Genomic DNA, 144,179 nt, shown 5'->3' on the forward strand with positions numbered 1-144,179 from the left:
TTACTCACTGGGATATTAAAGGTTTGTTTACAGCAGTAATCACTGTTAACAACACAGAAAAGCAAGCCTTTATTTTTAATTACAGCTAGCTGCTGATTCTGGTCGTTGGCCCTTTAATAATGAGAACAGTACAGCCTGCTCCATGTATCTTAGTCAGGGAGGTTAAGATGGCAAGGGCTGTTCTTTGACCCAGGTTTGTTCCACGGGGATCCATACCTGCCAAAAACTACGTCACCCTCCCAATCTATGTACCCTGGAGAGAAAGTTTTTGATGACACCACTGGAGTTGACATACTGCATGTAGAAAAAAAGTGTGTAAAGGTGCATCAACAATTCAAATGGGGATTTGGGGAGTGTTATCACAGGCGCTGCTCCAAGAGGGGGGCATCCCAGCAAGCAACGGTGACTGTGGGATGTCCCAGCTGTCCATGACTGGCAGCTGACCGGCTCACACCTGCTTCTTCCAGTCCCCGTATCATTACCACCCTTGTCTGTACAGCCAGCACGTAGCACACCCCACCCCACCCCCAGGCCTCCTACCAAATATCCAACCAAAGCCACATACTTCAAGCCTACACCTCAGACCTTCTGCCCTCTACACATATATGTTCTCTAACACTTCTCCTGTTTTACCGATCTCTTTCCACGTCCTCTACCATTGGGTGCTGCCAGTGTTCAGAGATGTAGGCGAATGGAGTGTCGGCTGGTCACACTGCCCTTGCCTTGAATTAAAACCCCCGTCTCCTGTTACACAGCTGTCTGCTGCCTGTCCTTCTCCGAGTTTAAGGCCACCAAATTAGTCTCTGTGCAGGTTTCTCCACTCCATGCACCACACAATCGCTACCATGTAGCATGCTACACTCATTTTATCTAATGTGTGTATTATTGAGGCATGATTTTGCATTGAAAGAGATTCAAACATTATAGTTAGTAGTGAGTTTTAGTTAGTTTCAGTGAGTTATTTCTGGTATATATAATTAAAATTCACAGTAGGTTTGGAAAACTGTAATCACTAGATGTAAGAAGTAGCACCTGCGAAAGAGACACCAGATAGCTGCTGACATTTCACCCAGAGCAACTGAATAAAGCCAGTCTAGAACAGTTATGCAACAGGGCGGTGATATGATGATCTGCCTTCTGCTTATGTTGACCAAGGGGTTCCTCAAGCTTCACAAGATTCAGAAACCCCCCTCAGGCCCCTGAAATATTCCCTCATTACAGCTTGGACACTTTCCAACCGAGGGCAGGTACAATGCATTTTTATGATAAAATGGTAGGTGATGGAGTATTTTCTGTTTTTTAATTGCGTAGGGAAAGAGGAATCATTTGGTTACAGCGTGTGCAGTTTCATTACTCAGAACAGTTTTTTTTTGTGAAACCTTAGACTGTTGAACAATTCTTATGCCACAGAGTGTGTTAGAGGAAGTGAGCATTAGTTCGTACCTTGGCAGATCACTTTTGGGAAACTTATACAGCTTGACCCCCTTCGAAAGGAATCCATGCCAACTGCCCGGACCTGTGTCAGAATAGCACAGTGTCAGGCTGCTTTTGCATGCAGTGCTACACTCTGAGTATTAGGTGAGAGCACATTATGTCTAATTGGTCAGGAATGGAGAAAATGTCACAATTTCTCTGCCACTAGTAGCAAGTAGTGATGTGTTTCATTATGAAAACTATTTCATTCAAACATGATTAGAAAAGTAACATTATGTGCTTGGCAGCCAAATACAATGACATAGCAAGCCTCTATAAATAACACCTTTATGGCAGACTATTTAAAGTTTCTCTCTCACATTAAATTCAACACCTGTCTAGAGAGCTAGCTGGGAAGTGCAAAAAACACAACATTTAAAGGAATATATTTGTTCTTGATTAATTTTTTAAAGATATCTAGGTGTTTAAGTACAAAAAAAGAATACAATATATCTACTGACTGCCTAAAGCCTAAAAACTGGCTGAAAAATAACTTTAATAATAGTTTTGAATGAATTATGATGATTATAAATGGGCTAAATTGGATATTATGCAAGCTGAACTTTCTCTTGCAGGTCTGGGGTGGATTGGAGTGAAGGTGGTAGATGGTCCTACTCCATTGAAACCAAAGCTGCCAGGGTCACGTGTACATAGTGTGGTCAGGGGGAGGCTATAATTATACCAGGCTTGCTGGTTCATCTGCACCCTGTCAAACAGGAGCCCCCGCCCACCCTGGACCCCGATTCAATTTCATCAAGGCCGTTCTCTATCAGTCTCAGACTTGACCAGACATCTAACTTCGCACTCCACAAAAGGGGAACCCATTGGTTACATTTACATGCAACGTCAGTGCAGTGCTGTTATGCTGCATGGGAAGCTGGACAAAAAATTATTACTCAATCATAAAAATATAAATCGCTATTTTTGCATATACAAATTGAATAATTAAATAAATAATCATTGATTATTAATAATAATTAACAATTATTATTATTTTCACACTGTTTATCATAATGTGTGCTATGAATATACATTTTAAAGGTTTGCATCAGACTTACACTGGTAAACTCAATTCTCTGGAGAAAATGATGTGTAAAGTGAGATTAGGGATGTGGCATTTGTCCTCCACCTCATCCCTTCACCACAGTATTAACAAGTGAGTCATGCAGGTGCTGCTGCCGAGTAAATAGGTATGGCCCTCTCAGAAGGATTAACTGAACCAAAACACAAGGACACCATGTGCTAGTTGGAGAATGTTTATTTAAGCATACTAAATATGTATCAGTGCATCTGAATGAATCGGCATTCCAGGGCTTGAAGTACAGTTTGTGACCATGGATCACTGCACATGTGATGTGACTGCAACTGACATGCCGTACTGTGGAATGTAACATGCAGCTACACCTGGCTCTGTGCCATAACCCTGGGGAAAATGTATACATATATAATGATAAATATAGTGTGTGTAAGTCTCACCTTTATAGGTTTGTCCATGGTTGCTTTCACATGAAGTCATTCTTTTATTGTTTATATGAGTGATTCTGTATTGAATGGATAGCCGGATGAAAGTGATAGTCAGGTTTTCTATTGGTACTCTTAACGTGTCGTGTAACCCCTAAAAGTGTATTCCAGTTATTTTCAGGCAGACAGGTTTTATAAAGTATGGTCAAAATCAAAGCAGAAGAGGCAGAGATATCCTGGCTTTTAGTCCCTTGTATGATTTAAAGTTCAAAAACGTTGAATCCTGCAGTAGAATTCCCATAATGCAATAATCTTTTTTAGGCCTTCCTGTTAATAATGTAAATTATTTTATTTGTAAAATATTAAGTCTAAAGGCCTGAAAAATTTAGGTCACTTTAAGTTCATTCTAGTGGAATTGCCACCATAAGTGGATTTACTCGTGGGAGCAAAATAAATATGTGCAAATACACCTTTTTCAGTGCAGCCATTTTTACATTACATAGTATTCATGTTACAGGTTACAGCTGTGTTTACCCTACTAGTCCATGTAAAAATGGCTGCTGTGAAAAGCGGCCAATAATGTTTGTTATTTAAGAGTTATTATCACAAACAAACTCTCCGCAGTGGTCTTGTTATGTATGGACACTTTTTGGACATGGAGACGCGTACGTCCCCAAGTATTTATGTCAAGACGGAAGGCATGTGCAGAAGAAAGAACACAGCCAGAAAGTAATCAGGTTAAATCATTCACATGGTACAATTTATCTTTTGATTGGTTTATGAAAGGAAACTACCCCGTTTGTTTGGGCCAGTTTACTCTGATTGAGGTGTTTATATGAAGGATTTTTATTCTTCACCTTTTAAACCGATTGTAATTGGAACATTAGGCTCTGTCCAGCTAATTTCTGAGACTAGTTAAAGCTCCTCCAGAGCTATACGAGTGTTTTCACAGGCTGTGTAGTAATCCCCCAGCCTGCCCCTTTAACCAGGGTTAAAGCAGTAATTCTACTAGAAGGGATTCTTCTTCGTCTACTAATAGCAGAGCTAATGTTTGTACTGTCCGTCCTGTCAAAGTTTAGCTGTTTATTCAACTGCTTCACTACTTTGAGTTGATTAACTAATGAATTATCAGGCCAGAGTTCACCTTGAACACACAGTGATCAGTAAACCCACAATGCACAGGGGCACTAAGATAGACAACAGGTGTCAACTGAATACGGACATAACCAGGTGGGGAAGTTATCACAGCCTACATGACTGTGTCTACACTGAGTGGTGTGGACGTGGCAATGGTGCTACTGTACATTTTTTTAAATACAAATTCTGATCAGTCTCCATGCATACTTGTCATATGTACCCATTGACATTTTGTTAGACTATAAAAACTGACTCTGTTACCACCACTGAGGCCACATTGTGTTTTTAAACATATGTCCATGCAGTAACATATGTCTAACAATTGGCAGCTGTGATCGTATTACTGAATGTCTGTTACATAATCTAATAATATGCTGTCCTATTTTTCCAACACAGCCTATAGCCTCGGTCAAAGAGCAAACACTTACAAAGCTTTAGCATTACATTTAAATGTGTTACACCCTCTCTTTTTTCCATTCTAAGAGTATGTGTGCATTTTGGACCCATAATACTACAGTACAGTGTGTTGCCCGCAGCAGTTCACTCTTCAGACACAGTGTCTGCTGCCCCCTGTTGCTTCTCTGGCTCTCTGCCAACCATAAACCCTCCTGTCTCTGGGTCCTTCTTATGTCATCGGCAGCTGAACTATAAATTAACCTCCATGACTTACGTTTAAGCTATATCTGCTGTTTTCAACTGCCAAAACAGCATCCAGCTGCCTTTTAGTGTTTAAAGCATCCTAGAGAATGGGCAAGCATCCAGACTTATGTTCATTTTTAGCCCTCAAATGTGCTTCAGGCTTATCTTAGCAACACACCTGAATTAACCACATAAAATGAATATTAAAAAATATTTGGAATAAACCCAGTTTGACCAAGAAAAACTGTTTGCAGTCAATGTAAGGTGGAGTTTTTGACATGGTGGTACACAGTATACTGTAATATAAAAACAATCAACATTAGGTCAAATGTATTTGCTTTGGAAATGTTTCTTCCTTGACAATAAAGATAGTTCTACTTAAAATAACACAAAAATAAGTTGATTTAATAAAACACATTTCAACAATTTGAAGAATCATTAAGGTCAAAGGTGTGTTTCAGTATTTTGTTTAGGCAGAAGCATTCTTTAATAGGCAGTAGCTGACATATTTTTGTGTAACTGTTTTAATTCCTGCTGTGGCACCAATAAGTGCAGGCTGCTGTGTAAACAGATAATGAATTACAATAAAATACAGCTGTAATATTATAAAAATATGTCTTCATGAATTCAGTTATAATTGTTTTTTTTAAATAAAATGCTTACATCAACTGTACATTAAAGTGTGTGTTCATATACACACGGAAAACAAATACAACTGACTGCACATATTGCTTGAATCCACAAGGTGGAGACATTTGTAAAATATTTGCTGTGTATGTGGACCCTGCCTTTCTCAATTTGTCAAATCTAGGTATTCATAAGAAACCCATATTCAACTCAACAGTCATATCAGTGCAGATCACAGAATTACCATATACTGGAAAGTATATAATAAACATGACTCCATCTTGTGTTTAAATATTCCCAGACCATTGCTCAAATCTTAGTTTCAGTAAAAACATGTAAGCAATCTTTTAATGAACACATTTTGATTACATATGTAATTCTTCTCTAAACAAAACTTACTACACATCCATTTAAGTTTACAGTGAAAACTCGTTACTATCTGCAGCTGACCTGGAGCTTTAACCTCTCTAAGGCTACGTTCACATTGCAAGCCTTAGTGCTCAGTTCTGATTTATTGTTCAGATCTGTGGCCCATATCAGATTCCAGTGTGACAGATCACAGACCTGAAGTGATCTGTGTGATGAATCTAGACCTAGAGTGACATAAAAGTCACATGAATTCTTATATGACTGTTCACACTGAGGTCACACTATAAAAAATCTGACCAGTATCTGATTTGGACATCATCCAAGTGGCCCAAATCAAAATTGAAAAGACCAGATTCCATGTGAATTGCCCTGTTCACATTGTCATGAAGAAATTAGATCTGAGTCACATTTGAGCAAAAACTCAAACTTTTGCCTGCAGTGTGAACATGGCCAAAAAGACAGGGAAAAGAAGAGTTTAAAGAGTCTACAAAGCCAGGAATCAAAATAATGTGACATTATTGTTCATTCCAACAGGTGAAGCTGGAAATACCCTGCTGAACTCATTTCATAATGGATACTCTGCAGCCACCCCTTCATTCGAACAGGCCTACATAAAGCTTGCATTAGGATCTATCAGTGCACCATGAGCATACATTCATCTCTGCCCAGTAAACGTACAGCACATCAACCTAAGCAGTGCAAAGGTCAGAAGTGTCTCCTCCTGTAACCATGGAGTGATCATATAGGTGCAAAGTGCTTGAGAAAGAAACAATAAGAGTTAGCAGACAGGCTGCCACTGCTGACTCATAAAACTGTATAATATATATAAGTGATTTATTGTTCAAAGGTGTGTTCTATGGATTCTGCAGTCTGCAACTTGAATAGTATATCAGTGGTAAATTGTAATTAGTTAGGCCTACTTGATGTGATTCAAAACAATTTACACAGTGATAAATTACGCTTAGATTCAAATACTATTAAAAAGTATAACATAAAAGTGTATTTAAAAAACATACGTTTTGTGATTTCTTTTACCAGTTTGTCCTATTAAATCCTGTCTCACAGATTATTTTTCTCCTGCTTTAATCCGGTTCCTGTTTTGTGACAACTTTCATCTGGAGCGTTACAGTTGTCCTGCATCCTCCAAAACACAAAGTACATTAAATGAGGTCGAAAAAGAAACAGAGTAAAGTGAAATTCAAATGTATTTTTGCTACTCATTGGTAGCACAGGACAAAAAGAAAGGTGAAGGACAAAGTATTTCTTTTTATATACTCCGTTTTAATTATTTAACATTATTATTGATTGATGTACTGAGTTATATTTTTGACTCATCAAATGACCCTTTACTGCCTTTTGTCTGTTTCATACAAAGGTGGATCTATAGGGGCGGCAAAAAATGCCTGGCCATCACAACTTGGTATCCAATGCTGTTACATTTAACACATTCATTTAGATTAATTTAAAAAGAAGGTGTTACAAACTTTAATTAGCCGTTACAATTTATTGACATGGCCACATTGCGAGTTCAATGATAAAAGGCATGTATTTAGAAAAGATTTGGAAAGAAAACAATTTATTGATTTCTAATGCCACCTGGAATGCCAACCATATTTCTGTTAAATGATTTGCTAATGTTCCACAATAATGTAGTTGTTTCCAGTTTAAATACCATTATATATCATCATTATATTGGTTTATGCTATTGTTTGCGATTAAATCAGCATATATGTCTCTATATGTGTGTTTATATATGTATGTTTAAATGTATGTGCATTTATATACACAACTATGCTTATAAAGTTATTAATTATTATGCTTACCGTATTTTATTATTATTTGATTAATTAGTATTTGATCAGCCTCGATTGGAAACAGGATTCAATAAAGTACTGTGCCTTTAAGAGGCCGGGGTGCACGTGCATTGTGTTGCTTACATTGCGACACTGGGGTGTGTCAACACCACAGAGGATAAGGAAAACCCTCTCACTTCCTGCATTGATTTCAAACAGTATTTGGTCGCATCATGTCTGCCGCTGAATGGAAGAAGAAGTGTGAGGCTGAGTGGAGCCTGCATGGCGCCCCGATGCCCGACAGCCTGGACTGGAAGTCCGTGTATGAAGCCAGACCGCTCGGCAGAAACTTACTGAAGAACCCTGCGCCTCACGGTACCTCAGCACCGCCACACACACGACTCATGCGCGTGTTTTCTTGCTCAGTAGTGATCCAAAGACAGCTGTAAATTAAAGTACTGAAGCCGAGGAGGGATCAGAGTTCAATAATACTGATTTCCAGTTAAGTGCTGATACAGATGTTAATGTAGGTCTACATTTTGGCCTACTTATTACAGTAACTTGAGTATGGGTGTTTCAAAGTTTAGATTCATTAGTCATCACAAAGTAGTTCACTGCTCAAGTGATCCTGAGGTGGTTTCTGTGTGTTGTAGCAACTGGTACTACTGCAGTGGAACAACTGAGAGAATAGAGCTCAGACTTCCTCCTATTCTTTTTAAACTGAGCAGCTTGGCTTTGTGAAATCTGACAGTTACAACGCAAGACTACACTGTGCTTACAGTCCCTGAGGATGTTTCTGTCTTCATTGCTGTTGCTTATTTGGTTTTGATGTTCAGTATTTATTCTGTGGGCTCTACAGTGGTGTGCACTTTACAGCCTTATCTGCTGAAATAAACCATGGTGCTCATATATATACCCACACTGTCTGTCTGTGACATTATCAGTACAGTACACAGGGATAGTGGCAACCATAGAAACAAACAGTGTCATAAAGGTATGTTAGGTACGTCACACTTGTCATACATTTGGTTAGTTTGGTTAGTTGTGTTCCTCAGTGAGTTAGGTTCTCAGATCTCCACTAAGATTGAGCAGAAAGTGGAGGTAAATGTAGTTCTGTTTGTGGTACCGGAAGTGTCGAAAAGTAGCATTTGAAATCCTCAACAGGATTGTGTGTGTTTTATGCTCGGTGGGATATTTCATTTATTTTATTTTATTTGTACATATATATTATACAGTACATTTAAAAAGTACAATGTACAGGAGAGGTTTGTACTGTATAAATACATTTATACTAAAAAAAAAGAGAAACAGATAAAAACAAAGATTGTGTAATGGGCTACGTCAAAGTTTCATCAGCAGAAATACAAGATTGATAGAAATGTACAACTGACAAAGATGTTTTTGTTTACAAATGTACGATAGAGAGTTTTATGTTTACCAGATTTATATTATTATATTGAGATTCATTAAATGGGAAATAAATCTTTGCTAATTAGAGACCTCTTCAGATGTTTTTTGAAAAAGGATAATGTAGATTGTAGTGATGGAAGTAGATTGTCCTAAAGAGATGGTTCTTTCTATTTGAATAAATATTTATTATGGGAAGTCCAACAATACGGAAGATTGAAATGTATTTGAATTGTATTCTACATTGTCTTGTAGAATATGAGTGATTGTCTGAGGAAAAACATATACAAATTCTGGAAGGCTTTATTTAGTGTGTACATATTTATACATGAACATATTCTAAAGGTATCAAAGTGTCTGTGTGAGAAGTGAAATAGGAGGAAAGTGACACAGGATGTGATAACATATGACAGAGGTTAGCAACCTTTACTATCAAAACAGCTTTTTGCCCCCCCAGAAAAGTCTGTCTGGAGCCACAAAACATATTGGAGCTTCATTTCTTATGGGTAAGCTAGCAGCATTGATGGTGAAAGCAAACAAATCTGTCCACATCTGAGACATTTACATTACATTAAGCATTAAAACAAAGAACTGGAATAAGCAAAAGTAGGTAATTGGATTGCACACTTTCAGTTTTGTAAATTCAAGTGACCACTGTAAAAAAAAAAAGGAGTGCAAGTTGAAAAGTCTGATTCTTAAATGACCCCACATAGAGCAACACTGGAGATTTAGGCGTGAGCTCTATGAGCTGCTGACTAATAATTACAGTTTTTTACACAGAGGCACACCCAGTGACCCTGTCAGAAAGATGTATTCTTTGGCTTTGTGGTATTTACAGTGGGTGTGGTACCATTTACAGTTGTCTCTTTGTCTTATTTCTCTCAGGCTTGAGCAAGGACACCCCTCCGCCTGAACCTGAACTGTCTGAAGTGCCACCTCGTGGGCCTCCGCGTTTTCAACCTGATGGTGAGAGACAGGATGGATCAGCACATTTGGCAGCAAATGAAAACAAAGGGAATGAATGAAGTTTTGTATAAAGTCTCGGATCAGGTAAATGTTTCTCTTAATTAATGCACAGGTGACTTCAGCGGCTGGACCACGAGCACGGAGGTCCTCCCCTATGATACCAGTGGCATCCCAGAAGGTGTTGTGATCTGTCAAATGCCAACGTTCAGGTGGGTAACACTGGGCATCTGATGTCTACCATGCAGCTGGTTATTATAACAGGGATGACCAGTTAGCATATACAGTACCTGCACCTACAGTTGGTTTGGTAAAATCTAAAATCAGGCTACAACTTAAACTGTGACTCTTATTCTGCTCTCTTTATCCTCAGCTGGTTCTCCATGGAGCAGGTTGTGGACCTGAAGGCAGAAGGACTGTGGGAAGAGCTGCTGGATGATTTTCAGCCTGAAATAGTCATCCAAGACTGGTGGGTTTAATAAGCACCCCCACCCACCTCCAGCCCTTATATCAGTGCATGTGTAATTACTTATCACAGTGGCCTTATCAGTGTGGTCGGTATACACGTGTATGGAACCATGTACAGTTCATGTCTCACAGTCTGTCATGTAGGTTATATAAAATGTTTGAATAGATTGGGCATGGGCAGGTGTCTGTGTAGATAATATGCAGGAGATAGTGTTATGATTTGGGATTGCTTGTCTTTTGCTAAATTATCTATTTTATCTTTGCATTTAAAGGACCAGTGTGTAGGATTTAGTGCCTCTAACCATCCTCAACTTCCATGCACAAAGGAGGAACTACAATGTCTGCGAAACTCCAATCTAGAGCCAGTGTTTGGTTTGTCCATTCTGGGATACTATAGAAAAGTTAATTTAACAAAAAAAAATGTTGGAACTAATTAACTTCAACTTTTTAAGTAAAACTAAATCAATTTGGTAAGTTAAGAAAAATCATTATTTATCAAGTAGTTTTAATAATTAAGCTAAATAAGTGACAATTACCTAATTTTGTATTTTTTATTTGTATTGTGAAAACAAAATATCTAGTAAAAAGTACTTAATCAGGAATGTTTGTGTAACTTACAAAATTTGTGTTAATGTAATCCATTTAAACTATTTTTAGTTAAAATAACTCACCACATTAGAGTAAAGGAGAACCTCTGCATCTGTAGATAAAAATGGCTCATTCTAAGGTAACAAAAACATGATTCTTATTTCATGTGATTATACACAACATACCTATGAATATTATATTCCATTTCTACCAATAGATCTTCCTAAATGTTACACACTGGACCTTTTAAGATAATTAAGTTATCAAGACGTAGATAAGTAGCCACTTACACTTACATGGTTACTACAAGAAAATATTGATTTAAAAATGATTTTATTGCTTCCATTGTAGTCCATGGTCTATGGTCAGAACTGCATCCGTAAAATGTAGTATTTGACCAATCAGAATCGAGCCTTGTAATTCATAATCAATAAACCTGTAGAATGTATAATCTAATAGGACTATAATTACAACTTCTTGTATCTTTCTTCTGTGGCACAAACCAGTATAAATATTCTCTTATTGGTTTGTTTGAATATTCAAACCATTGTTATTTCACCATTGTTGCTGGTCACAAAAACTTCAGTTTCTTTCCCAAAATGTCCTACTAATTCTCTGGAAAGATGTAATTTGGTACTCAATATAAGGAAAACAGGACTTTCATTCAAGGATTGGTTCAATGAGGAATAATTTTCGCTAAAATGAATACCAAATTATATTTTTTCCAGGAAACCTCTTGGAAGTTATTTAGAAATAAATTGGAAATGTGTAAATCCACTTCTTAATTAGTCCTTTTTATTCTTGGTTTGGAGAGATTCAATATCCTGCAATCTGTTAACTCCTGAACATCCTGTGATAAAATAATTTCTTGGCACACCATAACCTTTGAATCATCTGTCATTCTGTCAGGTATGAAGAGAGTCAGCTGCATGAGTCCATCTACCAGCTGCATGTGAAGTTACTGGCAGCGGACAAAAGCACAGTGATCTCAGAGCACACCGCCAACCCCACCGAGGAACTCAGCACTTACTCCCACACGTGGAAGGAGGTGAGAGACTGACAGATGCAGTAATCTACCTGCACTGAAGGGTTCCAGTTTCTCATTGCACATCTCTCTGTTGGCCTGCAGGTGTCGCATGTGTTCTCTGGCTATGGACCTGGGGTGAGATACGTCCACTTCCTGCACCGTCTGAAGAACCAGTTCTTGAATGACTTCTTCCCCACAATGTTCACCGGCAGCTCAGTGATTGTCAGAGCAACCAAAACCAGCTCCTAGGCTGAATCCTGCTGAAACCTGCAATGCTTGCTAACACACTCAATCATCATATAATCAATACATATGTGCCTTTAGACTAATTGTAGGTTGGGTTTTAATGCACTTATAGGAACTTTACAAAGTGTGCAATCATGAATTTGATTGTTTGGCTGATTTTAAGTTGTTTTACTTTTGCACTTGTTATAAACTTATTTTCAAAATAACGCTCTTGTGTGCAATAATAAAACACAATTTTGTTATTTCACAGTTCATTCTTTCTTTCAAGCAGTGGAACGTGTCTGAAAAACTAATCTGCATGTAAGGACAAGTCAGTTTTCATTTATACAGCTCAATATCACAAATGGAGCTGCTCTGCTTAGGGCTGGGCAATATGGACCAAAGTCATATCCGATATATTTGGGCTGAATATCGATATACGATATATATCCCGATATTTTTTCCGCAAAGTGAGAGCACATGTTCAGTGTCTCTCTCTCTCTCTCTCTCTCTCACACACACACATACACAGACACACCTACACACACACACATGTTGTGAAGTTAGGCTGCATTATAACTTTTAATTTAATATTTTCAGAAGGCAGTAAGGCTGTTACCACTCACCAAAACTGCTACCCTTATTACACAAGCAAGTACAATTACGTTAAAACAACGTAACGTAAGTTAACGCTATTACTGAGCTGTACGTTAGGTTGACTCAGCAACAAGTGTCTGTAATGTTAGTAACATAACGTTAATGGTATGATAAAGATTTGCTGCCTGTAAACAGAACAAGCAACCCATCCTGACTAAAACCACACTCAATATTAACGTTGGGTTTTGCTGACAAGACCACGTTACGTTACCTGTAACATCAGTGAATTACTCAGCAGTTAGCTAACCTAACAGTCTGACAACGTTACAGTCTAAATTATGGATGTGAACACAAACATTACGTTAGGTTATTGAAAGAGGAGGGGTGGTGGCGGGGGCGCGGGGAGCAGTGCAGAGAGCTCCGGGTCAACAGCTTGCTTAGAGCAAGGATCACATTGCAAATTTGAACTAGATCGATATATGCAATATGGTCTAATTCCATATCACATTTAAAAATATATCGATATATTTTTTACATCGATATATTGCCCAGCCCTAGCTCTGCTGCACACACAAAGTGCCTCACACAAACCAAGCACACCCTTCCAATCTGGCGGTCTATTTAAGCTGCAAAATTTCCCAGTTCTCCCTCTGCTGCCTTTGTATCACTCCCCAATATCTCTATGTAAACATATCTGCTGGGAGTGATGAGGTTGGAGCCTAGACACTAAAAACTATGTTGCACTAGTGTAATAAATATTTCAAATGAGAGTTGTTCGACTGAATTCAGAACAAAAAAACAAAAACCCTTTAATGAGGATAAAATTGTGTAACAGAGGAGGGGATCCCTCTCCGAGGACTAACAGACATGGAATAGATGTACAGAATAGACCAACACAAGAATCATACAGTACATACAGTATAACATATACACACTATCTATGCACTGTGGCTCAGTATTTCCTGTATATTCTGTCTAATTTAAATGGTGGGTTCTTAGGCAGGGTTGAGAGGGTAACTATAAAAATGTAATCCAACACTAATTAGTAACTAATTACCTTAGTTACAACACAATATAGTCAGTGACCTAATCCAAATATCACAATATTAAAGTAAAGTAACTTGATTACTTTCTGTAACTTTTGGATCATCTTAATACCAAATATGTAAATAAGGACAACAAAATGAATCTCAATACGATGACTTTAACATATTCTATAAGACAACGGAACAATGTAGCCAAGGTTTTTAGTATCATTAATGTGTCCTCTGCTCAGTGTATATATTTAAAGAAGAACTCTACAGCAGCAGCCTATACTGTGCCTACACTGTACTGCGTTGTAGCTTGTTTTAAAACTGTAATCCCGCTAAAAATCCTATTGCTCAGTGCAAATTGTTGTATCCTGATTACATAACTCCACTACATGTTATCTGTTACTCCCCTAGCCTGACTGTAGGGGACTAATCAACATAAACCAGGACTGCCTATGGTAAGGAGTTACTTCATTTGTAAAATAATAACATTATGAGGTGGCAGTTTTAGTGAAACCCCCCTTTTATAAACTACCAGTAATCTTATTTGACCACAAAACTTGGTTACAGTTGTTTATTCCACTATCTATTCATTATTTCTGGATTATATTATTATTATTGTTATTTTCAATTTCTTTGTTTCAGCCACAACAGATGCCCAACCTCCCCCTTCCTAACACAAGATACCAGGTCCTTTTGTGTTTTTTAAATTGTGATGTCTAGACTCAGCTTTGCACCTAAATACTGCAGGATATCTCAGATGTAAAATACATCAACGGGGGGTCGGCGCCGATACCTGCAATAGACAAAAGGGTGTGAAAACACTTCCTGGAGGGGCAGACCCTTGCAGCAGACAAAGGGATGTGAAAGAGGTGTTCCTCAGGTGTAAATGTTTAGGTCTCCCCATGCTCGGGATCTTTCTTCATCTTTGACCGCTCGCGTGTTGATTGACCTTTTCTTTGCAAAGAAAATAAAACCTTGTCGGCCGGCAGAAGTTCTCTATTTCATTCTTCACCAGCAGCAGAGAAATTTCCACAACAATATATACAATCAATCAACATCTTTCATTAACAAATCCAAGACCAAAACAAAACCTAGAACACACATTTACCCTAAATATAAAACAAACAAACTCAACCTCATGTTTGATCAACTTAAATAAAATATGTGAAATATAAATAAACATAAACATACATCATATAATATAACTCTTGGATCTTTTATCCTTAACTACTGAAACGTCAACAATATGATCAGGGTCTCATTATTTACCGCCTGTGTCATTCTCCAAAAAACACCTGAAAACAAACAAACAAACAAACAAACAAAGAACAAAGTAAAACAAAAAGTTTTTATTTACACGTACTTGCTTGTAACACTTCTCCCAATGTGATTTCAATTTGAGTTAATATGTTTGTCAAATTGTCTGTTTGTCAGTGTAGTCATGTATGTGGTATGTGGATTTCCAGTGTTTGAGTATACATTTCTTAAATACAATTGGATGAAAAAACAATAGTCCAACTCTAAGGATGGGGTGAACTGAATGAACCAAAAAGTGTATATCTGTGATATCTGATATCATATTTATTAATTTTCTCTCTCTCTCTTTAAAAAAAATATATTTTGGGGGATTGGGGGATTTTGCCTTTATTGATAGGAGCTGCCACTCACCCATGGTCACTGCAGCAAAGACTGGAGTTACAGAGGCAGCCCTAACTTTATCTCTTGTACAGTAGCTTCTGTACATTATGTGATCAATGGGATTTTTCATAAACTGGTAACCCCAAATGTGGCTTAAAATTGTTACTGATGATTCATTAACCAGTAATAGAGACATTGGTTATAACTTAAACCCCACTATTATCCTAATATTATGCAAAAAGTCAAGTTGTAACACATTCAGGAATAAATATCTCAGTCTGCCTGTCAGTCTATAAATGATATAATATAATAGTATATAATATAAAAAAGCAAGAGCAGGTCTAGAGAAATATTTATTGGGTGGCAAAGGGTGGCAGAAATATATGCTTATTCAATATTATGATGTAATTTCAACTCAAAACGTTACATTATTGTGACACATTAGTAATGAATTGAATAGAAATATATAAAGGTGGCATTAGAAATCCAAAATATCCAAACACATTTTTTCACTTCATTTCAGTTTTTTAACACGTTATTCTAAAAATATTAATCTAAATTAATGTGTTAAATTAGACAGCATTTAACACCAAAGTGGGGTGGCATTTTTAGGGGGCTGTTGCCACCCCATGCCAGCACTCTAGATCCGCCCTTGCAGATGGTGATAAATTCAATTCAATTCAATTCAATTCAATTTTATTTGTATAGCGCCAATTCATAACAGAAGTTATCTCAGGACACTTTTCAAATAGAGAGACAGACAGACAGACAGACAGACAGACAGACAGACAGACAGACAGACAGACAGACAGACAGGTGCACAGCAACAACAGTATTGGTAATGGCAATCTAGCAGGACAATGGCAGGAGGCTCCACCAGGATCGATAAGAACCTCCAAGCCGAGAAAGCACAAGAACTCCGGGGAAGAAGTGAAGTTAGTAACATGCATTCATGGGACCTGAATGAGTGCAGAAAGAGAGAGGAAGAGAGGAGCTCAGTGCACCAAGGGAAATCCCCTGATAGTCTAGGTCTATAGCAGCATAACTAAGGGATGGTTCAGGACTCACCTGATCCAGCCCTAACTATAAGCTTTATCAAAGAGGAATGTCTTAAGCCTACTCTTGAATGTGGAGAGGGTGTCCGCCTCCCGAACCACAACTGAAAGCTGGTTCCACAGGAGAGGAGCTTGGTAACTGAAGGCTCTGGCTCCTGTTCTACTTTTAGAGACTATAGGAACCACAAGTAGCCCAGCATTCAGAGAACATAGTGTTCTAGAGGGGTAATAGGGTACTATGAGCTCTTTAAGATATGAAGGGGCCTGACCATGAAGAGCTTTATACGTGAGGAGGAGAATTTTAAATTCTATTCTACATTTTACAGGGAGCCAGTGCAGAGAAGCTAGTACAGGAGAGATGTGATCTCTTTTTCTAGTTCCTGCCAGTACTCGTGCTGCAGCGTTTTGAATTAATTGCAGCGTTTTAATGGCCTTATTGGGGCAATCTGATAATAAAGAGTTGCAGTAATCCAGCCTAGAAGTAACAAATGCATGGATTAGTTTTTCTGCATCTGTCTGTGGTAGGATGTGTCTTTTGTAATATTACGTAAATGAAAGAAGGCAGTCCTAGAGGTTTGCTTTATGTGGGAATTAAATGACAAATTCTGATCAAAGATAACTCCAAGATTCCTGACAGTGGTGCTAGAGGCCAAGTTAATGCCATCTAGAGTAACTATATCTTTAGACAGTGGGTCTCTAAGATTTTTGGGACCAAGTACAAGAATTTCGTTTTTTTCTGAGTTTAACATCAGAAAATTGCAGCTCATCCAGGATTTTATGTCCATGTTTTATGTTTGTAATTTAGATAATTGATTAATTTCATCGGGCTTGATTGATAGATATAACTGTGTATCATCTGCATAACAGTGAAAGTTAATGGAGTGATTCCTAATAATGTAGCCTAAAGGGAGTATATATAAAGTAAATAGTATTGGTCCAAGTACAGAACCTTGTGGAACTCCATGACTAACTGTAGTATTTATTGAAGATTCATCGTTAACATGTACAAACTGCAAACGATCTGATAAATATGACTTAAACCAGCTTAGTGTGGTTCCTTTAATGCCAATTTGATGCTCAAGTCTCTGTAAAAGAATAACATGGTCAATGGTGTCAAATGCAGCACCAAGATCTAATAATACAAGTACAGAGACAAGTCCATTGTCTGAAACAATCAAAAGGTCATTATTAACTTTAACCAGAGCTGTCTCTGTGCTGTGATGAACTCTAAATCCTGACTGAAAATCCTCAAATAAACTATTGTTATGTAAAAAGTCACACAACTCTTTGGCGACTACTTTCTCCAGAATCTTAGAGAGGAAGGGGAGGTTAGAGACCGGTCTATAGTTGGCTAAAACCCCTGGGTCAAGAGTGGGCTTTTTAAGAAGGGGTTTAATTACAGCTACTTTAAAGGACTGTGGTACATATCCTGATAATAAAGAAAGATTAATCATATCCAGTAAAGAAGTGCCAATTAAGGGTACGACTTCTTTAAGCAGCCTAGTTAGGATCGGGGCTAACAGACAGGTTGATGGCTTCGATGTAGAAATTATTGAAGTTAACTGATGAAGATCGATAGCAGAAAAACAGTAAATATATACCTAAGTTTAAATTAGTTAAAGTTCCTGAACTTGGAGAGCCACTGATAACTGTTGATGGCATTTGGTGATTAATTTTCTCTCTAATAGTAATAATTTTATTATAAAAGAAGCTCATAAAGTTGTTGCTACTTAAGTTTATGGGGATATGTGGCTCAATAGAGCTGTGACTCTCTGTCAGCCTGGCTACAGTGCTGAAGAGGAACCTAGGGTTGTTCTTATTTTCTTCTATTAGTGCTGAGTAATAGGCTCCTCTGGCATTACGGAGGACCTTTCTATAGTTTTTAAGATTATATTGCCAAATTGAGCAATATTCTGATAATTTGGAAGAACATTTCCTTTCAGATTTCCTAGCTTTTTGCTTTAATTGGCAGGTTTGGTGGTTATACCAAGGTGCTAGTTTCCTATGTTTTAATAATTTCCTTTTTATAGGAGCAATAGAATCTAATGTTCTTCATAGTGAGCCTGCAGCACTATCAACAAGATTATCAATTTCGGAGGGACTAAAGTTATTATAGGACTGTTAAATTCAGACATGGCATTGTATTAAACACTGATGGAATCTCCTCCTTAAATCTAGCTACAGCACTGTCAGATAGACATCTGCTGTAGGAAGTTTTGCCTAATGGCTTATAATCTAATAGTATGAATTCAAAAGTTATTAAATAATAGTCAGATAGGAAAGGATTATGTGGGAAGACTATTAAATGTTCAATATCAATGCCACATGATAGAACAAGGTCAAGAGTGTGATTAAAACAATGAGTTGGTTTATTTACACTCTGACAGAAGCCAATTGAGTCTATTAATGAGATAAATGCATTACTAAGGCTGTCATTGTCAACATCCACATGAATATTAAAATCACCTACAATAATTACTTTACTGATTTAAGGACTAAACTTGATAAAAACTCTGAGAATTCAGATATAAAATCAGAGTACGGTCCAGGAGCACGGTACACTATAACAAATAGAACTGGCTGCAGTGTTTTCCCGGATGGGTGAGAAAGACTAAGAACAAGGCTTTCAAATGAATTATAATTTAGTTTAGGTTTAGGGTAAGACAAAGTAAATCAATATCATAATCTGATATTAATTCATTCATTAAAACAGCTTTAGAGGACAGAGACCTGATATTTAACAGTTCACATTTCATTCTCTTATTTTCTGCTACTGAGGAGTTAGTTTTAATTTTTATTAGATTTTTATGTTTAACTACTCTTGTTTTTATTTCTTTAAATAATTTAGGTGGTCGGGGGACAGACACAGTCTCTATGGGGTTTTGGGTGGGTGACTGTTCTAAAGAAAGCGCAGAGAAGTGTGTAAGACAGCAGCTCTGCTTCCTGGTCCTAACTCTGGACTGTCAGGTTTTAGAAATAAACTTCGCCATATTTCTAGATAAGAGAGCCGCTCCATCCAAAGTGGGATGGATGCCGTCTCTCCTAATCAGACCAGGTTTTCCCCAAAAAGGCTTCCAGTTATCTAGGAAGCCCACATCGTTTTCTGGACGCCACCTCGACAGCCAGCGGTGGAAGTCCGACATGCGGCTCTACATGCCTCGTAAATATGCCAGCACTGGTTGAAGACCAGCGGAGGAATGTCTGACCAACTGAACGCAGGTTGACCAGATGAGGCAGTCCATTTACCACAGAAATGTACTAACTCTGCAGCTGCGCACTGTCCCCTGCTTGTGCTGCCTTCAAGTACTCTCGAAAACAAAGTGGATGTGATGTTCACATATAATACAAAATAAGCCACTGTGGTTAGGCTAGGAACAAAAACCAGCGGCCTGGCACTTAAATTCACTCAATACTCAATGGCCAACTAACTAGTACTTTTATCATTATTCCCGACCACAAACACTTACACCAACGTCAACAAGTCGCTTTTACAGCCACACAAAGACCGGCTTAGGAGGTGACTTGAACGCAGCACCTCATCCGCCGCCCGCGTGGACTCGCAGCATCACCACCGTTAGTTAACGACAATGTGAGTTAACTGAAAAGTTCACTCTGTGAGTTCAGCTGTGTGTCGAGACGGGGATAGTTTTACCGGGCGTGTGTTTCCAGACTTCCAGAGGCAATGCGAGCCTGTGGTGGAGCTGTGCCATAAAGCTAAAGGTAGGAGCCGACGGGCCGGGGAGCGGAGGGGGACAGGTACGGAGGATAAACTGGCGGTTTGGGGAGACTGCTAAAGGCTACGCCCTCGTGAACCCTGTACTTTTGATTGATAGCATACTGATATTAAATCTGTAAAACGTTAACGTTAACTTAAATAACTACTGCATTACTCAGAGCAGCTTTTTATTTGAAGCTTGTCTTGAACTAACTAAAAACATACTGTTTCACTGAACACTGTTTAAGAGGAATTGTGTAGTTATGAGTCAGCAAGGAAACGCATATTGTAAATGTGTGGGGAAAAAAATGCAAAATAATGTGTCTAATCATTAAGAATTAAAACCTTGGTGACACTACTAAATATTGCCGGGGACCAGTTAAATGCCCCCTACATAGTGTGTATGTGTATGCACAAATACAATGAGTGGAAGCAGTAGCAGTCCGTTCAATGGCACAGCTTGCTGCAATACCACATGTTGAAACAAATCTTCACCATATAGTGTGTTTCAACATATGTTCACTGGAAAATGTCCCATGAAGGCAGCCGTATTGTCTTTTCTCATGTAACGTTTGGTTGATGCTAGAACAACTCGTGTGCAGCTCAGGGATGGGGATGGATTATGATAATATCACGTATCGTGATAAAAAACACAACTATGAATTTATCATGGTAGATTTCCATAATCGGGGTAATCGTGAATATTCTCACATGGCTTGAGAAAGCTGCCTAGCTCTCCAGCACACAGTGCTATATTGGTTTCCTGATTTATTTTGAACAAGGGGACAAGGACTTGGCTTCCCTATTGGATCCCCATAAAAACAGTTAAACCGGATGTATGGAAATAGTATATATTCCAAAATATTTCTGCTAGTTTCTGATGGTGGAAGGAAGGACTTTAAACTGGACCGCCACCTTTAAGTATGTCTTTAGGAGTGTGTATTGATGTTTGTGAGTTCCTGCTGGACAGTTAGAAGGTCCCATTGATTTTATTCTGAAAGATCACTCTGCTTTCTCCCTGACATTTCCCGATAAGGGCTGAACTTCAGAGCTGACATTTAACTGACATGAAAGCATCATTCATTTAGCAGATTGGCCGTGCCACATACAGCGTCCCACTCGCCCAGCTCTTGTGTCCACGGCTGCACCGGCTGCCCACAGGCGTGTTAAGAGTTGGTGATGTGTGAGACAGGAGGCGTTGACTGCAGATACACCCCCAGTGCCAATCCATTATATTTGATTACGTACATGATATCACTTATATCACTTTTCAGATGAGCATCCAAAAAGACACTATGATCACTCTTTTATATTTAGCTTTTTTCTTTTGGTTACACATGCCTTTGGGGCAATACCTCTGATGGTTCTCATAGGTTATGAACATATTAATTCATAATATCTGTGGTCTTTAAAAATGTATTAGACTGAACCTTTGGTCATTTCAGCACCACGGGACAGGTTAATAACAGAACACTATACCTAATAATGACAAAAGCTATATGCTGTGGATATTACAGTGAATTGAGGTAGTCTTTGTTATACTAATGCTAGTATTAGTACATTTTCACATAGAGCTGAAATGATTAATGGATTGAGTAGTTGGCAATTAATCATCATATTTTGATAACTGATGAATTTTTTGAGTCAATTTTCAAGCAAAAGGCAAACATTAGCCGGTATCAGCTTCTTAAATATGAGTATTTGACCTTTTCTTCTTTGCTTTTTTGCTTATTGTCAATTGTTATTCTTGTTTGGCATTCGGATTGGTGACATTGTTGTATATGTGTCCTTTGCCTTTGGGAAACCAATCTTTATTTGTGTAGTATATATAATTTTTCACACTTTTTTTTTACATTTTATTCACTGATTACATCGAAAATGTTTAGTTATACAAACTTTATAAGTTTAAAACACTGATGAACATGATTAAGCAGCTTTTACTAATGACTTTAAGTGACTTAACCTAATCATTATTTGTACTGTGAATTCCATGTCAAAAGTACTTAATCGGGAATGTTTCTGTAACTTGCAGAAACTAAGCTAGTGTCACTTAAAATTTACGATGTACTTTTTTTGAGTTAAAATCACTTATCGAGGTACAGTGTAGTCAAAACAAATAATAAAGAAAACAATCGGCAGTTGCAGCCCTATTTACAAGTTGTTTGCAGTGTAACGTTTTTGTATAAGGGCCGTCTTGTCTTTGGTGGCATCTAAACACGAGGAAGACAATATGTGTTGCGGTTCCGAAGCTAAATCCAAGCAGTCCACCACTAAAGCTCACTGACACTTATCCTGAAATGCAACCTCCCCCCCACGCATGTGACGGCTCAGGTAAACCAATGCTGCAGCATTGTATGCAGGCACCGATCTGCGCGCCATCACAGGTGCCACAGGACAAAGGGCTATACTACACCTCACGTTTCTCTGACATATCCCCTTCGATGAGTCAGTACAGCTGTAGGCTTGATCAAACGCTCCTACTGAAACCTTTTCATCCACTCTGTTTAAGACCTATGGATGGGTCTAGTTTACCCTGAGTGAATTGGATTACTGTACCTCCTTTTGTCATTGATTTATGCTACTATAATGACTGATAAAAGCCAAAATCCGCTGCCACGTTAGCCTTGTTTAACAATCATTATGTAGCTTGAGGTTACAGTAGTGTACGTGCTGTAATGGATAGTATTTACCAGCCTCTGTGAGTGTATGTGTGGGAATATGAGCGATCGGGAGAGTTACTGCCTGTGGGGGTCTGTTTTGTTTTCATTGACTCCCTCTTCTATTGTGTGTTCAGGCCCGCTGGCTGCCTCTGCACATTTTGTTGGTCCAAACTAAATTGTTGCCCGGAATCTAAGCGCTCAGTGTGAAGAATAAGAGGCACCAAAAAGAGTTTCAATCAGGAATATAGGTTAGTGATTTGTTGACTTTTCCTTGTTGTCATTTTCCGTCTTTCTTCAGGTTGCTCCACAGTGTGATGTCAACCGGTTAATGAACATTATAAGCAATATGTTAACTAAGACTGAGTAATAGGTAGAGATTTCCTCTGCAATGAGTCACATCGGACAGAAAACTCCATTTCAAAGATTAGGGATTGTTCAAGTAGTGAAAGTCTGGCAGTTATAGTGCAGCTGCTGCAAAGTGCAAGCAGCAGTGTTTATACAGTTGACACCATCACATTGTCATATCCCTCCTCACAGCCAGCGGTATGTGTACATTCTGTTTGTTATTGATGTTTCTGACAGTATCTTGAATATTGCATAACTGGTGTCCCTGTCTGGGTTCATACTGAAGTTGAGAATGCTGTTCCTTCTAAGGTGACATTGGCTAGGCAGGGTGTCTCAGGTAATGGAAACCTCAGGAGCTGCTGTCTGCTGGCTTTCAGTCATTTGTCGTTTACCAACCCCTTTCTGTCCACCTCACCTCCGGCCCCATGCGGCCTCTCACTGTCCACCCGCCTCTTCCTTTACAGTGAGCCTGCCCGAGGCACACGTGTAGAGATCTTAAAGAAAAGGAAGTGTGTAATGGTCTCAGCAGAGGCAGAATGACTCGAGGGGGAGAAACGGGAGACGAGAATGGCTTAGAGATGTCAAATGGATTGTCTACCTCAGAGTCAAACGGATTAGAGAAGAAGAGAGACTCCCTGAGGTCTTGAGGGGCCTCTGAAATCTCACAGTACAGAATTCATGCTTTACCTCAAGTCACCGATGGATGTAGTAGTATTTGGTGATATTAAAATATATAATGTGAGATGATTTAAGATTTTGTCATAGTGTTTATATTGTGATAAATCTTTATTTGTGTAGTATGTAAATGTATATGTATATATATATATATGAGGTTGCGGTTTGCACTGGTGTTGAACTGGACTGCATTATATTGGTGTCTTTAATGTTTTGCCCACCTCATTCACATAGAGTACAGGCAGGGGGAAGAATATTAGAAACACATTTCTGTGTAACACCACTACTAACTACGACCTCAGTAATAAACATACAGTGGAATGATATGTCTCTCTGAAAGTTTTGAGAGTAGAAGGTACTATCTGTGGCAGAGCTGTTGTGTCCTGCATTGCATTATGGCTTGTGCAGTGTGTAGGCAGTGTGAACCAAGTCCTAGATTGTGCGTACCTAATAGCCAAGTGACCCTGAAATGGTATTCTGGACAGCCCCTTGTGGGAATTTAAAAAGATACTAGTCTGTTAATAATTTCATCTCTTACTGATCAGCATTTCATTTTTCAGTTTTTGAAATCACATGTCAGCATGAACTCCTCGTGTGGCTGCCTGGTGGAGAGCGTAATAGTGCTGTAACTAGCAGGCAAAGTTTCCCACAAGATGGAAATTATATTTTTTAAAGTATAATTCACTTTATAAATTCTTTTAAGATCATTGTAGTAAAGAACAAAGAAATTGGCACTCTGTCAATCACTTGTACTCACTTTATTAACAATGTTTCAGTCCTCAGGCCTTTATCAGTTCAAATTGGGTGTAAGAACTCTGAAGCGATCGTTACCTGCTATGATCATTCTAGTACACTAAAATTCACCATTGGACTGTACATAAACAGGCCAGAGAAATGGAGCTGAACCGTGCCGACTGAAAGTAGATCACCATACTTGAAGAACTGAACAGTGTGGCAGCGTGCCCACCGTGCTGTAAACTAAGCCTTGTGCTCAGTCGAGCTTGCACTGCTGCTGTCCAGATTGATGGTAATTTTGACCCAGTGGATACAAAGGGTACAGACTGTGCACCACTTGGGTTATCTTTCCCCCTGCCACATCTACATGGTCTTCTCAAAAACCAATTAATTCCACGTGGGTACTGATTGAGCCAGTGTAGTTAATTTATAGACTGAGTTACTGCACACAGTGCAGAGATATGGTAAAGCACGTCGAGAGACTTTGGGAGCGGCTACTGTTGAAGTTTAACTTTGTCTATAAGTCACTTTTTTAAAGTTTAAGACCTGTTTATCTATGAAATGCTAAGTAGGTCTGTCATTGAAACATTGCTAATACTTAATATAAAAGTCTTAATATAAAGAATTTAAAAAGTGAGCAGTCAGGGTTCCTCTATTACAAAGTGCTCCATAAACTGCATTAAATCCAATATATTCACATATTGCATTCTAAAACTTTACACTGTAAATGACGAAAAAAACATTGAATCTACTTTTTTAGACCTATTGTAAAGATTTGCTTGTATCCATGTAACTCAAGCCCTTTTAGGACCTGCCCTCCTTTTACCTTAATCTGATCACAATTTAACCTGATGGTCTCATGCCTGCATAAACCTCCTAGTCACTTTTATGTAAAAGTAACAGTGGCAGTCTGACTAGATTGGAGCTGTAACACTGTTACCATGGCACAAATCTGAATTAAATGCCGTCAGATTAACAAAGGCAGCAGCAGCACAAGGTGAAAGTTACAGGGACAGATTAAATGCATATCTTGTTCCACCTTCTGAGATCACCGTAATTAATTCATAATCTCAATCATCATCTCTTAAACACAAAATCAGTTCAATCAATAATATAATGTTTAATTATATAGCAAAACACTACATACAGCATATGAGCAAACAGGAATCATGTCCTGTCATTCAGTGGTTATTATAAAAAGCAGGCTGCAGAATTTACTCTCTAATAACCTTAAATGATTAAATTGATGTGGATTTACTGTGAGAAGCGGGGCGAGCGTCCTTCACGTTCACAATGGCTATTGAGGCTTCATACGTTTTAAAATCCTTCAGTGATGCAGCCCGTGAGAACAAAAAACACACTTCCTCTCTCGCTCTAAGCACGCAGCTCTTTGCATAAATGTGCTGCCATTTCTGAATGAAGCAGAACATAGCGTAACATTAACGTAAAAGGGTCTTATATAATACTGTACAGTATATAGGAATTTCAACTAACCAATCAGGGGTAGAGCAAGGAATTATTTAACGTACGCTAAAGTAAGAAGGTGTGAAGGGAACAGGATGCCCAACAACTAGCAACAACTAGAGATTTAGACATGCCATCTTACACATTTATTTTCACCAGACATGGGGTTCTTGTAGTTGAAGTGAAGAAAATAAAAATAATAAAATAAGATAGTTACACTAATGAAAATTTGTTTTGAATAACATAGTCATGGAAATTGAAGACATAACTCAGAGGTTCCTGTGTGGATCCAGCTGTTTCAGGTGTGATCTGATGTGATGTTTTCACTCTGTCAAAGTGAGAGCATTCTTACATTCCCTCCTGTCTCCAGTGACTAACATAACTTTAAACTGGTTTAAACATTTGCAGAGATTGTGCTTTGTGGAAAATTCCATGTAATGGAAACAATTTAACTAGATAACTGTTTAACAAACCCTGGTCTGCTTTGCATAATGCTCGCTTTTTAGCTTCACATTTAGGGCTCCCATCCCCCTCCCTCCAGCCTGTCAGAAATATAATTTATTCCCGCCTTGTTTTATATCAAAATAAAACAATTCTATTTTAAAAAAAGTATTTAGTTTGATGCAAAATAAGGTCAAAGGTCAATTGTGCCTGCAAATGAGTTTAAAGAGTTGATAAGAATAGAGGAGCTGTCAGGCTTCTGTTTGTTGTCTGGCTGCGAACAACAAAGATGATATAAAAATGTATAGAAACTGCTGTTTGTATGTTTTAAGTATGATATGTTTGTAATGTTTTTGGAATATTATCAATATTATCAATATTATCTTGTACTACTGAGACCATTGCTATTGCTGATATGACAATATCAACAATGGCTCCAGGCCAATTTAAATTTGAGACCCCTGATTACAAACACAGTTTCATTAAGTGACAGATAATCCTATTTAATAAAAAGATTAGGCCTATTGTTTATCAAAGAACAGCGATTTCCCTCCAAATTGACAAACTGACACCACTGGACACCATTTTGAGTTTGTCTGTGTTACATAAGGTTATGTTAGCACAATCCAGCATCAAAGCAGCAATAATAAAGATTTGGACTGCTGCACACATGTATTTATTATAATTACATTACTTGTGATCAAAACAAGTCGACAACTGCTAACACAGCCAAACATCAAGCAAGCCACAGAAAGAAGGCCAGCATGCCGTCTGTCTGCAGCCTTTTATTTCACAAAGCTCTCACTAATGACTAAGAGCCATTCCCACTTTAACTCTTGTCCGGCCTCTCGCTTGGTCACTCTCTCTTCTACAACTTTTCTACAACTCCAGTGGCGAGTAGTTTTTTTTTTATTTTTATTTTTTTACATATATTGTGATTGTGATATGATTAGTGCATCATTTTAGCATCATAAATTTAATTTTCACTCAAAATGCTATAAAAATCATTATGATGTGAAATATTTTGGGGTCTGTACCAAAGAAACATGTTTACTACAGTGCTTATAATGCTGCTCTGTCACACATTGATTTGGATATTGCACATGGCCATATTGGAATCTCAATAATATTTCAATTAATTGTGCAGCCCTAATCCAATTTCACCAAACTAATAGACATAGCTGGGGGTGTCTGACTACTGCTGTAAAGCGTTACCCACTTCTCCTGACGTAGACACCAATGTTACATAGTGCAAGAACAGATGTAGGAATGACAGAGGTTCCATTCACCCTATTACAACCAGAATGATTTTGAAGCTGTCATTTAAGGTAAAATAGTAGCATAATGTGGTAAAAAGTGGGAAATGTTGAATGTAAACAAAAGCGTATTTGTTTACAATGAAACCTCCACAAGATACCTTCAATGCGTTTGAAGTGGTTTGACCCAGTCTGTTTGTCTGTCTGTGTGTCTGTCTGTGTGACTGTGTGGCCCGGTGGATTATCTTACACTCTGATTCATTGGGTTCATTGACAGGCCCATAGCAGCAAGCCAAAGCCTTGTGTTAACTTATTAAAGGGATGGATTTCTTTCCTTTCTTTACTTTAACTGCACACAGAGAGGCAGTCAAACGGACACACTGTCTAACTGCCTTGATTTGTGTGTAACTTGAACAGACATTATTGTGCTGTAATGGATGTGTTTTATACTGCATTCCTCAAATCCAAGACTTGATCACGAGTAGGGAAAATAGCTTGGAGCTGATTCAGAACAAACAGCGATAGAATCAGAAGAGTTAGTTAACATGAACGACAATTACCAACATAGATAAATAGACAGAATAAGATAAGGGCGACACTTACACACACACAAACGCCACCATTGAGTAGCAGTAACAGCTTAGCACCTAACCTGCAGCCACAATTTGAAAGATTACCATATAGCCATCCCTTACATTCAGACCTTTATGCTGATGAGCAGCAGCAGATTAAGAATTGGGTGCAAATCCTTTCTGTCCTAAAGATTACCACAGTCCAGTCAGATCCTTGTGCCACAAAATGGAAAAGGTGTTGTCAAAGGAGAGAGAGGAGCTTTTCATAATGATGTGAAAAAACAGTAAAACTCCTCCCTGGATTTGTATTTGCCCAGGAAAGGAACTAGTTTAATAACACCAGTATTATAACTAATTGATAATCAATTAGCAAGGCTCAGGTATCCATATAAATGAAATTATAGCATACAAATGTATATTTGACAGGACAAAGATCTGCTTGCAAAATATAATGTTTTTTTATGATTTCCTTTCTTTAACAGAAGTCCTAGGAGCATTTGCAGTGTGAAGTGAATTGAATTTTTAGGAGTGAATTTCCTCCTAAAAAAACTCTGTTAAACCGACTGTACACTGCCTGCTCCACAGCAAACAGAAGACGCAGTTAGAGACTAGCTGGTGAACATAGTGGAGCATTAAGCAGCTAAGAGCTAAAGAACTTGAATGTGATCAGCAAATGTTTGCTAACATGTTTGCCCTATCGACGTATAATATCAATGATATATCAATGATAATATGTTGCTGTTGTGGTGACAGCTTGTTGCACTGTCCCTTAGTGGCAAAAACACAGACTAACTGTAGGTTTTAATACTATTCATTTGTGTAGTCAGGGTTCAGCGTTAATGTTTTTTTTTTTTTTTTTAAGTAGGTCAGAAATCTAGTTGCCCAAAAACTATTTTTACTACACATTGTTTAGCGGTCATCAAATAACAACAAAGATCCTCTTAGCTGCCATGCAAGCGAGATGCTGTCGGCTTTTGTTATAGCACTCCAGCGAAGTTTTTTGGAAACTTGACATGGCCTTTTCTCAAACTCTCTCAAACTGTGCACTATATAACGGCCCGCAACTAAACTCCTGTTTCCAGGAAAATGAAAAAGCTCACTTGTGCCTGAGGTTATAAACTTTGTCTTTACCCACTGCCGTTTTCCTGCGAGTGCCCGATCGGTGCTGCCCAACAGTAGTATAGCGGAGATGAGAAAGAAGTGAGATGGCTCACTCGTTAGCTTCTTCCATTATTAGCTCCAGAAAAAAAGCTGGGCTTAATTCTTTTTTACCACTTGTCTGATCAGGCAAGTGAGTTGTTAGATTTACTAACCCGACGGGGCAATTTACGGGTAATTGTGCAATCCTTGTTGTTGATATTATTTTTATGGTAAAGAGAAACCAGTGGCACCAATGGAGTTATAACTACATAGAGAATCTACCCTTGGTTTACAGTAATCTCATGTCTAGCCTTAAACATAAAGGTTCTTTTGTATTTCTGGGTAGCTTATAAGTTTATATGTTTGTACCTTTTATATATATTGCTGACTTTGGTTTATAGCATTTTAAATTACTAGCACCTTACACCTTGATCCTTTAGTATACATATATTTATTATTTACATGTTTTGTTTTGCACAAGGCTGTGAATGACAGTGGCGTCACTCGTGTGATGTTTATATAGACCTTTTTGTTTGTCGACAGCTACAGTAATGTTATACTCTCTCATTTTAGCATGGGGCTTCACTGTGTGGTTGAGTGTTTAAGATATAGCACACACGCCGGCTTTGATTGGCTGTGAAATGTATACATGGTATGTTATTGGTTTTCCTGTACATAGAGCTTACATCCCGGAAAGGTGATCTTTGTCAATCTGCAAACAGTACAGGTTAATGTTCAAGCCGCACGGCCAGAACAGTTTCTTTCTGTCAGTGATGGACTGGCGGTTGAGAAAGAACGTGTGGTGCGTGACACAGACACGTTTCAGGTCCCTGCATCTGAATGCATTGTGAAATTAGACCAAATTTATCAACTGCCTTTTTTTTGTTTTTGCACAAAACAATGCTTATACATTTACGGATTTTTATAAATGTAACCAAAGCTGAAACCAGGTGGATTAAATCAAAAGATGACTCAGCTGCATGTCCAGATTCCACTCGTTTTCCAGGTGATAGTTACATTTCTGATTGTATATATCATTATAAATATTCACTGCAAGGTGCCTGTTATCTGCTAATGGATGAACCACTGGTAAACAAGTAAACTCTACTCCGTGAGGCACCTCTGGACATGCTGTACCTGGAGGCAGTTATAGACTCAAACACACACACATACCTTAGCGTACACGTTCAATAGTTCAAAGACTGAAAAAAAAACCCTTGGAGAAGCTCCAAAAAAGGTGGTATTCTCCACAGTTAAACATGTGGAGCTGTGTTTTGTGTCACGTTCAAATAAGAGTACATTTATTTCATATTATTGATGCCTGAATTATCACTCTGCCTCACCCTCACACCTGAGTGGCTGGCTTCCCTAATCTGACAGTATACTGCACTGTCAGGGCACAGGCAGGAAATAATAAACTGTTAAAGGTGCTAACTCCCTTTTTTGCTGCCACTCCTATCAGCGTAAGATAACCCCAGGCAATCACTTATCACTGGTGTTGACAGATAGTGGCTGTGTCAGAGGCAGTAAGGGGAGATGAGCAGTCAGCCAGCTCACTGTTCCTGTGCGCTGAGAGGATGAGGAGACCACAGACCTGTCAACACCCCCACGACCCCCCTTCCCACAGGCACGAGAATGGCTTGTAAAAAGAAGAAAAACATTTCTTTTTTTTATTATTTCTTTTTTTCCCCTGCTTTATGCCTTAACCTTTAACATTAACACGTGTGACTTTTTTGAACATTGTTCCTGGAGCAAAATGAAAAAGAGTTGACTGGAATCAGTGTCACTGCAGAGGAAAGCTCTGATCTATTTAGGTGAGGCACTAGAGAGACTAGGAAGTACTCCCTTTATGCCTGGCTGATAAATCCATCAGTCTGCTCTTCTGAATGATGTTTACAGGGCTGCTTGTAGGTGACATGAAAGGAAGAGATATCCTGCTATATTTAGGTGAATGCATTAATCAATAATGCATCTAGCTCTTCCAGTACTGGCTTCTTGATTATCTAACTCGCATATGTGGCTCTCAGCGGCTCTGCTGCATTTTATACATCATTTGCGAGGCCAAATTTACCACTTACCATACAGAACAAATTGCATTTTATTTAAAATACATGATGTCAGGAAAGTCTTTTTCCTGTAGCCCAGGTTTTTTAAATATTGAAGAGTTTGGTTAACACTTAGGCTTATTGTTTAGGTGGTGTGTTGTGAGTGTTTGTATCTGTGTGTATTGAGTGCATATTGCTGGTTTTATGTGAAAATGCTGGCTGTTGGTAAAAACGAGGCTGGTGCTCTCATTACAGTGCAGAAATATTATATTTTAATGAGCCATCATATGAGAATGGATTTTACAGGAAGATGCTTATCAGTATTTGTAGTCTCACATCACTCTGGCACTATTGTTGTCCAAATAAGAACATTGAAGAAGTTATTTTTGGTGACCCTACCCCAGCCACCCTCCCCTCCCTCCCTTCAAGACCGCTGGTGTAAGGTGGCCCTCTGTCTGAGGTCGTGGTAACCATAGCAGGCCTTGGAAAGTGAAATGTGATGCGGCGGGCCCTCTGGGCTGTGTTTCTGAATCACAACTCCATAATGAGCTGGCAGAGCTCAGGCAGCATCAAAGATGCAGCACCCCAGTATCTGTTTCAACTCACGATGCACAATAGTGCCATGTCACCTGTACAGGGGGAGTGGAGGTGGTGGGCCCAGGAGGAGCACAGAGAGACACTGAAAGCTTTCTACCACCCTGCTGTACTCACACCCATACATCCTGACACGAGATTACATTGTAATCTGCCTGCTACACTTTTGTGTGTGTCTGCTCCACATTATTGTCCTTCAATCCAAACACTCTCATTTTTCAAAAGTAAGATCATGATGGTTAGTTTCTTGGCAGTGGTTGGTAATTGAGTCTTTTTCATAGTCAAAATACTGTATCATAGTGTGACCTGTAGACAGGGAACAGTGTCAATAAGACCAGCATATGAAAGCAGTAGAATGCTTGGTAACATCACAACTCAGTGATTAGTCATAAGACCTGTAATGGCCAATAAATAAGTTATGGTAGCACACACAAGGGTTACTCATGCAGTTTACCAGTAATGGGTGTCAAGGAGGACAGTGGCAGATTAACGTTAGCCTAAGTGGTAAAGTAGATAATAAAGAGGGTGGGTAATTAATAGCAATGATTATTAATGGCAATTGCTTCAGATTGCATTCATTAATGCTCATAATGACATTAGAATTAATAGCATTAGAATATTTACTAAATACATTTGTCTATTTTGTTCTCAGGTATCATGTCCACATTAGGTGACATAAAGAAACACTGGCATTGATGGCAATAGTAACTGCTTCTCAAGAGACTTTGCATTTCATGACAAGTAGCATCATACAGAGATGTTTGCACAGCGGGGCAGAAGAACATTGCCTGAGTCGTAAATTAGCGCTTAGTCATTCTTACCATTGGGGTCCAGTGATTAGACAACGATAACCACAGGAGCTACATGGCTTAACAACCTAGCTTTAGTTTCCCAGATGTAATTTTAAAATGCTGTTAAGAAGACTCTGTCGGGTCTGTTTACTTTTAACTGCTAATAACCGGTCTTTGTGTCTGTGGTAAAACACAAAACAACCTGCATCCTGTGCAGCACATGTCTGAAACAGTATACGGTAGGTGTGTGCTTTCATCAGTTTATGGCTGATCATTACCTGCTGGCTATTGGACAGAATTACCATGCAGTAAGTGAAAAAGAGATTTGGCTAGTAGGGCACATTTAACTTTACTCACAAAACTGATAAAGGGAAACAATGCAGTGGGTTTAGGTTTAAATGATTTACAGCCACATCCTTATGTTTTTGGTCTATTTTTTATACAAAAGCTGAGGTGGTGCTAGTTTCAAAATAGGCCCCTTTTAGGGCAGTGTTCGATCTCACATCGGTTCTTGGAAAAGCTTCACTTAAATGGCTTTTGTAGGAAAATGCCACTTCCACAGCAGCTTTTGTTAAAGATGAGTCTGAAACCTTTACTTGTGATGTTATATAATGCTTTTTTGCATTTACTGTATGTCAGTGTTGTTTTTATATTTTACATCATGCTAGCAGGCTGTACTGCTAGGCTGTACTCAGACACAGTGGTACATTGAGCCAAATGCTAACATCACATGCTAACATGTCAAAATGACAATGCTAACATGTTGATGTTAAGCAGGTCTAATGATAACCATGTTTGACATCCATAACATTTGATAATTAGCACTAAACACAGAATAACACTGCTGAGGATGATGAGATTGTCATTACTTTGCAGGTATTTGGTCAGAATCCAAAGTACTGGACAAATTAAAAGTTTGAGCTGATGGTGGTGCTAGATGAAAAGTTGGGGGATCACCAGAGTGATTACATTTCATCCTCTGGGGATCATGAATATCTGTAATAAAAATGAATGGCAATCCATCCAATAGTTGTTGAGATATTTCAGTCTGGGCCAACAGACAGACAGACCCCGCTATACAAGCACAAGTTTTGTTAGACAGAAACCAGGTGGACTGTAAATCTGTTACACATCATTGTATCTCTTTCCTAAACAATGTGCCTTCCTCTGTTCCTCCAGGAGAGTCCTCTGACCCAGCGTCTCCCCCAGTGACCCCAGGCCCCTCCTGACTCAGGGACATCATGGAAGCCCTCCATGTACACCTTTCCCGACTCCTCTTCCTCCTCTTCTCCCTCCTTCTCCTGGCCTATCCCTGTACCTCCTTCAGGCCCCAGGTTGTGGAGCGAGCCTCTGGCCCTGAGCTGCCTCAGTCCTCTGGTAACAGCACGGGCAAGCGATCGTGTTCAGACGCTGTGGTGTGTAGACCCGGTATCCTGCTGCCAGTGTGGTTGCCGATAAATCCTCCATTGGGGGAGCAATCAGGGAGGGCGGTCGTCTACTTCCTGTGTCTCATGTACATGTTTGTGGGTGTGTCCATCATCGCAGATCGGTTCATGGCATCCATCGAAGTCATCACCTCTCAGGTACTATTAAACTTCATATAAGATATATATATTTTTTTTTTTTTCAGAAATATCATACAGTATACTATATGCACAACTCCTAGATTCTCCACATGTAGCATGTTCTTTTGAATACAGGTTGTCGAAACAAATAGAACTGCAAAAAATATGGGATGTAGTTTTAAATTAAAATTTGAACATTGATTGCAATATCTGGAACTTATGAGTTCAGTGGTGACAGCATGTTTGACACTCACAACTTTTGTCCTTGTAGGAGAAAGAGGTGACCATCACCAAACCCAACGGTGAAACAACAGTAGCGACAGTGAGAGTCTGGAATGAGACTGTGTCCAACCTCACACTCATGGCCCTGGGCTCCTCAGCGCCTGAGATCCTGCTTTCTGTTATTGAGGTACACAAGGCCCATCCTTTTAACGTGTAAAATGTTGTCTTTCACTGTGAATGTGCTTTTCACATACCTTCAAAAAAGTCTGACATTTTCGGATATTTTACATTCTTAAAAACATGCATGCATAGATAAAAAAACAGTTACACCATAAATTACATGGGAATAAGGGTAAACTTGAGGAGCGACTTGATGTTAATTGAGACACATCACAGCCAACCAAACTGAACATTTTTATATACATCAATTTATTTCAGCTTATAAGCCTCAGGATATTCAATATTTGATTATCCTTACTCAAAAAAAGGGCCTATTCTAATAGATTTGTGTTATTTGGCTGTTACATGGGGCTTGAAAAGGTCTTTGATTTTGTTCTATGTCACATTTGTCTTTTTTGTCCCTTAAATGTTGACAGGTATGTGGGCACAACTTTGACGCAGGGGAGCTCGGCCCAGGCACCATAGTGGGAAGCGCTGCCTTCAATATGTTTGTGATAATTGGTCTGTGTGTGTGGGTGATCCCTGATGGAGAGTCTCGCAAGATCAAACACCTGCGAGTGTTTTTCATTACGGCTTTCTGGAGTATTTTTGCCTACATTTGGCTCTACCTCATACTGGCTGTCATCTCACCTGGGATTGTAGAGGTTTGTTTCCATTGACTGTATTTAAATTATTTCTTATAAATCAAAGCTTGTAAATCATGTAATGCTCATACTCTCATACTGTCTGTATCACCAGGTGTGGGAAGCTGTGGTGACGCTGCTTTATTTTCCGGTGTGTGTGATCTTGGCTTGGATTGCTGACCGTCGCCTACTCTTCTACAAATACATGCACAAGCGTTACCGTGCTGACAAGAGGCACGGCATTGTGGTGGAAATGGAAGGTGACCTTGCGCCCAAAGGCATTGATGTGATCATGGATGGAAAGTTGTCGGACGGCAGTTCGTGCCCTGGAAACTCCTCCGGTGTGACAGTCTCTGTGCAGACAGGCAATGAACTAGACCAGAACAAAGATGAGGTAAGACAGGTGGCTCAGAGAGAAATGCTGTTGTAGATACACATTGGTGAAATCATTGATTTTTTCCCCTCCTAATGTTGGCTGGTTCAGCTTCAACTTTGTATTAAGTGGTTAGAGCTCCTTAAATTATTATTTTTCTTCAAGAGAAAAAATACTTTTATTAGTTGAGTAGTATTTTTTAAAAGGCAAGTGGCAAGGATGAAAGCTTCACACAGGGGAACATCTTCTACCATGTCAGGCACACTGGTGGATCTAATGTTTTTCTAACTTTGAAGCTGCTTAATGGGAATTTAAGGGGAATATCGGGTTTTCTAAGGCTAGTAGGATTCAATCCCAGCAGGGGTCTGAATGGCAGGAGTGCAGACAGCAGGAGTCTTAACAGTTGATCTGCAGGAGGCTGAGCAGTAGGAGTTTCCAAAGTTTCCTTGAGAAAGATCCCAGGATTAGAATGCAAGTTGCACTTTTTTGTCCCAAGAAACACCTATACTTGTCTTCTCATTCTGCTGTTGAATCCCACCACACTCTGTAGGGTGGCCATTCGTCCGGCTTTAGGCCGGACAGTCCGGCTTTTAAACACCCTGTCCGGCTGCAGGCGCAGCCTTAAACCTGACACTCATTTGTCCTCCTTTTGAGAAAATAACTAAAAAGGTTGCCTTTTGACACATTACCTCGTTAGTTTAATACTTATTGGCTAAAAAGCTGTATCAAAATAAATAATTTCATTGGTTACATTTTCGTGTGGTGACCTATCAACACATGGCTAATTTTAATATTCAAATGAGCCATGTGTTGATTGCCAGGGATCAGGCAGTTGCTACCACCAGGCTGTCAATCAAGCTCTCAGCAACAGAGAACATAACGTGAGCTAACGTCGGTTGTTGGACTGAAATTCTGAAAATGCTCATACTCATATGTATAGGCAAAGTCTATACATCTGAAACAGAAGGTGCTGTATTTTTTTTACCCTTTATCTATCCAGATAAAAACATTAAGAACAGTTTCTGTATGATGTTTATTAGACCTATGTAATCTGAATTGGAAGGGCACGTTGTCATGAGCTGTATCTTGTATATTTATTATTATTTATGTGGTATGTGTATGCACCTTTATGTAATCTGGTGGAAAAACATTAAAATTTAAAACCGGATCTTACCAAACAAATATCTGCTTGCGTGTCCCTGTGTATGCAAAGTGTCCTCCTTTTTGATGTGAAGGAAATGGCCACCCTAACTCTCTGCAGGACCCTAAAGCACACCCAACCTGTGTAGTCACAACTTTCTGCTGTAACAGGCACTAATAAGCAAGCTCTGGAGCAGTTTTTACAGAAAATTTGGGAAAATGTACATTTCTATAAATATTACAGTTGGTTTCTCTCATGGATAGGTGGTCCGCATTCTAAAAGACCTGAAGGAGAAACACCCAGAAAAAGACCTAGACCAGCTGATCGAGATGGCCAACTACTCTGCCCTGGTCCATCAGAAGAAGAGTCGCGCCTTCTACCGTGTCCAGGCGACGCGGATGTTGATTGGTGCTGGCAACGTATTAAAGAAACATGCTGCTGATCGCGCCCGTCGCTCAGGAGGCCAGGAGGCTGACATGGCCACGTGCTCACACATTTGTTTTGAAAGTGCCCAGTACCAGTGCACAGAGAACTGTGGCTCTCTGAGCCTCGGGGTGATCCTTGACGGGGGCACAGGCCAGAACACGTTCTATGTGGACTACTGTACAGAAAATGGCTCCGCCAATGCTGGGGCGGACTATGAATTCAGTGAGGGAACCCTAGTGTTTAAACCAGGGGAGACCCGCAAAGAGATAAAGGTGAGCAAGGGGAAAAGGGAACTGTGAAAGGCACACTGCAAAAAAGGCTATTCTAGAAACAAGCCAAATATTAAAATATATATATATATATATATATATATATATATATATATATTAAATATGTTCACATTTTCTTGTACTGACCAAAAAAATCTGACAAGGGTAAGCAAAGTGGTGCTTATTACAAGCAATGAAAACTCGACGAGATAGACACTCCTAAAATAAGAATTCTCCTCAAACAGCAGAATAAAAATAAGTTACTGACTGTCTGAAATGAAGGCACCAGAAGCATTCTTAATTTTAATAAATGTATTACATGTTTTATTGAAACAATGAGAAGCTAAACAGCTGCTTCATCTACAACACTGGGACAGGATGATTTTCTTTTAAACTGAGAGGTTGTGCAAGTGGTCTTTCCGTTAAAATAAGGAAAATAATCTTGTTCCTCTGCTGGGATATTATGCAAACCATTGTTGTTGCTGGTTAAATCAAGCTCAGTATTAGATGTAATATCTTATTAAGACAAAGTTAGAAATATTTTCTTAAAACCAGATTACTTTACTAATGCAAAACATGCTTGACAAGATCATTTTTCTTTTCAGACAAAAAATAAGACTCATTTCCCAGAAAGAAGGCCTTTTTATTTTTTTTCGTTTCCTTTATTGCAGTGTAGTCATCTTAGTTAACGTAAATGAATTTGTCAGTGTGAATTTAAAAAGTTGTCTGTGTTACAAAGGTCACTGCTAACTTTCACATAAATATAACTAATTGGCATTGCAAAGCTAGCCTAATAGAACGTTCCCTTAGTGTGGTGAGCTGCCCACTAATAACACGGGACCCGGGAATAGTAATTTTTAAAGTTGAGTTATAGTGAGTTTAAAATGTCTTTGTTAAAACTGTAATGGCCTCATCCACCCATGAGGACAGTGACCATACAATACTCTGTGCTCTCCAGGTGGGCATCTTGGATGATGACGTCTTTGAGGAGGACGAGCACTTCTTTGTTCGTCTTCAGAAACTGAGGTTAGAAGAAGGTGGAAATGAAGGGACAGGAACTCCACCCAAGGGCAGACTAGTGGAGCCGCTGGTCGCCACCATCACTATCTTGGACGATGACCACGCCGGCATCTTCACCTTTGGCCAGCAAGTGCTGCGGGTGAGTGAGAGCACAGGCACGCTGACGGTGACAGTGGTGAGGAACTCGGGCTCTAGGGGCACCGTTGCTGTGCCGTACCATACGGAGGATGGCAGTGCCAAGGCTGGGGTGGACTATGAGGAGACCAGGGGGGAACTGGAATTCACCAATGAACAGACCAGGTGAGGCACAGTCAGCAAACTGAGGCAGAGGCTAGGAAATAGAACTTTAGGAGCCACAGAGTCTGATGGCTATATTTCCTTAGAACATCAGTCTGTTCATTTCCAGGAAGGAGGTGCAGACGTTGCGACTCTTGAGGTTGCAACTTCCTACTATATACTATACATTAAAAGAAGGATTTTATATGATCAAGAACCTGCAAACAAATTCTTTTTTAAAGGATAAGGCTGGCAATATTCTATATTTTTGTTATTGTCAACAACGTCCATGAAAAGACCAAAACCAACAATATGTTAGTTTGTCTCTCAGTACTTTCTGACTTCCTTACCCTGTAGTTGGCACGTATCCCCAAGCCCATTAGTTCTTACCAAAGACATAAATATTTTAAAACAAACCAAAAGAAATCCCTCTCAATCATCACTTATGATCCACTAGAAGTGTGTGGTGGTGCCTGTATCTGCAGAGACCCTACCCTCCGCCTGTATTTTCTTATTTGTATTATTTCACTGGGCGTCAGCCCCTGGGCAGCGTGGAGGGTGTGAGGTCTGGACTCTATAAAAACACAGCCACTAGGTTACATCATTGTCTCTGTCTGTCTCCTCTGCTCTCTTTGTTATGGATGTATAAAAGCTGCTGGTCTGTGGGTTTGACCGAGCTACACAACACAAGCAAGACAGGATGATGACAGTATATGGCTTGGCTGCACTCACAAAATCTGACAATTTTGTTGGGGACTTTTTTTAACTTCAGATCCAGGAGCTCAAGGAAGAAACCCAGTGCAGCAGTGTCATTGATTGAGTTGAATAGTTTATGGACAATTGGTCCTACTAACAAATCATTGTTGGTGTTGGGTTTTTTACTGGGCTTTGATGGTAATAAGAATAATATAGAATAGCACGGAACCTATCCTTTAACAAAGTTAAGATTTTCAACTTAAATGAAATTCTAAATGAAACTGTACTTGCAGTGTTGGAAGATAGATGGTGGCAAATCTTCAGAGCAGGCATTCTGCTTGTTCTCATTTCAGCTTATTCAGGGTTAAATAATAGACAAACCAGAATATGGTCTAAGTCTCTGAACTTTAGACATCAGCAAAACTGTAAACCAGCTGCACTGACACGCAGCATCCTCAGTGCTTTTACTTTGGCCCATTAGTGCTTTTAGGAAAGGGGTACCTGAACCTCACTGAAAGATTACAATGGGTAATCAGTCACCCACTCAAGGCGGAGGAGGTCCTATTAGACAGAATTACCTGACGACTTGACACCCAAAGATAATCCCATCCCCGATCAGGTGTGGGAACCTCCAGTCACCCCATGTAAGCTGACAGATCTTTTTCCCATTAAATTTTCAGGTTATATAAGCTGTGTTTGCACATGGACTGATTGTACACTTAGTGAAAGACTGTAACAATAGATGCTGCACAGTAAAGGGTATGACAATTCATAGAATTTATTGATTATAGTTCATGGAGAAATATGTGGCTTTTTAGCCTTATTAGTCCATTTGTTTCTGCTGGGACCATGATGCCATAATCATATGTATACTCTCTTTCCAAGTTGCCTGGAAGTTGCCAAAGTATTCCACAGATGAACTTTACAGACATTGATTAACCAGGGTATTGTTGTACTACAAGTCATTTAGTTTAGCTGTATTTCTTTGGCAAACAGAGCACACAATGTTTAAGCCTGAATAATTGAACAGTCTATTGTGATTAATTATTTAGATCACTTCAATTTGCGATGTGATTTAGATGGTAGAGCAAATGTTTAAGATGTGTCTTTACGCACCTTATTGCTCATTGTATTTAAAAGTACTTAATTCTTAGTTCTAGAAATAAAATAAATGTCTTTCTTTGTTTGTGTGTTTGTGTCTGTGCGTGCGCGTGCTTGCATATCTCCAGTCAGATCTTAAAAGTGCACATTATAAATGTGGAGGAGTACGAGAAGCAGGAAAACTTCTTCCTTGTGCTTGAGGACCCCAAATGGCTGAAGCGAGGACTCTCCGGTAAGTGTATGAGCATTAAAGTGAGTGATGTTTTCATGAAGTAATGCAGTATGAGATGACAGTTTACGCTAACATAAAATAATGCAGTCCAAGTAGATGGCGGAGATATCCAAGATCAAGTATCAAAACAAAAACAACAGGAACACAGGCAGCTGAATGCCTGGCACCTACGTCAGAGCCAGTAACCGAAGATTAAACGCTGCCATTCACTCTGTCTCTGTTCCACTGTAGCACAGGCACTGCTGCCAATTATGAACTCAGTATCTTTTAGAGGCCTGCTCAATGTACCATTAATGTGTCAAACGGATGATGGAGGAATTAGATAGTTGTTTGCTAGTGGAGGCCGAATGAGTCAATTACATTAGTTTGTAATGTACAGTGGAAATGAGGGCTAACAGTGAGGGTGCACTGTGTATACCAAACTGCTGAACAAATTGTATAGATCTTTTTTTTCAGCCACTCTAATGTATTAGATCCTACAAATGGAGTTGTTGTATTATATTAAATCCCTGTCTGTCTGTCTGTCTGTCTTCACAGCACTGCTGCTAAACCAGGGTAAGATGGTTTGGGTGTAGTTTCTGGTGTTAAAGGTGCAAGGTGCAGCATTTTTAAATCCCAACATATTATTGTGAAATTGCAAATCTGCCCAGGTGGAAGTCTTATTCTCACACCCTTAGCAGTGAAGTTAGTGTGTTTTTCAAAATTAATTAGATTGCCTCCTGTAGCAACAATGATTCTAATACCTTTCTCCCTTGCATTGTATGCAGGTTTGATTAAAAGTGGAGCATGAGCATGGATTCAGTCTTTCATTGCCAAACTCTCTGAAAGCTTTAGCTCCATTTATGCTACTTCTTGTTATGTGCTGTGGTAAAAACTAGTATATTATTATTTATTTCCTGGAAGACAGCAAATCTTTATTGGTTAATTGTGGTTGCTGATGGCAGGGCCTGTCACGTGAAAGCTCAGGGTAATGGTATCATATTTCTGGTCGAGGCAGACGACCACCCACCTAGAGCCGAAGGGTCTGTCCTAGGTTTCTGCCTCTTAACAGGCAGTTTTTCCTGGCCCCCGTCGCCAAGTGCTTGCTCATGGTGGTACTGTTGGGTCTCTGTAAATAATGTTATAAGGAGTTCGGTCTAGACCTGTTCTATTTGAAAAGTGTCCTGAGATAACTTCTGTTATGAATTGGCGCTATACAAATAAAATTGAATTGAAATGAATTGAATATGAAACCATTGTTACCATGTCATGGCTTGCATGTTGGGAAGGGGGCTAAATAATGTTCCAAAGTTAGTCTAAATTATGATGATGGCAAAAACTGGCATGGCCATTTTCAAAGAGACCCCTTGACCTCTGACCTGATTTGAATGAAAATGGATTCTATGGGTACCCACAAGACTCCCCTTTGCAGAGATGCCCAATTTATTGCATGTGGTATAAGTGTGTTATTTTTGTGTATTTGAATATTACTGCAGTACTGGAATTGCATAAATTGGGAATGACTGGAAAACTGAGACACATACATCATGCCAACCCTGCATAAGTCAGTGCCCGTCTTGTCTCTCCCCAGTCAAAAAAGTCTGGAAATGTCCCTGCAGTGAGGGCATAGGTGTGTCACCCCTGTGGGTGGGGCCAGGAACAGTTGCTGAGGATGGGTTATCTGGTTATTAGTTCTTTATTTACCAGGAAGAAAATTACAACAAATCTTATGAATATGCCTTCCAACAACTCTGCTCCTCCTGGTAAAACTTGCTTTCTTTAACTGCTGTCCTACTGGTTTAAACTTCTGAATGATCCCACCCCTTATGACTTTCAGGATTATTGTTTGCTTGGACAGACTTTTGCAGGCAGTGCTAGCTGTGTACCACCCGCACAATCTCTGCCAGTATGCTTGGAGTAATAGATTGGAGTTTGAGAAAAAAAAAGCTGCCTGTGATACTCAACTTAGGGTGAAAAAAAATTCCTATTGGCTGCTTGTTTCAACATAAAATCATAGAAGCAGGATTCTCTCTAAATGCTACACACTGCACCTTTAATCATTTCATACTTTGAAAGTGTGTGCAGTGCAGAATGTCTTTTCCTTTCTTTAGATGTAGGCCTGTTCCCTTGGCTGAGATTTAGGATGTGTGTGTGTGTGTGTGTGTGTGTTTTGTAAACGATACAATAAAGTACAGAAATTATAATTAAATGTCGGTGCTCCCTGACAGGCAACCCCACCCCTGAGGAAGAAGAGGCCCGGAGGATCTCTGAGATGGGCAAACCCATTCTAGGGGAGCACAGCAGGCTAGAGGTCATCATAGAGGAGTCCTGTGAGTTTAAGGTGTGTGAGTGGCTTTCCTACAAACAGATCCCTGAATACAAGGGACAGACAAGTATATTTCTAATTCAGTTAATCAGGAAATATGAACCAGAGCCTTTTTTTATTGTTAACTTAATGGCAAGTTTTATCCTATTATCACAACTGCAAGACTAAATATCTGTGAAGTACGCTACTATCTGCATGAGGCAGGATTAACAGCTGTTATTGACATGTTTGTTAATTTAAAGTATATGTTTTTTAATTCATTAACCACCTTGCACCTTCTTACACATCAGACTCCCAATGGAGTAATAGACCAGGTATAGTTTCTGCCAGCATGCTGTGTGTGTGATGGGACTTTTCCTATATCATTTTATTATTAAGTCATATGGAAAATATTGTATATTCCCAACTTTTTCTTTTCTCGTGCATTACATGCATGTTTATTTGAGATGCACTGAGGCAATGTGTTTGTAGCTGTTTATCTATCTGTTCTGTGTTTTGTGTGCTGTGTGCTGTGTGTGAAATGTTTGGGTCAGTAAATTCTAAATTTAATTCAAATTCTGCAGCAAAACAGTGAAGCCTGTGTTTTTGTGTGTGTACTTTTAATATTCGCCATATTGGATACCATACTGGGCCTACTCAACTAGCCTATGACACCATAAATAGTTTTTTGTGTGGTATCTCTTGGTTGCAGAAAAGGAACAATAAATACATTTGTTTAAAAAGAGACAAAAACAATGTACTGCCAAGCCAACTTAATATGAAATGTGAACTCATATGTTCTGTGTATATTACTATGAGCTATGACTACCTCTGTCTCATTACTGACCTATATAATGTATTTTAACAGAACACAGTGGACAAACTGCTGAAGGACACAAATCTGGCTTCAGTGATTGGCACTCACTCATGGAGGGAGCAGTTCATTGAAGCAGTCACAGTCAGTGCAGGTCAGTGGTTATTATATGTTTGTTTTTTGTGTAGACTGACCGTGTCTGCTGGACCGAGTCTTGGCCATGTCAAAAAAAGTTAGGCTGATGCGCTTATTGATTAGATAAGAAGATGAATTCAACTCTTATGTCTGCCTGTTAAATATAAAGCTACTACTACAGGAACAATTATGAAAATGTTTTTTAGGTCCGCACAATTAATCAAAATATGATCAAAATTGCAATATGGCCAAGTCCAATATCCAACTTGCAGAAGCTGCAAGTCTTTGATCAGCTAAACTGTGTGACAAACAGCATTAGAATGAATTACTGTAGAACTGCAGATTCCCTGGCCTACAAATCTTGTTTTCTAGATTTAAGAAAACATGTTTTTTGGTACAGACCCCAAGAAATGTCACATCTTCCGAGTTTCATAGTTTTCAGTTTTTTTTGTGAAACTGAAAATGTGTGGTGTAAAATTATAATTCCCACTAATCACAAATCATATCGCTGTCAATTTCTTTTACCATTTTGTGCAGCCCTAGATTTTTTCCCATTAGACTTAATACATTCACTATAATGTTACTGAACTTTCTTGCTTACAGATTGGCCCAAAATGTGATTGAACAGTTGTGTATGATGACACTTAGCTTTATACAGTGTTTGATTGATCTCCTCTGTGTCTTCTTTACACAGGCGATGGAGATGAGGAGGAGGGACAGGAGCAGCGAATGCCGAACTGCTTCGACTATTTCATGCACATTATGTGCGTTTTCTGGAAGATTGTGTTTGCTTGCATCCCACCCACTGAGTACTGGAACGGCTGGGCGTGCTTCATAGTGTCAATCAGTGCCATTGGTTTCATAACAGCCCTTATCGGAGACCTTGCCTCCCATTTTGGCTGCACCGTCGGCCTTAAAGACACTGTCACTGCGGTGGTCTTTGTGGCACTGGGGACTTCACTTCCTGGTAAGTGATTTTACTAGTGAGTTTTTGTGTAATATACAGTAAATCCCCAACTGGGAGGCACAAACAGTAATGGAAAAGTTTAAGTCAGCTCAGAAGCCTTTAAAGGGCATTGTGTTGGATTAAACTTGATTTTCTAACTTCACTCTTTTTTCCAGATACCTTTGCCAGTAAAGTGGCTGCCACTCAGGACCAGTACGCGGATGCATGTATTGGGAATGTGACAGGAAGCAACGCTGTTAATGTGTTTTTGGGCATTGGGCTGGCCTGGTCCGTAGCTGCCGTATATTGGCAAGTCAAAGGTAAGGTCTTCCGTGTGGACCCCGGCTCGCTGGCCTTCTCCGTCACACTCTTCACCATTTTTGCCTTTTTAAGCATGGGAATGCTGATGCTACGCCGAAGGCCGTCCATAGGCGGCGAACTGGGTGGCCCGCGGATCACCAAAGTCCTCACTTCACTGCTATTATTTGGACTCTGGTTCCTCTACGTCCTGTTCTCCAGCTTGGAGGCTTATTGCCATATACAAGGCTTCTGAGAGAGCACAGCTGGGGAGAGTAATGACTGCACAATAACACTCATCACTAGGACATTCACCTGTACAGTACTGTTACAGTAACTACCACTCAGAAGACCTGTCATCACTTGACAACTGCTGCCATGGTTCATAAAAAAAAGTATTCACACTCCAGACTCGGACATGCACATCTGTATGTCACATCCACTGCAGGACAGATCCAGTCAGTAGAATTGATCGTGACAGCACTGATTAATGAAGTGGACTAAATAACATGTAGTGACTGTTTTTTAATAGATGGTCAGCATGTACTCTGTAAAGTCACTGGATATTGCTTGATACTGGTTTGATGCATAATGGCTCTTAACATGGATTTAAACTTTGGTCTTGTTTCTCCTCACGCTTATAGAGGCTTGGCGATGTAACTGACGATACATGTTAAGCTGTTGTGATACATGAAAATAATGGCTGCAGGACACCACCCTGCTTAGCGGTCAAGTCTGTTCTTTCTGTACATCAGGACACCTCCGAGTGTATCATCAGGCTTATACCATGGCCACATGTCACAGGCAAAAGTAAAAGCCGTGTTCAAACTGTCATCCATTATTTAAAGTGTGTTTGTTGTCAGTAAGCATTAACTCATACTTAGGTCTGTTTGACCAGTTAGAGTTAATTCATAATGTAGTGCAACGCAAAAGTACTGTTGCTATGGTTACCTCCAGTTGCGCACAGATGCAGATCAATAGTTAAACTGTTGGCTGGAGGTGTTGTCTTGAGTGAGTTGTGTTGGTCTGCAAATTTTGAATGGATCTGACAGCCAATCAGAAGCAAGTGTGTTGGACTTAAAAAGCTGAGCACAGTTTGGTTACAATCTACACTTTGGGATATAAGCTGCTGATGTGAAATATCTCTCAATAATAAATTGTGTTTCTCTGTTATGTGACTCGAGGCATTGTTGAGTGTAATGTAATGCACCTACTCAATTTGATCTCACTGTAAGTATTAATAATAGTAATGATCACAAATGCACTATATGAACCCAATATTGAAATGTATAATTGACAAAGAATTACACAGGCAATGGATCTTTAATAAGCTGTGGAATGAAAAACAATGTATCTAGTATCTGCCATTGTGTTTCTGTTTGAAAGTGATGGTTCATTCACCCCTGAAGTCTTATGTGTTTCAATAGTGTAATTTATGTCTTTGTACCTGAATGTATTTGATCTGATATGAACAAAAATATATTGTAATTTATTGTAAGTTGTCATAATTACATTGAAATTTTAACTGAGTGTGTTTTCATTGGATCCATCACCCACACTTGTTTATGTACTGTCTATTTCTTAGTGCAGAAGAAGATAGATTGTCTGTGGGTTTAAAGTAATATCAAGATGTTTGTGAGGGAATTTGACATTTGTTCTGGTTTGGGGCACACTGACTTAAATACATACATACATCTTAAATGACATGTTTCGTGTTAAATAGGAGATATATTTTAGGATTGTACATCCAAAAAACATGGATAGAAGCATCAGGATTCTCACAGGATAAAAAATAAGGTCCTTTTAGAATGGTGCACGGAAAAGGCAAGACTGAAAAACATGGACTTAAAACAGACCTCTGAGATAGTCATTTTTGTGAAGGAAGAACAATATAATAACACCTGCCATTTAGCTGAGATGCCAATCCTATGTTTGCAGAATGGGATGATGACTGTATCCAGTGATGTGCTACTAAAACTAAGCTAAAACTTTCCCTGTGTCAGTGGCTAAAAGAGTCATCACACTGAGCAGAGCTGTCAGACACCAGTCCCATTCATATTGTCTGCTACCAGATTTTAATGTTTTTGTGTAATACACAGGTCAGTTACACTAGAGGTGGAACAGTGGGTGGATTTTAAAGGACCAGTGTTTGGCAGGGATGTTAGAAAAAGCGCACAGACAAGAGTGAATAAGCATCAATGGTGCAAACACAGTGACAAACATACTTTTGCATGTATAAAATGACTTTTTTTGTTTTTCGGAGCTGGACATTCCTGAATTATAATGTAATGAATTAGGGGGACAAAAGACAATTTCAGCATATTGGGAAACATCCTTCCAGGTTAGGTACATTTTATCATGGAGCTCTGAAGAGTCAAGTGAAAGTAATGCTGCTTAGGTTTAACAAACAGGTGTGTGACAGGTAAGCAGTGTTCCTCTGTGCTTGAACCAGTGGCTGTAAATAACTTGGTTTAACCCACCTCCTCTCCTGGGGGCACGATATTATTAATGATTGACAGGATAAATTGACCAATAGTAACGTGTGTACGGTGTGATGCTCTGCTGATGCATTAACTACCCATCATGGGAAATATAACGTTGAAGAAACCTGGTCTAAATAAGCCACATTGGTTGTCAAGTCGCAATTTCAAGTTCATAAAAGAAAAAGTCAGGCTCCCATCACAATGTTCGGTTACCAACTTTACATGTTGAAAAAGTCTAATTATTTGAATCTTTGTCCCATCAACAGGATACAATGTGATTACAGGAACCTTTTGAAATGTTCAATTAAGTCTTTACATCTTAAATCCAGGGACAATAGAAAAACAGGCATTGATTTGAACTGTGCAAACAATGTTCCGTTTTTCCCACACATCCTGAAGGCAGCAGTAGCCCGGCACAGGGGACAGGACAACATGGCTGCTGCTGCGGGCCGATACTACGGAGAAGGTGGCAGAGCAACGAAAAGACAGAAAACTGAGGACGGAGGAATGACAACAGTGAGGGTTTCCTCCTTGTCCTGATAGCTGGTGTCGTATAATGCTGAAAACGCGCTAGGTTTTTGCTTTTCTTGAAGAGGAGACGCTAAGTAGCTAACCGACGCAAACCATTTCATGTTAACGTGAGTTTGGTCAGGTTTAGCTAGCTGTTCGAACACGTTACAGCGGGCATGGAGTTTGTTCAATTAATATTAAATAACGTTAGCTACTAAACGACACATACCAGCACTTTTCTTTACTGGTAGAAAACATGGTTTAGTTCATTGCAAGCTGTGCAAATGAGCACAAATGATGTGTGGTTTTGTCGGACCAGTGGTTAATGTGAACGCTGGTTGTCGTTACGGACGCAATAACGGATATTTTCTAAGACTCACTGACTGGAGCTGCTGTTTACTCCTCTCCACCTGTCTGCTGCTACATCCCCTCACACCACGGGTGGAAGTATTTTATGACCCCACAAGCATCACATTGTGTGTTTCCTTTTCAGGAGAGCTACGATGACCCTCATAAACCACTACCCTCCCCGGTGGTGCACATCAGGGGCTTGGTGGACGGTATCATGGAGGCTGACCTGGTGGAGGCCCTGCAGGAGTTTGGAGCCATCAGGTAATAGCAGAGCACCTGTATGTTCAACGCGCGCACAGTATTATTCGCTGTATTCAGGGCACAAAATCAGCTCCTGACAGTTGATGGTAAGATATAAGTGACTGGAAGATTTGCTTCACTCACCAGCCAAATAACAATCTTTATCTATTGAGTAACATTGGAACATTCAGTACGTGTTTGGCTGCAGGATAAAAAGAGTAAAGTTTGCACCCTGCTCTATTCTTCAGTGGTGTGATTCTCATGCTGCAGGTTTCATGGGTCCTGGTGTGTGAACTGTCCTAGTAATCTCTTCAAAGGCACTCACAGGCAACACAGTCCTGACCCACTGTTATCTTATCAAGCTGTTATGTTAGAAAACAGTTGCCAACATAAGACATCCAGCATAGAGAACACTGCTGGAGTCCAATATTCACTTGCTTGTTACTTCTGGGTTAGTTTTCAAATTCCTCTGCACACTATATTGGTCTTGAGCCTGTTAGATGGTTGATTTTTCCACCAGGCACCAGTTGGCTTCTTATCTGTGTTGTTCCAGGCAGACCAGATAGCATACACACAGCTATCTGAGCTTGTAAGCTGCATATTGTTGTACATTGGGACGCTGGTGAGTTCAGTGAAACCGTTTGTGTGCCAGAAAACCTGAACAAAAGCTGCGTAGAAGTGCAGATTTGAATGTTAATTCTTGTTTACTTTATTCATGTGGCTGGGAATCCATTGATTTATTGTTGACGTGAAAGATATCCATGGCCGGTTGTCCACGGGGTCTTTAGAATGTCTAAAATCCAATAATCAGAATTTTCAGGCTTAAAATGATGCAGATATAGTTTTGACAGGTCTTAAAAATATATTTTATTAATGAAATTAGCATTAATTTAATTAAGTTTCATTGCATTTAAATGTGTTTTGGGGATTTTTTTTTTTATTAATGAGGTGTTACAACCACAAAACCAAACCAACGTAGAACCAATACTGATTTCCCTTAATATCCTTTGTACTGTTTTTTTTTTTGCCTGTATGGCAATATAACAGATCATAAATTGCATTCATCATGGTCTTAAAAAGGTCTTAAATTTAACCTGCAGAAACCCTGCATTAATGCTGGTTTATTTTGCCAGCAAATTATTTTAAACATTTAAGTGACTCGTGCTTTTATGAATGAAACATGGTATAATCCAGTTTATGGGTCCTGTAATTTTCTTCTTAAAATATTCATTTACAGTTATGTGGTTATGATGCCCAAGAAGCGCCAGGCCCTGGTGGAGTATGAGGACATGAATGGCTCCTGCAATGCTGTTACATATGCAGCAGAGAACCAGGTGTACATTGCGGGCCACCCTGCCTTCATCAATTACTCCACCAGCCAAAAGATCTCCCGGCCAGGAGACTCAGATGACACCCGGAGTGTCAACAACGTGCTGCTGCTCACCATCATAAACCCCATCTATCCTATCACCACGGTAACAAGATTATAAAATGGACCTTTGAGTGCAGTGAGGGTGTCTCATTATAATGTCTGCGTGTTGAACTGGATTCATTACTCTGTGATTACAAGTTCAAACAGAATCATTCATTAAATCACTTTATATTAAGCAGTTTTTCATTGTCAGATAAGAGAAATTATTGAAACTGGCTTCATGAAGAATAAAGGGATTAAAGGTCCTGAAAAAGTGAATCCAGTAACAGTATCCATTCTTTCCCCACTGCATTTTATTCGTTAGGACTAGTGATTCTAAACATTATTGAAGACTGTTTTTCTGCACAGCACAATGCAAATAGTGTGCAACTTTTCATTAGTTTTTCCTTCATAATATATACTTTTCACAACTACTGTGAATTTCTTTTCTGATTTGATGTCACTGAATTTCTTTTATAGACATAGATAAAGTTTGGGCAACAATCAGCAGCATGTTTTTGTATTTGGTCATGTTTGATATGTGTGCTATCGCATAAAGTGTGCTCACTATATTAGGAGTACTATATGAACTTATCTGTGTGCCTCTGCAGGATGTGCTCTACACCATTTGTAACAACTGTGGTCCTGTACAGAGGATCGTCATCTTCAGGAAGAATGGTGTTCAGGCCATGGTGGAATATCCTTTTCATTAATTGTCTTTTTTATTTTCCATGTTCCTTTTCTGAACACATTATTATTGTACAATATGTTTAATCCTACTTAGGCCCTCAGAAATACATAACATATAATCAGATCTCACCTTGACTCATAGCTGCCACATTTGACTCGGTCCAAAGTGCCCAGAGGGCCAAAGCCTCTCTGAACGGGGCAGACATCTATTCTGGGTGCTGCACGCTAAAGATCGAATATGCCAAGGTAAGTATTGCAGAGGCTCATCAAGCTTTGTGCTTGTTGAGTTAATGGTCCAGTGTGTAACATTTAGGAGGATCTTTTGGCAGAAACGGAATATATTCATATCGTCATGTCGGTGTATTTTCATTAGTGTATAATAAACTACATGTTTTTGTTACCCTAGAATGAGCTGTTTTTATCTACAGAGGGACAAGAGGTATTCAGTTGATTGCAATTTGCAACTTCACTGCTAGATTCCACTAAATCCTACACACTGGTCCTTTAACATCAGACGTTCGTGAAAAGAAACCATTTTTGATTTTTGTAATGTAATCCTATTCACAGCCAGCACGCCTTAATGTCTTCAAAAACGACCAGGACACGTGGGATTACACAAACCCCAACCTCAGTGGCCAAGGTAACATGCAGCCCCCAATCCTTCCTTCCCCCTTTTTTCTTCCTCTTTTCCTCTCATGCCACTGTATGGGATGTTCAGGGTTCTCTGCCTCCGGGGGTATTGCCTTTGATCACAGATGAATGGTGGTTTGAATGCTGCTCAACTCAGTGTTCAGAGGCAGTATTCCTGTGATGCCTTCACAGTCCTCATGCATTTTCTCACCACACAGCAGCCTCAAAGTAAGGGCATGAGGAGCAACCTCAAGGGCAGCCAACCTCAATTACAGGCTCATGCATGTGAAAAGCCCAACACACCCATCACAGCAGCATATGCAGGCGCACCATTCTTCACATAGGTTCACATTCCCTATAGAGCATGTCACAGCTGCACAACCTCACAACGCTGCCTACTCTAATCCAGTAAACACAACAGACACTATCACACCTGTTAGCTGCATTCTTTCAAACATAGTGGAGATTTTGTCATAGCTTAAATTAGACAACGCACTAGCCAGCTGAGGTGACTTGTTGTAACCACTAGGCACGCCTCCGGTTAAAGGTCCCATGAAATGTCTCTGGAGGTCTTAAACTTTTCCGAGCCTTTGATCTACTGCACAAGTATTTCTGAGTCAGGGTTGGATTTAATGCTTGAGGGAAGGTGGAGCATAAACAGCAGAATGAGCACTGTCAGTGACACCGTGTTGTTGAGGAGTAAACACAACATTGTTAGGTGTTAGCATCACAATCAGCAGAGGCAGTAGCTGCCGATTTTGGATGGCATTACAGTCTGTGATTGCATTTTGACTGGATGGATGGTTTTGCATATGCCCAAGTACATGATGAGTTATTTAAAAAATGGCAGTAAGCAAACTGGTGGGATTTTAGTGTCATGATTGGGTTAATTTTGTGAAATGTTTTGCATGTAACCACTGGTGGTGGAACAACAGGTCCAGGACACAAGAACATTCTGCATTTCATGGGACCTTTAATATAAAATATATATTAAAAAACACACTTGATAGTGTCGTCTACGTTGTTAAGCTATTAAATCAGTATTTGTAGTGTCAACTAATTTTTAAATTTGAGACTCTCTGATGAAGTTTGGCAAAGATAAAGATATTTTAAGCAGATAATGTGGACATAGGGTTTTAAATGTAGGGATTACATAATTTGTGATATGCATTTTGTTGATGTAATGCCAAAACAATATGTTAAAAAGTCTTCTCCACCACTTCAGTGATCAAAATACAGGTTTAAATACAGGACACTGCTAGATGCAAGTAGGCAAACTGTGAAGTAATCAGATTTCAGGGCAGCTGGAATTAGAATGCGTTAGGAGCCTGATGGAGAAGTCAATACTGCAGTTCATAATATTACATATTTGCTCTAGATTTTGTGTGGTTAGCTGTAGAATTTTGCTGGGATTTTTAACCTGATGACAGACTTTAGTGTGCTGTTTGGAGGAATTTTCTTATATTCTTTTTTTATTGCCAAACACTAAAGTTATCTAGTTGTTTTTCTTGTACACAACCAAGCACAACATGCACATTTCAAGTTTCATACAGGTGTTTGACATCTTTCTTTATATTGTAAAGTTTGTGCTGCCTTACCAAACAGAGGTACTCCTTGTGTCCTCACTGTGCAAACTCATACAGGCTTACCTCAACCTCTAAGCAGACACAGCGGCTTCTACAGCTACAGTATAACAGCACCCACAGCCACAGCTAATGTAAATCTGCTCTGTGGCATACATCGGACACAGTGGGGCAAAAAAAAAAATACCGGAACACAACCTCAACTCAGTACTTCCTTATTCCAAGTCCATCATCACCTCTATCTCCAACACCTGACATGGGAGTCCATTTTACTTGTGGTGGTGGACAGTAGCCACCATTTCAGTTTGAGGGGCAGAAATACTCCAAGGCCACGCGAACAGACACCTCGCATATCTACCACAGACTGATGTTGATAGATTGATAAGCATCTACCACCACCTCTTTACCAGTACAGCACATCTCATCTGCAGAGCCCTGAGGAGTCACCACTTTTTGACACAACACATTGATGATGAGGGCGGGAGTCAGGTGTGTGGTCGCTGGCGGCCACGCCTCCTAGCCCTTGGGATGTGCCTGCCATAACACAGCCACAGGAAGCAACAGAGGAGTTTTCAGACACACTCAGCCCTACCAGGGAACAGATGATACCACACACTGGGGCAGTAAACAAAAAAAGAGGCCATTCTCTTTCTCAGATGCAAATACTGCTCGTCTCTACCTTCCTGTGCCGAACACAACATGACAACACAACGAGCTGAATATCCACGGCAACACACAGCTGAACCGCCATGACAGCACATCGTCACGCAGATATTCCAGATGACTTATTGTCAAGCACTAGATGCCTTTTCATTTTGCAAGTGGCCGACAGCTATTAAACCAAATAAGCAAGCATCATTTGAGCGTCCATTTTTACACAAGAAGAAATATCCACGGGGGGGCCTATGAAGACACAAGCATCAAACACCTATCAAGCATACAAGCACAGACGCAAACAGATTAAAAATCCTTTCCTAAAGCTTTCTACATTTATGGACTCTGGTGTTCTGTTTTTTTCCCTGTACCTTCCTCCCCATTTCCCTCCTTCTCTCTTTGCTGTTCTTGTGTTGTTTCTGCGTTGTTTCATTTTCCCTTTTTTTGCACTGGCCCATAGTGACGCCTTTAACACCTCCCGTGTGATGCAGGTTTGGCTCAGTGTGTCTGTGGACAGACAGCCCATTCTCAAACGGTGCAAATGTCCTGCTTTGTGGTCAGAGCACGGTAAGCTGGAAATGAGCCTCTAATAGCAACTTTGAAAACAAACTGACAGCAAGTCAAAACCAAGCATGGATGTGTGGATGTACTTTTCTTCCTGGTGGTGGGGATGCAAGGAAGGAAAGAAGGAAGAAAAGACTGAAGAGGGAGAATGAGTTGAGGCTGGAGTCAAGAGGTTGGCGGGTAGCATCCTTGCTGAAGACTGCCCCCTACCTGCCCACTGTGTCCCATGCTCCATGTGTGGTGCTGTAAGTACTTGACAGAAATGAATGAATAATCTGACTTGATGGTTAAAATTATAAAGTTATTGTGAAACCAAAACACCATGAATGCTGTTGTCTTAAATTGTTGAGCCTTCATGTTAATACTACAAAATGATACAGACCCATAGTAACACCACTTCAGCAATGTAATCGACAAACTGGCTCTGAATTCTCTCGGCAACTTTCTGTTCATAAATTATTGTTAAATAGTCTAAGAATTTGCTACATTTATGGCCGTCGGATTTATTACACTACCTCATGCGCCACTCAGTAGTTAAAAATTATTAACTTTGATACCTAGGTAAAGTTTAGTCCTGTCAAGGGGATTTAGATCTTACCGTCTTTTAGCAATAGTAGCAGTTAATATGGATCTTCCAAATTGTCACTTACAAAGGTAGGGTTTTATTTTACAGGTGTGGATTTTGGTTTTATTGCAGGTTTTTTCTATTTGGTTTTAGTACTGTTCTAAGGGTGCTGTCACACCTTGTGGTGACACATTATAATGACATAATCGCAGGAGGTTTTGTTTGCCCAAGTGTGAGTATAATGGAATTCCAATAGATTAATGGTTTTATTTCTATTTTAATCAGAATTTGTTATATGCAGAATGGGTTATGGAAGAGGGGCTTCTAATTAAAGTCCTAATTTTGTGACTACTCCCAGTGATGTCCCCTTGTGTTGCCTGTTAGTCTGTGTCTTGGTGGCACATTCAATTAACAATCGGCAATTTCAAGCACATGATGAGCAGCCACTGATTTAGGATGATTAACTTCCCATCTGTTTTCCCAATGTTCACATCACTGTACCAGCAGTGTGTGTGTGCATTAATAAACATTATGCAGATAAATGGTTAGGATACAGTTAAGGGTGTATTTGGGATAGTAAATCTATTTTATGTAACAGATGTGAAATAGATTTAATGTCCTAAGCTGACTGTAACCAAAATATGATTTCAGTTTCACCAACAGATGTGAAATAAGTTTGGGCGATAGTAAGAAAGCCTGTTTGCTGACAGGTCACTGCAGCCCTTAACCTGCTGGAGTGCAGCAGTATGGTAGTGTGGATCTGTCCTTGACACTACATTATTTATTGTTGTGGTTATTTCCATCATGACAGGGCTGCATCTTAAAGTAGTTTCAGCTGAGATGTTCAGAAAATGCATTTTAAGTAACAAATATTTTTTTCATTTGGCTCATACTTACTGATACTCTTTAAAAGTTACCATAGATGGACAGTTCTGACTTTTCACAAACACCAATTTACCAACAAGTCTCATGAGGAAGAAAATCCTCAGGTCTGATTGAAAAGCTTTATGTTGATATCGATATATACTGCTGATGTTTGTCTACAAAAAAGCATGTACACAGAGTTCATAACCAGAATGAAATATTTATTGAAAATAACTCAATTTGAAATGAGAACATGAAATGCTTTTCATAATTAAAACGTTAGGAAGTGGCCTCTATAAACCGGGTGGCTGTTGATGCAAAAATTAACCCCTGGGTTTTGTTGACTTATGCTTCTAGAGAGCTTTAAAAAAAACAAAACAAAAAAAAGGGCTACTATGGAGTATGTCAGTACGTATTTTCTGTTGATGAATTGAACCCAGTCAACAATTTGGGTTTAATTTTTTTCTCTTCCACAATGTAATCTAGTCAATCCGTCAGTCCTGATGTCTATTCACTTCTAATGTTATACCTGTGTCTTATGGTGGTTTGTGATAACTGTATAGTTCTCCTAGTTTTCAATAAAACATGCTTAGACTGCAGGTGCTGCTCATAGCACTGATGCATGTTTTCTCTCTGATTTTCTACTTGAATGTTTCTATTCCATATAATTGCCTAGGATGTTAAGAAATGTTTATACAGTGTTGCCAAATTTATACATTTTGGATTTGACATGTGTATATGTGTACCTGCACAGATGCTGATGGTGAAGGCAATTGGAACAATTCACAAGGTGTGTGTGTGTGTGTCTGTGTGTGTGTGTGTGTTTGTACTAGGATGGCTGATTTAGGAGGTCTTTAAAAAAATGTTTGAAAGCTGTATTTCAAAATCATTGTTCAAAAATCTCCATTATGTCACATATTAGATTAGAAAAATAGAGCCTGCAGACTTTTTTGTTTTACACCTTAGATGTCAGGCCCTTCTGTTGCATGTTAATCACAGCCTCGTCCCTTAGCACATTGTAGCCCATGTAAGGTACCTGTTTGATACCTTTTAGCCAGGAAGCTGTTTGATATGCAACTTTTATTTTACCATTTTAGATCCTAATGCCAATCCCAACAAACGCCAGAGGCAGCCTGCTCTCCTGGGAGACCATCCACCTGATTATGGTAAATATCCAATAAAGAAACTGGTCTGATCTTAAGAAGAATGGGTCATATTCCATCCTGTATCTGTACTGTATCTGTGATTTTTCTCTCTAAGGTGGCCCTCAAGGAGGTTATCATGGCTACAGTGACGACAACTACGGTCCCCCTCCTCCCCACCGCATGGGGCCAGGTATGGGCGGGCGCGGTCGTGGTAGCCAGCGCTATGGCCCTGGATATGGACCACCACCCCCTGAATACGGCCCTCATGCTGACTCGCCAGTTCTTATGGTATATGGTCTTGAACCCTCCAAGATCAATGCTGACAAGGTCTTCAACATCTTCTGCCTCTATGGCAATGTAGAGAGGGTGAGTGAAGTGAGCATCAGTCATTACACACCACATTAAACCGCTCATTAATGTGATGAGTAAAAAGTTAGTGTAAACAGTTCACTATCAACTCAAAATCTATTGGACATGACTTGGAGCTGAGGCGAGCCAAATGAACTCAAGCAGACACAGATAATTTAAACGGGAGTTTTTCCCAGCCCGTACAGTTATCATGAGGGGAAATTAGCTATAGAGACCAAAATCGTTGTCGTACCAGCCTGTAAACATTGTTTTTAATTTGGGGCCTTACGGAGATTGACTCACTTTTGGAGTCTGCCTCAAGTGGCCATTCGAGGAACTGCAGTTTTTGCACAAATTAATTTTTAAACCCAGAGGTTGCCGCATGGTTTTAAACTGCTAGTCAGACGAAACAGGCAAATGGAAGACCATTTTTTCACTATTTGTTATCATTTCTTCGACTGAAATAAAGGTAATCAAGAAACTGACAGATTAACTGATAATGAAAATAATTATTAGTTCTGGCATCATGCTCTTGTTTGTGTGAGTCAGCTGGATGTTTTTTTCCCTTCAGATTAAGTTCATGAAGAGTAAGCCAGGAGCAGCAATGGTGGAGATGGGAGACTGTTACTCTGTGGACAGGGCCATCACTCACCTCAACAACAACTTCCTTTTCGGACAGAAACTCAACGTTTGGTAAGAGCAGCTGTCCAACAATTCCGAAACCTTAGCATAGACTATTAAAAGTGCAGAGCTAGATCTGTAAGACCTCTGGCCCTGTTTCCTCTGCAGTGTGTCCAAGCAGCAGGCTATTGTGCCAGGGCAGTGCTACCAGTTAGAGGACAACACCAGCAGCTTCAAAGATTTCCATGGATCCCGCAACAACCGCTTCACCTCCCCAGAGCAGGCGGCCAAGAACAGAATCCAACACCCCAGCAACGTCTTGCACTTCTTTAACGCACAGCCCGACATCTCTGTAGAGATCTTCAACCAGGTCAGAAAAGCTACCAGGGTCCTCTCTGAAGTGTACATGTTCCACAGACCACAGCCTCAGATTCTCACTGTAACTGGTCTTTCCTTCCAGGTCTGCGATGAACTGGGAATTAAGAGCCCCACAAGTGTCAAACTTTTCACTGGAAAGAGTGAGTAATCTCTGTTTGACAGCCAGACCAGTAATATAAACCAGTTTTGTTGAAGAGTGCTTTGATTTTCTGATGAACAATATTAATGATGATTCTGGTTTCTAGACTTTTAAAAAGTAATGAGTGGATAAGTAGATGTGTGTGTAAGAATACAAAAATTAAACCATTTCTATACACTTACAGTACAGGGGCTGGGAACATTGTTTGAGTGTACACAGAAGGCACAGTCTGTATGTACACCTTACAGTTTCTATTTTATCTGCAATACTCAGTCAGTTGCCAACAACGCATTGACATACTGTGAAACTATCCATGTGACAGGTAATCAGAGCAAACGTCAGATTACTTTCTGAAAGGTATAATTTGCTAACTAGATCATTTAAAATGGGATCCAAGAGAAAAATGTTTAATTAGTTTCAGCAGCATAAATATTGTTTACTGAAGTGTCTATAAGTCAATGTTATAGAAAAGGTTAAAATTCTCAATTAATTTGAATTCACTTAGTTAAAATTGCATGACATACATTACATTTGAATATTGATATTTTAGTTCACGGCATTAACACGGTTCAGTATTATTCAGTTTGGTGATCTAATCAGTCATCTTGTGTGCCACGAAAGGTGAGCGAAGTTCATCTGGCCTTCTGGAGTGGGAATCCATCAATGATGCCATGGAAGCCCTAGCTTTGATGAACCATTACCAGATGAAAAATCCTAGTAAGTTCCCCTCTTATTACATTCACATACAGACATGGTTCTTAAAAGTTGGCCATGTAGTTGATTTGATTTACTGTACATTTTAAAGCCTTCATATTGTCCTTTTAAAATGTGTTTTCTTCCTTCTTCCAGGTGGGCCTTACCCTTACACACTGAAACTGTGTTTCTCAACCACACACCATGCCAACTAAATACTCTCCCTTCAAACTATTTGTAACATTTAGTGTCTTTGAATAGAGAATATTGTAGTTCTGTTGTTAAAACAATCAGTATTGACAAAAACTAGGATTGATGTGGTTTAGAACATGTTACTTAAACTATGATTTTGTATGATTTATTTTACTTTAACCATGTTTTCCAATAAGTTGTTAATTTTGTATGTTCACAACACTAGATTTGAATAACCCCCCACTATCATGAAATAAAATTTCAATGTGGACCTCAGTTTTTGTTTTCTAAATCAAGTTAACACTAATACTAACGTGAATGTTGATGTAACCAGGGTTCACATCTTCACAGATGGTTTGTATTGTATGTTTTCACCCTTGGCAGGGAAACATTAGCCATTCATGTGGAAATAAAAATATTGGTTTTCTGGATGAAAAAGTCACATTGACATGTCTGAGCTTGTACTGAATGTTAGGGTGCCTTCGGTAACAATGAATAGATAACCTTAATATGTTGGTACCTGGACTGAAGAAGAGTATCACTATGTAGATGATCACTGTGGCAGGCATGAAGGAGATGGTTATCTGTAAGAAGAGTGTTTGGTCACTATCAGTATTTGAGGCGATGGCGGCAAGGAAAAACTTCCTTTTAAGAGGCAGAAACCTCAGACAGACCCTTCGGCTTTGGGTGGGTGGTCGTCTGCCCTGACCAGTTGGGGTGAAAGACAGACAGACAGACAGAGAGAGAGCAGAGGTAACGACAGAAGGACAGAGACAAAGGTGCACAGCAACAACAGTAGCAACAACTATACTAATAGTAGTGACTGATGATGATGAACATGAAGAAGAAGATGATGATGACAAGGATGGTGGACAATGAGCAGTGACTATAGTAATAATAACAATAATATCAGTGATATTAGCAATGGCAGTCAAGCAGGACCATGGCCGGAGGATCCACGAGAACCTCCAAGTAAATACATGTACTCAGATCTACACTGCATTGTTTTCAGTATCACAGTTTAGATTAATTAAAGCTGTTATACAATTTAATTAATTGGCATTTTTACTTACATATTGATTGTAATGTAATTATGTGGTATTAAGCAGGTGAGGTCTTAGCAGCACATACAAAATACATGGCAGGAGATTAAGTACATTTATTTGTACCTACTGACCACACTTTATTTGGTGTTGTCTCTGTTTCCTTGATTAATTGTTGGCTGCATGCATATATCATGGTGTTCTTGTAACTCCAGATAGATCTATTAATTGGGTGAATTAGCATTTTAAGAAAATATAATTTTAAAAAATGCCTGCAGACACATATCGGCCATCAGTCGCCCTGCTCTCAGCATTGGCGTTGAAGAACCTAAATCGGTCCACCACTACTTGTAAGGTTTCATTTCTCCAAATAGTTCTTACTGCTAAACCAAGAAGAGAATATACAGCAAGTTTTTTACAGCACACGTTGTTGCATACATGCATAAAAACGTTTTTGAATAGAAATTTGATCAAGGAAAATCTGAACTCAAGGTACTAGATGTTTTCCTGGAGCTTTAATCCGCATCTGGTGGCCTTCATCGGCAGATGAGATTTGCTCGGTTTCTCATCTGTTACAGTACAAAGACTGCTGCTGGAGGCTTTAGAAGAGTTCCCTTTTTTTCTTTTTGTTGTCAAATAACGTCAATATTTCTTTGGTTATATTCACTTTTGTCTTTAAAACACATTATATTAATTATATATTTATATACATACATAATACGTGCCTCGTTTACCTGTTCCGTGTAACGTTAACTTACCTCCCTGACTGTTCGTACAGTACTATAAGTATTCGCAAAAGAAAAAGAAAAACATAGTGGCGGAAAAAAAAAAAAAAAAAACTACAACTCCCAGCACGCACTGAGCCTCAGTCGCGTAGGTGTTTCCGGTGTCTTATGACATTTTACTTCCTTCCACACAGACCGACACGAACAAATCGAGAAAGAAGACGTCGCTAACTTTTAAACGCTGTCGTCAACAGCCGCCTTCTGAGCGCAGTTTTCGGTTAGTTTCCGTCTTAAAATGGCCGCCATGTTGCGAGTGGTGTGTGAGAACTAAAGAATAGTTGAAAACGTAGACCATAACGCGTAGGCCTCCGAAGAAAGTTTGGTCGAGGGCCTGTAAACAACATGTCCTCCGCCTCGCAGTCTTCCTCTAGACGGCAATGGTGCTACCTCTGCGATCTGCCCAAGATGCCCTGGGCCATGCTGTGGGAGTTCAGCGAGGCTGTGTGCCGGGGATGTGTCAACTACGACGGGGCAGACAGAATAGAGCTCCTCATTGAAACTGCAAGGCAACTGAAGAGCACGCACGGAGTTTTAGACGGCAGGTCTCCCGGTCCACAGCAGGGAAAACCCAGCTCGGCCGGGCCCATTGAAGCAGGGCGGCAGCATGGAGAGCGTATAGATAGGGGGAGGGGTGAGTATGGGGTGTCTTCTCGCCTCCCCAATGGCCTGCACAGAGCTGAAGATGTGGCCTTGTCAGAGGGTAGCAGACAGAGCCCAAACACCCGTCGGGCTATAGTTGGGGCAGTTCCTAATCTTCATGGCGCCATATCTCATGCATTGATAGCTCAGGGGTTAGTAGCAGCTCCTCACGGGCTTTTGGCCCCGTTATCAGGCTCCAGGGCTGGGGGCACTCCTATTGCAGTCTCAGCTGGCCCCATAATGAGTGAGGCTGGCAGAAGACAGGCTGTGTGTGTGGGAGCTAGCACCTCTGCTCTGGTGGGTATAGATGCAGCAGTGTGGAGGAACAATGAAGTGATGGCCGAACTGAATGAGGTGGCTCGCAGCAGGGTTGAAGGCTGGCCAAACCGTCCCAAAGCAGTCCGGGATGTTCTTGTATCTCTCAGCAGCTGTGTCCCCTTTAATGTGCGCTTCAGGAAAGACCATACCCTGATGGGTCGTGTTCTGGCCTTTGATGCCAGCACAACTCCAGAGTTTGAGCTGAAGGTGTTTGTGGAGTATCCTGCCGGCTCTGGAATGATCTTCTCAGGAGTCCCAGACCTGGTCAGGCAGATGTTCCGGGACTCGGCCAAAGATGCAGGTAAAGCGGTGAACTCTGGCCTGCGCTATGTGGAATATGAGAAGCGGCAAGGCACAGGAGATTGGCGCGGGCTGTCTGAGCTGCTGAATGATGGTGTGCGTATGTTTAAAGAACCCCCGATCCCAGAGGTTTTGCCACAGCCAGATGCAGGGTTGCCTATGGCAGCCGCTGGACGCCCTGTACCAGCGAAGAGCACGACCCGCCGTCGCAAAGCTTCTCCAGGCTCTGAGAATGGAGAGAGCGAAGGGAGGCCGGATCACCCGTCAAGAGAGCCGTGGCCCCGAGGCGCTTACTCCGGCATGGAACCTCTTCCTGGCATGGCCGCCCCTCAAGAGGGCCCACCCCGTTTACACAGCCAGCCCTCACCCATCTCAGCGCTCATGGGAGTTGCAGACAGCCTGAGCTCCAGCCAGATGGCCAGAGATAGCCCCGGCATGTCCGCAGCCCACTCTTCAGCCGGGCGCCCCACCAGCAGCAGCCCCTCCACCGCCTCCACCTCAGTCTCCCAGGCATCCTTGGGGCAGGGTTTGAGCGCAGTGGGGCCGAGCAGCAACGCCAGCGCCGGGGAGAGCTCAAGCAGCGCCCAGGGCACCCTGCTCTGCTGCACCCTCTGCCGAGAGCGCTTGGAGGACACACATTTTGTCCAGTGTCCCTCCGTACCGCACCACAAGTTCTGCTTCCCCTGTACCAGAGGGTTCATCCGGAGCCAAGGTCAAGGCGGGGAGGTGTACTGCCCCAGTGGAGAGCGCTGTCCCCTGGCTGGATCCACTGTGCCTTGGGCCTTCATGCAGGGAGAAATCTCAACCATCCTGGCCGGAGACGGAGATGTGACAGTAAAGAAGGAGAACGACCCTTGACATCTCCATGCTGTTGTGGTGAATGGTAAGACAGCTGCTGTCCTGAGAGGGATGCTTCTGATATCACCATTTCGTAATCAGCTGTTACATAAACCTTCTGATAAATAAAACCGTCTGAACTAAGCAAATTATTAGTCCCCAGTGAGAGAGGATTCAGTAAATTAGAGTTGTTAATGAGAATCAGTTTTATCAGCAGTGAAAAGGTTTCATACGTTCTCATTATTCAGCTGCTGCAAATTACACAGTGGAAGTGAGTGTAGCTGATTTGTAAAGCAAGTCTTTAGTTTTCAGGTCATCTTTTAATCATGGTTTAATCAGTATTCATAATTTAAGTTCTCTTACCTTCCAGACTATAAGAAAGAATGTACAAAGGTGAAGTACATCATTGGCAGGAGTGTGGGCCGATTCTAGCTGCTATCAGAAGAGTAGCTATGTGCTGTATATAATCACTGAGATTGTGTAAAAAGAGACAGAAAGATGATACATATAAATAGCATCATTATCACAATGATTAGTATTATACACAACACACTGTGACCTATGCAGGCTCCTGTAGAATAAATGTCTCTTGGTGGCACTCACAATGGCTGTAGAATTAGCGGTGTAAGTAATTGTTTAAACACAAACATTATCTCTGCCAACTTTAGCTCATCAACTCGCTCACACTGTAACTCATGTGAGAAATTCTTCCCTTGCGTTATGTTTACACTGTGTGTGTGTGTGTGTGTGTGTGTGTGTGTGTGTGTGTGTGTGTGTGTGTGTGTAGAGAGAGACACTGCAGTGATGCCACACTCATTCTCCTCTGCAATGTGTAAATCTGCCTAAAGCACATTCCACTTTGTATAATTGACAGGATTCATTCAGCCGACACAAACTAAGGTGCACTCTGTCATGGTTTGGAGGGACTTTTACAGTTTGAAGCTGATTTAGAGATCAGATGTAGAGATGAGAAGTCTGGCATCACCATCTGTTTTTAAAATTCAAAAAATAACTGAAATGACACAGGATAAAATAACTTAGTGTCATCAACTTACCACTGTACGTATAGACACTACTTTAATATTAGACCGTGTGTTCTTTTTAGGACCCTCTTAATTAGGGCTGTACAATTAATCACAATGTTATCGAAATTGCAGTATGGCCAGATCACAAAGGCTGCAATGCTTTGATAAAGGTAAAATGTGTGAGAGCATTATAATGAAGCACTGTAGTGCTGCAGAGATTCCCTGGCCTCAAAAGTAAAAGAAAAATCCCACTTGTTGCTTGGTACAGACCCCAACAAATGTCACATCAAGCTTCTAACAGTTTTTTTTTTTTCACTGAAAATAACTACAAAAATAATCATTCCCACTAATTGTTATATATCATGATCACAGTATCCATCAAAATAGTAATTGTTTGACCATATCATGCGGCCCTATTCCTAATACACTATACGATGCAAATGAATACCCTCTTCAGTCAAAAGACGACACAACCAGTAGTTAGGATAAGGCCTACAGTTAAAATACACAAATTCACAAACTTACATGTTTGTGTACTCAACTGCAATAATTATTTATGGTAATATAATTTAGTAAGTAACGTAACCTGTACCCACATAAGTGTCACAAAATGAATGGATGGCTAACCAATGAATTATTGTCTGGAATTAATGAACACTGCCTATTGTGAGTGGATGCCCCCTAGCTACTGTAGCTAGCAGCAGTCCTAAAGAATGTCACTGTGCCGTTAGAAAAGAAAGTTACTCTTACGTTTGTGTATATGTTCTCACACACATTTTCTTCTCTTTCCACAGTGGATCAAACACTTTGAAAGCACTTCCCTATTATCTCAAGCAGAGGTCAACTTTGGCTGCAGTTCATCATGTGTGCCTCTGAGAAGAGAATAACTCTGAACCCCAGGAGGACAGCTACACAAACACCGTTACTAAAGACACAACAAGACTCACTTTTGAGAAGAGGGACATGTCCACGTGTCAGGGCTGGGCTCACCTGTGAAGGCTGGGCTGCTACGTCACATCTGAATGTTGAGTCCTGACCAAAACCCCCTCCCCCCCTTCTTTGTCCAGGGGCCTCTCATCAGGCCTAATTTTCAGAGCCCAGGATAGAAAGCACACACTTGTTTTAAGAATGACAATCCATTTTGTCCTTCATTTGTTTTTGTTTTATACGTTGAATACTGTCCTACACAGGTGGATCACGGCGATGTTGATAGATGGTTTGACAGAATCATGCAATTCTTCGAAAAACAAATGAATGTTCCAAACGTGGCAAAACCATTTGGTCCTTAAAGCCAAGGCTTGAAAAAATGTAATCCCACAATATGTCTCTTAGGTAATCTCCTTATATTGTATGTCAAAAATGTGAATTTACTTTCAATATGGCTATGTAATTTCTATTTTTGATACAATACAAATTTATATGTATTTGTTTATAGTGATAAGAAGACCAAAGATGGCTTCATGCTCAATGTAATTTTATTGTATTGTAGCTGTGTATGCTGTATTCACTGATAACCTTGGCATCAGTCACTAATTTGTTCATCTATCACAGAAGTAAGCTTGTTTTGTCTATTTACTTTTTGAATTATATGTATGGTAAGATAATTAGCACCACAATCTTCAATGGTTAACCCACATATTCATGTGATCATAACAGGTCAATTCTACAATAAATGACAAAATAGTCATTAGTTATAGCTGGTTTATTCTATCAACCTCAAATGTATAGCACATTGTTGAAACTGGCATTTTTATAAAATCTTTTATTTTAAATATATTGACAAAAACACAAAACCCACACTAGATATTGTATAAGCCCTTGGAAATGCATCAATATGCACAGAATTAGCATCTATCCCTTGAACCACAATTAGTTTTGTAAACGCTGCTTGTGGAGTGCAAAATTAATTTATGTGATCAGCCATTCAGAATATAAAATACATGACTTGATTAAGAACACTGCACCAAAACATACAAAAATAGATGTTTACACCACAACCCTACTAATTAGCTAATATCAGACAATACATTGTTGATCTGTAAACATATGTACACAACAGTGGCGTAAATCCTTTGTCTCATTAGATGTGGTTCCATTTCTAACCTTACACTTGGTCTTAAAATGCGAGCTGTATCCAGACATCATTCAGATCAATTACAAACGCACATTAATGCAAGGGGTAAATGCGTCATGATCAGATCTGCCCGATCACATCAGGATGTGGTCTGGCTCATTATTTTCACACATTACCTTAGGTAGGTCTAAACATATTCTGTACACAACGTAACAGATACAGATATTTGTTTTAACATAAAATGTAGGTTGTTCAAATTCATAGAGGGACAGCTCTGATTATGGATTACACATCTATTCTGTGCCAGGAGCCCCAAAAGATGCATTATTCAACAAAACTGCATGAAACAAAAGGAAAATGAACAGTAAAACATAACTTGGAATTATCTGTGCATCTGATCTGCTGTTAACAACAGATTACAACAGATTACAAGGGGAAGCAAATAATTAAGAATTTCTCGTAGATAAACAGATCTCAATGAGGATAACGCATTAGAAACATAAGGTGGAAATGCAAAGGAAACATCGGATCGTTATTATCTGGATAACGTGTCCGGATACGGATCACATTTTAATACCAGGTCTAAACTGGGGTGATAGTCACTCCACTTATTCAATTAAAAGATATCAAGGTAAGTGGTGGTGTGACGGGTCCTGGAACATCACGGTGGCTCAGATAGGCCCGCTGTCCCCCAGGGCCTCCTGTGCTGCCTTCAGGGTCTCTCTCTTCACACATTTCCAGTAGCCAGAGAAACCGTTCTGGTGCTGCACCTGAAGGGACAACCATTCCATCACAGCTAACAGCACTGCAATTTACTGTGACATTCAAAATGCACCCTGAGAGCAGTCTGTAGCTACGTATATGAAGATAGCAGGATTTATATCTTTGCAGACAGTGAGCCATGCTAAAATCAAAAGGAGCATAAATGTTGACTGCTGGTTATGTATGAATGAAAACTCAATCTCAGTCTGTACTACCAAAGGGAAACAAATGGACCCATACCTTCAAAGGTCCAAGACCCACCTTTTTCACAGCAGCCATTTTGATATGAAATAGTAGGATAAACACAGGTGTTAACATCGACACTAATTAAGGTTCAGTTCAATGTATAGCAGCACCCTGACCCTGTTTGACCTGAATGGAACAGAACCTGAATTAGTATCACTGATAACACCTGTATTTATGTCCATGTCAAAATGGCTGCTGTGAAAAAGGTCCATTAGGGCGGTGAGAGCATGTACTGAATAATGCTCAAACACCAGAAACTGTGACCTACAGTGTTTTCTTTCATCAGCATTCGATTGGTGACTAATCAGATGACTTGTTAGAGGAATAGTTCCACGTTAAAGAAACGAGATATAAGCAGAGGTGCTGGTAGAACTATTGCTTTGAGATTTTGGGCAGAAATGAAAACACAATATAAAAAGGTAAAGATGGATAGACTCACCTTAAGCCCTCGCAGGACTCTGTCCTTCATCACTCCCATGAACTCCTTATGGCTCAGGCAGTTGTCTCCGTCCATATCGAAGAGTTTAAAAACTGTGTCCAACACGCTCTCAGACAGATTGTGGCCCGTGGCGATCCTCACAGCTCGCTTGAACTGGGCTGCAATGAGAGGAGGGGAAAATGTAGTCATCTACTGTACATATAGTGTTTAGAGAAAATAGAGCTGATTCAACCCAACAGAGAGGAGTTACCCATTCCAACTGGACGGTTGGCTCCAGTCACTAGCTTCATTGAAAAGGCAAAGTCCTCCAGATTGTTGGTGAAGAGACAGAAGGCTTTGAACTCATCAAATGTGATACTCTGCAAGACAAAATGTCTCACTTCACTTTTATGCTACACTGAAGGACGGTTTCACTTTTTGTTTGTGTGTCTTTACCTGGCCAGCAGGGATCCTCTTCCTCATGTTTTCCCAGTAAATTTCATTGTCTTCTTCGTTGGTGTAGTGTAGCAGCCACTCAGCAAAGTCCTCCCTTCGCATGGTGCCCATACCTTTGGAGAACTGCAGGAACTCCATCTCCTGGACCTCAGCCTGCAGGTCCTCCATGAACCTGAACAACAGAAAGGCTTTACAGGGAATCTGATGCTCCAAGAACCAACAACGCAACTTTATATCAAACTTTTATAAAAGAAAAAAGACAAAAAAATATTGTATTGTACTACAAAACTTCATTCATTAGTATTCATGAGGACAGCTGACAGGACTGTTCATCTTTTGTTCATTTTACAGGCGACGGAACATTTTCTGGTGCTGTAAATATTCACAACCAAAAGTTTAACACAAAAAGTCAACATCAACTTTTCTCTACAACATTTTAATATATTTTATCTGACATCTGTCCAACAAAGTGGCTGTAATAATACTCTATATAGTGTACAGTAAGAATTTTGGAAAGTAAAATGCAACAACTGACTGCAGAGCTGACCTAAAACCATGTGTTTTCCCGGTTACATCCTTAATGTCAACTGATACAGACCCTATGTGACCACAGTAATGTGATAAGTGAGTGTGTGACCACAGAGAGCATTTCCTTACCTGCGGAAATCCTGATACTGCAACTTGTTTTCTCCTTTCTTCCCAAAGAAGTAGGCCTGCAGCGTCGTGTTCACACCTTCCCCTGCTTCCACTGGATTCTGTAAACATCCAGGAGATGTGCAACAATATCATCTATTGTCTATTAAAACATTACACTTATTAAATCATGCTAAGCTGTCCTTTTAAGTGAATGTGAGTACCCACCTCTGTGCTGTCCTTAGGAACTCTCATTTTACTTTTTCCAAGGATTTTCTTCAGCTTCCAAAGCAAAAAATTAAAAAGGATTAATATTTCACCAGATACATTTTAAAAATGACTTTCTGCACTGGATTATTTTAAATATCAAAATGTGAATATACATCCCTCTTCTCTGAACTATCACAGAAAATGAACAAAAAGAGGACTACTTTACTGATCAGACCAGAGATAGAGTCAAACCTTCATCTGAGTCACACACAGACACTGGAGCAGATGAGAATCCATGCACTTTTACTCTTTATTTATTAAACACTTGAGGCTTGTGCACCAAGTCACAACATGAAAATATGACACAAGGTGCATACGTGCCAACATGCAATCTACTACTAGCCCAGGCCTGATGTAGACTACGCACACAGAGGTCTTTCTCCTGTCCTGGTTGGAACGGACACAAAAATGTCAAGTGACTTTAAGTAAATGAATACACTAAGGCGCTGACTCAGGCTGCACAGATGCAAACACATGACAGATGGAAAACAGACTAGAGTAGCTAACAGTGCAGCTCTCCCTCACCTTCACATGGTGCCATGGTCCATACTTACCACTGTGGTAGCATCAGCGCTTGACGCAGCATTAAAGATGGCAATATTGTGACATTTATATGCACACAGACATTTAAACAAACAGAATGACAACCCTCTCATACAATGTGTCCTCCCTTTAGATTACATATAAAACAATCTTATGTTCAATATTAAAGAGCCCAACCGATATGTTGGCCTGCCGACAATACTGCCAGATATTGGCCTATTGCACGCATATCGGCATCAGTGTATACGTTATCTGATATGCGCTCATATGAAAACTGGTTTTCCCCTGTATACATCACGCAGAAAAAAAATACTTGTGGTAAGATATTGCTCTCAGTTTATACAACGACAGAAAGAGGAAAAAGGCTGAAAACTACTGCTTTAGACAGTTATTTGTTTAAGAAAGCAGCCTTCTTAGTACCTTTGCATCGTCATATTGGTGCAAAATCTGTGCACAATCCACATAGAAAAGGTATATTTTCATTACAGCTCAAAATTCACTTTGTCGGCCATATCTGTAATCTGGGACATCGTTTCCCTCTAAAACTGGTGTCAGTCTCAAAAATCCCATATCGGTCGGGCTCTAAATATTACTACAACATTATAGAAAATATGCCGACACATCAGAGGTCTTACCTTGAGAAATTCCTTTTTGTCCACATGCTCATTGCCGTCAACATCAAGCATTTTGAAAGCTATATGAAATCCTGTACGGGGCTCTGCAATAGCAATGCACATGAATCAATGCTCTTGGTTAGTAGGGCAGTTCTCAACACAGCCTGGAAAACAGCGTGGAGAGATAAAACACAAATCAGGTCAACGGCTGCTGATTAATTGTGCAGCTCCACTGAAATGTGCAGGTGTGCAAAGCTCAGACAGAACCAGCTGCATTATACTGAAGGAAATGCAACCGCTTAAATCACAACATCACAGGCAAATCCATTCATCACACTTTTACTGAGAGTGGGGGAAGACCTGGTAAGGCCCAGCAGCTGATGCAAGGTTTGAGAATCTACTTACTGGTCAGGATAGTCAGCAGGAACAGATACTCTGTATAGGATATCAAACCTGCAAGGCACAAAGAAATTCAATTCAATTCAATTTTATTTGTATAGCGCCAATTCATAACAGAGGTTATCTCAAGACACTTTTCAAAAAGAGCAGGTCTAGACCGAACTCTTTAAAACATTATTTACAGAGACCCAACAGTACCACCATGAGCAAGCACTTGGCGACAAGGGCAAGGAAAAACTGCCTGTTAAAAGGCAGAAACCTAGGACAGACCCTTCGGCTCTAGGTGGGTGGTCGTCTGTCTCGACCAGTTGGGGTGAGAGAGAGAGAGAGAGAGAGAGAGAGAGAGAGAGAGAGAGAGAGAGAGAGAGAAATATATACTGATACCCAATAACTGACTTTTAAATCAATCTGAATGAGTTTTTCCTGTTAGTGTAACTCAGATACAATTAAATGTGAACGGGAAAGCTTCCCAGAGTCACTGAACCCCGTTCTGATGTCAAGATTTGTCAGTCTTGGTACAGTCTGAGTAGATCTGGACACAGGATATTAGATCTGAAGGTGCTGCGCGTTAACTGAAGACTCACCATTGTCTCCTAGTGTTCTGAACAGGTCATTACCAGCCCAAGCTTTAGAGGCAGACGCCAACATTTTGTTAACTTCCTACAAAAGGAAACAGAACAGCCAAACTGATGACATGATAACAAATGTGCAGTTAAAAACGTCAGTACTACACTCTGTAGTGATGTAACTATACCTGTGTTGTTAAAACTTTCTTCTGCAGCTTTCCTACGTGAGCAGAAACAAAAGTTATTTGTTATTAAGACAACATCAAACGGCATGTGAAATTTTTCATGCATCTTTATTTTACACATCTGATGTCTGCTGGGTTTCATCCTCTGCAATTTACTGTATGATAATGATATGCAGCATAGCTGAATTCAATTTAAAGTGTTTTTTGGAACTACAGAGGGTTCATGCATGAGCTATGCACCACGATCAGCATATAAAGAACAATCAACTGTCGGTGGTTCATTGTTAGTGATTATACACTAATGAAAACACACGTATATATCTTATATTCCATTTCTGACAATAACTCCTCCTGAATGTTACACACTGGACCTTTAAGTACAAATGTTGTGGTGATGGAATTCAAATGCACAATAATTATCGGGACAGATAAATCACAGTCCGATAATGGGAAATTGATATAATTATTCCAATAATTACATTACAGCCAATAAATTATCAGTTGATAGTCTTTTTGATGGACTTTACTAGAAAGAATTTTTAGAGTGACCACATCTCAGCCTTTAAAACTACAGGTTAACTTTTTAAAATACAAAAAAGTGAAATTATCCCAGCGGTATCAGCCATGAGAAGCAGGTAATTAACGGTTATTGCATCCTAAAAATCTTTTGTTCCTTTAGTTTGTCTTCCACCTGTACCGGAGATGGTAAGTTGGCTCAAAAGACTGTATGCTGTCAGTCGACATTAAACGAACATCAGTGCAGCTTACGGTCGACGTTCTCCAGCATGACAGAGTAGAGGAAGTCTCTGGGGGTCATGTAGGGCTCCTGTTCGTAAACCACTGAGGCGAACTGGATGAAACGAACCTTCCTGGCAGACAGCTGTGGAGCTGCGGCTTCCTGAAACAGCACCGGGGACAGAAACACGATGAACTACCATGTTACTAACAGCACAGAACAGTGTGCTGTCACTGAGTGGCAGCTGGGGGGCGCTAGCTGTTCATACCAACTCTTGGCATTATTTACGCCCTTTCTGTAAATATGAATAGAAGTGTCACTTGTATTAAGGAACATATAACTTAATATTTAAACATACATACGTATGAAGGCTCCAGTGTTTGTCTGACTGACTGTTTCGTGTTCAGTTTCGACAACACAAACTTTTATTAGCTAGGTGTGTACTCACTTTTTGTTCCTCAGCATGAACGGCGAAGGGCAGAGTCCTGTTGTCTGCACGGTACTGGTAATAACCGACAACACCAGTTCCCACTAGACACCCAACAAGCCCCGGGCCGACAGCACGGCGCAGGGCTAAACCCTTCAGAGACCGAGGGCTCCTCCAAACATTCCTCAGCACCGCGGCGAGCCTTCCCCAGCTGGCCATTTTCAGCAAGCTAGCTTGTTAGCTGGGTAAACGCCAAAGCTTCCGTAGCTGCGTAGTGTCTGTGTGCAGAGCCACGCCCCTAGATACAAGCGGTTGGACAGGTCACGTGACGCCCTCAGCTCCATACAGTCCATGTCCATAAAAGAGTCAGTGAGAATGGGAGCTGATTAACCGAATCAAATCCATTAGACAACTTCAGGACAGAAAATACTTGATCATGGTTTCCCCACAGAAAAGTTTTACAATTATCCTACTCTTCGTCCCTCATTTACAAAAACAATCTATGAATATGCAGATAATTCTTCATTTTAAAACTTGTTGCTGGATACAAGGTGTCTCCTTCACTAGAAAGCATTTTTAATTGAAGAAAGTCATATTTAATGTGTATTTTTGTGTGTATTATAGATATAAATATGACCAGAAATAGAAAATGGACGATAGGGTTAATTGTTTATTTCCAGGAATAAAGAGGCCTCTGAAACAAACCACTAACCTCAGCGATGTCATGCATGGCCTGCTTACAGATCCTACATGATCTGCCATCGAAGATGACACACATTCTTATCCAGTGCTGCCATCTGGAAAATAGACATCTGGGTATCACCCCCGTGAAGAAAGAACTGCTGATTGCCACATCATTAATCAAGATCCCAGTCCGTCTCAGTTGTCTCGGTCATTCATGTGGGCACAAAAAGACTTGGACAGGCAGATCATCAGAACTGAAACTACTCTTCCTCATGCAGCATCCACCATCTTTTTTCCATGTGTCATCCTACTGTCTCACTTCTCACAGCCACTTCTCACTGTCCACTGGCTGAGGGTGGCAAGCAGACGGCTAATCTCTTTGAACTCTGCTCCTTCTGCAACAGACTGAATGTCAGCCAGGACCTACTGTCTCACCTGGGCCCAGTATTTCACAACCTTTAATCTAGATCAGAATTATCCAGATTTTGTAATCCCTCTTTTTGCTATCCCAGATAAAACTAATATTGTCGGTTTTGTCTTGGTTTTTCAAAGAATTTTCAGATAGGATCCCTCTAACCCAGATTACAGAATCTAGATTTGCAGTCTTTAGGCGTCTGTTCTATTGGCTGGTCAAAGTAATGCAACATTTCATTAACACTGATGTGAAAATGTTGGAAACCAACCATATCTCCTTTAGGATTTAGGAGAGCTATAGAGATGAGCGAGTACATCATTATCTGTATCTGTTCAACCAACTGAATTATCTGTATTTGTATCCGTAGTCAGAATGGACGGGGTTTAAAGATGGCTCGTGTGTCTATATTTATTAGAAAACTATTCACAGAACAACTTTAGAATTGAGCTACAGAGCAAAGAGTAAGACAACTATTAAAGTTATTTGTAGTAAAAGTTGCTATATTTACAAGTATATATATTAACACATGTAAAAAAGTACATTATCCTCATACTCACTAAACTCTAGTTTGCATGTAATACTACTTTTCTTTTTCTAATTATTTTCATGACCATGTCCTTTGGGTAATGCTGTATACAGTATTACTGAACATGCCAGAACACAGTGGCAAGATATATTTATCTAGGCCAAAAAGCAGTTAGCAGTGTGTGATCGATCAGACAATTAAATTACAACATCTTAAGATTCCCTGCAGTTTGCTAAGGACATTTTACACTGATTAACATTCACTGTAACCATATAAGGTGCCTGTTATTGGCCATGCTAGAGTGGGGGAAAAAAAGACAATGGCAAAATCAAGGGATGAAGAGATTTTATGAGACAATACCATATTTCATATTTCCACAGACAGATATTGGCAGATGTTATTCAATTCAATAAACAAATCATAATTAAAATGTACATTCTTAAAACATACATCAAGTTGTGCAGAATTGTGCAATACTGTATACATGTATGTATGTTTTTTTGTGTTTTATTATAGAATAGACCCTGCATCACCACCACTGTCTCACACTGTGCAGGGGGCTTTACTTTAGTGCAAAACAAAAGTTGCATGAACCTTTATTTTTACTCACATAAATTATTCACATGTCCACTCACATTTTATTTTAAAAGTGCACGTACGTAGCTTGGGATGATATTCAGCATTTTTCATTGGTTGCTATAAGAAAGCCATAAATACAGCATCAAAATGTCTGTGTTGTACCAGTTACTGTATGTACAGAAGCAAGCAGGGATGGATCTGAAGCATATAGATAACCCCTTTGATATGGACACCAATAGGAAAACACCAGCCCTTCAGTTGATTCCCAACCAATGATTCAGTCCTGCAGTAGTGTCAGTATGGAGGCTAGCCCAGCTCTAACTCTGGGGGGCACTAGCACTGAACACAGACTCTGATGTTAATAAAAAAAAAAGATGTTTTCATCATTTGAGTCTGTTTACACATCAGTGTCACACATACTTCACTGTATGCTCCTAATATGTCTTACATGTGACCTCCAAAATGTGTTCCATGAGGTTGGAAGCACCAGGGCTTTAGCATATGGAGCTGGTCACGTACAGTCAGTGCTAATCTATGCTACTGCTGCTACCTCAGGATGAGAATGTGTCTTTTCAGCTGGAGTCTTCACCCTCACATTCACAGACTCTGAGAGAGCTGCAGTAAGAGTCGACTGTTAGTTTCAAGAATGTGCAATTGAGACGAGAACAGCTTGTAGTTCAAATGTAAGGAACACACTGTAAGGGTGTGTGTGTGTGTGTCTGTGTGCGTGTGTCTGTGTGCGTGTGTCCACATCAATTCCACGTCAAGTTTGCATCAGCAGGTTTGGAGGTTTATTTAATGTCATAGCAGCAAGTTGTAATGTAAAGTAACAAAGACATACACACTTGTAAGACCATCAATGAAGGAAACAAAGTTTGCACAATATTTTTTTTTCTTCAGTCACGGTTATGCTGCCTATTTAATTTTGACTGTTACTGTTATAACATAGTGGAAAAAAAATCCCCTGTGTGTTTCATAAAAGTGATGGGAAGCAAACACTTAAAAACGCACATGGTGATGCGGGCTAAATATCTGCCATGAGTGATGAATCAGAACAATTACAGCCACATGAAAATACTATAGCTCCTATTTCAATGATAAAAAGGTGTATTGCAGTGACAGGCTCACTGTCGAGACGAGTGTCAAGTCAAATGGAACGTTACTCGTGTTTCAAATTGTTTTCTCTTCTGAACCGCTGTTTCAGCAAACTGCATGACATGGCACTTATGTAAAAACAAACAGTGACTGACAAATGAAAATAACATTCACATCATAACATAGCTTATCTATTCTCATTCAGCTAATTTGAAGGCTGCAGTAATACAGACACAGAAAACTGTCACTACAATCCTCAAGTCAGTGAATTCAAATACTGCTGCATCTGAGATATACTTTTGGTGTTTTTATAGAAAGGAAGACTGTTAATTAGCCTTTTTTTTTCTTTTTTTTTTTTTTTTTACATATTTGAGGTGCACTCTGATAGGATGGAAAATGCAAAAGTACATTTGAATAAAGTCTCAGCTGCTGTCTGCACACTGCATGTGTTTCTCCCTTTCTCCTTAATGTGAGTACAATGTGTCAAAATGGCTACATTTTACTGACATTAAGGAAGCTTTAATTGTACTTATATATGTAAAAAATAATTGACACACATGACAAACAAACAGTAAGTGGACTAATGCATGTTCATCTCTGTGATCACAGCATACTGTACTTCACTTTAGTCACCAATAATTAGATTATCCAGAGCGGCGCGTACTGAACTGCCCAGGCTAGTTGATTTTTTTCCCTCGTCTGTAATATATAAATTTAGCACACCTCTCACAGACACACTGACTACTCAATCAGCTATTATTACAAGATCTTATTGGGGCTGCGGGCCAACTCCTGAATCTGATATGAATAAATATAGGCATATAAAAATACAACAAGCATACCTACAGTATGTCCTGCTGCTCTTCCCTGGTAAAAGGTGTTTCATACAACTAGATACTGGTGTACGTATATACACTATGATATTTAATAGTGACTCCTAATTTGCATATTTTTCATTTAAATGTAATAAACATTAATATATTTGAGTGATGATTGTTTTTTATTTGTAGATTAATACAAATGTTTTAATTTTACCCATTTCAGTTCAGAGTATTGTTTTTATTAGAGCACAGGATTTATTGGTATACATACAAAGATAGGTATATACAATTCATGACTCGAATCATGACAGTTTTACATTTAACTTGCCTTTGATGGAGAGAATCCAATCAGTTTGAACTTCAAATGAAAGACACAGGGTACAGAGAGAGGTTAACTCTCAGTGAACTGCTTCAGGGCTTTACAATTTTGGGGCACCACAAACTCTGGTGGTGATTGAACATTTCACAGCTGAAGTCAGTACATTCTGTGGAAAATAAGATCGCAGTAATACAGTACAAACAGCAGAGGGGCCATTTGGCTTCTTAATTCATGTTACAGATCAAGGAGTAGTCACTTCTCTGGTATACCCTCCCCCCCACACACCAAAAAAACCAAAAACCCTTTCTTCTCATGCTTACTGTGGATAGAAGACAGCCTTACTTTGTCAAACTTACCTCTGGATTTTGAGAAGTGGACCATGATAGCAAAATCCAGTTCCACCCCCCCCCCGACCCCACTCACATTAAATTATTGCAATTCCAATACTTCCCAAATTATTTCAAGAACATAAAAATAAAGGCAAGTTTAACAGGTGCACTAATAGACTATTTCATGCAATGTTCTGATTTTCGTCATGTATACAAAGGCATTGTGTCACATAGGCTTAGTTTCACTTTGAGCATCGCCACTTTGAACACCCCTCAGGTTAATGGATTAGAATTTGATGGGAAGCTCTTTTCTAGACATGGATCATTGTGGACAACTAATAATAATAATAATAATAACAATAAGAAGAATCATAGAAACTGAAAAGAAACTGTAGAAATGTGTATTCATTGACACCAATGAAGTCAGGTGGGTAACACCAGCATTCCATTATATTAAGATGATTCAAAGCTAGCCATGTGATGGGATTAAATGTTGTTATGATTAGTATACAGATGTGTCAAGTGTCTAAGGTGCACAACTGCCTGGAGTAAGCTTACGTGGATGTGACAAATCATAGAGTTCACATTTGCAATTATATCTTGTTTCCTTTTCCCCTTTTTCTCTCTTCAACAAAGAGAAGAAATAAAAAAGTATATTGCTTCAAAAAACTTTTTTTCTTTTTTAATATTGTGAAACATTTCATTCACCACTTCTCGGGGTTTGTCTAGCTAGACAGAGCATTACATTATCAGTCAAAAGATACATACAGAAAGATGCTGTGAATCCAAGAGATTAAACGATCGACGATGGGACGTGACAGTGGCTACTTCCTGGGACCACTTGTTGGAGTCTGTCTGTCTGTCTTGTCTGTCTGTCTGGGCCAGCCTCCTATCTACCAGCAGGTGGCACAATGCAAGCACTGATGTTTTGCCTGGGTGAAGGGGAGGGGCTGAGAGATTAGTCCGTCACAGTAACAATAGTCAGTCCAGGGCCGTGGCCTCAGTGTGTTCCAGCTCTGTGACTGAGGATCTGCAAACCTAGCTGCACATGCTCTCCATCCATCCCTCCCACCCACCGCCTCCTACACCTTTTAGTCAGTGAGTAATGTTAAAACACAAAAAGGGGGGGGGGGGCTCCTCATTTGCTCTTTCCAGACGTGCTGGAGCCCCCCGCCCCGCCCTCCATTTTGTCGGCAATTTCTGACGTGTCTAACTTCTCAGAGCCATCCCCTTTCTCTGACCTCTCCTTCTCGGACCTCTCCTCCCCCTCGGCGAGCTCAGACCTCTCTGACCTGGCATCTGCGTCCCCCTCCGACTTCTCCTTCCTCTCCGAGTGGTCGGGGTCCATGGACGAGGTGCCTGGTTTGTCCCACTTGGCCATAGCCGCATGCTCAGCTATACAGGTGGTGATATTTGAAGTCCAAGCCTTCAGGTCCTCCTGCAGAAAAACACACAGGATTATAAGGCGTCTCTTTCTCATGCAAAATTTTCCCCTTGTTTTTTCATATTGTGTGTTGGGATTTACGCCATTTCTTCATTACAGATCAAAATGTGAGCAGAGAAGAAAATCCAATTATTTGAACAAACTGATTTCAGGTGTCCGTACAGAGTGGTGGGTGATAGAGGTGAGAAGTGTTTTCGGTACACAGAAACTGACAATTGAATTGAATATGACCTTGAAAGAGTGTTGTACCTTTCCTTTATTACATCAGCCATTTGTGGCTGCTCTCACTTTTACAAATCAACCCCCTTGCCTTACTAAATGAGAGGATTTATAACTATACTGGTATATAGTAGTTCTAGTTTATTACTATAACTAACAAGTTACTCACTTCTGTTCCTTATAACTCTGAAATTTTAGGTGGAGGCTTTAAATAAGCCCATCAGGGTTTTCTGCCTCTCCCTGCACTTTTTTTAATCTTTGTTATTTTTTAAATGTAATTCTAATCTGTGCAAAATAAATAAATAAATAAATAAAAATCACTTGATGTTTTTCTAGTAGATTAAGTACATGAAACATTTAAAGTCCAACAGAAATCACATTTAGTTATCTCTTTTTGTAGTCAAGTTTTGTAGATCAAATTTAGTTTTTAGTTACTAGAGAACAAGAGACAAAATAAAGTAACTTGGCCTGTAGCCTATATGAGATGGGCAGACTGCGTATTGTTAGTGAATTTTAATTATTAATATTGAAGCGTAAAGACCACACTAGCATCTAACTGGACAGTAGGGACATTTGCAGGTTAGCTTACATGCTGTTTAATGTACTGGCTTTAGCAGCGCGCTGTTCCCCAGTCGCTCATTCAACAAGTTAAGATGCAGGACAAGACGTGTGTTGATGTTTGTAAGTTAGACTTTAGCAGGAAGCTGGTCTGATGTTCAGAGTCTTGTGTTGTGTAGCAGGCTGCTGTGTGGCTCAGTGTGACCATGTATCCAATATTTGATTGGCTGTATTGAAATAAGGTCTCCAACGGACAAATACCGCAACTCAAATTAATGCAAAACTAGGGGTCGCCAGCATGAAAGCAAAGAGTGTCAAATATAAATATCTTCCTCTTGGTTTCAGATTTTTTTCTCAAAAGAGAACACAGAACAAGTGAGTGTAGCAGACATGGTGCAGCTTTAAAAACGCTGGGACTAGGTCCTTCCAGTGAAGTGTTCTATTTTTTTTATGGTGAATGAGAGTCTTTCATAAGTCTCTTGAAGACCTATACGCAGTAGGGAGTACAGGCTCCATATAGGAACTGGACTGAGATAATTCCCTGAGAATAAATAAATATTCCCCCGCAGTTGTCCTGATCTCTGAAAATACAGACAGTGTACTGTATATTCTGCTCATATCGTGTTATTTTTGTAATCTAATAGAGAAACACAAAAAGGAAGGAAATTAAAAATAGCAAACTGATGCAATGTCTGACATTTATTTGCAGAAGGTGATGATCAAAAGGTGTGAAAACTGAACAAAATGTCCTAAATCTATTCATTTTTTTCCAAGCATTGCTTGTCTGGTTATTATTCCGGTTATTATTCTTCAAGGATAAGGGTGGTGATATTTTATATTTTTATTATTGTCAGCAAATGTCATAAACTTGCTGAAGACATAAATCTTTAAAATGGCTCACAAATATATAGTTTGATCTAGAGAGGCTCAGTAATTACTGAAACAGATGATTACTAGTGTTTGTCACTGAAAACAGGAAGAAATGGTGCATTTGTTGGGGACTATTTTCAGCTGCGGATTAATCCACATTGGTGCATTAGTAAGTATTTGGGGCAGCAGGACAGTGTGGCATTGAGTGAAAACAAACTACAGTGTGTGTTCATGGTAATGAAAAAAGCCTAATAAGCTATTCCAGGTTTGGAATACACAGACAATACTTGGCCAACCTAAATTAGAGAGGTGCTATCTCTCATGGACCTAGATGCATAGCAGGTCTAAAGAAAAGGACAGTGGATTATGTCCTATCTTTGCTTGTCTTAAAAATTATTTAAATAAAACATTTCTTACCTCATCTTTTGCATGGAATGCAAAGTTGTTTCCATCTTTCATTCTGTTGCAAAGAAAATCAACAGGGATTGTCAGTTTCTCATGCATTAATAATAACAATAACATTTAGAGATGTTCTGATACCATTTTTTCCTTCCTGATAACGATTCTAATACCTAAACTTTTGTATTGGCTGATTCAGAGTACCAATCAGATTTTCCATGTGTAGAAAAATGGAAAAGCATCGTATTGTGATATTTTGTGTTGTGATATTGTATAGATTCTCAGAAACACTGAAGGAGGACTGAATGAAGATGCTTTTCTAATAAAACAGTCATCTCATTTTAAGATAATCCCACAAGGGGCTGTTTATATTTTCACTATTGATTTTTGTGTTTAAACCCCAAACCGCTAGATAGCAGTGTTGGAAACGTAAACTGAGGGCAGTTGATGTTACAGGGACTGTGATAAATACAAATTCATATGCCCACTGTTCTGGTTGCATTACAAAGTAAACCTTTTTTTTTTAAACACAGATTTTATGCATATTATATTATCTTTTATGCATATTATAACACATTATTATGTTCTTTTTAATGACAATTTTCGTGAAACTAGATTTAAAAAAATCATGATATATCATGTGCAATATGTGAAATCACCAGATTCTTGACAATACACAGCCTTTTGTGTGTGTGTGTGTGTGTATGTGTATGTGCGTATATATATTTTTATATTGTTAAGCCTGTATGTTTGCAATCATTGTTGTATGTCCTGGCTCAGAGTCAGAGTAGGGCAGGGCTTATTTTAATTGTAAATAAACATTACATTTGAAAATAACTCAATAACAATTTAAAATCACAAATGCCACAATAAAATAGCTCTTACTGAAGAATGAAGACGTTTTTCTTCTTCTTGTATCCCATTGAAGGATCAAATGAGCAGGTACTAAGGTCAACAGGAGGCTCTTCATTGTACGTTGTGTTGTGGTTCCTTGCATCCTTGTAGAAGGTCAGCTTTCCCTCTTTCAGCACACAATATACGTTCACCCAGGACTTGCTGTAAAATCAAAATGACAAGATCTCAACAAATTGATTGAATACATTTCTGGACACAACTTGGGATACTTGGACGTAACTTGTTGCTTCTACTAAAATTATAAGTACACACAGTAAGTACGAAGGTACGACAACAAACTTGCTATGAACCTGCTACTATGAAGCTTTCCATTCATGCATATATGCTGTGATAAACCTGGTAGATTTACCATGGGATTTCTTTAATTTTTAGAAAGTATGGGGGACGTGATTGCAGACAGAGGTAGATAAAAGCAGGCTTTCCAGCTGACTTGTTTAAATTGATCATCTTGTATAAAGGGTCTTAAATATTGTGATAAATGCTTCATGTTATTTGAAAAAAGTCAGCATCCTCGCCAGATGATCCATGTAGAGGACATGGAAATAAAGAAAAAGCATTGCTCTTGTGTTACAGTGTAGAGCTAGTTATTCCTAGTGTTGATAAGAAAAACGTTAGATTAGACTGTTATTCGTTCTAACATAACAAACGTAACACTCTCATTGGAAGGGGTTTCTGCAGTGTAAACTTCCCAAATGGGGAAATACAACACAATGGAGGTGCTAATGTTTTAACATAACTTAATCCAAAAAATTGCTTTAGTTACTACTGCTAGTTAGCTGAACATGATAAGATTTCTTATGTGTCCAGAGAGAGAGAGAGAAAAAAAAAATGTTTTACTTAAAAACACTATTCAAAATACTATTGCATGCCAGAAGACACAAATCCGTTCCCACATTTTGATGAATTCGTGGCCACAAGATAAGTGTATACAGAGAGCTAACAGAACATCCTATGCTGAACACATAGGCAGGCTAACACACAAACTACGGTCCGTCATCCAAGACCCTCTGTGTGTAAAGACGCACAAGACACAGCTCAACCTTCCTCTAATATTTGAGTTGTTTTTAACTAGTTCTAATAAGCCTTCAGGGCTGAAGTTTGGTAGAAGCTATAATTGTTATCAGATACTTATCAGAAAACAAGCGGAGGTTAGTCTGTGTGTTCAACGTAGGTTCATTTTGGTGAAGATGGTGAAGAATCAGGTTGATTTTATAGGATAGTCCTACAGTGGGTGCACTTGGCAGCTCAGCTTTGCCCATGAATGATGTGGATACAACATGATTGATTCATGATTAGTTCAAATCTAATTAATCAAAGTGAGGGAACAAATTGTATCTTGTATGCATGAAATTTCAAGCCTGAATGTAGTAAATGTGGCTTCAATATATATCAATATATCAATCAGATATATATATATTCTCTCTATGGCCACTCCAGGGCTCTGCAAACATGCGGTTTAACCTTATTCCTTAAATTTTTGGGTTTGGAAACGTTTTAAAAAAGACACCATCCTCCAAACTTGTTAGAGCACCTTGCACACTGCATCATCATGAGGAGAAATCCAAAGACCGAAGGGCCTATTGTGCCAACACGGTTGCTATGATTGGGTCAACTGTTAGCTTTGTTTGTTGTCGTGCAGTGGTGTTGCACCTGTTTGGGCTTCTCTGCTGAGCTTCAAGGTCAGAGGTGGTGGCCTTTTTGCGGTAGAGGAAGCCTTCGTTATGGGCAGTGTGTGAAGGTGGCTGAGGTGTTGTTGGGGCACCAGTAGCTGGAGCTGAGCGAGAACGCCGTGTCTCCTCAGGCTCTTTTGGACGGGGCCTCCTCCTCGGTTTGGGGCGGTCTCGGGCACGAGGGCGGCCGTCAAAACGAGTCACAGGCGCTGAGAGGCTGCTAGTAGGCCGATAAGGCTCTCCTCGTGCCTGAGAAAGCAGAAGAAAAGAAAGTGTGACTCTAAGACACAAAACAAACATACACTGTACTGTATGTAAGCTAACTCACAGTTGCTGCTTCTCTCTCCTGGACTTGTTCTACAATCTCTGCCATGGTAGATCTCTTATCCCTGTAATGACGACAGACGTGAGTCACCCAAACAGTAAACACAATCATTAAAAATCATTAGGATAACGCTGGACAGTGCTGACTAGGCAAACTGTAAAGCCAAATTTTGTAAAGATCATTTGAATTTCACTGTCACTAGCACAACTCATTCACATACCCTGAGCGTTTGTCAGAGCCCTCCTTAACAGAGCCCTCCAGGTCACTCGAGTCCTGCCTCTGCAGTCTCTGCTTGCTGCTCCCCTCTTGTTCACTGGATGACTGCCTCTCCAGGCGCCTCCGATAGCGCTCCTGACGCACGATCAGCGGCAGCTCGTTCAGCCTTGCCTGGATCTCCTGTTCGCTGGAGGTCTGTCTACCCAGCTTGTACTCCCTCTCTCGCCTCAGATGGTCCATCTGAGGATCAGAGCGGCTGCCACGGGGATCCCTCTGGAGACGGCCATGGAGGAGCTCCAGCCCCGACTCTGGCCCCATCATGTCTGCCATTGGGATGTCCCCAAACTGTTCCCGCTGCACTCTACTGGCTTCTAGGAGGGGGTTTACAGCCTTGTGGATGTGGTTGATCCTGGGCTGCATGAAGTCAGCTTTCAGGTGCTGCCATGCATACGCCATTTTAGGGTCCATGATGCCACCACTCTGCGCCAGGTATCCAGAACTGCCCAGACTTCCACTGCTGTAATGATTTTGTGCCAGAAAGCCTGAGCTACCCATTCCCCCAGGGCTCTGATAATTCTGTGCTAGGTATCCAGCGCTCACAATATTAGGCTGCTGTGCCAAATACCCAGAACTCCCCATATTAGGCTGTTGTGCCAAATACCCAGAACTCCCCATATTGGGCTGTTGTGCCAAATACCCAGAGCTCCCCATATTAGGCTGGTGTGCCAAATATCCTGAACTCCCTAAATTAGGCTGCTGTCCCAAGTATCCAGAACTTCCCATATTTTGTGGTTGGGCCAAATATCCAGAACTGCCCATATTCTGTTGAGGCAGAAAGCCAGGATTTCCCATACCTCCGCTGCTTGGCTGCTGAGCTAGGTTACCTGAACTTCCTAACCTGACACTGCCTAGATGGTTTTGCATACCACCCACACACCCAGTAGTCAGTCCAAAGTAGCCAGAGCTCTCTGCACTGCCAGCAGTTTGATGGTTTATCCCAAGGTAAGTAGAAGTATCTGCTCCACCACTGTGGGAGGTTAGCGCCGAGAAACCGGAGTCGCTTCCACCTCCAGCCGCCTGTTGGTTCATCCCAAGGTACGAGGAGCTCACCAACTTTCCACTGCACTGCTGTTCCAGTCCGTGGTAGCCTGATCCATTTATAACTGGGTTGTAACTGGCTAGGGCCGAGGACAATCTCTGGGTTGCAGGGGTGGCACCCAGATCCAGACTGGTCTGTAAGGGTTTGGGTTCTATATGCGCCTGTACCGTATGCCTCAAGAAAGATGAGGTAGCACTGGTTGAGGGAATACTGGGAGTCAGACAAGATAATGGGAACATCCTTCGGCTGGAGAGCGGGGTTGTCTTTTTCTCCTCCTCTTTTTTCTTCTCAGCCTAAAGAGAGAGTTAACTAAATAACTAATTGCACCACACAAACCCAATTAAAACCAGACATCAAAGGCAGGGTAGTCTGATAAAATAGAGGTACAACATGTTATCAAGAATGATTTGCTGAAACCAGTCTGTTTTACTGGCTACTGAACAATGTAGCATGAAAGGCAGATGGGGTGCAGTGAGTGAGGGTGCACCACATGCAGTAAACGTCACAGATTGAAGCCCATGACGATGCAAACTCATGGCATGCGCCCATGCCCGCTAAGCAAACACAACATCCCAAGGTCACTTTTTTTTTTTCATGTAGCAGCATTAAATTGTGACTCCACCAAACTGATTAAACATTTATCTACAGTCAAGCTTACTGCGGAAAGCTGGCGGAGAGAGCTGAAGCGTTCTTTCCAGGTTACAGCAGCCTTGCGGAAGGCCTCATGGCGAAGGATGAGCTGTTCAACCTCGTCTGTTTGGGCCCGGGCCTCTCCTCCCTCTGGCTCCTTGGAGGTGATCAGCGGCTCCTTGGCCTTCAGCCAGGCTTCCGCCTTTACCGTCTCCTGGGCAAATTGGAACCTTTCCTGCTCTGGAGGTGACAGCAGACCAGCAGCATGGTTACCCTCACACCACATTTTAATGCACATGCTCCAGTAGAAATCTGTTGTTTAAATGCTTGTGTGTACATTATGATCATACTTATGCATTAGATCATAGCTAAGATCTTATCATTTCAGCCATGTTCGGAGTGAGAGTGGAATGTTAGCTCAAACAGGATCAATAAGATTCATACATGATTTATGATTAACAGGACAAAGTGGAAAAAAATTTACAGTTTGAGCCCATTTGACATTTAACATGTTAAGAGCTGCTTAGGTTCTGATGTAGTTGTCTAATGAGTTACTTACTGCGCTGTAACCTTTCCTGGTGTTTGTCCCATTTTTCCACAAGATCCTTCTGCTTAGCCAGAAGGCTGTCCAACTTCTCTTTTATCTGTGGTAACAGACAGATATTGCAGTCATGACCACAAACAACATATTGCTTATATCTTACATAAAGTGATTGTGTAGGTTTTATGTATTTTTTTGTGGCATGTGTGATTATCAATTGTATGGACTGTACAGTTTGTTAGCCTGACCTCCTCTGATGCAGGGTTGCCTGCGGCTATCAGGATCTTGCCGAGATCTGCACACTGCTGTATGGTCTTGCTGCGGCCATCTATTTTGGCTTTCAGCTCTTGATGTTGTTTTATCATCACGTCCAGTGCCGTCAAATCCCTGAAGAGGGATAAATCAGGTTATTCAGATTAGATTAAGTAACAAATACTATAAGGGAATCCTTATAACCGCAGAGTTTAAAATATACTATAAGACAGTACTAGGTCAGTACCAGTGCTAAGTCAGTCAATTAGTTGATCATCAGGATTTCTAGTTAGTGGTGTGGCTCTAGGGATGGCCAGTCCACCACTTTGGTCCAAATTACTGGATGCTTGCAGTGAAATTTGTTAATGATATCCATGGAGCCCAGAGGATGTATGCAGTCTGCAGTCAGAGCCAAGAAAGACAGGAAGCTACTTTGGATTGGTGGCTTGAAGATAGTTGATTGCTGAGTCAGTTTAATAGTTGGCAATGAATTAAGTTGATTAATCAACTAATGGTTGCAGATCTAATTAACATTAAGCATTACAGCCTCACAGAGCCACTACGGTGACTATATACACTAGTACTGTTTTTTAAAGAATATGTTTTGGACCTTTAACGTTTAACGTCTGATATTGGACAGTAGAGACATGCAGGAATGTGGGGAAAGAGTGATATAGGGGATGACATGAAACAAAGGCTGAACCGGGGACGTTATGGTTACATTGTGTGAATCTTAGGTCCATCTTAGTCAAAATGAATGGAGAAGAATTCTGATGTTCAATTCATCATTTAAGTCATTTATGAAGCAGAATAAGCAGAGCATTTACTACCATCTTCACAAATGTGAGCATTTGTCAATTTTAGCCCAGAATCACAAATTTGCCTCAAATGGTTTTACAATCTGCCCAGCATCCTCAGACTGTTGGTATTTACTGTTTTCTCTGTTTCATATCATTCAGAAGGGCTGAAATTATTGATTAATTTCAATGTCAACCATCGGTTTACAATCCAAAGATATTCAGTTTATTATGACATAAGACAAAGAAAGCAGAAAATGTCCACTACTGAGAAACTGGAACAACATAATTTGAGTCATTTTTGCTTGAAGAAATACAGAAATGATCAAAATATTAACTTTTTCTGTTGGTCAACTAATCGATTAAACATTTCAGCTCTAAAAGGAAAAAAATGGTTATTTGCAGCCCAATACAGGACATGTACGTATGTCTTGCCATCTTTATCAGTCCCACAATATGTGTTGCTGTATGTTCATTCCTATGTTGATATATCAACAGCTGCTAAAAGATTTCATGCCAAGAGTGTTTTCAAGCCTGTTGCACAGTTGTACTGGCTGGGTAAAATGACAAACAATGGCAGTGATTACAGTGTAAAATGTATAGCCCTCAATTACATCATGTGAAAAATTAAATAACAGATGTCATGAGAAAGTAGGTCAAGGTGGTACAGCAGCCTAATTCCACGCTACACTGTAATGAAATTCTGTCTAAAGGGACAGCACAAGTCCACAAAGACCTTTAGTTAAATTGCAGCTACTGAACCTGGACCATATACTGTACACAATAGTTTTTATGCATCTCAACACAGAACAAAAGAAGGTGTAGAGATGCCTTACCTGGGCTCATCCCACCCTATCTGGCCCATGATGCCTTCCATCCACATCAGGTTTTCACGCACCACCGAGAAGAACTGCACCTTGTCGGTTACTGAAGTCACCTGGACGCGACTGGCCTCGCAGGAGCTCAGCAGCTCCTTCCACGCCTCCATGACTTCCTGCTCTTTCACCATGATGGCCTCAGCCTTCTCACCGGCATAGATGGTTCTCAACTGTGCAGCGTTCTCCTGCAGCTGCCTCACCTGCACCAAGACAGGGAGTTAGCAGCTTAATCACAGTAGAATATAGTCAGTAGAAGAATGGTCTGTAGAAAATAAACCGAACTGATCGAATTAGGGTTTCCAACTGTTGGTCGAACAACACAAGCTATTTCAAACAAGCATGTATTTAAATATACTTATGCAGCCTAAGGGGTGGGTTATTCCATTGATTCCAACGATACAGGTCATTGTCCAAAATAAGTTTGGTGAAATTCATTCGTTGTTGTGCTCATGAGCAGCAAGTACACTGTGTGACTTCGGAAAGAAATCAGATCACTTGCCTGTGCGACTAGCAGTTGAAGGGCATGCTCAAAGGAGTGCATGAGCCTCTGCAGGGTGGCTGGATTGGTAATGTTGGCTTGGCATGCCCTCACCTCTGGCAGCTGCTTCATCTTCCCTGCGATCTGAGCCAAGACCTACAACACAGCATCGTCACGAGCGCTTTAAAAATAGAAGCCGCATGTCACGGCCAGACTGTACCTTTGAAACGGCAATGAAGCACACGGCACACCTTAATCACAGGCTGACGTTTTGTTTTGACTCTACCTCTTTGCAGTCAGTGAAGAACTTGTGCAGCTGGTGCGATGCCGCCAGCATCTGCCTGCGGGTCTCCATCAGCTCCAGGAGGTCAGCCCACGACTCATTCAGTCCGTCCTTCCACTCAGCAATGGTGGCCGCGTCAGAGTGGCCGCAGTCGATCATCTCGTTCACCATTTTGTTCACCTGCTCCATGCGCTGCTGGCCAATGCTGTTGGTTTCTGAGGCAAACTTGGTGAATCTCTCCTGAAGCACCTGGAACACACATAAACCACACAATACTACAGGGACTGGACACAATAACATCAACTAATTCATTCTGATACAATACAACAAGACCTTTGTAAGGCTCATAATATCAACTATTTTTTGAGACAGTGGGTGCTTTCCATTCTTCCTCCCATCCTCAACCTTCTGTCCTCCAGCCTCAACCGAGGTCCAACCTCATCAAGGATGTTCCGAGCCCTTGAATGCAACCATGATGAGACGAGGAACTTCAGCAAGGAATCGCCGGTGTATCCTAAGCGACGCTTTTTACTGTTGAATCTGTTCAGTGATTGGTCAGCTGATTTAATTGGACAGCAAAAGAAACTGCGGGTGATTATTGTTTTTATTATAAATGGCAATTATTTTGACAAACATTTTATAATAATAATAATAATTTTCAAGCAAAATGACAAAAGTTTAAATGTGACTATTTCAATTTTTTTCTGTCTTATATCACTGTAAATCAAATATCTCTAGTTTTGGACTGTTGGTCAGATAAAACGAGAAATTTGAATACACAATTTGTTGTATGTATATTTTGCTATTTTCCCTTTATTTGACAGCACAGCTTGAGAGACAGACAGGAAAGGGGCGAGTGAGAGAGGGATGACATGCAGCAAAGGGACACGGGTGAGATTTGAACCCATGGCAGCTGCATTAGGGTCTTGGTATAAAGAGCACCAGTTGTGAGCTACCAGGGTGCCTTTCATGATGGGTCTTCCTACAAACAGATTGTTTATTCATAACATAAAAATGATTGGATGTGTGTGTGATACAAATCATGAATGGAACATGCTTTGCTACTTTTTTCTCATCAGCATAAACACGACGCTGGAGTGGCTGAGAACTTAAGTTCGTAAGTAAAACCCCTTCATCTTCGAGTTATCTTCCTTGTATCTCTGTTGGGAGGAGCTACAAGGCGAGGAAGAGATGTAAGTGTGGACAAGGAGCCACATTAGCCAAACGGAAAGCACCCACTGTCAGATTCAACTCTATAGTCCTTTGGTAGTTTGTGTCTATTAGTGTTGAAGTAATTGTATCCACAGCCTGTCTACAGACAGCAGGAATGTATGGTATGCATTTCATGTTGGGGTTATTTTATATGAAACACCAGCATACATACTATTTTGTATTTTATAATCATTTTTGTTTATGTCCATACTATAAGGACTTAACGTCATGCCTGACTCAAGCCAAGTATAAAACAAAGCATTTAAAAGTCATATTTGGTATGTACAGGGGCCAAAGGCAAACATTATTGCAAATTGATTTAAGGGCCTATAAAGTAAATCTTGTGATTATTATTTAACTCACTACCTGAAGACAACAAATGGTGGTCATAACAGCAATTACAGGCCTTTTTCACTTTATCCTCTTGCCTTTTTGCTATGGACATTAATGTTGTGATCACAAGAAAAACATTTTTGGTATCATTAAAATCAAATTATACTGATCAGATGATAACGGGGATCAAAAACTAAATAAAATACTTTAAAGTTGCTTTATTTTACCTTTAAACAGGGAAAACACTTTGCCTGGTCTACACATAAAACTCATTTCTGTGGAGATTTTCAAGCTAAATTGTCTGTTTTATTATGTTCTAACAGTGTAGTGGATTCTTAAGTCTACAGTGTTAAAAGAATTGCTGCATCCTGGTTCATATAGACATGCACTGCTGAAACGAACATATGAGAGTAAATGAATCTATAAATATATAATTCAGGGCTTTGTAATAGCTGGTGAACAGGAACAAATACTGCATTTCCTGACATGAAAAAACTATTGGCCTCTAATTAAGTTTGACAGTAAACTTTTTTGTGAGAAGAAGTCAAATTATTTGTTTTTTATAACATGAACAATGCAATTGTATTTCATTGTTCTGATGTGATATATGTCACATAGTGATATGATGTGTTTGTTCATAAATTACTGTAAAAGTTGAATATCTCCTGTGGTTAGAGTAGCGTTGCCACTAAAACCGCGTTGATGGACTAACCGTGACATCCTCGAGGTCTTGGCCCAGATCGGTGGAACTGGCCACCGCCTCACGCTCGGTGATCCACTTCTCTAACTCCTCCACATCCTTGTTGAGCTGATAGAGCCAGTACTGCTGCTCCAGCTTGGTCTTCCTGTGCTCCACCATGTCCTTCAGAGACACGTACAGCCGGTCTATGTGGGACTGCTGCTTGGTGATCTGCTCACTGTTGAAAAGTGAGAGAAAACAAAATGTAACAGCTACCAACAAGCACTGACAGTGTAATCCTTATATTATCCTACACAATAAACAGAACATTCATGGGCTTTATGTATGAATATGTGTATACCACACCTGTCTGGGTGTCCAAGTTCCAGTAGATGCTGGCATTGCTGGGATAGCATGCCGACTGTCTCTGCATACGTTTCCACTGTTTGCTCCAGAGCCAGGTGGGCCTTCAGCAGCTGCAGGGTGCTCGCCTCGTCCTGAAAAATATCACAATACCATCAGGATGTGTGTTCCTTCACTTAGGATTTATAGCAACACCTGTATGACTACCAGGGCTGTCCGTACCGTGCCTTTTTCCTCATTGACCAGATGGAGCTTCTGACCTGACAGCCAGGACTCCACTTTAGCCGCCTCACTGTAGTACTGCTGAGCCTGCAGCGCCGCATCCAGCATCACAGACCTCCTCTCTGTCTCCAGCTGTAAAACCTCCCACAGCTGGCGCACATGCCCCGCCCCTTCACGCACAAACTCCACCTCAGGAGTCCTCAGCGAAGCGATGATCCCCGCCCGGTCCAGAACCTCCTCAACGCGAGCCCGCCGCCCTGTCAGCTCCCTCTGGAGTGTCTGAAGGACCAATCAGAGGTGAGTTCCCAGACTGAGCGGGTTTAGGTCATATTTCAGTGGATCATGGCCAAACGTCATCTTTGACACTTACCTGGTTCTTTTTTACATGCTGCTGTACACTCTGGAGGTTATTCCCATAATCCTTACAGGAGGCCAAGGGAAGCCTTTCCTGAATCCACAGCTATCAAGTAACCACAGTCAGGTCATTACAGTTTTCAGAATGTGAGGGTCTATGCACAGAATCAAACATGGAAACCATGGGGATGATTTGCACTTTGTATGATTAATTAATCCTTTAACCTCTTCCACTTCACCCCTCCCTACAATAAACCAATTTTTGTCTTGTTTTTGGGGGGCAGGGGATCTCTAGGGGGAGACAGCCGGTCAACAGTATCTGCCAGCACTGCGTGTCAAGTTTTCTAATCATAAATCTGTAATTAACATTGTGTTTTGTTTAGAGGTCTATTAAAATAATAAATGTCTAGCGTGTATAAGGGTTTAGGACATTATAACGGAAGAATATGATGGCTCTATTATGTCTCATAAGTTGTTGCAGCCATATTTGGGCCAAACAGATTTGGTGCAAAATGTAACCTTTTTTGGCCAGGATTGACAAAATTGGTCAGAAACCCCTCCACAATACCACCTTAGACAACAGATGCAGGGACAACAGATACTTAGTTGTTAGCTAACTACGGTGCAATTATTTTTAATTGTGCACTGTCCCTGCAAAATATATAAATAACATTTTTTTTAAGGTAAATTAAGGTATTAAGACACCAAGACCTTGAGGAATGCCATAAAAATCATGCTGTGATTTGGTATCAAAAACTTTTCATTTGGAGATTTCTTGAAGAACTGCATTTTTTAACAAATAGATGGCGAGCACTTCTCTTTTGGAAATTGCTCAGAAGCCTACTAATTGTCGATATGCCTAGTAAAGCCATACCTCATCTGAATGCCCTCAGTCTCTAGTTTGTGGTTGTACAGTTTCATGAGACTGTGATTATCCTAGAGGTAACAATAGGTCATTTTATACAGTGAGGTCAAGTTTCAAAAAGTGGTCTCATGGAATGAAAGAGCTACTATTGGGACTGACATCATCACACATGAATACAATTGGGCTCATTGAATCCACTCAGGTCTCTGGTTTCCAGTCATACCTAATTTATGCAATTCCAGTACTGTTTATGGACCCCAGTATGCAGAAATATTCAAATACACTTGGCGATTTGTACTGCAAAACAAAACCACATGGTATTTGCTCAAATCTGCCTAAGTTTAGCATAAAGTGGGCATGTCTGCAAATGAGAGACTTGTGGGTATCCATAGAACGCATTTTTCATTCAGATATCTTGACGCCAGAGGTAACGAGACCCCTTTGAAAGTAGCCATGCCAGTTTTTCCATGGCCAAGATTTAGTTTTTCAAATTGGAGCATTATTTAGCCCCCTTCCGACAAGCTAGCATGGAACAGTTAGTAACAATGGACGCCCTTTTCTAGTTTCATGTACCACCAGCATCTTTACTATAGCTTTAAAACTAAGCCTGCTACACCCTCTGAAATACAGTAAAGTCAATGGCCGAGGATGTGGAGTGGAGGAGGTTAAATCCTTATTCCTTAAATACATGTACCATAACACAGTATACCTTAACATACTAACTCTGAAAGATGTACAAAATTAAAAAAGGTATATGTGGAAGAGAAAATGTACTGAACGAAAGGATGGGGAACTCAGACAAAAAGAAGTGTGCACTTACTATCTCATCCTCTAGGTCTTGGGCAACTTGGTGCATCTCTTTGGAAGCCAGCAGGATGCGGCGTCTCTCCTTCAGGGGCTCAATGAGGCGGACGATGCGGGTCTCTACTTCGCCTGACTGCTCGCCACCCTCCTTGTCACCTGCCATCAGCCCTCGCTGGGGTAGGCAGACCCCCTGCAAGCTTCCCAGCTCTCCCACATCCTTGTAAAAGTCCCCTATCTGAGACTCCATAGCCTGCACCAGAGTGAAGGGGAAGGTCATGTTACAGTCATATGAGGGATGGACAAACACAGCACATCAGCTGTTTTCCTGTCAGAACATTTCAGGGTTATGTAATGAGTCGCCTCAGTTTAAGGGAAAAAAAGCATATGGTGCATTTTCTAATGCCACTGAACCTCGTGTTTAAGAACACGCCACAACAGCGGCCTCTGTGGATGCATGTCCGAGCTGGGGGAAAATTACATAAACAGCAATGAGCTGAAGTATGCAGTCTGTCATAAGCATTAGCTACATCGAAAAGTTGAAAAAAAAATCTTTTTGGCTTTTAAATGTCACAGGGTGGAGTCAAAGAATCAAAGGCTTTTGGGTTTTTTGCCCAGTGGTGGAATGCAGCTAAGGACATTCAATCAACTTCTGTACAGTATTGAGATACTTGTACTTGAGTATTTCCATGTTATGTCATTGGATGTCTGGATCTTAAGTTATCAGAGAAATAAGCTGAGCTTACTCTGAGACATAAGGTGGAACTGCTTTATTCAGTGTTTTAACCCATATTAACCACTGGGTCTGAGGAGACCTCTGCAGATAATTCAGCTCCTGAACTATGAATGCTGAAGGAATATTGAAATGTGCAGGGCAGTACGAAGGACAATGTGCTCAACAAGGTCAAAATAGAGTCAGGGGATGACCAATTTCTGGTGCTAACTCCTCCAATGTAATCATCTGTGGCAGGAGAGCAGCTCTCTTCCCTCACATGAGAGAATCATTTGGGTCTCAGTAACCTGAGTTTATTACAAGACACAGTGCCAACAGCTTCTCAGAGAGACCCTGGAGAGCCTTGAGACTTGCCTGGAATTTCTGGAGCTGCTCATTGAAGGTGGGCAGATGGTGTGCCTGTTCCAGCTGGGGGGGCTGCTGCTCCAGGTGGGAGAGCTGGTTGTCGAGGTCCGAGTAGCTCTTCACCGCTGGCTCGGGCTTGTTGTTTTCAAAGAGCTGGCGGGCCTTGGCCTTGGTCGTGCTCTCCAGGTCGGACCAGCACTCTCTGATCTCTTCCAGTTTCTGCTGAACGACTGGACGCAGCTCCGGCTTCTCCTGGATCAGCTCCTGACCCTCCTGGAGAAAGAAAGAGAGTACTGTTAAACTGACTGCATAACACATTGATCAAAATTATAACATAAATGTCTGTGTATTTCCATGCGTATTAAAGCTATCCTATTTAGAAATTACATTACGTGTTGGACTGTCATTTCTTGGCTGAGTGACTTTGCTTCTCACTGGTGCACTACTTTAATGTCAGCTTTTGCTTCCAGGGATGGTTCTTATGGGCTGAGACGTTTGTTGCCTCACTTGGTACCAGAAATCTGTGAACTGCACAACGCTGCACAGAACTGTCCACCATTTTAGATTTCAAGCACAGAGAAAATCTATCTCCAAATCGAAGTGTATTCATTCTAAATCCATTTCCATTCCATGAAAATGATTTTTAGATAACTGGTAACCTTTTAGCAGATGTCTTTACCAAAGGGAATTCATGCTGTTCTAAACCATGAACCATGTGGATCTTGTTTCAATATGTTGGATGTATTACATTATTTCAGAAAGGCTGTGAGATGAACATTTCCTAATGCTGAAAGGGAGCGGCTAAATTCAGTTTTGTCCCCAAAATAGCTCGGGAAAACACAGCTCCATGCCAAGGCAGGTGTATGGAGCAAAGTTTGGCCTCGGGCTGACCTAAAAATCATGCATGGCAGGTCTAATAAACCCCTGTTCTGTCCTTCGCCTATGCTCGTCTTCCCTCCCCTAAATCTTGGGCTTTGTTCATGACGTGATCTGGATGAGGAGATGCGGTGAGATCAAAGCTTGTGGCATTTTCCTTTGTGTCAATGAAGCTCTTCCTTGAAATAGATTATCAGCAGTCTCCTCCCATACCTAGACTTAGGGGAGAAGGAGGTGTTTTCCGCCTATGACAAAGATTTGGGATATTTTTGCATCTGGCTCACAAAAGCTCATGTATAGTGGAGATCTTTGTGACTTAAAAGGGCCTGATGATGCAGATTTCTTATTTTAAGAAACAAGCGTTTAAGCTCCACATTCTAGTTATATATGATAGTGGGTGATGTTTTCATTATTCACTTAGCTCATGTTGTAATAACAGCCGCGAACACGATGGATTTTATCATCTAAATTCTGCTTCTCTCCTTTATCTTTACAGAGAGCTGGACCTATATCCTATGGCTTTCATAATGCAGTGCTGCATTCCTCCTCTTGGCACAGGCTCTCTGCTTAACTGCTGCTAGCGCTCACTCTCTCACATCCCTCTCTCTCATGCTCCTATCTTTCCTCAGCCTCGCTCTCCCTCTCATAATGCAGAGCCAGCAGAAAGCAGGTCTCTCTCTCTCTCTCTCTCCCTCTCTTGGCTTTACTGACACACAGAGTGAGGCAGAGGGAGAAGAAATCAGAGAGGGGGTGGAGAGAAGCAGAGTAAAGGAAGAAGGGAAGCAAAAGGAGGAAGAATCAAAGGTTTATGGAACAGGAATGAGGCTGCGGGTGTGTGGGGCTGTGCTACAGCCTGGGCACAGTTGGATCCAAAGGGCATCTGTGAAGTGAATTTTCGAGACAGTCATGGCTGACATAGTGCGATATTTTAATGGCTACCACATATGAATCATGCTATTATGGCAGCATTGTGTTGCCAAATTGTGCAGGCTTTCTTGTAATGCTGATGCAGCATAATCAAACAGTGGGTGGGATTAAAGGGCTTGTTTTATACTACTGGCACAAACAATGAATTCATACCTACCGTATGCATACAAGTAACACTGCAACTTATGCTATTATCTGCATAACACTTACACCAATGGAGAATCAAAGAAACATCCTAACACCAAGCACACATCCAAATTCAAATTTAGCTAACCAATGCTGCAAATATCACTGAATGAAGATGCCAGCTTCCTTTATGATGCCATATTTTTCCTTTAGCCCAACCCACAATACAACACTTATACTATTTATTACAATAACACACAGCAAACTGTCAACTTTGGATGTGCCGTTATTTACAATTCTGGATTTTTCCATCTCCATCAACTTCCAGCTGGGATATACACTAAAATCCTCATGAAATACTCAGACACTAATGAGCATTGAATACTTAAGTATATTTCTACATATTATCCATTATTTCGAAACGGCATATGCTAAATAAGGTCAACGTTATCACTGTTTAAAGGACCAGTGTGTGGGATTTAGCTGCAGACTGCCACTCCCTTGCTTCACCCTCGCATTCCAAGTGCAAAGGAGAAACTGCGGTGGCCGTGAAATGCGCAAAAAAGCATTTGTCCATTCTAGGCTACTGTAGAAACATGGCAAAAAACACAACAATCCACATTTTCAGGTAATTATACACTAATAAAAACATACCTATGGATATTATATTCAATTTATAAATAATAATAAATCTTCCAAAATGTTACACACTGGACCTTTAAGATAATGTCATAAACCTTTTGAGAAGGCTTTAGGCTTGAGAAAAACAACAGTGTTGTAGTGACTCGGATGATGTATGCGTGTGTGTTTTCAGAGTTCACAGTGTGTACAGCTAGTGAAAGCAGCAGATGGGTAATTTAATCTATACTGCATTAAATAAGTGAGAGACTGTTACTCATTTCTACTGCTGGTTCACTTTTTATTGAAAAAAAATATTGTTACAAAGTCGAACTAAACCACTGAAAGTCACTGTTGGATGTTAAAAATGTATGCTGTAACAAAACAGTTGTAATTCATTTCCGAAGAGAGTTTTTGAGGTTTTTACCTTTTCAAGAGACAATCAAGACAATATAATGCTTACTCAATGAAAGTATATTTATTAAACCCCAATGTAATATTAAGCGTGTTCACCCACTAAAGTGTGTTTGGAATCTCCAAGTGAAAAATAGCCCTGAGAAGATGGTTACCTGCAGCTGCACCTTTGTTTCTAATGCATTGCAAATAAATTGTAAGCTGTAGTGTTTAGTGCTGTTTTATAGCAGGAGTGTGATATGACTGGAGCACTGTTAAGTTAAATTAACTTATCTGGTTTTAGAGTGGGTTTATTACAGCTAGAGTTTAAATGAAGAAGAAATGATCTTCTGATGTTATAATCAATTTTGATCAGTGTTTCTGCCTGAAAATATAAAATTTCTTAAGTTAAACATTACTTTCATGACATAAGAGGTTAAAATAGTTGAGATTGTAAATTGTGAAACTGCTTAGCTATGAGACTTCAGCAACCTCTCTACTTAAAGGTCCAGTATGTAACATTTAGGAGGATACAGTATATTGTCAGAAATTAAATATAATATTCATAAGTTTTTATTAGTGTATAATCACCTGAATACAGGACTCATTCTCATAATGAGCCTTTAATATCTACAGACGTGGCAGGTTGCCTCCCATGGAGGCCACCATGTTCAACCACCATGTTTATACAATCAACCAGAACAGCAAACCAAACACTGGCTGTAGCTAGGGCCGTTTGTGTTATTTGCAAGTTTGGTGGCCACCATAGTTTCTCCTTTGTGGCTTGAAGGTGATTCATATTGAGCCCTGCGGGCCAAATTTAGGGTGCCGGGTGGCCCACTGATCATCCTCTAATTCACAATAAAAATAAATTGATTCACACTGTGAATTTTTGTGTCAGTTTATACCAATTAATACATTGTGACGTTGCATATTGGCCTACACACACTAAATGAGCTTGAATATGCTCTTCATTATGTCCCTAGTATTAGCAGTTTATGTTTATGGTTTAAGTTTACAAATCATTCCATCATTTGAGTGATTGCATGATGGAAGAGGTTCCAAGGATGGGATGATAGACAATATTATTGCATATGGTGATAGAAAACACAGATAAATGTATCATGGTGGATTGCTGGATGTCTGGAAATGGTATAGAATCTGAAATACAGAGCAGGGAGATCAGGTAATCTATAATACAATAAATATATGTGTTTCTTAATAAAATGTAAGGTAAAGAGATTCCAGTATGTTTTAGTGTTAAAAGTATTATGTATGTTTAAATTTTTTGTGATAATATCGTATTTTGGCCAAGATAATCGTCCCATGCCTAGTTCCAAATATATTAAATGTTGTATTAAAGGAGTGAGTAGGATTTAGTGTCATCTAGTGGTGCCAACTAACTGAACATTGTTCATGTCTGTATTTGATGACATGGGAATGAGAACGGGCTGTGAAGCGTAGAGGAGAAACTACGGTGGCCACAAAACTGGCAAAAAAAGCGAAAAGCCCTATCTAGAACCAGTGTTTTAGTTTCCGTTCTGGCCACACACCCGCTCCCTCTACAGATAAAGGCAGCTCATTCTAAGGTAGCAAAAACACAATGATTCCTATTTTCTGGTGATTATACACAAATGAAAACATACCTATGAATATTATATTCCATTTCTGACAATAGATCCTCCTCAATGTCCCACACTGGACCTTTAACTCTTTTAAATGTAACCAAAGTGTTTCCAGCTGAAATGCAGTTGCAGCTATCAAATGCAGTTAAGTATCTGTAATATTGTACCAAGTCAAATTAGTTAATAATTTAATAAATCACTTAATCTGAAAATAAAGAACTGCAAAGAAAGTTGAGTTATTCATAAATATTTTAAATGGTTCTTTATTAACTGGCCTGCAAAAGTGGCCCCTGGGCAAAGCAAGTTTAGTAGTACTGCTCTACAGCACCCAATGTAATCTGAAAATAGTCCCATGCACAATAACAATTTATACCTGTTTGAGTAATATTTGCTAACACTACAGATTGCAGCTATTTTAGAAACATAAAAAAAACTACATTACACAAAACAGCATTTTATAGACAGGCTTGTGCCACATATAGGGTAGGGAGGTGGGAAAGTATAGGCCTTTGTCAGCGCAGATATTTCTGACTTGTCACAGTAGGAAAAGCACGTGTTTCTAATGACATTGACAATGGCTTTGTGTCGCCATGACAGTGTGAAAGTGAGCCAGCATGCACAATAGCAGGACCCTGAAACTGAAGCAGCTAAATGGAAGTCAGCCATCATTTATTTGATCATTTACACCTGTGCTTTTCCCACTGTGATGTCTCAAATTGTCTTCAGTGAAAGAGGCAAACCTTTTTGGTGTCAAGAATCCCAAAACTGACACAAACCTGCATTTGATAAAATGTAGTCTCAGGGACCCCCTTCTGTTATTAGAACTTTTATTTGAATTAAATAAATAGTGAAATTAAAATATCTGCCATTTTTCTGGGGACCCACTAGGATCCCAGAAGTCCCTCAAAGACTCCTGGGGGTCCCTGAACCCCATGTTGAGAACCACTGGACAAACACCATCTTAGTTTTGGTCTACATGAAATTTATTGACAACGATAATATTATGGAATAATGTCAGCCATACAAATACACTGAATGTATGTTTCGAGGTGAGAGCATCATCCCAGGCTCTACCAATCACATACAAAGGAGGAGCTAAGGATAAAGAGTAAAAGATGATTTAAATTATTTTTGAATTTTTTCAATTTGGACAGTTCAAAATGGGCAGTAAGTAAATTAATGAATGAAGATGCCTCTAATATATCCCTTAATAAAAATTCACATTGATCCCAAAACACTGAGAAAATGTACCGGGTATCCCCAATAAGACAGAGGTGACCAATTGCTATAGTGTCCATATTTAAACATGTAAGTGTCCTGTGTTCTTAATCTGTCACTGATCTACTGTATGCGCTCCAGACAGGCCCATGGTTTGTCTGTGTGTTTATCAAGCATCGACCCTGGAGCTCACTGGAAAGGCCTGGCACAAGGTCAGCTGTGAGTCCTCTCACTGTAACAGAGAAGCACCCACAGATCCTCCACATATGGGAGCCGGCCCGGAGCTGTGCGCCTGCTTCATGTGCTGAGTAAGTACTGAGAGAGAACAGAGGAGAGGGGCCGAGGCAGGAACCCTTCCAAAAGGACGCAGAGTTCTCCGATCACGGCAGGACGCGGCGTCATCTTTTCTGTCTGTCTCTCAGGTAACAACAGAGAGAGTGGCGATGGGGGTAGATTAAGTGATGTTAGCAGGGCTATGGAGACACGAGGGTCTCTGTAAACCGTCTGTGCGGGGCTACGTACACAGGAACTTTAGGAAAACGTGCCAGTCAGCACAGCAGAGACAGCCTCTATGGGGCAGCCATCTTCTGCACTCAGTGTCAATCCTTTCAGTTGATTTATCTGGTATTTGGCATGAAAGGTTATACAAATACGCTGATGATTCAGAAGTAAAGCCGTATCCTGTGTCAGTCCGTTTTCATTTCGAGCTGAGATGTCATTCCAGGCAGAGGACCTCTCTGTGTCTCTCTGACTACACTCACGTGATAGGCAGAACAACTGTATTCTTTTTTAATTCTGGGAACTTGAATTATCAAAATCTTATTGTTATATATATTAAAAGGTGGCTGGGTATGGTTTAGAGGGTGTCATGGTGGTCGAAGACGCACACCATAACTGCACTGTCAATGGTTCGATCGATCCAGACCCTCCCCCTTTCCCTTTCCTGTCTGTAGCTCTACTGTAAACTATCCCATAAAGGCAAAACAAAGAACCAAAGAACCACAGGATACACTGTAGGTCCCAGGACACATCTAGACAGGTCTTTCTTTCCAGCTACAGTGCAGCTGCCAAATGAAATGACTAACACTAAATACAGTTGTTAATTTAATTCAATACAGAAATGTTCAAGATAGTGAAAGGATTTTAAATATACCCAGTCACATATGCTCTATAGAGTATATCTCAGTTAACTGTGATCATTAAATCATGTGAGCAGACACTCACTCCTCCACTCCAATCTTCCACGAAGACATGAATATTACCCATCCAAGTTATGTTATTTCTTTCATCAGTGTTGAAGATAACAACACGCATATGATCAGGATGTTGACAATAGGCCTTACCAGTTTGCTTTTAATATGTGAAAAGTGATTTTCTTTATTTGACTGTAGAGCTCTTTCATTTAAGATTCCTCAAATGCTAAATCTGTTTAACCTCTCATCATCAAACTAAACACACAGCATTCATAAACTGAGATGAAACCGAAACCTAACTTATCACTATATGATTTGGGAACCAAGAACCCAAAGAACAACAACTAATATACAACAAAGGACACAATATGACAGATATGAGGGATAACAACTTCCTAAAGCTCAAACTGCTTGTATTTCCTGACTCAAACAGGGACAGGCCCAATCCCAAAGATATTCATTCACAATGACATTAAACAGAGAAATCCTTGCATTTGAAAAGCTGGAACCAGAGATTGGCAGGTGTTTTGCTTGAAAAATGACTTAGGTCACTGCAGATACATTTTCTGTCAATTGATCATTATGCATTATAAAAACCAGAGCAGAAAACTGTAAATCTAGCAAACCGTATTTGGTTCAGATAATGAGTCAAGCATTGTTTTTTTGGATTGGATTTACCTTTCATGCAGTGTCTTGTAATCTGTATTTGACTTTACAGTATATACTAAAGCAAACTGGCTTTCTTGTTCAATTTCAAATAGATGTAACATTATTGCACTTGCAATGGACTCCAAACCTATATCTGTTTGACAATGTTAAATCTCTTACAGTTCTGATTAAGCTACAGTATGCTGCTAGATTCTTGCTCGTATGCGAGTTTCTGTACTTTTAAAATAACATGTGTTCAACTGGCAATATTCAAACAAACATACTATTCTGCACGATTAAGCCATAGGACATAGCACTGCTGAGGACACATGCATTTGACTGCATGGATTCAGTGACTAAACCTAGGAACTTATAGAAAAACTGTCTATGGCAAAGAAATAAATAAAGACATCTGCTAAAAGCTATCTGCACACACTGATTGGCATGTAGAAGTCATCTTGTAGCTCTTTTGCATCGTGACTTAACAAAGGTGTCTGCTAGCTTAATGGGAGGGTCTAGACTATAGCATGATAAACCTTTAAATACATTTCACACATGGACAACCAGGATGGCTTACAAGGATTTCCTCATTAGGTTATATACAGTAGCAGAGCTTTTCTTCAAGCACCATGGTTATAATTAGTTACACTGCTATCTTATGAATATTTAATAATACTGTATATACTACAAAAAATGTGTAAAAATCTATACAGTCAAATGAATTTCCTAATGTATTCAATACAAAAATTAATAATTAAAAAAACTCGGAATGTCAACAAAACCTCTCAGGATAATATCAGAGATGTAAATACATTTAAGCAAGGTCAAAATCTGATAAACCTCACTAACACTACAACCACATTATTCAGCTTTTATTTCTTTAAACATGTGTCTAAGAGTCACTCGTATGTATGTATTTTAGTCTTATCCTTTGCACACTGGGACAGGTAGAGGACTGATGGGAGCCACTCATTTGTTTTTAGATTTCAAGTTTAAAAAATGGAAAACATTGCTAATATAACATACTTGGCATGATAATTTCCCAGCTTGGGATCAATAAAGTATATCTATCTATCTATCTATCTATCTATCTATCTATCTATCTATCTATCTATCTATCTATCTATCTATCTATCTATCTAAATCATTGTGAACTGACGTTTGGCCACTAAAATGCATGAAAGGAAATTAGTTATGTGCTCATTAACCTGCCTTAAGTTTCTAATGAGAAAATAATGATTCAAATATTTATAGAAATGTGGGGGATTATTGGGTTTCTGCTGCAAAAATGGTTTCTGTCTGACATTTTGCTATATGATGCTTGGGGGCTGGATGCAAAAGAGCACTTCCTGGTTTTACCACATCACATTGCCCAACATCTCATCAATCTGAATCAGTTATTATAAACCATTACACATTTACAGTACAGTCAAGGTGATGTTTTATGCTAACTTAACACTTGCATCTCATATTCTCTACATGTCCTCATCAGCAGCAGCCTGACATGTGACAGAGCTAAAAATCCCATTTTTCTGACAGCAGCAATATGTTTGTGACTTAAACGGGCCAAATGCAATGTGCCATTAACAGAATGGAGTCTCATTGAGTAATTTGCATCTCAAGAGCCCACCTGAGCTTCACTGAGGCAGAGGGCATGGAGAACATTCTGTGTGGATGGGATGTTGCTCTGTTAGGGTAGCAAAGGATGATGGGAATGCAGGGGCAAAGAAGCGAACCTGAGAATGTTTCATGATGTGAACCGATCTTATATATCAGCTGTGTGTTCCTCACATGAATACATAAAAATGAAAGGAATATGCATTCTCCATATGTCTGGCCTTCACTGCTGCAAAGCTTTACATGTCCTCTATATGATTCACTGTAACCTCCGTAACTGAGCAGTGAGATACAGATGGTCTAACCTCTGTGCAAAAAGGGCAGAGAACCACAGGGATCATGCAACCTGTGAATCTGAAAACAACACAGCCACTACAGCAATATAACCTTGAGATTGTAATTCAGGATGTCCCCAAGCCAAGTGATGAAATGAAAGCTGAGTGATGACATCTCTCCCACTTTCACCTATGCAATTTTACAGCCACCACACCCACTATCAACACGGTTTCCTGTCATGTGTCCTCTTTGGCATGGTACCCTCACCCCTCGACTCACCTGCTCTGCCTATCTGACCTCCCCATCCAACCCTCCCTTCCCATCATCGTGCCCTGGTCACCTCCACTCACCTGTTCTATCTTGGCCAGCCATTCTTTATTGCGGGCCAGTTCCGCCATAAAGGCCTGGTGCTTCAGCCACTTCCTGTGTAGCTTTTGAGCCTCATCCCGCGCCGTGTCTCGGGCCATAAGCATCTTCTCTTCCACCCGCTGTCCCAATCACTCAGCTAGGGGAGACAAAAATAGCCACCATCAGGAGCCCAACGCTCGAGCCGGCCCTTCTTCCCCCCTTTCCCACAGGACGTCCTGCCTGCCTCGACGCAAGAGCCACCCGCTCTGCTCTGCAGGGGCCTGGGTACCTGTGCTGTCACCACCCACCCCAACCCCCACCAGACTCCCTTTTCTGGAGAAAAAAAAAAAAATCAAGATAAGCACCTCAGCAGCAGTGGTAGCAATGGAAGCACTCAAGCCCTTCCTTTGGGTCGCCCCTGGGTCCTCATGCCCTACCGCTTCATGGGTCTTGCGGTCCTGATGCTGCAGTGCCTGCTAGCCAGTCTCAGAGAAGGCAAAAACAACCAGCGAAATAGAGGAAATGCGCCAATGACAACACTGGCAAAGAATGACACACACATCCAAGATTTCTTGCAGGTTGTGGGTTATCTTCTAGCTCCGAATGTCAAATACAATCCAGCCCTCAGCGATGGTGTAGATGTAGCATAGCCACAGAAGAATCTTTCAGCCGGGGCAAACCTGACCATCCACCACTTGCCAGTCCCGGTCAATCTGTAGTCCTGTCTAATGATGCTGTAGACAGGAGGAGGAGGAAGAGTTGGAGTGGGAGGAGCAGGGTGAATGGGATGCAGAGGCAGTGCAGAGGAGGCCGGATAACATAAGCTATCAGCTCTTGAAATGCATCGTTCCCATCGCTGCAAAGATGCACACGCAGGCTGGTGTGAGATAGCACACTATTTTCTCTCCTCAGTTCCTCTTCCTCGTGTCCCCGAACAGCTCAGCCGCGGTTGGTGCATGCTGCTGCAGTCCTTGCCTCTCAGCTATGCTCCTGTGTGTGTGTGTGCGTGTGTGTGCTTGCGTGAGTGTGTGTATGTGTGTGCGAGTGTGTGTGCAATCACAATCAGCACTGCAGTGCCGGAGCAGAGAGAGCGAGAGAGGGAGAGGGAGAGAGAGCGAGAAGGAGGGGAGAGAGGGGGGAGGCAGCAAGAGGAGAGGGGGAGAGGGAGACAGGGAGGGGAGAGGGAGACAGGGAGGGGAGAGGGAGACAGGGAGAGGAAATGGAGAAAGGGGGGAGCGCCAGAGCAAAAAAAAAGGAGAGAGCAAGTCAAAAGAGGGAAAAGATGGTGTTGGTGGGGGGGTAGTGGAACAGAGAAAGGAAGAAAGAGCCTGCGTCATCCCTCAGTGTCACCAGGGACATTTCTCTGCACTAGAAATGACTGCACTCGGAGCGGGAGCAGGATTTGGGAAGGAGGGGGGGAGGTGTCGGTTTAAAACAGCTGAATGAGAGGGAAGGAGGACGCATGCACACATGGTCCACAGTGCAGCTGACTGATTCGGATCACTGTTCGCTCTCCCTCTTTAAGGGGACCCGCATGTGACTCTCCTGCTGCAAATATATCATTTGGGTACAGAGGGTGCACACATTTTACGCTGTACCCTGGCTAATGCCGCTCCCTCAGATCTGAATTATAGATAAACGAGACAATTTTATGTTATCAAAAAAATTTGTTCTGAGTTCAGTTGTAAATTTGAGTCTGCGTTTGTGCTGCAGCATCGAAAACATTTTTTATTTATATACTGTTCTTTAAAAATACTATTTTTTTTTTTTATCAAATTGAATCATCACAGAATCCAGAGGTGATTAAAGTTTCATGAGGCTGAAGTGAAGCACTACCCTAAACCACCAAGTTTTGTTGTTCAAGCTGGTTGTGTATTTTCTTGTTCTTTTTTAATTTAGTTCAGAATTTAATAGATTGCATTTTCTTGAACTAACAAAACACACATCTTTGGTTAACAATTAAAATATCAACATATCAACAAAACATCACACTAAACACCAATTCTTGTATGTGAATTTAATCATCCAGTCACAAAAGGAGGCATTAAGCAGGCCACATCAGACCCAATTTGACCTGTTTTTTGATCATAATTGAAAATACAGGCCTGTATTAAGTGTGAACCTATCGTGACGTCACCCATTGGTTTGTGGAGTACTGTTTTGAAACCTAGAGTTCAGCATTATGGTCGTCGCCATGACAGTTAGACAGAGCCAGCGGAGGGGACGTACTGCAAGTTGAGCTGCTGTCATTGGCTGCGCAGTTTCGACTCATCCATAACAGGAAACAATGGTAGCTCACCTGGTCACACACAATCTCATATAACAGCTAAACAGTCAACTAAAATATGTTCATGAAAGGATTTTAGGAGAGAAATAATCAGTGCAGTAACAGAATCTGGATTCATATCTGATCAGCACTGCCTAGTTTAACAGCTTGATCTGAGTTTGGTGCATTGAGCTGGCTGGACTCACTGAGAATGACCTGTCAACCACAAGGTAGCCACGCCCAAAAGCTTATTTTACTCTAAATGGGACCATCATTTACTAAATGAACATGCTGTATGGACGAAGACTGAAACTAGAGAATGAGACCAAAAGCTCAAACTCAAAACTCACTCAACTCAACAGGAAACTGTTTACTGAGCTAATAAATCAAGTGAGAAGTTGGGTCATTTCTCCATTAGAGTGCTTACTATCAGCTTTTTATTGCAACCAATGCAGCTCTCCCTACTGGCCATTACACAGAATGCAGGTTTAAGACACTTCGGCGTCAGCTTCACAGACCCGGAAGCTCTGTCCATTATATATACTGTCAATGGCCTGTACAACCGCCGTTTACAAACATTACTCATGTTAACATTTACAGCACTATAAAACATGAATAATTTAGATTAGTTGCCTCAGTGTATTTAAGGGCTGTCAATCAATTTGAGAGGGACTTTAGGTTTTGATTCTATCCTGATGTAGATTTTACTATTTGTTGCAAGAAGAAGATTTACTGAGTCTGCAAGATCAGACACTCCAGTGCTGAGGCTCACATGATTAAATTGACATAGTTTGGATGCAATGCAGGCACAATACATGTGAGTGACATAGTGAGAAAAAGTATTATTATATTAGCTTTGATAAAATACAGACATAGAAACTAGCTGAGGATGCACCCTGATCCAAAGTAATCAGATGTTCAGAATCCCCTCTCAAAATAATGTTTAAATACCAGGTGGTAACACAGTCTATGATAAACATTAACACCATGAAGATGGTAAATGGACTGCACTTATATTGCACCTTTCTAGTCTTCTTACCACTCAAAGCAATTTACACAGGGGTGGCTGTGGCTCAGAGGTAGAGCGGGTTGTCCACTAATCGGAAGGCTCCTCTCGCCGCATGCCGAAGTGTCCTTGAGCAAAACACTGAACCCCAAATTGCTCGGTGTATGAGTGTGCATGAATGAGTAGTTTCCATTCTGGTGAGCAGTAGGCACCATGCATGGCTGCCATCAGTGTATGAATGTGTGTGGCATGTGTACAGCCCATTTAACATTAAACTACATGTCACAATCACCCAATCACACATATTCATACACTACACAGCATCAGGAGCAATTTGGGGTTCAGAATCTTGCTCAAGGACACTTGGGCATGCAGCAGGAGGAGCCAGGGATCGAACACAGTCCCCAGAAACAGATGAGAAATTAGATGATGATCAGATCTGCTGATTAAACTGGGGAGCAAAACAAGACTAAGACCAATATTTAGCATGTAATATTTACCATGTTAACCACTCTAGTTTCAGGTACTGGCATGCTAACACTGACCAATCCAATAGCTGTTATTTCTGTATTTCAGAATCAAAGTGGTGGCCTGACCGACTCAACAACGTGTTTTCGTGTTGTGCATGTAAACACCATATACTAGTTTCAGAAACCTGGATAAGCCCTTATCCCGGTTTTGAGAATCCTATGCTAACTGGAGTACTCTGATACTGACACTGTGATACTGTGACCTGTAATCACCTTATCCAGGATTCTGATCAATATATTCCGTGTTCTCTGGTCATCAACTAAAGTTATATAATAGTTAATAAATACATCAAAGAATATGTAATATGTATGTAATATTGCAGATCATATTTTGTACTGTCGCTCTTGTCGATCAGGTGGAGAAGCTAAATCCAGCACAGTGGTAAATGCAGAAGAGGTGAGACAGCAGAAGCCAAACTGTTCAGTAGAAGTAACTAAGATGTTCAGATGGTTCCTCCAAGCTGACTTAAAATTGATTTAGAACTGTTGTCACAGCGACAACAAGTCCTTTAACCCAAACCTGAAAATGTACCAGCTTATTGACAGTCGACTGGATCAGGACCAAGATATTTTAGACAACACTGAGAAATCATTATCATCTGTCGATGTCATTATCACAATTTAATTTAGTTACGTATACTTATACATGATACAATTATAATACAACAAAATAGGATTGTACACTAAGAAAGCACCAATCCCAATGTAGTTTGAGATGCTGTGAGGAAAAGACATAAACTCAACTAGACGATTCTGACTCTTGAAATAGCAATGGAGCCAGAACATTCGGCATGACATAAAACATATCAAGTTCATTTTCATAGCAGATTTATGATTATCACTTTAAAGGATTGGTTTGTAAGATTTAGTGACATGTATCGGTGAAGTTGTAGATTGCAACCAACTGAATATGACTTGCCTTCCAAGCGTTTAGGAGAAACTGCAGTGGCCTCGAAAATCGCCAAAAACATGAAAGGCCCAATCTAGAGTCAGTGTTCAGTTTGCCAGTACTGAGCTACAGTAGAAACATGGCAGAGTCTGTAGAAGAGAACTCGCTCCCTCTGTAGATAAAAACAGCTCATTCTAAGCTAACGAAAACATTAAAAGGAACATTATATTCTGTTTCTGCCAATAGATCCTCCTACATGTTAACACACTGGACCTTTAAAGTCTCTTGCATGTCCATTAAGGAGAAGCCCACTTCTTATTAATTATGCACCAACATGGCTTGTAGTTTGACCACATTCATTGGTGATATTTAACTGTTTGACAGTGATCACTGTCGAAACAGTGGAAACACTGTGGAGCACAATGCAGAACGGAGACTTATGTCCATGAATCTGTTGCCACGGTGCATGCTGGGAGGGTTTCCAACACACCTACCTCATGTAAGTGCAATCACATGATCACTCAGCTCATGCTGCTAGGGTAACAAAAATTACCATCATTTTAAAAATAAACATTTGCTGCATATAACTTAGTTTGGGAATACAAAGTAAAGCAGCCTCAGCACTAGTTCTATGGCTGCTTCTTAGGGAACTGTGTGTGTCAGTGCTGCTCAGTGCATTGGTCCTCTCTTTTCCTCTGTGCAATGTCTTTAAAGCATGGCTCTAAAAACAATAATTTTATTTCTACGACATTCCTAAACTTCCTTTTGATTTTTCCTTTTGAACAACCCTACAAGTATTCCCGCTAGCTGCCACTTGAGGCTGCAATTTCCACTACACCCACAACAGGAAAAGTGTTGAACATACTAATGCATGTTTGTCCTGATGCACAACAGACCAAAAAATAGTGTAATTCAAAATATAACAGTTTGTCCCTATGGGAGCACGGATGTTCTCTGATAATTTCATGACAGCAGATTTTAGCAATTGTTGTGCACAAAGGGACATTTCAGAAAAGGGAGTCACAAAAACATACAAATTCATCCTTTGAGAACTATGACTACCCAGAGCAACTTATACTGACGTTGGAGACAACTTGTCAGTGACCAAAAGTGTTATTGACACTTGCACCAGATAAAATGTCAGGGGGTGCAGACCATGGACATCCAGGGAAAATGTAATGAGATTCTTGTGAGTAGCTGCTGAACAGACGGACTCACCAATGTTGGGGTCCACCAATAGTAGGGCAAGCATTTCCTTATTGCCAACTACAAAAAGTAAAGTATAAGTACTATATAAGTTGTATATATTCATCCAAAACTAAAACAAACTACAAATCTATAATAGGACCATAACTTTGGCTTTACACAAGGCACTATTGCTTGTAGTCATTCATTTAGCATTTTATCCCTTTTTCTCCAAATTCAAGATGAGTTGGTTTGCAGTGTAGTTCCATTTGGAGAATTGATTCATGGTCGGAAATGAATACGGCTAAGGGAGTTAGCAAGGACAAGTACTATAGTACCTATACATTAACATAACGTAATCCTCCAAAAATGAATTAAACTCAACTACTTTAAGTATTGGTGATACAATTCCTGTTTGTTCCATTGACTCATTTTCTTTAAGATGACTTTACATCATTACACAAATGTAGGGCCACTGTGCTATAATGCCTGGGATTTGTTTTTATCTCAGTTTATAAACCATATCATATACCCAAGTGTGCATCCAAATAATGTTAATCAGTGCAAAGATTTGATGTTAGTCACATAAAGTAGGCTACAGTTAACAACTTAATTACAGTAGCTAAAATTACTAAGTAAGTCAACTGTTATGACAGGCAAATATAATTATATTGTATATAATTAATCATTTGCTTTGGTGGAAGAAAACTGAGTAAATTCAACTTAATTGTTTGAGTTAATAAAGGCAATTGGTTTCCTTAAATAGTTTGAGCTGAACTAACTCATCAGATTTTACACTGTGCTCATTTCACTAACTTGCCCCGCTCTTCTCCACACATTACACTTATTATATAGACCAACAAGTGCCCCCCAATAAGGCTCCTGGAATTTGAATCTGCTGGCACATTTGTCATAACTAGGATATCAATAATCTAACTGTACATTTAAATGTGTAAATCTCTCTCTCTCTCTGTCTTTATATATATATATATATATATATATATATATATATATATACACACACACACACACACACATATTATACACACACACTGTATATATAGAATATCACTGGCTGCCACTGATTAGATATTACAATTAGCTAAGCTAGTTTAGCTGCCCACAGGTATAAGTACTTAATGCGTCACTAATTATTTTACTTTTAGCTTCTCACTTGCCCCCCCAATAAGCACCTCCTTCATGAAACGGAACAACTTGAGTGTATATCTGAATTCCAGCTTTATGCAGGTAACGAATCCACAATAATCTGTTTTATCTCTTTAACAGAAGGCAATGAAGCCTACTCACACCACCTACAGGAGAGAGTGATGAACACCAGCTGGCCAGGACAGGCTTTTTCAACATTTGTACTTCCTCAAGATGCCAACAGTTAGACACTAGCCTATATTTGCAAAAGTTTTAAAACATTTTGTATTCTAGTTTCAACTGCATGATTGGAGTTGCAAACAGGTTATATATGGGAAAGGAGATATACTATATCTTCAATTTGTAGTGAGTCAATATCAATGACTATCAATATATACATTTTTCAAACCTTTTGAACCAAATACCTCAACTTAATTATGTTTTCCATCAGACCCATAGAGACATGTAAGTATATTATAATGTCATATAACAAAAACATGCATTAGTTGTCCATTTTAGTTGTTTGTGGGATAAATTCAAAGAAATAGCAGACTGTTATAAATACAATCATTGGGTCTAGTAATGGTAATAATCCTGATAAGGCTTATATCATTTATGTTAACCAAATACCGAAAACCAGAGGTAGGGGGGACATGTGGAGAGTTTAAACAAACCAATCAGCCATAACATCATGACCACATGGGCACCCTGGTGGTCGTAATGTTCTGCAGCCCTATACCAGCAATCTGTGCTGCACTGTGTGTTCTGACACCTTTCTATCAGAACCAGCATTAACCAGCATGTTTCAACAGTTTGAGCTACAGTAGCTCGTCTGTAGGATCGGACCATACGGGCCAACCTTCACTCCCCACATACATCAATGAGCCTTGGCCGCCCATGACCCTGTCTCCGGTTCACCGCTTTTCCTTCCTTGGAGCACTTTTGATAGGTACTGACCACTGCAGAAGAGCTGCAGTTGTGGAGATGCTCTGACACAGTCGTCTAGCCATCACAATTTGGCCCTTGTCAAGGTGCCATGATAACCAGATAATCAGTGTTATTCACTTCACCTGTCAGTGCTCACAATCTTATGGCTGAACGGTGTATACTCTCCTAATGTTCGCATTATTATCTGAAGCCGAGTTATACTTAAAAAGGACTAGTTTGTACAATGTGTGGTCTGACTGTTGAAAAAAAGTATTTTCAGCTGTTCGAAACAGCCACAGTCAATAATGATATCAATCATTGATCTCATTGATATCACTGATGATAATCAATCAATGATCTAATATGGGCGAACCCACTAATATGTTCAGTTGGTCCATACCAGCCCATGTTTTTGGGAGTGATGTGTGATGAAAACCACTATTCAGGGGCTTAATAACAGTGATTTGCTAAACATCTGGACAACTTCTTGGATGTCTCAACTTTCTGGAGAACAAAAGTAAATGAAAAGACTAGATCTTTGCTTTAAATGCCCTGTTAAGTCTTGTTAAACACTATAAATCTTGGTTCGTAAAATTATATTTATTATGTTGTATAAGGTGGCCTACCTAAAAATTACATAAATTACATATAGCACTAAAGAGTCAGAGTTGTCTCAAAGCCTCCCCTTATTTCACTGTGTAGATCACACACCTTCATAACTATGTAATGAGAAGTATAGTCCCACATTGCTGGTTTAGGTCACCCTACAATCATTTCACTTTAATGCTACCAACAGGCAAGACTCTCAGCTTTCAAATGAGCTCATCTCCTGACCTGTAACTCATACAGATACAAAATTTGCAGTACATGTTCATGCTTCCTAGAGGAAGACACCTAGTGATTTTGGTGTCCCCATGAACTATCTTCCAGTGCCACCATTAAAGGTCCAGTGTGTAATGTTAAGGAGGATCTATTGGAGGAAATGGAATGTAAAATTTATAGATACACTTCCTTTTTGACATGTTAATTTCTGAAGACATGCACAAACAACAGTCTGAAAGGACGCAGAATACGCGAGGTAGCCATCATACGCATTAAAGCAGTGGTTCCCAACCTGGGGGATGGAATCCACACTAGGGGTTGCCAAAGCTTCATGGTGGGAAATGTATAAAAAGTTCCCTAAACAGAAAATAATCTGTAAATAAAATTAAAAAAATAAATAAAATATGTCATTTAGTCAGGGGTTGTCAGTTTATTAATTGACAGAAAAGGGGTCGCCTAAGGAAAAAGGTTTGGAAACACTGGTTTAAAGCAAGTATATCTGCAGCCTTATTATTCTGTCATTTACCTTGTACAGTGTTGACTGTCAAAGTAATGCCTAACTGAGGAATTATTAGGCTTTTGTGGAGGTTTGCACACTATTGAGTATGTTTTGTAATATCCAGTAACAATTGAACAGTATGTCATGTATGTCAGTATGCTGGTCTTTCATTATGCCTGTCAGTGCTGACTGTTTAGTGGACCACTGTTGAAATATAGCTGTCAGCTATTTTATTTCTACGATTCTTGTCTGCCACTGCAACTAATTTTCAGATTATAAAAGTATTTTTTTCCTAAAATATCTCATGCCAATGCTTAAAAGAAACCACTTAATGCTACAGATGGGAGGTGATAAGAGGATTTGTAAAAGGTATGACAACCTGTTTCAACAACAGCAAAGATTAGTGTCATGTCTCTGCTTCAGACTAACACAGTAAACTATGGTTCAGCAAGTATTTTATACAGTTTCTGTTCTAAATCAGCAGCATTAATATAACTGGCCAAATGTACCCAAAGCTCAGTAGTTGTGTTTGTGTTCTTTTTGCCACTAGAGGGCAACCTTTCCACAAATGTTTTCACAATCATCTGCTGAAAGTGGAAAGTTTCTCCGAGCTCATTGAAAATCAGATTTTAAGGGGCGGGGCCTACCAGCATGATGTGTGACATCACAAATAGGAAGTCAGTCCTGGTCCAGTATGCAACTTGTACAGTGTGATGTAGAAACTTGAAGCCACCAGTGCACATCCACTGAGAATGGACTTCAGTGAAGTAGGAGACATCTTGTGTCCAACAGCAAAACTTTAGAAATGAACAATATTTGCATATTCAGAGATTCTGGAACTTTTAATGAGGTAGAAGACTTTTTAAGGATTTTAATGTGGAAATTATACTTTTCTGTGGAAAAAAACATATCAGACACACACGATTCTTCCAAGCAGACTAGTATTTGTCATAATCCCTATCTGGAGGGGATCTTTAAGAAAGAACTAGTTGTCTTCTAAAGCAGAGGTGGAGTTTTCTTCAATTGCCACTAGCACAATAACTGTAAGATACTGCCATTTCTTTAATGTGAAGATGGGAAAGCAGAAATTCTTTTTCTTTTTGGCATATACTAAATACATACAATACATATTTAGGCGTTGGATTCTTGCAAATGCCATTAGGAGCAATAGGAGTAGCCAGAGGAACCTGATTGTTTCACAGATTATCTGTCTCATGTACTACTGTCAGGATATAGTGAAAGTTTCAGCAAATATGACAAAGTGTTATGTTTATAAAAGTTACCTACTGAAGCTTTAAACTGCCAATAAACCGATAGTAGCAGTGTACTAAAGTGAAGTAAAGTGAAGATGTGTGTTGATGTCTGTAAGTTAGACATGTGGAAGTCATGTGCTTGTAAAGACTGTTCTACCATATAACGTTGCTCGGGACATCCATTTTCTATGTTTTAAAAAAGCTCTCTTGGTGTTACAAAGTGATTCGCTATATCTACAATTTGTTCACTAAAGAGGTGAATGGGAGGAGAGGGCTGTACGTTCTTGTCGTCATTCAAGCAACTACTTTGCATTTAGGGATCCTTAAACAATTGGTAGGCTGGCAAGATCTCCAATCGTCTGGCATCGTCGGACTAGATAGGATGGACACTTTAACAGGAAATGTGGGTTGTCTTGTGTCTGTGTACCGGGCTGCTTTCTGGCTCTGTGCAGCCGTCTGCTCTGTCTATGATGGAACGCTAGTTACTGCTTTATGCAAGATTTGATTGGCTGTATGGAAATAAGGTTGCCATCTACAAACGGATACTGGAACAGCATTCTGACGATTTAATGCAAAACAGAAAAATTAAATTAAACCAAAAAATATAAAATCTGATTCTGTTTTTTTTTCCTCAGTTGAGGACACAGGGCAATGGATTTACAGAGCAGATAAGTACACTGAAGCAGTCCAAAAAAATGCTATTTAATTAAGTGATGGAAAACATAATACACAGTCTCACTTCAAAGCCTCATTTTAGCTTCAGATAAACTTCTGAACAGGAAGTGAGGAATGTGGAATTTGTGCCCCATCACTTACACTGAAAGTGCATAAGGAAGGGATAATATAATGTCCAGTATGAAAAGGAGGAGAGATTACAGCAAGCAAAACCTCTTTCAATGTCTGTATGGGCACCTGATTAATGTTTTACACACACTTGAAAAACTGTGTACCAATCCTTTGATTTACAGTAAGCGGCAGGGGTGTAAGGAAACATCGAAAAATATTGTATCGTAATATTTAGTTTTACACTGTATTGTGATACGTACTGTGCCACCAGATTGTTGCCAATACACAGCACTAGTCAGAAACAACGCTAACTGTAGTGAACTAATGGTGGAAGAATTCTTCTAAATAATTTGGTCCTCAGGATAAAAGAGAATATTTAATTTAAGATATCCCTCTGGGCTTAATTTGATGGAATGAGGTCAAAGTCAAATTTGACAGAGCAAATCTATTCTAATTACATCTTCAGACTTGTAGCACATAGGGGTATCTTTTTCCACTGAGAGAGAGGTTAATGGCCAGAGGCAAAAAAAGGTTATGACCTACACAGGACTGACTTGGAGAGCAAGGCTACAATTATCAATGACCACATAATGACTGAACTCCTAAGTTTGTTTATAACTTTCCTTTCTTCTTAAACAAATACACTCATTTTCCACCAGCAAGCTATTGTGTATATTTATGTTATTCATCCTGCCAATCACTTATTCATTCTATCAAATCGCTGACTTGTAACAAATGTCAATCAGCGTGTATCCTTGGGAGCAGGCCATTTACACACATCCATTTAAGAGAGTGTTGTAAACTTATTAGACTCATTTAACCGTAGGATTGCTGTGATGCTTTGTTACCACTTCTGCGGTCAGAGGGTATCGCTTTAAGTGCTGTGGGTTGTGTGGGAACTAGCCTACAGATAGTTAACCTTGACCACATGTTCCAACACTCCAAATGGACCCTGTAATGATAACCCAGTGTAATGACTGACTCTTCGAAAGGAATGCACTATGAACACACACCCCTTTTTTTTTTTTTTGCTTCTATACGCATTTGTGCAGAAGGCTGCAGAAAATTAGTTACCTTAACTTCAGCATGAGCATGGCATGAAATGAAAGTGAACAGCTTAATGCCTGCTAAAGGTGCGTCAATTCATCGTTTAGGTGTCAACTATTAAATCAATCACCAACTATTTTGATAACAGATTAATTATTTTGAGTTTCAAGAAAAAAGTGTTCAGATTCTTCTTTTCAGCTTCTCAAATGTGAATATATATATTTTTTAGTCCTCTATAACAGTAAACTGAATATCTTCAGGTTGTGGACAAAACAAGACAGAGCACTTCAGCTTGGGCTTTGGGAAACAGTGATCAACATTTTTCACCATTTTCTGACATTTTATGGACCAACCAACTAATCGATTAATAGAGAAAATGATTGACAGATTAATCAAAGATGAGTGTACGTATTACCATAATTTGTATGGACTTTATTTAAATTTAACAGAAACAGAAGGTTTTTTTGAAAAGAAAATGGAAGTGGAATCAGTTCAAACTACAGCAGAAATGATTAATCGATAACTTGTCAACTATTAAATAAACTGCCAAACATATTAATAATTGATCAATTATTTTGAATCATTAAAAAAAGTCAAAATTTTCTGGTTTCAGCTTCTCCAATGTAAATATTTTCTGCTTTCTTTAGTCCTCTATGACAGTAAACTGAATATCTTTGGGTTGTGGACAAAACAAGACATTAGAATACATCACCTTGGACTTTGGGAAACACTGATCAACATTTAAACCATTTTCTGGACCAAACAACTAATAGATTAGTTGACAAAATAGTCGACAGTTGATCAGTAATTAAAATAATCAGTAGTTACAGTCCTAATCGCTGCCCACTGCCCTGTGCAATAAATATGCTTCTTTTCCAGCAATGCCTTTGGTCTGCCGTTCATATGAGCCTACCGTAAATACTATCCTGTAAAAACAAGTGATTCATATCATGATTCAAGAATTTAGGGCAGGGGAGGAAGTATACTGACATTCCTATGTGGAGGAAACTGTTAGACATGTCATGACATCAGTACTGACAGATTTGCATGGTTTTGTTACAAGGTATAAATCACTAAGGAGGGAGGTTATAGTAATGTTCTGCTTATGGCTAAATTAGAGAGTGCAGGACTTTTAGTGACCCAAACATTAAGTGTGCTGTTTTTGTCTGCATGGCAACCAGTCTTTACGACCTGACTGAAACCAAAAATGTCTCATTAATCAATTGTGACTATTAATATAAAGGCAGGGTTAACGTTCAGCAGGCATGTAGACGAAATCAAATATTTACAGTAAAAATGGAGTGGATTAATACATTGTAAAGAGGTCATGAAATTAAATGTTAAATTGTGTGTTTTTCCAGCAAAATGTATCCTGGTATAATTAACTGTTGGATGAAAAAGGATGACAACATTTATTGGCCTCGATCACAATATCTTATTCTTTATAAGCAACTAGCGACATTTACTAGTAATTTTTTGCCCATAAATAACAACACTTTCAACTTCTCAGCAAACCACTGGAAACACCTCTAATGTTTCAGAATAAACTTCAACACACCTCTATGATTAACAGCCAACGCTGTGACAGATATTCTGTGAATAACACTTTCAATGTCGAGCTGTGCCTGCTGAAATACCCGGGGCATTGTTTCAACCCGACGACTGAGATTTTATAGGTGGCGTGCACGCTGAGAGGGATAACAGCAGCCAACTACACGTAATTGCCAGTAATTTCAGACAGAATGATTCACAATTGTTGTGTCAGTAGGCTTGCTGTTTTCACGTTTTGTTTTTAACACGCTGGACAAGATCTCTGATGCAGACGCTCTCTCACCATGTCACCAAATCTTAAGAAGCGTGTTTGACTCAAGTATGTCTCTGTGGTACATGTTGACAGATGATAACGGCAGCTCATACTAAAGCTGACTATACCTCAGATCAAAGTGACAAGTTGTTTTTTTGCAAATGATTCTCAAAGACTTTATGTCTCACTCAGTTCATTCACCTCAGAGGAAAGTGTGACTCAGAGAGGTACGATCATCTCCTCCACTGGTCGGGCTCTGATATGTCTGGCCATGACAAGCAGCATTCGGTGCTGTCAGCAAAGATCAAATATGATAGATGGACGGAGATCTGCTGGGCAGCTCACTGTCCTGCAATGGCACAAACCAGAGCCCTAGTGAACCAAAGAAAACTGTATATTATAGTGCCTGGATTTCGGCAGGCCTCAGTATGCAGATTTACATGCTAATTTTGTCATTTGATCAGTGGTGGAAAGTAAGCATATTTAGTAGTTCAAGTATTCTTCCCCAAAATGGAAATTCCTGCCTTGACCAAGGAAGCGATAATTTATTTGCAATAAAAGAGATTAGAATATTACAAATAAAATAACTACCATGTAATGACCACAGATTGGTAGTGTACAGTTGATAACATTGATTTCTACAGACATTAACTGTCCTAAGGGATTGTGGTATGACAAATAGTGGCGGGGCAGAGATAACCGCAAACCTTTTTTTTTTCTGACTGGAAGCTTTTTATTGAGGTGAGAAAATTCCATGGCAGACACCAAAAACATGCATTAACATACCACTGCAAAGCCAAGGTTAGCGAACCCAGACCTTACTCACTTATTACCCCTAACTACCCCTTTGGAAATACACATCTATAACGTTTGGCGCACAGACCTCTAATAACAAACGGCTAACAACCAGTCATTATGGGGGCTTGAGCAGGAGATTTACAAATCTTAGGTTCAGCGGCGTTGGACGGGTTCCCTTTGCTTGAAAATGGTTATTCCATCAAGGGCATGGTGAGCTGCGTGATAAAATCTTGTGATTTATTCCCGGCGGCTGATAATTACTGGTGTCTTGTCACCTGTCAAAAATGAATGGACGGGGAGAGTCCGAGGCTGTAGTCTTCATGCTCTTTACACCACCGCAGTAAATCTGACATGTTTGTGAAGCCATAAATCACAGCCTGTGAAAAGCCCACGCACATGGAGCTGAGCGGCGGGGCCAGAACATTTTAAACAGTTTGAGCTATAAAAGTATGCAGGAGATCAGCAGGGTTATTTAAAAGGTGTGGTAAGTACATTCAGTTAAGTGGTTACTTTGGGACACAGGAATGGACTGAACGGTTGAACTCAAAACAAGAAGGACAAAAATGAGTGAAATGCTTCCACATTATCATTCATCATCACATTTTGTGCATCTGTGGAGCTTTATCCACTATAAGAAAATAGTTTGGACAGTGGTTGAGTTTTTGCAAAATGTGTCTTCCTACATGATGATTGTAAGATCTTGTCTGCAATCTACACAATGTTTTTAAGTAAAAAGAAAATTATATTTAACTATATGAACACACCCTGCGCCATCAGGGCTTTATTGTGTCACTACATCTTGTTCAGAGGTCATTATCAGGTCACAATTAGAGTTTGTGAACATTTACTACCGTTCAAGAATGATAGTGATTCTGCCTTTTTATCTAATAAAAACAGAGACTAGTGGATTTAACTAATTGTCTAGGTTAGACATGAATTGTGAAAACATGAGCACTGTGTGGAATGTAAGGTTGACTTATGGATGGCTTTAGGGTCCAGCACGGGGTTGTGCAAGTTCTCCCCTAAGTTAGGGTGTGAAGTCGACACTAGGGGCTTAGTAACTGTTACTAAATTTGGTTGCATTGCAATTATATTTGGGGCATAACCTAACTAGTTTGAAACTAAGGCAAGTGGTTAATCAATAATCCATTGTCATGGTTACAGTGAACATTCACTTTCATTCTCTTCCTTAATTAAAAATGCACTGGATTAACTGTAAGTATGTTAGAAAACATTAGATTTCTGTAGCAGAGCAAATTATGCAAAACCTCAAGAAGTATCCAAACATTGGCACTGTTCTTGACTGTGTGTAAATCTATGCTGAGCTCCCAGACACAACAGTAAAAAGGCCAGACTAAACGTTCCCACCTCAAATCAATAGTTGTGCTTTTAGAGCTGAAACTCTGGGCTGTAATTGTTTTAAAGGTTGGCGTCTCAGAGCCGCAACACATACAATAAAAAGAAGAGGGCAGGAAGGAAGCAATGCTTCTCAACGACCCCCAGTTCAGTGTCTGAGGAGCTACCCTTTAGTTACCTGACCCATTGCACTTGGCCAGAAGCCTAGCTAAAGGTCAGTGCAATCACCTTTCACTGTCCACCACAATATCTGACACATAGATCTTTCATGTGGATGTAGGTCTTCTACCTATTTCCACTCTTCTTCCAGACTGTTTTGTGTCATGATTAAGAAATGTAAATACAACATTTCTATTCTGTATCTTGTTTAGAAAACATGTAACACATCACCTTACAAGGTTATAAATAAGGACAGTTTAAAAGTATAGATATATATATATATATAAAGTGTAGCAACAGTAAAATTTGGTCAAAATGGAACCACATATTCACTAGCAAAAACATTACGAAAGATCGATAGCCTAACAAGCAGCTATTGCAGGTTCTAATTGTAAAATATTTGCCCTTGTTTTTCCCCTCTCTTTGAAGTCTTTGCTCTTGTCCTCAGGTGCTGCCCAGGCCTGATTTATGGGGATGGGTTCCAGGGAAGCAACTCTAAATTACATGGCCCTTAAACCTGAGCAGAGCGAGACAGAGAGAGGGAGAATCGCCACTCTAGAGACAGCTAATTGCAAGGACAAATCTAACCTACGGTAGATAAGAAGGTTCCTCCTTTCCCAGACCCGAGAAAAGGGGAAACGTGTATAACAGATTAGACCAGTTGGATAAATGTGCAATTTGTCATAAATGTCCCTGAGACTAATATTCAGAGGACATCTATTTAGATGAAAATCTCTTCGTTGCTAACGATGATGGAATAAAGTAAATGGTACACATGGTGCTATGTAGGAAAAAGAAACACTCATTTTGTTGGACCTTCAGTCTGAGTGGCATGATACAGTGTTGTTCTTTGTAAAGAAAAGGAATTGTAATGGGGGAAAAGTGAGTGAGTGTAAATTGGCTTTTCAGAACTCTACAGCTTCATGGAAAGCCTCAAGACAAAAAAAATGCGTAACTGGAGTTGGGGATTATAAGAGCGTTATGGAGTCAAAAACAGCCAAATCAAATCCTCTATAAATGTGTTAAAGGAATTGTGAAGTTAACTGCCATTTCCAAATAATTAGTATGTTTCGTGTGCGTTTTACACTGACAAGTGTTGAAACTTCTCTGTAAGATCCTGTGGGATGTGAGGGAGAGTCAGAGTAGGAGGAGGAGGTGACAGTGCCATTTGCCTGGAGGGTGCCCATAAACCTGGAGAGGGAGAGAGAGTGCACCATTCCTCACAGGTGACTGTACCATGTGACTTCAAGAGTTTTAAAAAGCAGGCCAACCTGTCTTGTTCAGGTACAAGTAATCACAAGGCACCGGAGGAGTCAGAGGAGGAGAATACCTGGGCTGTCGGCACAGCAGCAAATACCGACAGCCCCACAAAACAAGCCGAGGAGGGAGAGTGTCCGGTAGCAGCGGCAGCCTGTTAACACGGCATTCCATGCAGACCACATTTGAAGTCACAGACTCTTTCCTACAACTACAAAAGAGAAAACGATTTTACTGAGACTAGTGTCCACATTATTGACACAATGAGCTGCAGCAGTGTTACAGGATCAGAGTTCTCAGAGGAAGAGCTGGAGCTTACTGCACTGGACCAAGGAGAGGACGAGGGAAGTCCCAAGGCATCTTTTCAAGACTGCGAGAGCTCAGCCAGCAGCCCAAGCGACCCAGAGGAAGGCCAGACCAAGAAGCGCAATCGACCCGTCCGCTCAAAAGCTCGTAGAATGGCCGCCAACGTCCGCGAGCGAAAACGAATCATGGACTACAACCAGGCCTTCAATGCCCTACGTGTTGCTCTGAACCATGACCTCAGCGGCAAACGGCTTTCCAAGATTGCCACACTGCAGAGGGCCATCAACCGCATCTCTGCTCTCTCAGTATTCCTGAGCTCCAACCCCCCCGGCAAGCCCTGCACCCACCGGGAGTGCAACAGGTCATCTGTGGGGCCAGCCACGATGGGGACATCTGGACTCGAGCAGACCAGGGTACCAGTTCCTCGACTGGAGCACCAGAGCTACATCCCCTGGCACGCGTCCATCTCTCACCAGATGCATCCACAACAAGGGCCTCATGTGCACAGGCTGCCCACGGAGCCACACGTCTACATGGATAACACTGTGACATCATGTCCCCCGTCGCCACACTACCCTTGTTATCCCACTGAGGGACAGCTTTATGCCTCACATGGACACTGCGGCAGCCCCCATGACCATCCGCCCAGTCCTTTGCGATACCCTCAGGTGGGTGAGGGGTTGGGGTACCAGCCAGGGATGTGGGCCTCCTGCACTCAGAGATACATGGACACTTTTGTGGAGCCTACTCCAGCTCTTGGGCTTCCCTGGCAAGTAAGCTACCCACAGGAGCCGGAGCACAACCTTTCTCTATGCTCTGACGTACTGTAACAGGGTACATCCGGCACTGTGAGCCCTGAAGACTGCTGATAACGCCAGTGGACTGTTGAATACCCTCAGGGAGAAAACCGCTTTTGTGTTTCTGCTGTTGCAATCAACTCAGTATTACAATAAAACTCTATCCTATTTTAGAGCAGAGTCGCCGTAATGTAATTAACAGATGTATAAAAAAAAGTGCAATGGCAATCAAGACTGCAGAATGTTGTATATATACCAGGAAATGTATTTTAATCTCACATTTCAAAAGTGCACCCACAGAATTGTGTTCTAGTTGTTCAACTGTCATCTTCTGGCCTTCAAAGCTGAATTATTACAAATGATGTTACATTACTTAACGTTATTAAAAGGAAACATAAATACCTACAGTTAAGCAATTAGTATAGATAGGACAGCTTACACACGTGCTATACTGTTATGAAACTTGTTCTTACTGTTTGTTTTCTTTCAAGTACTAGGAAGTGCATCTTAAGGAAATGTGACAAAGGTTCAACATTTGTATTTATTCGCTGAATTGCATAAAAAGTCATGGCTGTTTGTAAAGTTGTAAAGAGTGTACATCATTGTCGAAACAAAATTAAATGTTAAAATGACATGGTTCCTGTTATGCTTCCTTTCAAAACAGAAATGTTAAGCTGTAACCGCCTTGGTTATTAGGACTTTCATATAGAGCTAACGCAAGACTTAGCTTTACACATGCTGTGTGTCTGACTGTGTGCATGCATGTCTTTGGCCTTTTTGTGTGTGTGTGTGTGTGTGTGTTTGATTATACCCTAAGGTCGGTAGCCTCTACCATTCTAAGTCTGAGATGACAGAGGTCCTTCACTCAGTTGAAAAATGTCCTTACAAGTCCATTCTTGTCATTCTTCTTCTTGTCAAGAGTTAAGGTTCTTTTTACATGCAGCAAAATAAAAAAGCCTGCTGTCTACGAGAAGCACAACACTGATTAGCAGTGCAGGGCTATGAAAAGTGTATGTACTCCACCTTGCACAATATGCTTTTCTGGACTTTTTGCTTTCTGCACAGAAGTACAGTTCAGTTAAAACAGCAAGTGACATCATTACTAGTAAGTAACGGGTCAGTTGTTCTTTGTACAGATCAAGAAGAGTAAATTCTAACCACAACTTTCCATCCTGGCCCTACCAACTCATGGTAGTCAACAACAGCTTTCCCTCCCCTGCTAAGCAGCATGTCATGGAAAACAGCTTTAATATTAGACTATAGAACGGAGCCCACCGACAGATTTATGTGGTCTCAGGAAGGAAGACTGTGCCCCGTCATCATCGCGGTGAAATCCCCTGTCGGGCTGCACTGGCCCGCAGGTGGAATTGGGTGTGTTAGTGTTTTTTTTGAACATCCTGGAGGTCTCCCAACAAGGGCCTCGAGATGCTGCGGAAAAGAGTTGGCCCGGGGAGAACTACTGCAGGCTCAGTGGAGAAATAATTGGTGTGGTACAACAACAATTAGCAGGCAGGAAGGAAAGGGAATACAGACAAGGAGATGAATGGAGAGGAGGAGTGAAATAATAGGAAGAGGAGGTTATAGGTGGTGAGAAAAAGGAGGAGAGTGACTACACTTGGAGCCTTTCGTTCAGCTTCTTCACAGACGTGAATCACAAGAAAATGTTGACTCACCAGCGAGAGACGAGTGTGGCTGACAGCACTCAGTGACGGCATGTCTCTTCCTCCTCCCTTTCTGGCACAAAAACAGACCTCCACTCACTACAGAGCCAGTTGATCTACTCGTCTGGGGCCTCAAGAGACTCCAGAGTGAAAGTGAGTTAGTGCATTCTACTGAGACCACATTTCAATGTAGTTCTGTCGCTGCTTTATTTGACGGAGAGAACATCACATTCCACATCAGGTAAATAAGAGTGCAAAAAGCCTGGCTCTTTGTTCCCTTACAAAGGAAGGTTGTTGTTTTGTAGTAGACAAAAGTGCTAACCACAAGAAAAAAACAACACTTAATAAGAACTGTTTATCACTGAGTGACAAGTATTAAAAAGTGACACCATTACACATGTAGAGCATATCTTGCATAAGATATGTAAACCTTTGGACCATGACTTTTTTTTTGTTGGTATTTTTACGTATACAGGCCTGAAATACACACATACACATACATTAATATATGGAGAGATGTCACAGGTGGGGGGCTGCCACATAGGCAACCAAAAGTTTTTATATCTTGCTCAAGGTCACCTCAGTAGTGCTCAAGAGGTGAACTAGAAACTCTCCAGCTACCAGTCCACAATCCGTACTGAGTGGCCCGTGCTGGATTTGAACCGGCAACCCTACGGTTCCCAAGCTAAGTCCCCGCAGTCTCAGCTAATTCCACCCCAATTATTCCATTAACAGAAAATGAAACAGCACATCTGGGTTCAGAAATCTTAAGCAGGAGGATGATCTGAATATCTTTCAGAGTTTGGAGTGTTAGTCAGACGTAACAAAACATCTTAAATGGCACCTTGGGGTCTGGGAAACCTGTGATGGACATTTTTCCTAATTTCTGACATTTTAAATGTTGAATTAATGAAGGAAATATAATTGGCAGATTAATTGAGAATGACAATAATTATTAGTTGCCGCCCTACTTTGAAATGCATTAAACAGTACATGTGTAAGCTACTTAACAAAATCAGTGTGTGAGAAAGTATTTGGCCATGAGAGATTCAACGCAGAGAGAAAGTCACATCTCAAAGTGCTTTAACAGGTCAACTTTCATATTGAATTGTGACTAACCTGAGGATTTACCTCACTTCTCTGACATGTGAGCCTGTCAGTGATGCATCTTTTTTTCAGACTGTTCCGCCTCCTTGACACCCTCCGCTGCCAAGCTGATGGAAAAGAAAACAAGCAAACATGAGAGAAATGATGCCAAGACATGAGGGTGTGTTTGCGTGATATATGGGGATGAGTCAGCCTTCAGAGTGCAAATGCATGTTGATGCTCCACATACTGAGCCCACCCCCTGCTCCCCAAGCGTGGACACACACACACACACACACACACACACACACACACGCAAACACACTGTGCTGCTATGACATCATTGGTGGAGGTGAAGGAAGTGAAGGTGCCAGACAACATGATGTGACAGACTTTGATTGTTCCCGTGACGTGTACAAATAAAGACATTACTCCTGAACTCTGACATTAAATTAAGTTATACGCGTTTTGAAAACTCAAAAAGAGATGCTTACTTAAAGGTGGGCTCAGTCATTCTGGAGAAAGATAGTTGATTGTTAAGTCTCATTCCCAGGTCGTCAAATACCGACACTTTGGGTTATGGTAAATGGGGAATAAGCCAAGTGTCTCGGAGTGAGGCACACAACACAACGCATTGAAGCTCCCAGGTTTTCAAATACAGAGGATTTGGCAACCCAAAGCATCAGGAATGAGACTCAACTCTCAACTTTTTTCCCCATAATGACTGGTCCCACCTTTAAAAGACTATACTTCAAATTCAAACTGAACTCTCGATATAGCATATGCAAAATCACACATCAAATAATGAAACTGATGCTCAAGGCAACAGGTTGTGTTCCACTGCTTGATCAATCAGATCAATCTCTTCTTATGTGTAATACAAACATCTTTATAACTAATTTTGTTGATTGCAGCTTATTCAGAACCAATGCTTTGAACAACAGAAATTTCTACAATAGTAACATGATAAGATCATGATAAGATCATTGGGTTTGCTGGATAGTCTGAAGGTTAAGGTACGTGGCATTTAACTACATCCTTTGTTTTATGTACCCTTCTCTCTCCCTACATTTCCCATCTAGCTTTAACAACCAACATCAAGTATCAAGACTCTCCTCTGCGGATAATGACTTTTATAAAAGTATTAAACTACTCACATGTGTAAATTGTTCAGTATGAGCAGTTACGATTGGATCAGTCACCCTACCCTACCTTTCTTGGAGGAATATTTTTAACTATACAATTTTGCATTTGGACATTCTGTGTTTAGGGGCTGATCCAACTCAATTACATATACAATGTTAACTTAAGTAAAAAAGATAACTATAACTTAGTGTTCACAAGATGTAGACCAACTTCTTCATATTTTCTTGTAGGTTTTCTCTTTTATACTGGATTCAACTTCTATTTCATTATTTGTTCAATTTTCATCTTTGTTAAAAATAGAAAACTCTTCATGAAATGTTATCTCTGCCCTTTTCTTCTGACAACTGAGACAAGATGTGACTGATCTAACGCGTTCATTCACAAGCAGTTTCACCACTGAACACTAGATGGAGGCAAGACAATGGAGCTCTGCTGTATGTTGAGCCAGTGAAGAAATCCAGGTGTAAGGTCCACAGATATTCAGCAAATAATTTGAATTCAAAACAAAAACAAATAAAAGACATCATTTCACATTCCATTATATAAGATATAAATACAGGAGCATGAATGCATGTGGCATCAGTTGCAGTGTCAGTGTCAGTATGCTAACAATTATGTGTCAGTACAGATTGAACAGCTAGTTTCCAAGAGCTTATTTGAAGTTACAATACCATGTCTGGGCAGGTGAAAATACTGCAGCCTATTATTCAGTTTGTTTTTTTTTTAAGAGGTTTTAAGGTTTGTTATTCCTGCGGTGACAAGTTATATCATTATTTTGAATTAGTGACACATTTTCCCTGGGTGATTCTCCGTCTGTCACCAAGTGAGAACTCTTTGGTTTGATTTTCCTGCTGGAGCTGGACTAGAAGAACATGCTGCAGCAGCACTTCTCTACTGCTCCTCGTCTCCTTTATACACACAGTTTCTATTTAAAATAGTGAGCTAGTTCATTCACGGTCCTGCTACAGCCTGACCTGTCCTGTTGACAAGTATCAGACTGATTATTATCAAAAATGTAGTTTCTTAAAAATCCAAATTTATATTCAGTTTAATTATGTCAAGGACCATGCCTGTGCAGATGGCAGGAGTTTGTTTAGTTCTCTCCATTTCACTATCTACTGTTAGGGTCAGGTTCTGCTCAAACATAATTAGCTTGCACAACATGTTGTCCAAAAGTGTTGCGGATGGACTCACACGAAGGCAGAGTGAAAAGCCAACCATCATAGAGAGGGGGGTTAATGTGATATTGTTTGAATATGGGGATAACAAAGTAAAGTTACAGCCATTCTCTCCTGCAAGGCAATTATATAGTTGCACTCAGTTGTTCCCATAAGAAGTAACAGAAACAGTCGAGAATGAAAAAAGAGAGCTGAGGGAGAAGTTCAAACTCTGCTTGACTTATTTGTCACCTCTGCACAGCTGGCCAATCACTGTGTGCAGTGGGTGTGAATGTAAGGTTTGCGGGTTTCAGCAAGTTACAGAAATGGTCAGACACGGCCTCCGCAATCTGGCGCCGAAAGTGTGGCGGCAGGGTGTTTCCAAAGCTGTTTGATCAACTAGCAGTTCTGAAGAAGCACACTGACAGCTACACCCCATCTGATGCCACATCACCACTGTGGTTAAAGTTTGCTTTTAGCTGGTTTGCTGTTTTTAAAGTGGCTTCTCAGATTTACTACACATGGTGTGTGTCTGAGACCTAACAGGATATCTTAATAAAAGAAGTAAGTTAATGTAACTTAATCCTCTAAAAACTGTGGAGTCACTTAATACCGTAATTAAACCCCACCCCTCAAAATTAGTAAAGTAATAACTGAGTTGTTTATGGTGCACCTAAATTTGAGCAGTATTTTAATTATTGGTGATATAATTCCAGTTTGTTCAGTTGGCTCATTTTCTTTAAGTTGACTTTAAATTATTGCTATAGTCAATGCTGTATAGCTCAGTGCTGTATATGTCAGGATTTTACATTTTTGGTTTTTATTTCAGTTTACAAATCATCATATGGCCAAGTTAGCATCCAAATCAATCTAAACAATCCCCCGAAGTGTAAAGGTGCTTGATTTAGTCACATAACAAACAAGTAGGCTATAGTTAACAACTTAATTACAGCAGTAACAATTTGATTAGTTTATCCACAGAAAATTAAGTGGCTAAACCATTTTGATAATTGATTAATTGTAAATTTTGATTGTACATTTTTATTGGTAAATTCAATGTAAGTATGAAGAAGATGCATTTAAGTTACTCTCTTAATTCAAATAAATTCTGTTAACACATTTCAAATACATTTGGAAAATTGTTGTTTATGTGTGTGATATATTTACTAGTTTTAGGTTAAATTAACAGAATGGAATTGGTACAATTCACTTAATTTACCCAAGTTACCATAACATTAAAAACTTGAGTTACTTCTACTCAAATAAAATATTTTTTCATGCTTAAATTGTTTAATTTAAGAAACCTAAATGGTTTAAGGCAATCAATGGACTCATTCTCACTCATCAGGTTTTACAGTGTAGCTGCAACTCCAGTCGCCCATCATTCCAGGGCTCTCTTGCAGCTTTTTGTGCTGAATGCAACTAATGCTGTGAGGTTGAACTCAACCAACATTTTCCAAGCAGACTGATCAAGCTCCCTTGCAGCAGCCATTGAGAGTACCAGGTTTCCCTGCAGGCCTCCACACAAACTGGGCTAATGCAGTAAAATAAAAAAATAAAAAACAAAGAGAGCTGGCCTTCTAACTTGTACAAATGTACACAGCATTTGCATGGCATGCCAACATGAAACAAGCAATGTTGTTAAAGAGTCGCAGTTTAGCCAAAAGAACAATAACCCCAGTGTGAACAGAGTAGTTTCTGACTGTCTAAGTTTGATTTTAGTGTGAATCACCCCTGAGGCTCTTCCCACAATCTGAAGACATACCAGTCAGTTAGGTTGGAGGATCTTATTTACCTGTAGGTATAAATATGTTCACATAAGTTTGAAACACAAATCTCACATTTGTTAGATTAAACACGGGGAAATGTGTACTCCAGAACTCTGTTTAAGACATCTGTTTGACTATAACTTCAAAGAGGTTTCTCTGAAATAGAAAAAGAGAGCAGGGTTACCAGCTCTTTCTATCCTGCTGTGTTGGAGGTAATGCAACACACAAAAAAGAACATTAGAAATGAGTGGAGGCGATGAGGGTTATTTGACTCATTAATGTTAGCTAAAAAGGTTCATGTGAACATACTTAACGATTACACTGACTTTGAAGTGAAGTTTTTGATGTTAAAATCATCTCGCCATTATTATCATCCAGTGTGAGTGCTAACGCTGCAGCACAGGCTACATTAAGCAGTCACAGATAATTATGTTATCCTGTCTTCAGCGTCTTGACATAGAGAAAAAATAAAGATGGGAAAAATATGAGAAAATAAAGGAATAGATAACCTTGTGACTGTGCAGTTGAGCTTCAGCAGACTGTGGCAGGAGTGTACAAAGGTGACACATCTACCAATCCACCGTGGATAACTTGCCTGGCTGACATTGAGGTTACAGACACATAAGGATAAGCTGAGAATAGGGGGTGGCAGCTCTGGCTGTGGGATCAGAGGGGCTGTATTCAAGGTGAAGAGGTTTGATTTATGAATTTGAAATAGCAAAGCAAATCCCTAATGTAGTTTCTAGCTTTGATTTGGTCTCAGTCCCATGACCTGCATCTTTGCCTTTTCATTAAATTCAGGCTCTCTTCATTTGCCCGTGCACATTGTTTATCTGCTTTAAGATGGAAAAAAAGCTATTCAGCCCTCTGTTGATATGCAGCAGGAAATAACCAGGGGCTCGGAAATTTGATGACATTTACTATTCTGGCTACTGTTCAGCACACACACACACACACACACACGCACACACACACACACACACACACACACACACACACACACACACACACACACACACAGAGAGAGAGAGAGAGAGAGAGAGAGAGAGAGAGAGAGAGAGAGAGAAAAGCACTTTGTGTCATGTTTGGTCTATTTATTCGGTGCTGGCTATGTATTTTTGTACAGTATGTAAACAGCTATTTTTGTATTGTCATTCCCCCTTCTCCCCTTCTCTCTGTTTGCTGCCTTCCGCTTGCCCATTGATTCCTCTTCAAATTCAGCTCTGAGGACAGTCTGTTCCAATTAAGCCTGCATTATAAATGCATGGAGAGAATCTGACAAAAATACAGTGAAAAACATCTGGAGTGCCCTTCAAAATGTCTGCGTCCAGACTGGAACTCCTCAGATCTCTGTTTTAAGCCCTCTCAGCAAAAGCTGTAACTGCTTGCGCTGTATAATAAATGTTATTCATAACTGTCAGTAATAATGGGCACGTTGAATAGGCTAGAGTGTGAAAATTCAGTAATTCAACACAATGCCAGAGTGGTCCTGAGACCTCGATGCAATGCATCTTCAGAGAACATGCAAATGAAGAAAACATCTTCACCAATTTGACAACACATGAGCAGCATTAAGAGAAAACACTGTAAAGAAATAATACCAAGGCAAATCCTGAAACACATTTACCATTTTCAACACATATGCAGCAAAAAGCTGAAAACATAAACGACACAACTATATATATACTGAAATGCACTGTAAACACAGACAACAGAACACTGTTTTTAGTATCACCTGGACATTTCTTTTGGTTTGTAACTCTGGCCCTTTTTGCTATGTGTCACTGCTGTATTTCAGTATTTGCTTTTATTTTCTCTATTTCCTTTCCTGTGTTCTGTATTTGGTTGTGTTGTCTATATTTCTATATTTTGTTATGTTGCATATGTGTTGTCAAATGGGTGAAGCTGTTTCCTTTTTTTAAAATGTGATTTATCTAGTTGCATTTGTTTTCTTTAGTTACAGCGCGCTGAGCACTGAGTTCACTTTGTAGAAGTACTGCATTTTTCTTGGAGCTTCACATATCTGAAGAAGATATGTAAAGACCTCAGGGGCCTGTGACAGTAACCCCCCCCAACTGGTTCTCCTGGTGGAAACTGTTTGTGAAAGCGTGTATAAAAACAAGGAAAGCTGTTCCTGGAACAGACGCATGTGTACTGAGTTGACGTACCACAGTGCACAATAAGAAGGTGAGAAGGGAATCCCACTAACATGACCTAACATATAAGGCTCCAGTGTTAGTATCATGCTGTGGTTTGTCCACATTGGCCCGTGCTCTGTTCATTAGTGTTTGATTTGTCCATATCCCAGTTGGCTTGAGCTCTGTTCACTTGGCTTCAATTAGATTTAGTAAAAAGAGGCTGCTGAGCTGCTGACCGGACATCAAAGCCTGTGGTGTTTTTGATTTGACATACAGTAAATATGTGTTGTTTTAATAAAGTATTAGTATTACATGTTAGTTAATATGATGTTGGGGCTGCTTTAACTTTACAGCACCTTGAATGAGATGAGTAATGAGATTAACTACGTAAAGATACAGTGGAGTCATGGTGTCACACACCCTCTGCCTGTGTTGCTATCACAACCTCTCTGTGGTTGGAAGTAATACTCAGACAGAGCATCATTTCCACTTGTCTTCTGCCTCACTTCAAGAATGTCAAGATGGATGTCATTTCTCCAGGTACTCGGTAACATCATTAGTCAAGATGCCAGGCAGAATGGATGGGTAATGTCAGCCATTTCCCCGGCTCGTGTTTCAGGCGCCATGGATTGTAGAGATCTTGAGGAAATATTTGATCTGTCCTTTGACACCTGTTTAAAGAACAGTACCTTTGATGAGAGCAGTGAAGATATTGAGCTGTGAGTGTGTTCAGGTAATCTAACAAAATTCCCCTGTGACTCCTTCTCTTCCTTCTGTGGTTTTAACATAAATGCGCACAACAGGTTATAGACTTCACAAGGCACTGAAGAATACCACAAACTGAGGAGAACTTTCCACAAGCTGACCTCACCGTGTGCCACGTTCCCACAATCCACTGCCTATTAACTCAAAGGTCAGCAAATACAAGCCCACACTGGATGGATTTAGAGGTTCTGTCAGTTGCTGGCATTTTCAACAAAGTACTTTCATTTTACACAATTAACTAAAATAAAAGAGTGTTTTATATCTGTTTACTGTCTTGTTTCATTTTAACACAAACAACTGGATCTATAGGAGATTAAGTAGAAATAGTTTGGCAAGGAAGTTGTTACTTTTACTTATGCAGTGAAAAGTTTGGCGGATTTCTTGCAAAAGTCGAGACATTTTTCCAATATGTCCACTTTAAGGTAAATTCATTGGCATGCTGTGTAGCCCTGTGGAACCTTAACAACTTAAAGAGTGCACAGAGGCTAGATCACTTAAAGTTGGTAATTTAGATAATAGAGTGGGTCTAAATAATTGTGAAAAGTAAATTGGTCTTATAAAAGGTTATCTGTACCTTGACACTGGGCCACCTCCCAGGAATATAAAACGACACCTTGTTAAGTGATTGGACAGGCTCATTTCAGCAGCTATTTTCACTGCTGCACCCTTAATTATTTAATTCTCTCCTCTTCTTGGAATCCACGTCTAATGGATTGATTTTTTCCAGGGAAATTGGTTTATAAAACCTCTATGAGAGTAGGGGGTGGCAGGGAAGTGTCAGCAGAGAGGAGAGTGAGCTGAGAAGAAGCAGAGGGTTTGAAGGAGAGTGTCAGTGAAGACATGGGGGGAAGACAAAATGAAAATAAACTGGAATTCATGTTTGTGCCTTAACCGGCTCTCCAAGCAATTACAGCTCCTTGTATTCGATAAGCTCCCTCTAACCATTCGTTGGAAACCATTTCATCACAGTCACAAGAAACATCACAAGAAGGAAAATTAATGTCACTGATTGAACTTCAACATCCTGAGGTCAAACGAATATTGGACCTGAGCTGATGTCTTTCAGGGCAACATAGATTTTCACACACGTCTGTACAGCCTCATTCAAATTAGTGTCCACTGGGAGAGATAGCAAAGGGCTCTGCTGTAATGAGAATACCAAAGAAGTTGTGTCATTAGTCATAGATAAAGATACATTATATGCCAGACTTACTTGGCCTCTGGGGCTTTACTGTATTTTTCTTTGACTGAGGTTTCTTTTTTTCCATCTATGCCGCTGAGACTCACAATTTAATCAATTCCCTTTTCTGAGCCTGAGAAATAGAAAGAAAAGGCAATTACTGAAGGAGAAAATATGATAAGGGTAAAGAATTGAACCCAGACTGTCAAAAGAAGATGGATTAGTTTTGTTCAGGTAGGTAAGTCAAACAGGCTTTATATTTACTGTGTGGTTAAGGAAAATGAAACCCAAACATCATAACGTCAAGGTTTGACTTACATGAATAGAGCTATACTCTACAAGGAATTAATCCATTGATTGTGTAAGGCAATCAGCAAACTCAATAATCTAATGTAAATTTGCACACAGTAGGAAAGCAAATGACATGTCACTTTGATAACAATGAAAAACAGCTTAATAATGGAAACACCACCTACTATCAGCTTAAATTAGAGTTCATGAAATACTTTTATTTATAATCAGCAACAGTAAGTATTGTTGTTGGTCATCCTGAAAAGTGGATTTTTATATGTAAAACCCACATTAACTTTTTTTTTTTACCTATTTTTTACCAGACCGTTACCTTGAAAATGAGTCCTCTTCATTATCATTTCATTTTATCAGTTTATTTAATGTGAGCTAACAATGGAAAAAAAAAAAAAACCTGGAAAGAAGAATAAATAAAGGGAACACTTTAGCTTTTCAGCTATTGTACTGTATTCCAACATGTTCCTCAACTAGCTACATGTATAGCATGCATGCAGCTAGCTTACAGTCTAAACTGACACTATAAAATGAATACTAGCAATTCTGTTTTTAGGTTCCATATTAACTTTATAAATGAATATTAAAATCATTTTGATTAGCTTGAATTGGAAGATGATGTTTTGACTTATGCGCCCTCTAGTGGTTGTGCCCCAATACGACACTAGACAAATTCACTGTCAAAATGTTTTAATAGTTTAATAGTAATTTCAAAGAAAACCAGAATCAAAAACTAAGTCAGATGTATCAATCTCTCAAATAATCAATAGATATTTTTTATTCCCCATGTAATTTCCATAGATTAGTTTAGGATAAAATCCAGTCTGGTTTCAAAAATGGACAAAATTATTACAACATCACAAGACAATATGAACTAAAGTATGTTTTTTTGATTGATAACTTCAGTTTTCATGAAGTTATCAATGCAGAGTAACACCCTCTTTGGGCCAATCTTTGACAGCACTTACATGCTTTTGTCCAGAATCCTCAGAAAGTCTTCCACAGTACTACTGATGTTACAGTAAATATTGATATGTGTAATTGTTCAAATAAAAACAGCATATATTTCTGACACTCCTTAAAGTGTCCATGCCAACCTCTGGCCAACCCAGCAATATTTTTCAACACAGAAAACAAAATTAGTGTAATGGATTACAGTGAAAATTTTAAGTAACTCATTTTTTTAAGTTATTGATCCCACACTGGGGAAATTCACTCAAAATTACAGCAGTTTAAGTGACAATCCCTTGGTTTTGAAAGTTACAGAAAAAATCCTGATTAAGTTCTTATTACTACGTATTTTGTTTTCATAGTACAAATAATTATACAAGATTAAGCCACTGTCACTTAAAGATACTAAAGCTACTTGATCTAGAATGTTTTTTTAACTCACGAAATTGAGTTACGTTAAAATCTTAGATGTAATCAGTTTCAACATTTTAACATTTTAGGTTAAATGAACTCTCCTGGAAACAGATTGCACAACCTGCACATACTCCAAATCCAAAGAAAATATTTGCACATCATCTAACAGTAAAAACCTGTACTCATCTGTAAACCTGTATAAGATGTATATTATTAAAAGATACATAGATCACATGCTGTTTCCCCATGTGAATTCAAATGTTTACATTGCTGATTCGTAGGTCCACCCTCCACCTGCTTTACATACAGAGAACAAAAATCTGAACCTGCTTCAGAGAGAATAAATTGGCATCTTTATACAGTCCATTTGTTATTGTTCAGGTACCGTATAGTTCAGCTTTACTAAATCACAGCCTCATCAAGCTTCACAGAGCTAGTGTCCCTGTAGTATTTATGCTGTGCATTGTTAAGCTCATTATTAGTAATATTTTACTGTATTAAATATTGTCACTGACACAATGATGCTTGAACAACAGCTTCCCATCAGTATTCATTTTCATATGCAAACATTGCTCTGTATTAGTGTGAATAAACACAGACAGCTCTCATGTAATTATAATCATATTGTAGCTGTTTGAAATAGCGGTAGTTGGAAATTCCAATTTTTGTTTACTCCTCAGACAGGACTGACAGTGCTTGGCTTTTAACAAATCACATTCAACATCATCAGTCATCAGTGTGGAAGTCCTGCACAATGCCATAATACACATAAGATCTAACAATGGCCACCCTCATTCAGGCCGGAATTTCTGGTTAAAAGTGTTGTTTGTGAATAATAAAAGTATGTGGTTATGTGTGTATGGGCATAAGAAATGAAAATAATCTGTGGACAATCATAAAAAAGACTGAGACTATCCTGTGACGGCTCACTTAGATGAAGCTCATTCTGTAATTTCTCCTACAGGCTTAAAGAAGGGCATAATTACTTCGACCCTCTTCTCAAGCTAAGGCAGTCCTCCTGGATCTGTACTGTAAGGTAGACTATACAGTCCCTCCTTTGATGAATTTCCCCATTTAGATAATCTTTCTTCAGCAGGAAAATATTGGATTCTTTTTCCACAGCATCCAAATAATAATCTGCAATGTAAGGCTGTATTTGTGTGGGTTGGCTGTAATTGTTTGTAAAATCTAAGACGCCATTTCATGAACAGTATGTGCTTATCTTCTAATGCACTCTGTTAACTGAACTGCATCATGACCTTGTGTTCTTTATATTTCAATATTGCTTTATTTCACTCTGGATTTCTTTTTCTTTCCTTTTACTAACTCATTATTTTCAGTGATTAGAAACTGGCCTACTTTTTAGACATGTTTTCCTTGTATGTATTGGTGTGTTTGTGTTCATAGATAGTTAATTAATAGGCCTTTTCTTTTTACAGCAGACATTTTGACTTGTCACAGTTGGAAAAGCAGTTACTAATTAGTGTTACTAATAACATTGGAAATAGCTCTGTTCTATTCAAATTTCCCAGCAAGCCTCGACAGTGACAGTGAGCCAGCATGCACAATACCAGGACCCTGAAACCAAAACACCTAAATTGAATTCAGCTATCATTCATTTTATTATCTACACCTGTGCTGTTCATACTGTGACATGTCAACATATCTTCTGTGAAAAAGGTTTATCACTGCACAGGTGTTTTCCCTTGTACCCTTGTCCCCCTCCAGACATCTATTAGGACATATATACAAAAAGTCTGCCTGAAACAATAATGTGTGTCTGACATGTTTTTTCTGCAGAAAAAGGACAATTTTCACATTAAAATGCTTTAAAGGACTCCTACTCCTTCTACCTTATTAAATTTAGGAATATGGGCAGACCATCGCCCACCTAAAGCCGGGGTCTGTCCGAGGTTTCTGCCTGTTAAAAGGAGGTTTTTGCCACTTTCGCCAAGTGCTTTCTCATGGTGGAAACAGTTGGTCTCTGTAAATTATTTTATAAGGAGTACGGTCTAGACATGAAAAAACTTGTATAATAAATGCTTTGGTGCTATACAAATAAAACTGAACTGAATTGAATATGCAAGTTTTCTAAACACTTCCTGTTGGAAACAAGGGGCCAGATTCCTAAAGATTCCCAACATTCTTTTCGTCAGATTTATAAAGCTGCATGTACGCCTGATTCTGGTTTCAATCATTGTGGAAATGAGCATGTGGATATGAGCTTCATTTCTACTCCTGCAATTATCCATAAATGGATGTAGAAACACCCTCGGACACCTGTTTGCATATTGACACTTGCTCCACCACTCATTAGACCTGTAAATGAAAGGAACGGCAGACAAGAAAAAGTGATCGTATCACACCGGCGAGGTTCTCCTACAATATCAGAACATCTGTCATTACGCACGGCTGTGGCTATTTATAGAACCCATACCACTCGCTCATCTGTATCTATAAACCATCGTCACATAATATTTCAGTCATTATTTTCAAATGTCAGGTGGATGATCAATGATTGATCTATACCAGTGGTTCCCAACCTTTTTCCTAAAGGGACCCCTTTTCTAGCATTTAGGAAACTGACGACCCCTGACTAAGTGACATATTTTTCAAATATTTCATAACGTATTCAAAACAAAACAATTAACATAAGTGAACTCAGTAACTGCAAGACCTTTTTGTAAAACTAGTGATTTGGATGAATTAATTTTGAGCAGACTATTTCCTGTTTAGGGAACTTTTTCTGTATTATGTATTTTTTTTTAAATATTTTTATCATCATAAATAATAACTTTTTTTTTTGACAAATTTGGTGTCTTCTCCTCGCTGACACCTAGCCATTGTTCTATTAATCAATTTACTTTACATTTACATTTCCTCACAGAAGTGAGTCTACAGTGTAAGTTTTCTTACACCACTTAAAATCAAGAAGGCCTTGCGACCCCCACATAAAGGTTTGGGGACCCCCAGGTTGGGAAACACTGATCCATACAGCTCATATTGAAACAGACTTTACCAAGTGCTTCACAATTCAGGATCAAATAAAATATCATTAACAGGGAAAATATGGCAAAGGTAAATAGAAACAATGATAAAATGTATTCACTAATAATTTTAAATTAAGTTTATAAATACGCCTCCGAGTAACATTTTAAAGAATACCGTGTGGGCGACAAAATAATACATATACATATAACACTGTGAAATTAGCAGTTTTTACTTTAGGTTTCATCTCTTAATTCATGTCCACCTCATTAGCTCCGCCCCTTAGAATCTGATTTTCAATGAGCTCAGAGAAACTTTCCACTTTCAGCAGATGAATGTGAAAACATCCTTCTAGCGTCAAACTCTGCACAGTGAAGCTCAAACATCACACTGTAGGAACAGGAAGAACAACATGTCTTTGAGTGGAGGGGGGCTTTAAACTGGAACCTGTTGATGACTAACTGCCTCCAGCCTCCGTTATATTGTTTATTTCTGTGAGTTGCTCGTTCAGTGCATCACAAAGATCTGTTTATAGACTTCTACCACAACAGACATCTTGATTTGTCAAACACAGCTGCAAGTTAACATGATTAATGGCTGAATTCCATTCAGGTGTGCCAGTTCCAGAGTCCTGGTATTGTGTGCTGGCTTACTGGGACATTTAAATGGAACAGGGCCTCATTATTAATGTTATTAATTACACCTGTGCCTTCCCTGCTGTGACAATTCAAAATGTCTGCTGTGAGAAAGGTCCATCAAACATATACACAGTTTTCAGGGGCCTACGGCCTTTTTTTGGTGCTCTGTTTTAGAGGAGATGAGCATAAATCAGCTCCCTTGGAATTCAGACACTACTCTGAGGTGAAGTCAAATTAAATGTTTTGTTATTTTTTTACTGTTACAATTGAAATCACTGTGCCTTTCCTGAATACCAAAGCAACATCTCAAGCCTGTGAGCAGCCACAATACTTAACGTGCTATATTTAACATTTCAAATGGAAAAGATTTCCTGCTTCATCACTTTACTTTTTCGCCTCTGTTGTTCTGTAATTGCCTTTGAAAGTGTACATGCTGCAGAACTAATGTGCTTTGCTTGCTTGATTCTATTGAAATGTCAAATTGTTTTCTTGAGAAGGAGTAAGCTTGCTGGTCAATGATCCTGAAAGACAATTCAGATGAATTGCAGAGTAAAAGGATAGCTTTGGGGTTTGAAAAGAAGATTTTCTTTTAGAAGGAAAAGAAATACAGGATTTTCAAAAACATAAATACCAAGCCTCCTTTTCCTTTTCCATATCGTTTTTCATTTTACTGAAAAGTAATGAAGACGAATATAAAGAAAACATTTGATTTATTGTGCATTATTTTTTCTTTAATTTCAGGGTGCACAACAAATACACAGAATATCTGTATCTATTACTGGGTATAAACAACTAATGTAGACTTACATAACATGCAGACACTTAATACAGCCATCATTCTCTGTACACTAACAGCTCCACATTGCTTCCACCTGTTAAGTAGGGAGGTACTGTAATTATAATGCTGGACCAGATTTGGAGAGCATTATTAGCCTCAAATAACCCCACATGCACATGAGATCAATTTTGATTATGAAACTGTTCATTTAGTCTTTAACCTGTAACAGATTTTGATGACCTGTGGTGGGCCCCAATTATAGCTTGAAAGTATAACAACAAATTTAAGTTTAAACCTGCATTTCAATAATAAGTAAAGTGACTTGTAATACCTGAGTATAACTATGTGGATAGTAGGTAGTCAGGTAAAAGAAAGAAACACCACAGTCCGAATAATGCTACACAAAGCACAACACGCTAATGAGGATGCTGAAACCTCTCTAGATAACAGATTGTTCATGACAATATAGTGCATAACTGGCTCATTAAGACAAGGGCAATTTACTGCGTTATCAGGCACTGCGAGCTTCATCTGGCTTAAAATAGCACATTAACTCATGTCAGCGGAGTGACACACTTTGATAAATGTCTAAAAGGAGAGCAAGCTGAAACACGACGAGACAGGACAGTGTGAAAAAGGTCAATAGACAGACGCCTGCGTGCACTGAAAAACCTGTCAAATTACAGACGTGCAAACAAGATATTAAAGGAATTTGTGAATTCATTGATCCACAGTCAGGTTTCTAGGAGATTTGCTGGGTCACAGCTGGACAGGAGCCCTGGAGCATGCCAGACATTATATAGTACATGTTTGTAGTGTTAAAGGAAGTGCTGGGCTGTTGTCAAGGGACCTAAAATTTCAAAGCAGATGACAACGAATGCTTGAGTCAGCTCTAAGTAAGATTTTACTGTAAATATACACCTGTTATTAGAGTAAACCTATAAATAAGTTTGCAACAAAGCAGAGCATTCCAGCTGAGATGCCACACATTCATCATATTTGCTCAAATAAAATATTTCCTGCAGAAAGTAATATACTCATTTGTACAAAAATACAGACTATATTCTGAACAGCAGTACGTACAAAGAAAGCCAGTCTCATCAGTGATAGATCATTTCCCTTTGTGCCTTTGATATCCTGTCCTATATTAACATACAGTTTGCTGTTTATTAGAAATGCGTAACATCAATGGTGGAACCCGTTCTGCTCTCACTGTGAGTTTTTGGCTGCAGATGAATAAAGCTGTGGAGCTTTGAATAGATTCATCTTGTAGACAGTCCAATAAATGAAATGTCAGGTATAAGTACACATGCTGCTGTTATGAGTGATTTGTCTGATGAGCAAGGAGCTCAAACCAGTGAGAGGTACAAAGCAGAGGCAGTGACATTCTTAAATTAATTATATCTGTGTGTGTGTGAAAATAATTTAGACAAGTCAATCATGCAAAGCATCAATTAGACTTTGAAACAACAATCAGTGCAGGCCAGATTTCATCAGATGACTATTGCAACGGCAGGAAGAGGGCTACCTCGGTAGAGGTGGTAGGGAAACGGTGGGGCAAGTAGTCCTTTTAGTCCACACACCAGACAAAGCTCCCATGTTCATGAAAGCATTATTTAGTGCGCAGATTCTATTTTTCTGTTTTTTCACATGTACTTCAGTCTAGCTCCTAGTATTTATTGGATGCGCATGCTCTTGTAAACTTCTTGCAAGTAGCCCTTAAACCAGCATCAGCCTAATGTGCACCCAAGGGTGTCAGTACAAGTGCAGTTTGACTGCAGTTTGCAGTTTTTTCCAAATGATAGTGGAAATTGTCACTTTGTTGCTTTTCTGTACAGTATATTTGTTTACATTCCCAATCCCCAAGCAAACCACAGTAGTTTGTTTATAACATTAGCATTTTACTTTTGGCAATCGCATTTTCACTTCAAAAATCATAAATGTGGTGTTGATTTCTAAGGATTATTTTTGCTGAACAACACATGTAAGTATCATAAACCACTGATCTTATTTTCTGCAATAATACAAAATGGAAAAATCCCATTGGCACTGGAACCATGGCGATGCTATCTTCCGAGTTGGACTACAAAAATCTGTAATCCATGCAGCACTCTAACAACGGATCACATGAACAGCAGTGGAGATATACAGCACAAAGAAAGGTTAAAAAGTAAGCAGAAACACAACTCCAAATGAATGTTAATGTTAACATATCGATATATAATGTTGTATAATAAACAGATAATATGTCAGTGTTGTCTTCATAGCTTGTATCTGCTGTCAGTGGCAACGGTTTAACGATAAATAATAAAGACAGTGGGGACACTGCAATTTCTTTGCATCTGCAGTGTAGAAAATGACTGTACAAGATGACAGAAGATATCAAATAGGCTGCTAATGTATTTTATTAAAAGAATATAAGATCATTTGGATTTTCTTGGAATTGAAGTTCTCTATCAGGTAATTCATGCAACCTTCATATGGTGAAGACACATGATATTTAAAATGGGAGCAAATGAAAAAAAAAAAGTTTTATTATGAAACTGTTAACATACTCGAATAGCCATTCATAATTTAATAAATATGGAATATAATAAAACATTTTAAGTTAGTAATAAATTTGATGTGCTCTGTTATCCACAGAGGCGCTATAGTGGGAGGAACCTTAGAGAAAACACTATGTTTCAGTCTGACAGATTGTAGCACTGGTTAGGCCTGCGGTGAAGCTAAGCCTGAAAAATACCCTGACCAGGACCAGGCGAGTCTACAAGGACATGTTTTGATAACTTGGGTCACACTTTAAACCTGCTTCATGAAACATAATTTCACAAAAATAAGTCTGATTTACTGAAATAAGTCTGGCTTTACTGTTAAACTTGCTTAATGAAATAGACGATTATGAGCATCAATGCAGACTCTTGTTGGCCCTCAGTTCATTTAGTAACAATAGGCACTTCAAGCATGAAGAATGGCTGGCTATTAAAAGTCATTATCCATCTGTTTATCCATTAAAACGTTGGACTTTTGGGTCACTTCCTGTTGTTTGTTCAGATTTTATTGTAACTCCTATAAACTGCACTGCAGTACTCCAAGAAGAGGACTGAGACTCATATTTTCAGGCCTCTCTATTTGATGAAGTGTTTCAAATAAACAACTCTGCGAGTGCTTTATTTGAGAAAAGCCAACTCCCTGCAGATAAAAAACAACTAGAGTTTTTTTCATTCATAATGTAGAGCTTGAAGTAAACAAGAAATAATACGTTTTGATTTAGCAATTACCTTTTTCCCCCCTTCTTCCCCTTAGACAACAACAAACAATAATACTTAAAAAAATATTAGTCATGACTTTCCAATGAGAGTGTGTCTCCTATCTAGGAAAGAGATCATA

At 39.8% G+C, this 144,179-nt stretch overlaps 7 protein-coding genes and 1 long non-coding RNA gene across 11 annotated transcripts; 5 read left to right on the forward strand and 3 right to left on the reverse strand.

The window, feature by feature from the left end:
* Positions 1-7,665: 7,665 nt before the first annotated feature.
* On the forward strand, positions 7,666-12,440 carry nccrp1 (P1, F-box associated domain containing). The gene is made up of 6 exons (XM_051401630.1): positions 7,666-7,874; positions 9,792-9,872; positions 9,985-10,081; positions 10,243-10,338; positions 11,835-11,973; positions 12,055-12,440. The coding sequence occupies exons 1-6, from the start codon at positions 7,733-7,735 to the stop codon at positions 12,199-12,201; spliced, it is 702 nt and encodes a 233-aa protein (XP_051257590.1). The 5' UTR covers positions 7,666-7,732; the 3' UTR covers positions 12,202-12,440.
* Positions 12,441-20,047: 7,607 nt separating this feature from the next.
* slc8a2a (solute carrier family 8 member 2a) lies at positions 20,048-47,059 on the forward strand. Of its 4 annotated transcripts, XM_051401511.1 has the most exons (14): positions 20,048-20,221; positions 23,011-23,124; positions 34,114-34,517; positions 34,771-34,908; positions 35,318-35,545; positions 35,640-35,918; positions 37,302-37,736; positions 38,692-39,053; positions 40,955-41,058; positions 41,596-41,613; positions 43,266-43,378; positions 44,211-44,310; positions 44,986-45,258; positions 45,414-47,059. In XM_051401511.1, the coding sequence occupies exons 3-14, from the start codon at positions 34,176-34,178 to the stop codon at positions 45,788-45,790; spliced, it is 2,769 nt and encodes a 922-aa protein (XP_051257471.1). In that variant the 5' UTR covers positions 20,048-20,221; positions 23,011-23,124; positions 34,114-34,175; the 3' UTR covers positions 45,791-47,059. The 4 variants fall into 4 exon arrangements, with proteins under 4 accessions (XP_051257471.1, XP_051257469.1, XP_051257473.1 ...); XM_051401509.1 differs by lacking the exon at positions 23,011-23,124; XM_051401512.1 differs by lacking the exons at positions 20,048-20,221; positions 23,011-23,124 and adding an exon at positions 23,359-23,419.
* Positions 47,060-48,403: 1,344 nt separating this feature from the next.
* hnrnpl (heterogeneous nuclear ribonucleoprotein L) lies at positions 48,404-59,871 on the forward strand. Its single transcript, XM_051401569.1, has 14 exons — positions 48,404-48,533; positions 49,021-49,139; positions 50,356-50,593; positions 51,141-51,226; positions 51,369-51,465; positions 51,787-51,859; positions 56,834-56,869; positions 57,177-57,245; positions 57,340-57,590; positions 58,144-58,265; positions 58,362-58,563; positions 58,654-58,711; positions 59,332-59,427; positions 59,560-59,871. The coding sequence occupies exons 1-14, from the start codon at positions 48,450-48,452 to the stop codon at positions 59,616-59,618; spliced, it is 1,590 nt and encodes a 529-aa protein (XP_051257529.1). The 5' UTR covers positions 48,404-48,449; the 3' UTR covers positions 59,619-59,871.
* LOC127364257 (uncharacterized) lies at positions 56,280-61,543 on the reverse strand. The gene is made up of 2 exons (XR_007884995.1): positions 61,397-61,543; positions 56,280-60,179 (listed from the first exon to the last, which is right to left on the reverse strand). It is a non-coding gene; the product is annotated as an uncharacterized LOC127364257 (long non-coding RNA).
* Positions 61,544-61,549: 6 nt separating this feature from the next.
* LOC127364205 (interferon regulatory factor 2-binding protein 1) lies at positions 61,550-66,232 on the forward strand. The gene is made up of 2 exons (XM_051401579.1): positions 61,550-63,563; positions 65,337-66,232. The coding sequence occupies exon 1, from the start codon at positions 61,766-61,768 to the stop codon at positions 63,536-63,538; it is 1,773 nt and encodes a 590-aa protein (XP_051257539.1). The 5' UTR covers positions 61,550-61,765; the 3' UTR covers positions 63,539-63,563; positions 65,337-66,232.
* On the reverse strand, positions 66,230-73,147 carry micu2 (mitochondrial calcium uptake 2). The gene is made up of 12 exons (XM_051401603.1): positions 72,893-73,147; positions 72,477-72,606; positions 71,712-71,743; positions 71,542-71,617; positions 70,964-71,011; positions 70,580-70,662; positions 69,360-69,413; positions 69,156-69,253; positions 68,499-68,670; positions 68,314-68,422; positions 68,064-68,221; positions 66,230-67,386 (listed from the first exon to the last, which is right to left on the reverse strand). The coding sequence occupies exons 1-12, from the start codon at positions 73,088-73,090 to the stop codon at positions 67,288-67,290; spliced, it is 1,257 nt and encodes a 418-aa protein (XP_051257563.1). The 5' UTR covers positions 73,091-73,147; the 3' UTR covers positions 66,230-67,287.
* Positions 73,148-74,824: 1,677 nt separating this feature from the next.
* Positions 74,825-106,319, reverse strand: sptbn4a (spectrin, beta, non-erythrocytic 4a). Its single transcript, XM_051401429.1, has 19 exons — positions 104,988-106,319; positions 95,130-95,393; positions 94,062-94,295; positions 92,393-92,482; positions 92,023-92,301; positions 91,804-91,934; positions 91,471-91,675; positions 89,217-89,462; positions 88,952-89,086; positions 88,411-88,652; positions 86,774-86,912; positions 86,544-86,628; positions 86,013-86,224; positions 84,260-85,647; positions 84,043-84,103; positions 83,695-83,963; positions 82,015-82,185; positions 81,148-81,190; positions 74,825-79,077 (listed from the first exon to the last, which is right to left on the reverse strand). Exons 1-19 carry the CDS (start codon positions 105,108-105,110, stop codon positions 78,778-78,780), a joined length of 4,617 nt encoding a protein of 1,538 aa, XP_051257389.1. The 5' UTR covers positions 105,111-106,319; the 3' UTR covers positions 74,825-78,777.
* A 16,440-nt stretch (positions 106,320-122,759) lies between these two features.
* bhlha9 (basic helix-loop-helix family, member a9) lies at positions 122,760-124,452 on the forward strand. Its single transcript, XM_051401627.1, has one exon. The coding sequence runs from the start codon at positions 122,979-122,981 to the stop codon at positions 123,849-123,851; it is 873 nt and encodes a 290-aa protein (XP_051257587.1). The 5' UTR covers positions 122,760-122,978; the 3' UTR covers positions 123,852-124,452.
* Positions 124,453-144,179: the final 19,727 nt, after the last annotated feature.

Source organism: Dicentrarchus labrax, unplaced genomic scaffold (assembly GCF_905237075.1).
Source record: "Dicentrarchus labrax unplaced genomic scaffold, dlabrax2021, whole genome shotgun sequence".
NCBI lineage: Eukaryota > Metazoa > Chordata > Actinopteri > Moronidae > Dicentrarchus > Dicentrarchus labrax.

Excerpts from the sequence above, each read along its gene's own strand:
- nccrp1 (XM_051401630.1), top strand. The coding sequence starts at position 7,733 with ATGTCTGCCGCTGAATGGAAGAAGAAGTGTGAGGCTGAGTGGAGCCTG. Across the intron at positions 7,875-9,791 it reads GAAGAACCCTGCGCCTCACG|GCTTGAGCAAGGACACCCCT; the intron begins GTACCTCAGCAC and ends TATTTCTCTCAG. Across the intron at positions 10,082-10,242 it reads TGTCAAATGCCAACGTTCAG|CTGGTTCTCCATGGAGCAGG; the intron begins GTGGGTAACACT and ends CTTTATCCTCAG.
- slc8a2a (XM_051401511.1), top strand. The coding sequence starts at position 34,176 with ATGGAAGCCCTCCATGTACACCTTTCCCGACTCCTCTTCCTCCTCTTC. Across the intron at positions 34,518-34,770 it reads TCGAAGTCATCACCTCTCAG|GAGAAAGAGGTGACCATCAC; the intron begins GTACTATTAAAC and ends TTGTCCTTGTAG. Across the intron at positions 39,054-40,954 it reads TTCACCAATGAACAGACCAG|TCAGATCTTAAAAGTGCACA; the intron begins GTGAGGCACAGT and ends GCATATCTCCAG.
- hnrnpl (XM_051401569.1), top strand. The coding sequence starts at position 48,450 with ATGGCTGCTGCTGCGGGCCGATACTACGGAGAAGGTGGCAGAGCAACG. Across the intron at positions 49,140-50,355 it reads CAGGAGTTTGGAGCCATCAG|TTATGTGGTTATGATGCCCA; the intron begins GTAATAGCAGAG and ends ATTCATTTACAG. Across the intron at positions 50,594-51,140 it reads CCATCTATCCTATCACCACG|GATGTGCTCTACACCATTTG; the intron begins GTAACAAGATTA and ends GTGCCTCTGCAG.
- LOC127364205 (XM_051401579.1), top strand. The coding sequence starts at position 61,766 with ATGTCCTCCGCCTCGCAGTCTTCCTCTAGACGGCAATGGTGCTACCTC.
- micu2 (XM_051401603.1), bottom strand. The coding sequence starts at position 73,090 with ATGGCCAGCTGGGGAAGGCTCGCCGCGGTGCTGAGGAATGTTTGGAGG. Across the intron at positions 71,744-72,476 it reads CATGCTGGAGAACGTCGACC|GAAAGCTGCAGAAGAAAGTT; the intron begins GTAAGCTGCACT and ends CTGCTCACGTAG. Across the intron at positions 71,012-71,541 it reads CAGAACACTAGGAGACAATG|GTTTGATATCCTATACAGAG; the intron begins GTGAGTCTTCAG and ends TGTGCCTTGCAG.
- sptbn4a (XM_051401429.1), bottom strand. The coding sequence starts at position 105,110 with ATGCTTATGGCCCGAGACACGGCGCGGGATGAGGCTCAAAAGCTACAC. Across the intron at positions 95,394-104,987 it reads GGCTGGCCAAGATAGAACAG|GAGGGTCAGGAGCTGATCCA; the intron begins GTGAGTGGAGGT and ends TTCTTTCTCCAG. Across the intron at positions 82,186-83,694 it reads CAGCAGAGAAGCCCAAACAG|CAAGTCCTGGGTGAACGTAT; the intron begins GTGCAACACCAC and ends TTGATTTTACAG.
- bhlha9 (XM_051401627.1), top strand. The coding sequence starts at position 122,979 with ATGAGCTGCAGCAGTGTTACAGGATCAGAGTTCTCAGAGGAAGAGCTG.